The sequence below is a fragment of the Scyliorhinus torazame genome, chromosome 13, assembly GCF_047496885.1.
Source record: "Scyliorhinus torazame isolate Kashiwa2021f chromosome 13, sScyTor2.1, whole genome shotgun sequence".
Taxonomy (NCBI): Eukaryota; Metazoa; Chordata; class Chondrichthyes; order Carcharhiniformes; family Scyliorhinidae; genus Scyliorhinus; species Scyliorhinus torazame.
The window spans coordinates 74,170,636-74,314,814 of NC_092719.1; the positions used below are offsets into that span (position 1 = coordinate 74,170,636).

A 144,179-nucleotide genomic window follows, 5' to 3' on the forward strand; every position below is an offset into this window, starting at 1 on the left:
TATACCCCCAGACTCACTCTGTAGATGTCCCCAGTGGAAAGAGGCGGAGTGGGAGTGCCTCGTGCCTTTTATAGTGGGAAACCACCCCCAAGTGTTCTGCCTGTTGATTGGTTATGTCCTGTTCTCTGTGTTCATTAGCTGCCTGACTGTATCTCATTATGAGCATGTCCGCATATCATGACAGGAGCTGTCAATAGAGACTTTTCACTCAAGGGTATGTGGCTTTGTGCCAGTTTTGGCTCAGTGTGTAGCACTCTCTCTCGCTCTCTCTCTGTCTCTCTGAGTTAGAAGATTATCAAGCCGAACTTCAGAGACGTGAGCACCAGATCCAGCCTAGCATTCCAGTGTATTATAGAGAGAGGTTATTGTCTTCTGGATGATGTATTAAACTGAGACCTACCTGACATCCTCTCAGCTGATTATAAAAGATCCCATGGCACCATTCTGAAGTCATGGCCTGGCTGATACTTTTTTCAAATTATTTTTATTCAAGGCATTTTCATTTTTATACAAAAGCACAATCATCTTTGCACAACTATTATATAACCAAGCCACCCACTCCATTAAACACCCTAAACACCCCATTTTATAGCTAATCAGTGGTACAATAATGACTGTAACACAAAACAATAATCAAAACCTCACCCCCTACCTCATCCCTCCCCCACTTACTGACACCCACAGATCCTTAAAGTAGGAGATGAACAACCTCCACTGCGAGAGGAACCCCTCCTCTGACCCCCGAATGGCAAACTTTATCTTCTCCAGATGTAGGAATTCCGCCAAGTCACCCACCCAAGATCCACCTCTTGGCTATTAGGTAGGTAAAGGCCAACACATCAGCCTCTCTCCCCACCTGCACTATCGGATCTTCCAAAACCCAGAATATCACCGCCCACAGGCTCGGAGTCACCCTCACCCCCAAAATCTCTGACATTGTCCCTGAGGACTTCCAGTATTCCACCAATTTTGGGTATAACCAAAAAATGGATTGCTGGCCCCCCCGAACGCTGCCCACACCTGTCCTCCATCTCCGGAAAGAACCAACTCATACATGCCTTTGTCATGTGTGCAGTATGCACCAATTTAAGTTGAATTAGACTTAATCACACATAGGAGGATGTTGCATTTACCCTCCACAGGGCCTCACTCTAAACCGCGCCCCCCCCTCCCTCAAATACCACACCCAGTTCCTCCTTCCACTCCCTTTTATGGCCTGGCTGCCATGATAGAATTGGGACAGGGTGAGGGGTGGGGGGGTGGGGTTTGGGGGGGGGGGGGTTGGGGGGGGGGGGGGTTGGGGGGGGGGTGGGTGGGGGTGGGGGGGTTTGAGGGTGGGGGAGGATTGGGGGGTTGGAGGGGTGGGGGGCAGTGGAGGGGTGGGGGAGTCGGGGGAATGGACAACATCACTAAATTAATAGATTGGTCATTTTCCTGTCTTCTCTGCAAAAATTGCTGCATTTCTTACATTCTGAACGACAATTCAAAAGGTGTTTAGTTGACTGGAATGTGCTTTGGGATGGTCTGTGCTTCCGAATGTTGCTCACTAAATGTGTGTCTTTCTTTTAGTGTTGGTATTCAGTCCAAACGTGCAGGGAAACCCCACCCCCACCCTAAACAGTCTGGCCAAGTGAAGACTGAAGCTCCAACTAGGAATTCTCAGCTAAAATCCAATGGCAATACTTGTGGTTGGCTGCTTTTGGTGGACCTCTTCTTCTCATTATCTGGCCCTGAGAAGCCATAATCACCCTCCCCACCGCCCATCAACCCCAACCCTCCTTTAGGATTAATCATGCTATCAGCTGGTATACGGATGGTAACAGCGGCACAGTAGTACAGCGAGTAGCACTGTTGCTTCACAGCGCCAGGGTTACAGGTTTGATTCCCGACTTGGGTCACTGTCTGTGCGGAGTCTGCACGTTCTCCCCATGTCTGCGTGGGTTTTCGCCGGATGCTCCAGTTTCCTCCCACAAGTCCTGAAAGACGTGCTGTTCGGTAATTTGGATATTCTGAATTCTCCCTCTGTGTACCTGAACAGGCGCCGGAATGTGGCGACTAGGAGCTCTTCGCAATAACTTCACTGCAGTGTTAATGTAAGCCTACTTGTGACAATAAAGATTTTTATTATTAAAGAAGGAATGTTCATGTCAAATCGTTAACCCACTTTGGTATCTCTCCCCAGGGAGAATAGAGCAAAGATATATAAATAACTCACTGGCATAACCACTAGAACAATGCAGTTCGCAAAATTCTCGCATGACATGCTAATCTTCGCTGAAGGTTAAAAATCTCTTATGCCTCTTGTTTTAGCTCCTCCCATTGGCTCAACACTGCTGATACATTCCACACTGCATTCTCTCCATGACCTTGCCGCTCCCCTCTTCACTGTCAAACAACTTTGTTTTATGAGTGAGGGAAGAACAAGCCAGACAGCATTGGTTTACACTCAGCATGGTAAAGGGTGAATTATTACAAAAAAATGGTCTGCAAGCTTTTTGAATGTTCAGAGAAAAATATCTTCTTTATTTGTATTAATCCAATCAAATATTGAATATTCACTGAACATTTGTACTTTTTTTGAACATCTACTAGTGGACAAATCTGGGATCTATTTCTAAGAAGCATTATTAAAAGGTATAGTTCTTGGGAAACACTCATCATTTGTCTGATTTGATACAGACCAACAAGTCTTATCCATGACGAACAGACATGACCCCAGCAATCTGTTTAATTTACAAGTCAGAGCCAAGTTGCTCTTTGAATATCTTGTCTTCAGTTACTCTATTCTTCCTTATTTCCTAATTTTCTAACCTCACGTTCTAATTTCAATGCCTTGTTTTATTGTCAATACCTTTTCAAAATTCCATCTAAACAGCAGGGAAGGGTTCCGCTACCCACGTCCTGGTACAAGTTAAAGTGGTTTGGCAGCAAAGATCATTCCTTTCGAAACCCAGGCACGCTGCTTCGCACTAAATTATTAATGAGTAACTCCTCCAGAGTGCTCTCTGAGCAGACTGCCAGAGTCATCTGGCAGAACGCCTCATCACCAGAACTTTCAAACAGGCACCAAGACCTAGCTTGGCTGGTGGTGACAAGGGCCCTCCCTGTCAGATTCTTCATGCACACCCGAAGGCTCTGCGTCAATGCACGCTGCCCTCGGAGTGGCTGTGGGGGAAATGAGACGGTCACACACCTCCTTGTGTAATGTGCCTTTGCAAAGAAGGTCTGGAGAGAGATGCAGTGGTATTTGTCAAGGTTTATCCCGAACAGATCTGTGACACAGGACTCTGTGCTCTACGGACTGTTTCCAGGGACACACACCAAGACAAATATCAACTGCTGCTGGAAGGTCATCAACTCGGTGAAAGACGCTCTTTGGTCTGCCCGAAACCTGCTGATCTTCCAGTGCAAAGAATTGTCCTCGACCGAGTGTTGCAGACTGGCACATTCCAAGGTCCAGGACTACGTGCTGAGGGACGCACTCAAGCTTGGGGCAGCTGCCGCCAAGGCGCAATGGGGAAAGACCACTGTGTAAGGTCTTTCCAGCAAAGGTACACCGAAGGGCGGGTAACAGTGTAAACCCCCCTCGGTCTGGGCAACCAACACTCCAATGTATAAAACAAACATGACAATGTAAATATTTAAGAAGGAATTGTAATGTAAAGAGTGATATGTGTATGATAATATATCAAAATTGAATGAAAGAAAGTCAAGGCAATGTGTAACTCTGCCGGAAATGTGCAGTCAAGACAATTCGAAATGTTTCTGTAATGCTTATGATAAATTTTATGAATAAAGTATATTTTTTGAAAAAAAAAAGTGCTCCAAGAATTCTCTCTCAGTCTGACTTCAGACTAGATGGGCCTATAGTTACTTAGATTACGTCCCTTGTCCTTTTTAGAGCAAGGGACGGGATTCTCCAGAAATGGGGCTATGTCCCCACGCCCACGAGAAAACGGGCACAAATCACTCCGGACTTTTTTCTAGAAAGTCCGGGGTGTTTCTCCATTTTTAAGGGGGCTTGCAGGGTCCCAGAGTGCTCCACGCAGATCCGTCTGCCGATACAGGACCCTGCACTTCCGGCTGCGGGTCCACGCATGCGCGCGGCGGCCGCCTGCGGCGTTGGCCCTGCAAAACATGGCGGGCCGCCGCCGAAGAAGTAGCCCCCCCAGATCGCGCACGCCCACCAATCGGTGGCCCCCGATCGCAGGCCTGCCCGTCGTGCAGGGCCCCCCCGGTGTCTGATCCCCTCGCCCCCCACCAGGACAGCCACCGCAGCCGCAACTCCGAGCACCCGCCGGGTTGAACCATACGTGAACCACACCCGCGGGAACTCGGCCAGTCATCCGCGGAGAATCGCCCCGGGCGCCTCTTCCAACAGCTGCCGACCGGCAGCGCGTCGACCGCACGGGCGAGACTGGTGGCGATTATCGGGAAGAATCGCGGGAAGGCGTCGCGGGGCTGACGACCCATTCTCCACCCCCGCGCTGGGTGCGATTGCGCTGCGGAGGCTCGGAGAATCCCGGCCCATTTAGCAAGCGCATTTGTGTTCTGCTTCTCCTCCTGTTGTTATTGAAGCCGTGGCTGGTTTTGATTATCTTTATACAGAGAGTTTAGTGCCCCCACTGCAAAATACAACAAAACCGGTGGCATGTGGGTGAAGGGGATGGGGGGGGGGGGGGCAGGTGTCAATGCTCAGCTTCTGCTTCCTATGAAGTTCACTGTGGAACCATTCCAGTCCAAAGCAGTCAATGTTCCCACCGACATAAGTGGTTTGATGGTAGCATGCCAGGATTGGGCGAGCAACACCACACTGGACCATTGCTCGAGCATCAGCTGGATCTCATTGCGATGACAAAGGTGGCAACAAAATCCTGGAGCTCCAGAAAAATTGCAAGATCCTAAGAGCATTGGTACATACAGTAACCAGAGGGATGCTTAATGCCACGGTTAAAGATTCTTTTAGTTACTAAATTAAGGAGAGTCTCAGAGAATGATATGCAAAATGTCATGTTTTTCCATAAGAGGCTGGAATGTGAACAATTGGCAATGAATGGGGTTCAAAGAAATCATTTGGAATAGTACAGCATCTTTCATGACCTCAGGATGATCCAAAGTGCTCTATGGCTAATTAAGTACTTTTGATACGTAGCCACTGTTGTAATGTAGGCAATTCAGCAAGATCCCACAAACAACAAAGTGATAATGGCCAGATAATACATTTTAATGATGTTGGTTGAGGGGTCATATTAGTCAGGGCTCTGGGGAGAGGACTCCTGTTCTTCTTAAAAATAGTGTTGTGGTATTTTTAGGTCGACTGAAAGAGCAGATACGGGCCCACTTTATTGTCTCAAGTGAAAGAGCACCTGCTGACAGAGTAGCACTCCCTCAGTATTGCACTGGAGTGACAGTCTGAATTGTGGCCTCAAGTCTACAGCATGCAACTTGAGAGCCAGAACCTTCCATCTCCAAATCAAGGGTGACTCCACTGAGCAATGACGGATCCTTTAATACAGGACGAGTGATCACATAATTAGCTGTTAGCCCCCATTGAATGCTACCTCGGTAGGAGGCCAACCCTGTCACAACACAATGGGATAGCATTGAAAAAGATATTTATCCCTCAATCAATATCACTAAAACAGAAAGAAAGGTTTAAAAAATTGCAGACGCTGGAAATTTGAAATAAGAACAAAAAACGTGGAGAAATGCAACAGGCATGGCAGCATTTGTGGCGGGAAACCGAGATAAATTTTCAGGACGGCGACCTTTCATCAGAATGCTCTTGGTCGGAATTATCCGGCCGTTGGGATTGTATTTTCCCACTGGCAGTGCACCCCCGCAGCATGGGTTTCCCAACAGTATGGATGGTTTCAATGGGAAATCCCATTGACATACGGCAAGGAGATAGAAGCCCGCCGCCAGCGGATGGAGGGCCGCCGAGAAAGACGCAGCTGTGGGGCCAGGGAATCCCACCCTTTATTTCACTAAAATAGATAATACCCTGTTATAAGCTTGCTGTTTACAGGACCTGTTGTGGGCAAATTAGCTGCTGCATTTGCTGACTTGCAGCAGTAATTACACTTCAAAGGTACTTAATTGGTTGCAAAGCGCTTGGGAACATCTAGAAGTCATGAAAGGCACTATATAAATGCATATCTTTCTTTTTCAGTTCAGGCAGTGAATGTCAAAAAGCTGCTGAGCCATGGTAGCATTACACCTAAGCCCTACCCTTTAAAATCAGGACATTAGGTGAGGGGAGAGGCATTATGAGGGCGTTTCCTCACTTTAATAACGACACGGGGAGTCCACACCAAGTAAGATAAAGAAACAAAGTTTTATTTGCAACACAATATATATATATACACAGCCCAGTAGATCCCTACCGGGTTCCTCCCTGGTCGGTGCTTTACTGGCCGACCTTTTATGCAGAGGTTAATAGAGACCCATCGCCCCTAGCTCGTACTCTGCAAGGACCACGAAGAAGATAATCATTCTTACCCCACAGACCCCTTGTGGGCCATTACACTCACCCTTCCTTCTCCCAGAGACAACAAAATTCCCCCTCCCTTATCTCTCTACTACCACCCCTATCTGAGGTCAGCTAACTACTACAGACATGCTAAGCCACAAATATACCCTTGTTAAAAATAAAAAGCTTTTTCTATTTCTATTTGGCAAATGTTGATTGTTACAATATTGCAAGCTGACCCCCGCCTGGTCAAATTTGCCTACTCATACGACTTCATCACACAAATGCAATTTTTAATATATTTGGAATTAATAACATCTATGGGTACCAGTGGCACCTTCTTGCAATAAGCAAGCTATTCTTCCCTTTACAATCAAAGTGAATGAACCTTATTTTGAACATTTCCTTGTCAGTGGACATCGGTCTATTACAGGGCAACATCTGGGAGAGTGGTCAGCTCTGCACTCCAGAAAGGCCGGAAGCAATTAGTAGAATGAGGCCTCCCTTAGGGCCCATTGTGGGACTGTGAGCACTTCAATACTGAAGTGGCAACCCTATTCTGTCTGGAAGCCACCAGCCCAACTGAGGCAGCCTGCCAGCATCAGACCAGGGGACTAGAGGAACCAGAGGTTCCATGAGCCAATGACAGGACTGTGGGGATGAAAGGCTGCAGCCCTGTCTGTGACTAGTCCTAGAGAGGGACTTCCCCTCCAACCCAATTTCCAGCCTCCTTGTTTCGTGACCTTATTGCAGCAGCCAAGGGTGTCCATGTCTTGGTGCCCTGAGTTCATCTGCCTGGCTGCTTGGCAGTGTCCAGCTCTCCCGGCGGAGTTGTCAGCCTGACATCATTGCCAGTACTCTGATAGGATAGTGAGCGTGGAGGCATCCAATCAGGAGGGCAAACTCCTGGAAAGTTGCACCAGCGAGTGCTGACAATATGGGCTTCCGTGGGTCCCAATATTCTCCAGAAAATCCAGCCCACAAAATCACACAACACAGAAAGAGGCCATTCAGACCATTGTGCCTGTTCTGGCTCTTTGAACGACTTGTCAAATTAGTCCCACTGCACTTTCCCCATAGCCCTGCCATGCATTGTTTTCAAGTATTTTTCCATTTCAGGTGTGGGCTTGGGTGGGTTGCTCTTTCCAAGGGCCGGTGCAGACTCGATGGACCGAATGGCCTCCTTCTGCACTGTAAATTCTATGATAAACTCCTGACTCAAATTATTTCACATTCACTTGCAATATCTCACCTGGTTGTGTGAGTCACTTCCAAACTCTCTATTGTCCATTCTAGTCATTTGCCACAGAGTTACTGAAAATCTCCAACTTCCGAACTCAATATGGGTTTTATTTTGATAGTTGCTCCTTTTGTCTCCTCTCTTTTCTTGAAGAATTAGGCAATCAGCACCTTGATTCAGGCAATGTCTCCTCCACTTGTACAATTCTGGTTAGAATCATCGGATCAGGAGCCAAATCTCCGGCTGATGTTCCTCTCCCTGACTCAGATTCACTGAGGCCAACGGAAGCATGCCTACTGCTATTATGACTGAGTGCAATTAACAGTCCATAAATCTGGGTCAGAAACCGGTATCTTCCTGGTCTGTAGACCCAACATCCCTCTTGATAAACTTGTGCATTTCAGGACTCAAGTGTATCAAAAACAAAAAAACAATGTTCCCACAATTTGATTAAAGGCTGGCTGATCCTAGCCTTCTTCCATTATTGATTTTCACTGTGAATTTAAGTAGGTTATGATGACTGTTTGCCAAGAGAATTCCTACTTTCAAATTTCTTGCTTGCTCCTGCTTCGTTACCAAGGTGCAGATCTATCGATACCTCCTTCCTTGTATTGATTAAGAAAATGGGTTTGTGTGCTTTCTAGAAAGCCCTGACCATTATGACTTTGAATCCTTGTCCTATTTCAGTGTACCTTTGAAATGGTCCATTATTACTGCTGTGCGAATTTGTTATCTTTCCCAGCACAGTGGTTAACATCTCTACCACCTGCCTTAAAATATGTCATCGAATGATAAACTCTTAGACAGGAAATGAAATTACTCTAATGGAGTGATTTGTTCAATCCCATCCCCATTCACTTTTATTATATCCTTTAAAGTTTTAATTCTTAGCTATTTATCTCTTTTGAAAGCTGATGCTTGTACCAGTATTTCTGCTAAGGAGCACCCATGTCCTAACAAAAGATTGTGGCCCGTAACTTCCTGGTTCCCCAGCGTCGGATTTGGGGCACACCCCAAAGATTCACTTCAGAACTCCTCTTGGAGGTTCACAGTCAATATTTGGAAAGTTAAAGTCCCCCATAACAACTACCCAGTTGCTTTCGCTCCTATCCAGAATCACCTTTGCAATCCTTTCCTCAACTTCTCTGGAACTTTTCAGAGGCCTATAGAAAACCCCTAACAGGGTTACCTCTCCTTTCCTGTTTCTAACCTCAGCCCATACTACCTCAGTAGAGGAGTCCTCATCAAACGTCCTTTCTGCCACCGTAATACTATCCTTGACTAATAATGCCACCCCTCCCCCTCTTTTACTACCTTCCCTGAGCTTACTGAAATATCTAAACCCCGGCACCTGCAACAACCATTCCTGTCCCTGCTCTATCCATGTCTCCGAAATGGCCACAACATCGAAGTCCCAGGTACCAACCCATGCCGCAAGTTCACCCACCTTATTCCGGATGCTCCTGGCATTGAAGAAGACACATTTTAAACCACCTTCCTGCCTGCCGGTACTCCTGCAACTTTGAAACCTTACTCATGACCTCACTACTCTCAACCTCCTGTATACTGGAGCTACAATTCAGGGTCCCAAGCCCCTGCTGAACTAGTTTAAACCCTCCCGAAGATCATTAACAAATTTCCTCCCCCCAGGATATTGGTACCCCTTTGGTCCAGGTGTAGACCATCCGTTTGTAGAGGTCCCACCAACCCCAGAATGAGCCTCAATTATCCAGAAATCTGAAACCCTCCCTCCTGCACCATCCCTGTAGCTACATGTTCAACTCCTCTCTCTCCCTATTCCTCGACTCGCTGTCACGTGGCACGGGTAACAACCCAGAGATAATAACTCTGTTTGTCCTAGATCTAAGTTTCCACCCTAGCTCCCTGAATTCCTGCCTTACATCCCTATCCCTTTTCCTACCTATGTCGTTGGTACCTATGTGGACCACGACTTGGGGCTGCTCCCCGTCCCCCTTAAGGATCCCGAAAACACGATCCGAGACATCACGGACCCTGGCACCTGGGAGGCAACACACCAACCGTGAGTCTCTCTCGTTCCCACAGAATCTCCTATCTATCCCCCTAACTATGGAGTCTCCAATGACTAATGCTCTACTCCTCTCCCCCCTTCCCTTCTGAGCAACAGGGACAGACTCTATGCCAGAGACCTGTACCCCATGGCTTACCCCTGGTAAGCCCCCCCCCCCAATAGTATCCAAAGCGGTATACTTGTTATTCAGGGGAACGACCACAGGGGATCCCTGTACTGACTGCTTCCTCCCAGCCCCTCTTCGGAGTAACTACATCCCTGAAGCTTCTATCTATGCCCACCTCTGCCTCCCAAATGATCTGAGGTTCATCCAGCTCCAGCTCCAATTCCCTAACGCGGTTTCTGAGGAGCTGGAGATGGGTGCACTTCCCACAGATGAAATCAGCAGGGGCATTGACGGCGTCCCTCACCTCAAACATTCTGCAGGAGGAACATTGCACTGCCTTCCCGTCTAGATAAAAAAAAAGAAAAAGAAAGAAAGAGCTTTCCTGTTATTCACTCCCCTTCTCAGCAAGCACTCACTCAGCAAACTCTGTGCCCCGCATGATAACACTAGAGGGAAAAGAAAAGAAAAATTACTTACCAGTCACCAGCCAATCCCTTACCTGCAGGCTGTAACATCACGGTTCAACTTCTTTTTACTTCTACCTGCCCTCGAACCTTCCTCTTGATCTTTACAGCGGTTGTTTTTTTTTCGTCAGAGGAGGGGGAAGGGAGGGAAACACTGAAGAAGGGTTTCGGGTTTAAGTGTCACTTGACAACAGCTCCTCCACAAACCACCTTCAAGTTAGGGTGAGCACACGGATGTATGCAAATTTCCCCTGCAACAGCCAATCAGCAGCTCCGCTCTACTGCCCTCTGCTGGATGCTTGTCTTCACTTGAACAGCTAGGGTCTCTTGCTCAGGTACACCTCTAAGTTAGGGTGAGCACACGGACAAGACAGGCGCTTTACGATTTAAGCACAGGTAAGTCAGTACAGAATGGCAATCCATGCTGATTCCCATTCTGAGGAAGTTACCAGCCAGCATTAAAAAATTCTTCTAACCTCTCCATTTTTCTTCTCATTTATTTACTTAAAAACTAATCAAACAATGGAAACAGCTTCTTTCTCTTTACCTTCTCAAAATCTTTCCTAATTTTAAACATCACCACCAGCCTCCTCTTTATCATCTGTGAAAACAGCTTTAATATCTTCTTGCTTCCTAATAATAAATTCCTCTGACACTTGCTTGACTCTTAATAAGTCCCTTCACACCCTCATCAGAGTTTAAAGTGGGGACCCCAAAAATAATTATTGCCTTAGTTTATTGCCCAAAAAGTGTTCTCATCATTGATATTAGGCTAACTGACCTACAGTTGCTTAAATTACTCCACTCCTCAGTACCTCCTCAGTTTTAAGAGGGGATGTAACATAACATTTGCAATCCTCAGAGTGCTCTGGGATCTCCCTATACCGCTACAGCATTGGACGATATTGGTCAGAGCAGACACTGTCTCCACCTTTACTTTCCTCAGCAACCGAGGTAATCTCAGTGTCAAATATGACAGTCAGACTGGTTCTACCTCAAGCAGCATGGCGTTGGTAGCTATGGAGTGGAATTTGTAGTGGGGACTGAAGACAATGACTCCAGCCCTCCAAATATCTAGCTGGATTTCTGTGCATCCCAGGACTGATAAACGTAGCGCAGTGGTTGTGGTGCATTCTGGGCTAAAGATTTATTGATGTAGCACCCTGCAAAGGGGTGCTAACGGAATATGTCAATTTCCCAGAGACAGGCGGCACTCCAGCCTCGATCTGAACAGCCAATTGATATCATTGAAGAAACCCAAGCTTTGAAGAGCCCCTCACGTGAACAAATGTTCAACCCATGGCCTTTCAAAAGACATTTTGCAAAATACCACATGATAGACTTGTTAGAAAAATGAAGCACGTGGGCCTTAAAAAGGCTGTGCCAACTTGGATACAATATTGGCACATGTCGGAAAATAGCGAGGAAGCGAGGTATATTGGTTCTTATTTAGGAATACTGCTATTTTTGGTACATATGAATAACCTGGGCTTAGAGGGATTAATTTCAATGAAACTCGGAAATACAATAGACAATGAGAAGAATAGTAACAGACTTCAGAATTTGTTAATGGACAGATGCATGGCAGATTAAATTAAACACGGGGAGGCAATATAAACAAAATAATACTATTTTAAATGTTGTGGAGAAACGGGAAGACTTGCTGTGGATGAAGGGATGTACCAGTGGATGTACTGTACTTAGATTTCCAGAAGGCCACATCAACGGTTATTACGCAAAATAAAAATCCAGTGGTGTAGAGGGTACATATTGGCATTCAAGAATGGCTAGCTAACAAAGAGTTGGCATAAATGGACATTTTTCTGGTTGGCAGGATGTGATGAGTAATGCACCACAGTGCTGGGGCCTCAACCTTTTACAATGTATATAAATGACTTGGATGTAGGGATTGAAGTATAGTTGCTAAATTTGCTGATCACACAAAGATAGGTAGGAAAGTAAATTGTGAAGAGGACGTAAGGAGGCTACAAAAGGACACAAGTAGGTTAAGTGAGTGGGAAAACTCTGACAAATGAACGATAATGTGGACAGAAGCTTATTATCTCAATGGTGAGAGATTGCACAGCTCAGATGTGCAGAGGGATCTGGGTGTCCCAGTGCATGAATAACAAAAGGCTGGTATACAGGTGCAGCAAGTGATTAGGAAAGCTACCCGCCTATGGACTGAACTGGCATCTCTACGCATCTTCTCTACTGAGTAGTACTATACTCCATATGCTTCACCCGCTACCTGTGTCGATGTATTTACATTGTGTATTTATGTACGCATTTATGTTGTCATTTATTGTGAGGGGAATTGGTTACAAAAGTATGGAGTTTATGCTTAAGTTGTACAGGACATTGGTGTGACCACATCTGGAGCATTGGTCTCCTTATTTCAGGAATGATGTAAATGCATTAGAAGTAGTTCAGAAAAGGTTTAGTAGGCACAGTGGTTCGCACTTCTACCTCACAGTGCCAGAACTCGGTTTCAATTCCTGTCTCGGGTAACTGTCTGTGTGGAGTTTATACTTTTTTCCCTGTGTCTGTGTAGGTTTTCTCTGGGTGCTCTGGTTTCCACCCACAGTCCAAAGATGTGCACGTTAGTTGGATTGTCCAATCTAAATGAGCCCTTAGTGTCCAAAGATGTGGGGTTATGGGGATAGGGCAAGGGAGTATGCCTAGGTAGGGTGCTCTTCCAGAGGTTCGGTGCAGACTTGATAGGCCGAATGGTCTCCTTCTGTACTGGAGGAATATGGATTTAGATTTGGGTTTATTGTCACCTGTACCAAGGTACAGTGAAAAGTATTGTTTTGCATACAGTCCAGATAGATTGTTTCACACATAAAAAAACATAGGGCATACATAAATACACAATGTAAATACATAGACACAGGTGTCGGGTGAAGCATATGGAGTATAGTACTACTCAGTAGAGAGGATGCGTAGAGATGCCAGTTCAGTCCATCAGGGGGTCATTTAGGAGTCTGGTAACAGCGGGGAAGAAACTGTTTTTGAATCTGTTAGTGCGTGTTCTCAAACTTTTGTATTTTCTGACAGATAGAAGAGGTTGGAACAGTGAATAACCCAGCTGGGAGGGGTTTTGTTTATGCTGCCCACTTTCCCAAGGCAGCGGGAGGAGTAGACAGAGTCAATGGATGAGAGGCGGGTTCGTGTGATGGACTGGGTAGTAAAACGTTTTACAACACCAGGTTAAAGTCCAACAGGTTTGTTTCAAATCACTAGCTTTCGGAGCACGTAACAGACATCTACAGACGCTGAAAGATGCCCTCGTACGAACGGGATATGGCGTTCGACTCATCGATCGACAGTTCCAACGCGCCACAGCAAAAAAACGCACCAACTTATGTGTTGGGTGCTCTGGATCCGTGGAACACATACAGGCCACCAACACTTAAAATAGTGCAACACTATTTTATTAAGTTAGAAACTGTTGAACATACTTTCACTGTGGGTTAGCACAAGGTTAGATTAAACTAAAGACCTATGCCTGTCTTAACCAGTCTATGCACTCAGCACATGGTGAAGATCTGTGCTGTAAGCTCTGTCCTTCTAGGAGGCGGCATCCCGAATGAGCGGGAACTCTGATGCCCCCTGTCTTTATAGTGAGTGTGCTCTAATTGGTGATTGGCCGCGATGTTGTGTGTGTTGATTGGTCTTGCTGTGTGTCCATCAGTGTGTGTGTATCTGCACCATAATATACTGGTGTATATTATGGCACCAACCTCCTCAGAAGACAAACACGGGACACAACCGACTGAGTACCCTTCATCGTCTAGTACTTCCCCGGAGCGGAGAAACTACAACATCTTCTTCGCAGCCTTCAACACGTCATCGATGAAGATGAACATCTTGCCAAGGTCATCCCCACACCCCCACTGTTTGCCTTCAAACAACCGCGCAACCTCAAACAAACCATTCTTTGCAGCAAACTACCCAGCCTTCTGAACAGCGACCACAACACCACACAACCCTGCCATGGCAATCTCTGCAAGATGTGCCAGATTACCGACATGGGTACCACCATTACACGTGAGAACACCACCCACCAGGTTCGTGGTACATACTCGTGCGACTCGGCCAACGTTGCCTACCTCATACGCTGCAGGAAAGGATGTCCCGAAGGGTGGTACATTGGCGAGACCATGCAGACGCTGCGATAATGGATGAACAGACGGATGAACAGAATTAGAGACAAATGTTCTCTAAGGCAGCCTTCCGGACACGCGACAAGCAGGATCGCCGAGCAGAAACTTATAGCCAAGTTCTGCACACATGAGTACGACCTCAACCGGGACCTTGGATTCATGTCGCATTACATTCGTCCCCCACCATCTGGCCTGGGCTTGCAAAATCCTACCAACTGTCCTGGCTTGAGACAATTCACACCTCTTTAACCTTGGATTACCCCTCTTTCTGGATCTGTAAAGACTTATTTACCTGCAAATGCTCAGATTCAAAGTATCGTCTTGCATCTTTAACTTTGTCCATCTATATGTTTCTGGAACCCACCTGTTCATTCACCTGAGGAAGGAGCAGTGCTCCGAAAGCTAGTGATTTGAAACAAACCTGTTGGACTTTAAGCTGATGTTGTAAAACTTCTTACTGTGCTCATCCCAGTCCAACGCCAGCATCTCATCAACAGGACTGGGTAGTGTTCACGACTCTGTGGTTTCTTGCGGTCCTGGGCCCAGCAGTTGTCATACCAAGCTGTGATGCAGCCAGATAGGATGCTTTCTATGGTGCACCTGTAAAAATTGATAAGCGTCAATTTTGACATGCCAAATTTCCTTAATTTCCTGTGTAAGTATAGGCACTGTTGTGCTTTCTTGGTCGTAACTGTCAATCTGACTTCGGAAGGTGTGACGGCAGGTATGGGTGTGCCGAGGGTTGCTGGGACAGTTGACAGTGGTTTTATGGTTTCCTGCTCGAACCGAGCATAGAATGCATTGAGCTCATCGGGGAGGGGTGCGTTGCTGCCGGAGATTCTGCTCGGCTTTGCTTTGTAGCCCATTATGTTGTTTAAGCCTTGCCACAACCGACGAAAGTCTGTAACGTTAGACTGTGACTCAAGCTTGGTCTGATATTGCCTCTTAGCATCCCGGATGACTTTGCGGAGGTCGTACCTGAATTTCTTGTTAGGCCAGGGTTGCCGGACTTGAACGCCTCAGACGTGGCCTTCAGTAGGGAGCCGATCTCCCGATTGAGCTATGGTTTCATGAGGAGGGCGGAGCATCGGCGACTGTTGAACAAGATAGTGGACGTGGATAGGAGGTATTCTGTGGCCCCACGAAGCAGTGTTGGCGGAAAGGTTGCAGGGGCATTTTCAACGGCTGTCGATGGATAGGGCCATGGGTCAGCCAGGCAGGCGAGGGGGGTGCAGTATGAGTGTGGGAGAAGGTGAGTCATAGACTGGTCCACCAGGTGCAGGGCAGGCAGTGTCGAGGGATATCTTTTAGGTGAGGTGGGGTTGGGAGTGGGGGTGGGGGGGGCATGTGGTGTCAGAGAAGATAAATGAGGTCTTAATGAGGTTAATGAGGGGCTGTGTAGGGCCGAGCCGGGGGTGGGGAGAAGGCTGATATGGAGCAGTTTTTGGATGGGCTGGACTTCCCGGAGCTGGAGGAGGGAAGAGGTAGGTCCCGGAGGAGCCATTAGGGCTAAAGGAGGCGATGGAGTGTGTTGGTATGACGCATTTGGGGAAGACGACGGGACCGGATGGCTTTCTGGCAGAATTTTATAAACAGTTTGTGACGGAGTCTAAAACTAGAGGGCATAGGTTTAAGGTGAGAGGAGAGAGATACAGAAGGGTCCAGAGGGGCAGTTTTTTCACACAGAGGGTGGTGAATGTCTGGAACGAGCTGCCAGTAGTAGAGGCGGGTACAATTTTGTCAATTAAAAAGCATTTAGACAGTTATAGGGGAAAGCTGGGTATAGAGGGATATGGGCCAAATTACTTAGTGGTAAAAACTGGGCAGCATGGACAAACCTGGGTTAAGGTGGCAAGGGAGCGGTTTTGGTACCTGGAGATCCAGGTAATGCATGAGTGGGCCACAATGTATAGGCGGAACCTGATGGGGTTGGTGGAGGAGATCAAGAGGGACCTTAAAATGTGGGATATGCTGCACCTGACATTGGCAGGGAGGGTGCAAGTGGTGAAGATGAACGTGCGGCCAAGATTCCTGTTTGTGTTTCAGTCCCTCCCAATCTTTCTCACCAGGGCCTTTTTTCGGAAATGGATGCGCTAAACTTGGAATTTGTGTGGACAGGAAAGGTGCCAAGGATGAAGAGTGTTTTGTTGCAAAGGCGAGAAGGGAGGGTTGGCGTTTCCGAACTTGTTGCATTAATAGTGGGCTGCAAATATGGAGAAGGTGAGACGATGGTGGGAGGGGGAGGGGACGGACTGGGTCAGGTTAGAGGAGGAGTCTTGTAAGGGTACGAGCCTGAGGGCTCTGGTGATGGCCCCGTTGCTGCTCGCTCCGCGGAAGTATACGGCTAGTCCGGTGATGGAGTCATCTATAAAAATCTGGAACCAGCTGAGGGGCACTTTAAATTGGATCACATGACAGTGTTGATGCAGTTGTTTGGGAACCATAGGTTCACACCAGGGGCGAGGGGGTGGAATAGATGGGATGTACAGGTGGTGGAGGGAGGAGAGGTTGGGTGGATCAGGGACATGTTTAGGGAAAGGATGTTCGCTGGGCTAGAGGAGCTGTGGGAGACCTGTGAGTTACCAAGGGGGAGTGAGCTTAGGTACTTGCAGGTGTGGGGCTTTGCGCCTAAGGAGCTGCCTTCGTTCCCTCAAGTACTGGAGTATGTGCTTCCGGATGAGTTGGGTGATGGCAGGATTGGGATATATTTGGATGGTTGGGAGAGCAGGGCAAGACATTCGGGAAAAAGATCAAGCAGAAGTGGGAAGAGGAGTTGAGGAGGGAAATAGGATGGGGACTTTGATGTGAGGTAATGTGGCGAGTGAACTCAACCTCCTCCTGCGCAAGAATGAGTTTGATACAATTTAAGGTGGTGCACAGGATCCACATGACTCTGGCTCGGATGAATGTTTTTTTTCCGGGGGTAGCAGGCGGGTGTGAGAAGTGTGGGAGGGGGCCGTCGAATTATGCTCATATATTCTGGGGGTGTGGGCAGCTGGAGAACTTTTGGAAGGTGGTGTTTGGGGCCCGATTGAGGATTGTCAGGGTTGAGGTGAAGCCAGACTCCAAGGTGGTGTTCTTTGGGGTATCGGAGGTGCCAGAGCTGCTGGCGGGGAAGAGGGCCGATGTCGTGGCCTTCGCCTCTCTGATTGCCCGGCGACGGAAACTTTTGATTTGGGGGTCGGCTACACTACCAGGGGTTGCTGCACGGCTGGGGGATCTGTACAAATTTCTCAAGTTGGAGAAAATTTGTCTTAAGGGGGTCAGAGGAGGGCTTCGCGGTACGGTGGAGGCCATTCATGGCTATATTTGAGGAGCTGTTTGTCACGGGGGCGAGGGGGATTAAGAGGGGAAAAATGTATAAACTGTATACACTGATTGGATGTCAAGCTTGTGTTATTTTGTTCAATGTGTTTGGAATAAAATATCCTTTGAAAAAAGAACATGAGCAGGTACTTTCAGCAGGATTACAACTTCACGCCTCCAGCAGTATAACTCCAGGCACAGCAAGGTCACCTTTCCCAAGAGGCCAGATTGTCACGAAACAGCCTAAAAGGGCTGGGGACATTCTAAAAGAGGGAGCTAAAAGCAAGCTGCGTATAACTACCAAAACACTTAAAGTTAGATTACAATCTTGAAGTAAGTGTTGCACATGATCAAGTCAAATGATGCATGATGCAGAAGAAGCACATTCCAGCTGGTTTGTCCTGGAACAGTTCACCAATCCGATCATCAGCACCTATAGCTTGAAGGGCACCACTCCACATCAAGCATGACTGATGAGGAGATACTCCCGCCGTATTGGGAGGATTTACAGGTTAGTAAACAACTTGTTTGATCATGTTGTAAGCACACCTTCCATGGCCATTCAATCCTGGAATGGGACTATGAACCCAGAGCTTCTGGGTCAGAGGCGAAGACACTACCTGCTGCAACACAATACCTCACACAGGGATCATATGATATCTTCACATAAACTGGGCAGGAATAATTTTAATCTCCAAACCAACCTGTTTGTTCTTTACATACGAATAAACAGAAGAACAAGGAGCAGGAGTAGGCTATTTGGCCCCACGAGCCCGCTTCACTATTTAATCAGATCATAGTTGATCTGATAGTAACCTCAAATCTGCATCCTGCCTACCCTGACAACCTTTCAGCTCTTTGCTTACCAAGAATCTATCCACCTTTGCCTTAAAAATATTCAACGTCTCTTCTGCTTCCACCACCTTTTCAGGAAGAGAGTTCCAAAGACTCACGACCCTCCTGATCGCCATTTTAAATTGATGATATTTTAATTTTAAACAGTGACCCCGCCTAGTTCTAGATTCTCCCACAAAAGGAAACATTCCCTCCACTTCCACCCTGTCAAAACCCTCCAGGGACCTCTTACTCTTCTAAACCCCAGCCCAACCTTTCTTCATACGACAACCCATCCATTCCAAGTTTATAACTTTGATAACAAACACTTTCTCAGTATCATTCCTTTGCATTTCTATTCTGCTTGATGTTGCTGTTCCTGTTTCCAACTCTTACCCCAGTATAAACGTGCAATTTTATTTTTATAATTGCTATCAGAGATGTTAAACTGAGGTCATAACTGCCCGCTCATGTGGATGTCAAAGATCCCATGATATTGTCTAATGAAGAGGAGAGTCTTGGCTAATATTTATCCTCAACCATCATCACTAAAATGGATGATCTCACTGCTGCATGAGGGGTTTTGCGGTGTGCAAATGAGCAAGTCAGCTAATTAGCTGACGTGTTTCCCAGTATGGCAACAGCGATTCACTTCAAAAATAATCCATTGAGGTGCTCTGGGAGGTCCTGTGGATGTGAAAGGTATTATATCAATGTAGGCATTTTAAAAAAATCTACAGGGCTTTTCCAGGGGTGGCAGGGTGGCACAGTGGTTAGCACTGTTGCCTCACAGCGCCAGGGACCCAGGTGCAATTCCGGCCTTGGGTAACTGTCTGTGTGGAGTTTGCACATTCTCCCTGTGTTATGGGCCAGGGTTTAGAGAATCCCAAGTGTATCATGGAGTTCACCTGACCCACGACTTTTACTAGATTGCGGTATGGGGAGCACACGGCCCACTCTACAGGTGTGGTACAGCAGAAATGGAAAAGTATTTTTTAAAGCAAAACAATGTTTATTCTATGAACTCAAGTTAACCATTTTAAAACATAGTGAACATCTTAGCAACCATCAATTTAAATATACCCCCCCAAAGAATACAACACTAAGTAATCCTTACTTTCCTTCTAACATCCATAAGACATTAAAAAAAAGACTTTTAACAGAAACACACAAGGTTCAAATTCACTACTGAGAGCAGTTATCACTCTGAATTCACCAAAGAGATAGTTTTTACATGGCAGAGAGAACAACATTACACCTTCTCTGGCTCGCTTCAGCTCCAACACTAAAACGAAACCCAAAAACAGATTGACCCAAGCTTTTTTTCAAAGTGAAACTAAAAAGCAGAGCCAGAGCTCAGCTCCACCCACACTGGCATCACTGCAGTAAAATGAGCAGACAAACATTTCTTAAAGTGACATTCTCATGACACCTGTGTTCGCATGGGTTTCATCCACGTGCTCCAGTTTCCTCCCACAGTCCAAAGATGTGCAGGTTAGGTGGATTGACCACGCTAAATTACCCCTTAGGGTGGGGCTGCAGGAATAGGGCGGAGGGATTGGGCCTTAGTAGGGGTGGTGGTCTTTCGAAGGCTTGGTGCAGATCGATGGGCCAAATGGCCTCCTTCTGCACTGTATGATTCTATGGTTCCATGATTTCCCTAGCTCTTTGTTGTAAACACTTGTTAAAATTTCCTTTGCAAGAGCACTGGGATTGGAATTTCAGTTATTTTGGGGGATAGGTTGGGAGGTGGGAAGGCTGGCAAAATGACATGCGAAAATGGCATATGGCAGTTGGTGTGCCCATCGATTCCCACTGCCTATTATTCCATTGGCAGAAGGGTCTGATCACTCAGAGTCCAGTTAAGCCACATAAGAACATATCACCGCCTCTGCTGGTGTTTTACCAGTGTTTGGGGACCTCCACTGCTTGGGGACCCTGGATAGGACCCCTTGGTCCTGGAGATCCTGCAGCTGCAACTTGAGGCGGTCTTTAAGTGGCGCAGGAACCCTGCGAGGTGCGTGAACGACCGGGATGGCGTCCGGTTTGAGGTGAATTTTGTATGTGTATGGCAGTGTCCCCATGCCTTCAAATACCTCCTGGTTGTGAGCAAGGAGGGATTGGAGATTTGCGTTGAAGTCAGCATCCAGGAAGTCGGATGTGTCGTCTGGAGAGGGAGACATAATTTGCTGTACAAGGTGAAGAGCCTTACATGCCTGTGCGCCCAGCAAGGAATCTTTCGATGAGCCAACAATTTCAAAGGGGAGTGTGGCCGTGTGCGTTTTGTGTGTCACCTGGAGCTGGCAAGATCCCATGGCCGGGATGATGTTCCCGTTATAGTCAACCATCTTGCACCGGGATGGCTGGATAGGTGGTTTGACCTTCATGGCATGGAATGCTGAATATGCTAGGAGGTTGGCGGATGCGCCAGTGTCCAGGCGGAAAGTGATCTGCGATCGGTTGACCGTCAGGGTGGCACTCCATTCATCGGCCGGATTGATGGTGTTGACCCTGTTCACATCAATGACTGAAACCCGGAAGGCATCTTGGTCACTTGTGTCATTTGGCTGGATGTCCTGATGTACGGGCTGGACGGTCCTGACGTGTCTGCGAGGTTGTCGGAGATGTGTAGGATCCATCGGTTGAACCGCTCGACAGTAGGCAGCGTAGTGGCCCATCTTGCCACATCGTAGGCATTGTCGGTTTTTAGCAGGACATTGCCCTTTTAAATGTACAGCTCCACAGTTGCCGCACGTCATGACATCATGGCGTTCGTTATGCCACTGCGCATGCGCAGTTCGGTCTTGACTATATCATCATCATAGACTACTTCTCCAATTACCCAGAAGTCATACCCCTACACGATCTGACCTCGTCTGCAGTCATCAGGGCCTGCAAGGACACCTTTGCTCGCCACGGCATTCCGATGACTGTCATGTCGGACAATGGGCCCTGTTTCGCCAGCCGTGAATGGTCGTCCTTTGCCGCATCATATGGTTTCACACACGTAACATCCAGCCCTCTACATCCACAGTCAAATGGAAAGGCGGAAAAGGGCGTTCACATTGCCAAGCGGCTCCTCTGCAAGGCCGCTGCTGCCGGATCGGACTTTCACCTCGCCCTGCTGGCCTATCGATCAGCCCCGCTAGCCACGGGCTTCTCGCCAGCACAGCTACTGATGGGTCGCACCCTCAGGACAACTGTGCCTTCCATCCTGACACCAACAACGGACCATGCTAAGGTACTGCCCAAGATGCAACTGCAGCGTGATCGCCAGAAGAGTCTGTACGATACAAGGGCAACTGATCTTCCCCCCCTGTCCTCCGGGGATAAAGTCCGCATTCATCTGCCAAATGGTGGCTGGTCAGCACCTGCTGAAGTTCTCCGACGTGTGGCTCCCCGTTCGTTCCTGGTACGCATCCCGGATGGATCAGTGCGTCGCCGCAATCGGCGAGCCCTTCGCCGCCTTCCATGCTCGCAACCGAACAGTGCACATACGCCGGGTCCTCCACTGGTTCCCGAGGATGACTTTGTGGAGCTGCCACAGATCATGCCCCTTCCATCGCCACCCGTGGCCAGGCTCGCACCTCAGCCGGTGGTTCTCGACCCACCCTTGAGACGGTCAACCCGAATTTGTCGCACATCTACTAGATTGGACTTATGAGACTGTTCACACGTTAAACTTGAAACACTATTGTATTGTAACATGTTACTGTTTTATCATTCCAGATATCGTTTGACCGGACCACACTTCAAAGTTTTTCATCTTCCTGTTTTGTTATGGTACAACCTCGTTAGCATGACACACCCAACATCGCCCCTTGTATATAGTTACACCACATGCACCTGCTGTAAATATCACGCACACACACTTTTAGATGCACTCACGACACATTCGTATTTATAACCACGTAGGCACATAATTTTGTAAAAAAGGGGGACGTCATGATATTCAAACACACACATCATGATAGACACACCAACAGACAAATCAGCACACACAACACGACAACCAATCATAGACAAGGACAGAGACAGTATAAGAGAAGAAACACGACACCTGGTTGCCAGTAGATCTGGAGACCAGGACAAGGACAGGACCTGATTAACATCACACACAGGGAGTCACCACGTGCAGAGTATCAAGACAAACTGTAAATAACAAGTTGAAATAAAACAACGTTGTACCAAATACAACCGTGTTGGTTCATCCGTACATCAGAACACCCAACACTACACTGTCTTCATCGTTGAAACGCTCCAGCCCAGGCAAAATCATGGTGAATTTTCTCTGCAATTACATCCTTCCTATGTGGTTTTATAATTCTGTTTTATATATAAGTTTTGATATTGACTGTAATGCAAATTTAGGTACTAAATTCATGCAGGAGTAGAGTCATAACAGCGGGGGTTGGCCATTTTGCTCTTCCAGCATTTTCCACCATTCTACTTTAACTCCACTTTCCTGGATTAACCTCGTATCACTTAATTTGTTTATTATACGAAAATCTATCAACCACAGTGAATGAGAACCACAAACTCTCTGGGGTAGAGAATTCCAAAGATTCATAATCCTTAGAGTGAAGAAATTCCTCCTCATCTCAGTCCTAAATGATCAACCCCTTATTCTAAGAATTTGATACTGCGAACCAGAACTCGCAGCCAGGAAACTTTATTCAACGGTTACAATGCTAAATCCGCCCCCCAAGGCGGCACGGTGGCTGAGTGGTTAGCATTGCTGCCTCACGGCGCCGAGGACTTGGGTTCAATCCCTGCTCTAACTCACTGTTCATGTGGAGTTTGCACATTCTCCCCATGTCTGCGTGGGTCTCACCCCCACAACCCAAAGATGTGCAGGGTAGGGGGATTGGCCATGTTAAATTGCCCCTTAATTGGAAAGAAAAATGAATTGGGCACTTTTAATTTAAAAGAAAAACAATGCTAAACCCCTTCAGAGTTTTATATGTTTCAATTTGTATCACTTCTCGTTCTCCAGAACTCTGAGGAAAACTTTGAGTCTACTGAATGTCTCTTTATCGTCACACAATAGCTCAAGGCCAGCCACGTATAAATAATTTGTTTCAAAATACAAAGGGTTCATCATATCTATGGTCCTGTTTAACATTCCCAAACCTTGAGCAGATATTCCATAAGCAATTCTTCACTTGCTGCAATGATACTGTTTTGCCAGCAGATGGGTCCAAACACCGGCTGAAAGCGATTTGAAATCAGCTTGGCTTCTGCTGAAATAAATGAAGTAGAAATAGGTGATTAGAGTCATAACGTCTACAGCACAGAAAAGGCCCTTCGGTCCATCGTGTCTGCAACGGTCAAAACCAACCACCTAACTATTCTACTCCCATTTTTCAGCACTTGGCCCATAGCCTTGTATGTCCTGGGATCGCAAGTGCACATCTAAATACTTCTTAAATGTTATGAGGGTCTCTGCCTCCACCAGCCTTTCAGGCAGCGAGTTCCAAACTCCACCTCCCTCTGGGTGAAAATGTATTTCCTCCCATCCCCTCTAAACCTCCTGCCCCTTACCATAAATCTATGCCCAATGGTCATTGACACCTCCACCAAAGGGATAGCTTTCTTCCTGTCTACTCTCTCTGCCCCTCACAATTTTGTACATCTCAATCATATCCCCTCTCAGTCTCCTCTGCTCCAAGGAATACAACCCCAATCCATCCAATCTCTCGTCACAATTAAAACTCTCCAGCCCGGCACCATCCTTGTAAATCTCCGCTACACCCTTTCCACGGCTATCACATCCCTCCTGTAATGTGGATTCCAGAACTGTGCACAATATTCTAATTGTGGCCTAACGAACATTTTATACAGTTCTAGCATAACCTCCCTACTGTTAAACTCTATGCCGCGGCTAATAAGGGCAAGTATACTGTAATAAGTCCTCGGAGGCAGAAGTCCAGTCACCAAAATTCTTTATTTACAAACCCAACAGCTGAACAACCATGACCATTCAGTCTGCTGTCTACACGGGGAGTGCAGAGGATCTGACACTCCCTGTTATATACACAGAAAGGGGTTCTCTGATTGGGCCAGTAATCAGGGAACTCGTATTCTAATTGGCCAATCTCAAAGGCCTGGCCTAAGTCATTACAGCCCCTCCCCCACAAAGTCCGAGGAGCCCCCATGGTCCTCGTGACTCATGGGACCCTTGCTTCGTTTTTGCGCCGGGTCCGGCTCCTCTACTTCAGCCTCCGACGAAGGGGGGGTTACAACGGCTAGGCGCCCATCTTTTCCGTTGTGAGCGCCGGAGGAGCGGTTCGTCCCTTTCCTCCGGCGGCAGTGGTACAGCTGCAGCATCAGCCACAGTGTCCATATCCGCACCCGATGTCCTCACCAATGGTGTCGGAGGGGCGTTAATGGTTTGTCGGGGAGGAATCTCCGCGGTCCTCGGTATGCTGGTCTGAGTCAGCTCCGGAGGAGGAAACAAATCTGAGGCCCGCACCTGGTCCAGGTGTTTCTTTATTACATGTTTTTCCACACATATTCCATACGACAGGTCCTGTCCTGGCCTTGACTGTTCCTGCTACCCATATGGGGCCATTCGCATAATTTCTGACCCATACGTGTTGAACTGCCTTTCTCGGTGAGTGTTGTCGTGGCCCCTGCATTCGGCCTCTTGGTGTCGCTCTATTCTGCGACCTAAATGCGGGAATAGCAGACTCAGCCGGGTTCGGAGTCGTCTGCCCATGAGTAGGTGCTATTCCCGTTGTGGTGTGGGGTTGTTCTGTAGTGAAGTAGCCAACGCGACAGGTTGGTGTCCAATGATGCTGCTGACTGTTTCTTCAACCCGACTTTTAAGATCTGGACGGCTCTCTCCGCCAAGCCATTTGATGCCGGGTGGTATGGTGCCGTCCTTATGTGCCGAATGCTATTCAACTTCATAAATTTTGTGAAGTCCTGGCTGGTGAAAACCGATCCATTATCCGAAACTAACACCTCCGGGATACCGTGAGGTGCGAATGAGGTGCTGAGTATTTCAATGGTAGTTGTTGAATTTGCGGAGTTCATTTTGTAGATGTCCAGCTATTTGGAATGAACGTCTACTATTATAAAAAACATTGAACCTATAAACGGACCTGCTAAATCGACATGAAGTCGCGACCATTGTCTATCTGGCCATTCCCATGGGTGCAGCGGGGTAGCCGGTGGCACCTTCTGCCCTTGTTGGCATTCTTGGCACCGACCTACCAATGCCGCTATGTCTGTGTCCAGGCCCTGCCACCAGACATAGCTTCTGGCCAGCATCTTCATTTTTGAGATTCCATGGTATCTATGATGTAGTTCAGCCAGTATGGCTCGACTGCCTTGACTTGGAACTATTACGCGAGCCCCCCATAGCAGGATCCCGTCTTCCACGGTGATCTCCTCTCTTTTGCTCCAGTAAGGGTGGAACTCCGCCTGGACCGGTCTTTCCATGTCCCCAGTTAGCACCATGTGTTTTATTTTTGATAAAACCGGGTCCCTTTGGGTCCATAAACGAATGTTTAGTATGGCCACTGGAAGGGTGTCCAGGAAATGTAACGTCATTACCATTTCCTTTATTTTGAGTACTAATGGCAGGGCGTCCGGTAATGGCAGCCTGCTTAGTGCATTGGCGTTTGCCACCCAGGTTCCTGGCTGATGCTCCAGTTGATACTGGTACGCTGCCAGTAGTAGGGCCCAGCGTTGGCTCCGGGCTGGAGCTATTGCTTTGTCTTCTTTCAACAAATGCAGCAATGGCTTGTGGTCTGTAATTATAGTGAATTTCCGTCCATACAAGTACTGGTGAAATTTCTTCACCGCGAAGATCACAGCCAGTCCTTCCTTTTCGATTTGGGTGTACTTTCGTTCTGCTGCTGCCAGCGTCCTGGAAGCAAACGCTATAGGTCGTTCCTGTCCGTTTTGCGCTCTGTGTGCCAAACCTGCACCAACGCCAAATGGAGACGCGTCACACGTGAGCACCGACTCTTTCCTGGGGTCGTAGTGTGCCAAGACGTTCTCTGAGGAAAGCTGTTCTTTTATCTTCTTGAAAGCCCTGTCTTGGCAGGCGGACCACACCCAGGCTTGCCCCTTTTTTAGTAATTGGTGGGGGGTCCAAGATGGAAGCCCTGTTCTGTATGAATTTTCCATAATATGTCACCAGTCCTAAAAAAAAGACTTTAACTCCTGGATTGTGGTGAGGGCCAGGGCATCTTTAATCACCCTCAACCGATCCTCCAAAGGGTTTAGCCCTGATTTGTCAACCTTGTACCCCAGATAGGTTACTTGAGGTGCTAGGAAAACACATTTCTCTCTCTTTAGGCACACGCCTGCTGCTGAAAACCTCCTCGGGACTTCCTCCAGGTTTTCTGCCTTTGTTTTTCCTGTAATGAGGACGTCATCCAGGTAAATGGCGACTTGTGGTAGCCCTTGGAATATATTCTCCATTGTCCTCTGGAATATCGCACAAACTGACGATACCCCGAAGGGTAATCTTGTGTACTGAAAAAGGCCCTTCAGGGTGTTTATCGTTGAGAACTTTGGGGACTCTTCGTCCAGCTTCAGCTGTAGATATGCGTGGCTCATATACAGCTTTGAGAATAGGAGTCCTCCAGCCAGCTTTGCATACAAATCCTCAATCCGGGAAATTGGGTATTTGTCCAGTTGTGAGTAGCGTTTAATCGCTTGTTTGAAATCTTCACAAAGGCGGACCGAGCTGTCCGGCTTAAGGATGGGCACCACGGGTGCCGCCCACTCTGCAAACTGGACCGGTTTTATTATTCCCTCACGCTCTAATCATTTTATTTCCATATCGACATTCAGCCTTAATGCGAAGGTGTGATGAACGGTTACTGCCTTATCATCATGTAAGGTGATGTCCCCTTTAAGACCGGGCTTGTAACCCTGGGGACTCCGCCTCTGGCTCCGCCCATCTGGGAGCCATACATAAGGGCTGCCTCATGGTCTGTAACAGTCAGCTCTTGTCCCTAGCTCTAGCATAGTTATTAGTCTAATAAAGCCTTCTTTACAGTTTAATCTCCAAGTGTCATTATTGAGGGTACCTCAATTTATTAGACTAAACTAGATTCAGAATGGACGCAGGCCTAAAACCAGAGAAGCTCAATCAGGAAGCACGAACGCCGGAGGCTAAGGACATTTTTAAATACTGGCTACGGTGCTTCGAGGCCTACCTGGACTCCGCAGAGACTCCCATCCTGGGGCCACACAAGCTGCGTCTACTCCACGCCCGGGTGAGTCACAGAATCTCCGCCACGCTCGAAAAGGCGACATCTTATGAGGAAGCGATCGAGTTGCTCCGCAAGCGCTTTGTCAAACCCATCAATGAGGTGCACGCCCGGCATCTGCTCTCTACCTGCCGGCAGCGCTCGGGGGAAATCGCTCGACGAGTTTGTTGAGAAACTCACTGTGCTTGCCAGGGACGCTGACGATACCCCGAAGGGTAATCTTGTATACTGAAAAAGGCCCTTTAGGGTGTTTATCGTTGAGAATTTTGGGGACTCTTCGTCCAGCTTCAGCTGTAGAAATGCGTGGCTCATATCCAGCTTTGAGAATAGGAGTCCTCCAGCCAGCTTTGCATACAAATCCTCAATCCGGGGAATTGGGTTTTTGGCCAGTTGTGAGTAGCGATTAATCGTTTGTTTGAAATCTTCACAAAGGCGGACTGAGCCGTCCGGCTTAAGGATGGACACCATGGGTGTCGCCCACTCTGCAAACTGGACCGATTTTATTATTCCCTCACGCTCTAATCGTTTTATTTCCATATCGACTTTCAGCCTTAATGCGAAGGGTACAGGTCAGGCCTTGTAGAATTTTGGGAATTCCTCTGGATCTACATGCAATGTTGCCTTTGTTCCGAGCCCTTCTCGGAAAACCTCTGGGTATTTGCACAGGTGTTCGCTCAGGCGGCCATTTTCCAGCTGGAAAAGGTTTATCCAATCCAGCTGGATCTCTTTTAGCCAGTTTCATCCCAATAAGCTTGGCCCCACACCTTTCACTACCATTAAAGGCAGCCTAATCAGTTGCTCTCCATAAGCCACAGTTACATGTGATGTACCCAACACTCTCAGTGGTCCCCCTGTGTATGTCCTCAGTTTTGTCGAGGTCCTGGTTAGGAATAAGGGTTGGAGTCCAGTGCGAATTTTATTTAATATATTTTCCCGTATCACTGATACGGCTGCTCCAGTGTCGACTTCCATCAGTGTGGGACGTCCATTCAACCTTATGGATAATTTAATGATTTTGATTTCACCATCGTTACACAATTTAGTTGTTCCTCGTCGGAGGTGAGTGGGGCTTCTAGGGTATGCATTCTCCTGTACCCCGGCCTAGGTGACCTTCTCCAAGATGATGGTTTTGGGTTTCTATTTCTCCTTTCTGGCTCCGATTTCTGGCAACAAATACAATATTTTGCCGGGCGACAGGCTGCAGGGGCTGCCGTCTGTCTGGACCTAATTGTCCCTTACTTGGGAGGGCTTCTGCAAGTGGGCCTGGTTAACTTAGTATCCGAGTCGTTCCTGAGGGTGGCTATGCAATTGCCTATCCCCCAGCGGTAGTCCCTTAACTCAGTTTCACTGGTATGGGCGTCTACCTCCATCGGAGTACCCTGTAACTCATGCGCTCCGCTTGCCGCTTTTTCTAAGAACAAAGCCAGCTGCAATGCTGGTTTGCAATCCAGCTCGGCCTCTGCTCACAGACGTTTCTGTATTGCTAAATTATTTATTCCACATACCAAACGGTCTCGGAGCATCTAATTTAGCGTCAGGCCAAATTCGCAAGCCTCGGCTAATCACCTTAATCTTGTTACAAAGTTTGTAACTGACTCCCCAGTGTCTCAGAATGCTGCGTAAAACCGGTACCTTCACAGGATCAGAGGGTCATAGTACTCTTTTATTAAGTCCATCAATTCCTGGAAAGTTTGTGTGTCCGGTGCCTCCGGAAAAGTGAGACTGCGCATAATGGCAAAGGCGGCTGGCCCACACGTGGTCAGCAGAATGACCCGTTGCTTTCTTCCAGAATTATATACTTTCCTCTAAAGAGGTACTTCATCCGCTCTACATATTGGGCCCAGTCTTCCACTGCAGGGCCAAAAGAGCCAACTTTCCGAATAAAGGCATTTTGCCTGTCAGTGGCTTACCTTCAATATGCAGCAGCTGCTGACGAGCAGGTTTCTTCGGATCGTTCTGTTTTCCTCGTCGCCACTGTAATAAGTCCTCAAAGGCAGAAGTCCCATCACCAGAATTTATTTTATTTAAAAACCCAACAGCTGAACAACCATGACCATTCAGTCTGCTGTCTACACGGGGAGTGTAGAGGATCTGACACTCCCTGTTATATCCACAGAAAGGGGTTCCCTGATTGGACCACTAATCAGGGAACTCGTATTCTAATCGGCCAATTTCAAAGGCCTGGCCTAAGTCATTACATATTCCATATGCCTTCCTAATCACTGTATCCACCTGCCCTGCTACCTTAAGGGACCAATGTAAATGGACACCAAGGCCCTCTGATCCTCGGTGCTTCCTTGGGTCCTGCCATTCATCATGTATTCTTTTGATTTGTTTGTCCTGTCCATGTACATCACCTCGCACTTATCCAGATTGAATTCCATTTGCCACTGATCAGCTCATCTGACCAGCCTATCAATGTTCTCCTATAATCTAAGGCTATCCTCCTCACTATTTACCACCCCACTAATTTTTATGTCATCTGTGAACTTACTGATCAACCCTCCTACATTCGGGCGGCATGTGGCGCAGTGGTTAGCACTGGGACTGCGGCGCTGAGGACCCGGGTTCGAATTCCGGCCCTGGGTCACTGTCCGTGTGGAGTTTGCACATTCTCCCCATGTCTGCGTGGGTTTCACCCCCACAACCCAAAAGATGTGCCGGTTAGGTGGATCGGCCACGCTAAATTGCCCCTTAATTGGAAAAGAAAAATAATTGGCTACACTAAATGTATTTTTTAAAAAACCTCCTGCATTCAAGTCCAAATCATTTATATAAGCCACAAACAGCAAGGGCCCCAACACTGATCCCTGCAGGACCCCACTGGCACAGTCTTCCAGTCAGAAAGACAATCCTCGACCATCACCCTCTGCTTCCTGCTACTCAGGCAATTCTGGATCCAATTTGCCATTAATCTCCCATGTGGTATGTAATAACCTGCACAGGACTCATCCACCTGGGGATGATTGTTCCCCGTGTTCAATTGGACTGAGTTAACCCAGCACTAGCATAAAAGGCAGGCAGCTGTTGAGCCAGCTAAAAAAGGAATGAGGACCCGGTGAAAGGGGAACCGGGCTCTGTGTATGTATGATACTGTTGCTGAAATAAAGGACTTTTAAGAAGCTCGTTGGACTCCCCTGGCTTTATCACATGGTACCTTATCAAAAGCCTTGCTAAAGTCCAAGTAGACTACGTCAAATGCATTGCCCTCATCTGCAGACCTGGTCACCGCTTCAAAAATCGAATCAAGTTTTCAAACATGACCTCCCTTAACAAAAACCATGCTGACTGTTCTTGATTAATCCCAACCTTTCCAAAAGCAGATTCATTCTGTCTCAGAATTGCTTCTAATACTTTCCCCACCACTGAGGTTAGACTAACTGGTCTGTAGATTCCTGGTTTATCCCTTCTTCCGTTCTTGAATAATGGCACTGCATTGGTTATCCTCCAGTCCTCTGGCACTTCTGTGGCCAGCGAGGAACTGAAAATTATTGCCAGCGGCTCTGCTATTTCCTCGCTTGCCTCACTCAACAGCCTGGGATATATTTAATCCAAACCTGGAGATTTAACCAATTTTAAGCCTGCCAGACCACTTAAAAACCTCCTCTCTATTTAATTTATATAATTTTATCACAGTCCTTATCCCTGATTTATATACCACATCATCCTTGTCACTAGTGAACACGGAAACAAAGTATTCATTTAGAGTCCTACCTATGTCCTTTGGCTCCACACATTACCACTTTGGTCCTTAATGGGCCCAACTCTTTCCCTCGTTATTATTTTATCCGTAATGTACTAGTAAAACAACTTAAGATTTTCCTTTATTTTACCTGCCAGTATCCTTTCATGTCCCTATTTTGCTCTCCTAATTTCCTTTTTAAGTTCCGTCTTGCACATTTTATATGCCTCTGGGGCTTCTGCTGTGTTAAGCCCTCGATATCTGCCGTAAGCCTCCTTTTTTCTCTTTATCCAATGCTGCATATCCCTCGATATCCAGGGTCCACTGGATTTGTTGGTCCCACCCTTTTTCTTTATTGGAACATGTTGGCCCTGCACTCTCCCTATTTCCTTCTTGAATGTGTGCACTGTTCTGTCACAGATTTACATTAAAGTATCTGCTCCCAGTCCACTCTGGCCAAATCATATCTGATCTTATTAAAATCGGCCTTGCCCCCAGTTTAGAACTTTGATCTCAGGCACAACCTTGTTCCTTTCCATAACAATCTTGAATCTAACGGAGGTATGATTATGTCTATGTCTATTTTATTTTATGTCCATAAAATGCTTCCCCCTTGATACGTCAAACACTTGCCCGGCTTTGTTACCTAAAATTATGTCCAGGACCGCCCCCTCTCTTATAGGACCTTCTATGAACTGGCTTAAGATTTTTGGATTTGTTTATTGTCACGTGTACCGAGGTACAGTGAAAAGTATTTTTCTGCGAGCAGCTCAAACCGATCATTAAATACGTGAAAATAAAATAAAATAAAAAGAAAATACATAATAGGGCAACACAAGGTACGCAATGTAAATACATAGACACCGGCATCGGGTGAAGCATACAGGAGTGTAGTATTAATCAGGTCAGTCCATAAGAGGGTCGCTTAGGAGTCTGGTTACAGAAGAGAAGAAGCTGTTTTTGAATCCGTTTGTGCGTGTTCTCAGAGTTTTGTATCTCCTGCCCGATGGAAGAACATAGAACATAGAACATACAGTGCAGAAGGAGGCCATTCAGCCCATCGAGTCTGCACTGACCACTTAAGCCCTCACTTCCACCCTATCTTCGTAACCCAATGACCCCTCCCAACCTTTTTGGTCACGAAGGGCAATTTACCATGGCCAATCCACTTAACCTACACATCTTTGGACTGTGGGAGGAAACTGGAGCACCGGGAGGAAACCCACGCAGACATGGGGAGAACATGCACACTCCGCACAGACAGTGACCCAGTGGGGAATCAAACCTGGGACCCAGGCGCTGTGAAGCCACAGTGCGATCCACTTGTGCTACCGTGCTGCCCACGTAGTTGGAAGAGTGAGTAAGCCGAGTGGGAGGGGCTTTGATTATGCTGCCCACTTTCCCCAGGCAGCGGGAGGTGTAGATGGAGTCAATGGATGGGAGCCAGGTTCGTGTAAAGGACCGGGCTGTGTTCACGACTCTCTGAAGTTTCTTGCGGTCCTGGGCCGAGCAGTTGCCATACCAGGCTGTGATGCAGCCTGATAGGGTGCTTTCTATGGTACATCTGTAAAAGTTGGTAAGTGTTGATGTGGACATGCCGAATTTCCTTAGTTTCCTGAGGAAGTATAGGCACTGTTGAGCTTTCTTGATGGTTGCGTCGATGTCGGTGGACCAGGACAGACTTTTGGTGATATGTACCCCTAGGAATTTGAAGCTGTTAACCATCTCCACCTCGGCCCCGTTGATGCTGACAGGACTGTGTACAGTACATTTCTCCCTGAAGCCAATGACCAGCTCTTTAGTTTTGCTGGCATTGAGGGATAGATTGTTGTCGTTGCACCATTCCACTAGGTTCTCTATCTCCCTCCTGTATTCTGACTCGTCGTTATTCGAGATCCAGACCACTATGTTTGTGTCGTCAGCAAACTTGTAGATGGAGTTGGAACCAAATTTTGCCACGCAGCCGTATGTGTACAGGGAGTACAGTAGGGGGTCTAAGTATGCAGCCTTGCGGGCCTCGGTATTGAGAACTTTTATGGAGGAGGTGTGGTTACTTATTCTTACTTATTGTGGTCTGTGAGTCAGAAAGTCAAGGATCCAGTTGCGGAGTGAGGAGCCAAGTCCTAGGTTTTGGAGCTTTGGTGTGAGCTTGGCTGGGATTATGGTGTCGAAGGTGGAGCTATAGTCAATAAATAGGAGTCTGATGTAGGAGTCCTTGTTGTTGAGATGCTCTAGGGATGAGTGTAGGGCCAGGGAGATGGCGTCTGCTGTGGACCGGTTGCGGCAGTATGCAAATTGCAGTGTATCAAGGGGTTCTGGGAGTATGGAGTTGATGGAGCTTCATGACCAACCTCTTGAAGCACTTCATTACTACTGATGTCGGGGCCACTGGACAGTAGTCATTGTGGGATGTTGCCTGGTTCTTCTTTGCCACCTGTATGATGGTGGTCCTCTTGAAGCTGGTGAGGACCTCAGAGCGCAGTAGGGACAGGTTAAAGATGTCCATGAATACATCTGCCAGCTGGTCCGCGCAGGCTCTGAGTGCACGACGAGGGATCCCGTCCAGACCCGTCGCCTTCCGAGGGTTCACTTTCAGGAAGACCGATCTGACTTCGGAAGCTGTGACGGTGGGATGAGTGTTTTGTGGGCTGCTGAGGCACTCAACAGCAGATTGATGGTTTCCTGCTCGAACTAAGCATAGAATGCATTGAGTTCATCGGGGAGGGGTGTGCTGCTGCTGGAGATACTGCTTGGCTTTGCTTTGTAGCCCGTTATGTTGTTTAGACCTTGCCACAACCATTGAGAGTCTGTAACACTAGTCTGTGACTCTAGTTTGATCTCCTGGACACATTTTAAGAAATCCGCTCCCTCTAAATCTTTCACATTCTGACTTACCCGAGTTAATAATAATAATAATTGCTTATTGTCACAAGTAGGCTTTAATGAAGTTACTGTGAAAAGCCCCTAGTCGCCACATTCCGGCGCCTGTTCGGGGAGGCCGGAATTGAACCCGCGCTGCTGGCATTGTTCTTCATTACAAGCCAGCTGTTTAGCCCACTGTGCTAAACAACCCCTGGGAATGTTGAAATCCCGCACTCTCACTACTCTATTACTTTTACGCTTCTCTGAAATTTGCCTACATATCTGCTTTTCTGTATCTCTTGGACTGTTAACACTTCCAGCAATGTCATTGTTTCTTTTTGGATTTTAAGTCCTACCCATCTGGCTTCATTTGAAGAGCCTTCTGAGATGTCATTCCTACTTACTGCTGTAATTGATACTCTGATGAAAGTTGCGATATCCCCCTTCTCTTTTACCTCCTTCCCTGTCTCATCCCAATATCCTGTATCCTGGAATATTGAGCTGCCAGTCCTGCCCCTCTCTCAACCATGTCTCAGTAACAGTAATGACATCATACCCCCTTGTTTTAATTTGTGCCCTCAAATCATCTGCCTTGTTCTTCAGACTCCTTGCATTAAAATAAAGACCATCCAATTTTGCCAAACTCCCTTGTGAATTAACTGGCCTATAACTTCTATGCCTGCCTGACTCACTTGGATACAGAACTGGCTCGGTCACAGAAGGCAGAGGGTGGTGGTAGAAGGGTGTTTCTCTGAATTGAAGTTGTGACTAGTGGTGTTCCACAGGGATCAGTGCTGGGGCCTCTGTCATTTGTAGTATACATAAACGATTTGGAGGAAGATGTAAGTGGTCTGATTAGTAAATTTGCGGATGACACCAAGGTTGGTGGAGTGGCAGATAGTGTTGAGGATTGTCAGAGGATACAGCAGGACATAGATAGGTTGGAGACTTGGGCAGAGAAATGGCAAATGGAGTTTAATCCAGACAAATGTGAGGTAATACATTTTGGTAGGTCTAACATAGAGGGGAAATATACCGTAAATGGCAAAATTCTTAGGAATATAGAAAATCAGAGAGATCTGGACGTGCAGGTCCACACGTGTCAACACAAGTGGACAAGGTAGTCAAGAAGTCATATGGAATGCTTGTCATCATTGGACGGGGCATCGAGTATAAAAACTGGCAAGTCATGCTGCAGTTGTATAGAGCCTTGGTAAGGCCGCACTTGGAATATTGCGCACATTTCTGGTCGCCATACTGTCGGAAGGATGTGGAGGTTTTGGAGAGGGTGCAGAGGAGGTTTACCAGGATGTTGCCTGGAATGTGTTAACTATGCGGAGAGGCTGAATAGACTCGGACTGATTTCATTAGAACGACGGAGGTTGAGGGGCGACCTGATAGAGGTCTACAAGATTATGAGAGGCATGGATAGAGTGGATGGGCAGGCACTCTCTCAGGGAGGAAGGGATTAGTCACTAGGGAGCATAGGTTTAAGGTCCGTGAGGCATAGTTTAGAGCAGATGTGCAAGGCAGGTTTTTTACACAGAGGGTGGTAAACAACTGGAACGCACTGCCAGGGGAGGTTGTGGAAGCAGCTGCATTAACGGTGTTCAAAAGGCATCTTGACAAATACATGGAAAGGGTGGGTGTAGAGGGATACAGCACTAGGTTGTGGGTTTAGCCAAGGGTGGTTTCATGACCGGTACAGGCTTGGAAGGCCGAAGGGCCTGTTCCTGTGCTGTATTGTTCTTTGTTCTTTGTCCAGGTGGCTCTGGCACATGGTTGCCTGTGAGACTGCAACCCTGTCCTGGGCCTCAGACAGCGCCCACACAGAATGCCCCAGGTCTTGGACATGCTGATCCATATCCAAAACTGTTGACCCCAATGCATCCACCACGGACGCCACCCATGCGGTGTTGGCCTGGATGGCACACTTGGTCGGCACCACCTCCTGCTGCTGCATGCGGTTGTTCTTCTCCAATTGCACCTACGGGTAATGGAAGCTCGCTGACAATACCTCATGTACTCCCTGTTGTGTTATGCTCTTCATGCAGCATAACCTGCTTCCTTGCTGTATGCTCTGACAAAGGAAGGTTCAGACTTGGAGATAGGTTTGACACATTTATTGAACAGTTAACAATTCTCCTACTTGAGTTCGACTCTCCTGCTAATCTTCATTCAGTCTAACTAACCAGTCTGCTCTAAGCCATGTGGTGGGTGTGATGTTTCCGATCTGCCCCTGTACCTCTCTCTGAGTGTCGTATGTGGAAAGAGAAAGAGCATGTTTGCCCTGTCCTTTTATACGGGTTGCCCCCTTGTGATAGTGTCAACTCTGGGTGTCTTGACTGGCCATTGGTCGTGTCCTATTCTATGTGTTCATTAGCTGTATATCTGCATCTCATGATGTCTCTGGTGCTGCCTCTAGTGTTTACTTAGTCTTAGTGTATTTGCATTAACCCCTTGTGTGTTTACAGTGATACATATCACCACATCCCCCCTTTTTCGGGTTACATATTTTCTGTACAGTGTTAAAGAAAATTGAACAAAATAGGTAGATAAGTGATGACATGTACGAATCATGATGACAGTGATGATTAAACAATACCAAATAATATGTATGAGTCCAAAGTTCATGAAGTTATATGGTCAAGTGGCTTTCTTGTTTTGTGATTGAAGTGTCGATGTTGATGTTGCCACTTCCTTGTGAACGCCATCAGTGTCCCTGTGCTGAAGGAACCAAGAAGTGGTCAAATCACTTTGTTGTCTGATTGGGACTCTTTTTCTCTATGCTTGTGGTAGCGATGCAGTATGTAATCTGTGTCGTCCGGCCTGGATTGTGTCTTGTGTTTGCGATATTGATGCAGTGCGTCATCAGCCTTGAAAGCTGGTTTACTTGTTCATAGTGGAGCAAACTCATCTGCCTTGAAAGTTGGTTTGCTTGTTTGTAGTGGAGCAAACTTGAATCGGTGAGATTTGCTGTCATGCCATGGTATGTCTTTACTCTTGCCAGTGTTAGGAGCTGTGCTGTTACATTGTGCTGCATTTGCAGAGTTGTACCATCTTGTACCAGTCGTTGTTCCATTGTTGTTGTTTTTGTTGTGCTTGTTGTTGACGTTGCTGCCTTTGGTACACTTCTTGTTGTTGTCTTTGTTGTTGTTTTCGTAGGTTTTGTTGTCATGTTTGTTGCGCTCAATGACCACACCGAGTGGAAAATTTGAGTCCTTCACAAAGTTACTTGTGTCAGTGTCCTTTGTGGCATCTGCTGTTTCATTGAGCGTGCTGTCTCTGATTCCTCGGCGCTTCCCGTCTGGCGTCATGTCCGGTGCACTGGAATCATCTTTGGCTTGTCGATGCTCCCCGTCTGGAGTCCTTTCTGGTTCACCTGAATCACCTTTGGTTTCTTGACGTTCCCCGTCCGGAGTCATTTCAGGTTCACTTGAATAATCTGAGGTGTCTTGATGCCGTCCGGAGTCAAAACGTTCAGGAATGCATTTTCTTGTGGAGAGGCTCGAGTGGATGAGGTTTGAATTAACGTGGTGTCACTGGAGTCACTAGTAACCTCACTTTGATTGTCGAGTGCCTCTGTACATACTAGTGTATGTACAGAGTCAGTCTCGCACATCTTGTATGGGAATTGTGAAGCCTTTGTCACTTGTCGCACAGACAATGGGTAGACCTTCAGTGTCTTCTCGTTGGTTAGATGAGCTGGGTAGACTGTCAGAGTCTTTTTGTTGTTCACGTGAGCGTGGTAGACTGTCATGGTCGTCTTGCTGTGCACTTGAGCATGGCAGACTTGCATCGTCTGCTGCTGGTTGCTCAGATAAAGTTGCTAGGCCTTCATGGTCTTGTTCATGCAAGGACTGCGCTCTGGGGTTTTGCGTTGCTTCCATCGTGGAGTCTGTCAACGAGCTCACTGTGGAGGCTTGTACCGCTCTCTCTGTGGAGTCTGGCATTGTTCCCTGTGTGGAGTCATGCAGTGGTCTCGCTGTGGAGTCGATCTGTGCGCTCTCAACAGAGTTGTGTAGTGGTCTCGCTGTGGAGTCTGTCATCGCTTTCTGTGCCGAGTCGGGGAGTCTTCGTGGTGCGTGGACCACTCTCTGTGTGGAGTCGGGGACTCTTCGTGGTGCGTGGACCACTCTCTGTGTGGAGTCGGGGACTCTTTGTGTTGCGTGGAGCACTATTCGTGGTGCATGGACCACTGGTATGGCATCAGGCCGCTCTCTGTGGGATTGTACCTCTCTCTGTCTCTTGGCATCAGGCCGCTCTCTTGGGGCTTGTACCTCTCTCTGTCTCTTGGCATCAGGCTGCTCTCTGTGGGCTTGTAGCGCTCTCTGTCTCTTGCCGTCAGGCCGCAGCAGAATCCTGTACTTCTGGGTTAGGATGTCGTCTGTGCTGGGCTGAGGATCCTCAAATCCGAAGAACTCATCCATGTCTGTGTCGGATGCTTCAATGTACAACACATCTCGTTGCGGTTCGGATTTGGTACTGAGGTCGCCACGTCCATTGATGAAATCATCGTCTGAGTCGTAGTCTTCAAGGACCAAATCATTTCTTTGGGCGGTGCTAACTGCTTGTTGCAGGGTTCTGCGGAGGTGACTTTGTCACTACTGGTTGAAGTTCAGGCATTGTGCTGTCGTTCCAGGTGAAAGAATTGTGTGTTACAGCTTTAAAAAATGTTTTCCTTATTTTCGGGCATTTCCCCTTTCAGTGGGTGTGGTCCGGGGCCTCTGACGTCATGACGCTTGTGACGTAGAGCGTAGGAATGGATCGCGCAAGCGCAGATCACTTTTCCGTTACTGTGCGCAACCGCGCATTTGCGGCTTCTCGCGCATGCGCAAAACACTGTTTCGCCAATTTGCATCTTTTGGGGAACTGCGCATGTGCGGCTCCCTTCACAAGATGGCTACCAATCAAAATCGGGATTAGCTGCTTTTGCAGGCCTACCTTCGCCTCGTGGTCAGTATTGGCACCTCTTTTACCGATCTCTTTTGTGTTTTCCTCGCAGTATTTTTCAAAATTGTCCAGGACTGTCTGGAGGTCTCTCTTGTCTTGCCCTTTTGTGTACTTGAAGGTCTTGAAGATTTCTGCTGCACTTGCACCCGCAATGGTGAGCAGAAGCTTTATTTTCTCTGCATCCGCCACGCCATCTAGCTCGGACGCTACCAGGTAGATCTCAAATCTCTGTTTGAATGCACGCCAGTTGGCACTGAGATTGCCGTGGCAGCTGAGCTGCTGAGGAACCGGAACCTCGAACATCTTGCCTGGGCGCTGTTGCTTGTAGACACGGATATGTTGAGTTGAACTATAGAGATTCAACAGGGCACTACTGGTACCATGTTGTGTTATGCTTCTTCATGTAGCATAAGCTGCTTCCTTGATGTATGCTCTGACAAAGGAAGGTTCAGACTTGGAGATAGGTTTAACACATTTATTGAACAGTTAACAATTCTCCTACTTGAGTTCGACTCTCGTGCTAATCTTGCTATAGTAACTCAGTCTAACTAACCAGTTCGCTCTAAGCCATGCGGTGGGTGTGATGCTTCCGATCTGCCCCTGTACTTCTCTCTGAGTGTCGTCTGTGGAAAGAGAAAGAGCATGTGTGCCCTGTCCTTTTATATGGGTTGCCCCCTTGTGGTAGTGTAGACCACTCTGGGTGTCTTGACTGCCCATTGGTTGTGTCCTATTCTATGTGTTCATTAGCTGTATGTCTGCATGTCATAATGTCTCTGGTACTCCCTCTAGTGTTTACTTAGTCTTAGTGTATTTGCATTAACCCCTTGTGTATTTACAGTGATGCATATCACCATACTCCCTGGCTCTGCGTCTGCATCTCCACAATCGATGTGACTGTCCGTTCCAGAAGTCCGAAACCACACTGGACAACAGCTAGTTCCTGGGGTCGGCCCGCCCTCCGACCCGCCACCTCCTCGGGTGTTCCTACCTCCACCTGCTGTATCAGATTAGCTGTGTGGTGCACATCAGAGCGTCCCAGGAGACTTTTCACGGAAGTGCCCCACCGAGGTGAGTGTCTCTGGGATGGTGGAGCTGTGATGGGAAATCCGTGTCATCTTCCGACTCGAGCTCCAGGGTTTGCTGACTATCGGGTAGAGGGCTGCCATCCGAGTTGCTGTCGTCGCTGCTCGGCTCACAGGGGGCTCCTGCTGTTGCATTGGCTGGGGGCAGGGGATGCTAGATGGACCCGCCCCATCTCCAGCAGCTCCTGTAAAACACAAGACTGTCATGATATACTGACACACACATAATGATATACAGACAAGCAGCTAATGGACACAGAGAACAGGACATGACCAATAAGCAGGCAGGACACTCAGGGTGGGATCTGACTATAAAAGACATGAGGCACTCATACTCCACCTCTTTCCACTGATGAACATCTAGAGAGTCAGTCAAGGGTGTTGTTACAATCTCACACCTCCACCACGTGGCTAAGAGCTAGTCTGGTTTAGTCAGACACACTTAAGTTAGCAGAGACTCAAACTCACAGAGAACTGTGCTAACTGTGCTATTAGTTCAATAAACCTGATTGAACTAACTTCAAGATCTGGAATATCTTTCTGATCTAAGCTGCATCCAATTGCAGCCAGTGTTAGACCAGTGTACCTAACACGACAAAGACGAGACGCATGATTAGGCCGCAGGCAGGGGGGTGATGGGGTGAGCCTGTGGGTGAGGAGGGGTGAGGGTGGGGTGGTGTAGTGTGAGGGTGGGGGTGGTGTACCCTGGGTAGTGTGGGGGTGGTGTGCGGGTGAGGGTGGTATGGGGGTGAAGGTGGTGTTGGGGAGAGTTGACACACGAGGAACCGCAACTCAACAGGATCTCACTTCCTTGCCCGTGGCCGAACACCTCGGCGACCTCCCTTTCCTCCAGTCTGCCGACCTTGTCCAGGGCCCTCTGCTCCGCCACGGTTGGGGGCCGCAGGTCCGGCGGTCCTGCTCCTGTCTTCTCCCGCTCCCAGTGGTTGTGGCGGCCTTGAGGGGGAAACAGGAAACGACAGTCCGACGCTTGCAGCCCAGGGGGTGGGTAGTTGGTGGCCTCAGTGGCCAGGGCACCCGGCCATGGTGACCGTTATGGATGCTGGCATATGGTGCAGGGTGTGCGTTCTGCCGCCCTCCGTATTGGGGGGAGTGTCAGGTTACGGCTGTGTGGGACAGGGGCTGCCCTGAGGAGCTCATACAGTTTTTTTCAGCACTGCTGGACGGACCAGACAGTGTTGCTGGTGGGACTGACCACCTCCGCCACCTGAACCCAGGCACGACGAATGGTGGTGGCTGGCAGCCTCCTTCCCGGGTCAGGGTACAGGGTCTTCCTCCTCTCCTCCAGTGCGTCCAGGAGGGTCAGCCTCCTTCCCAGGCCAGGGTACAGGGTCTTCCTCCTCTCCTCCACCGCGTCCAGGAGGGTCAGTCTCTTTCCCGGGTTAGGGTACAGGGTCTTCCTCCTCTCCTCCACCGCGTCCAGGAGGGTCAGCCTCCTTCCCGGGTCAGGGTACAGGGTCTTCCTCCTCTCCTCCACCACGTCCAGGAGGGTCAGCCTCCTTCCCGGGTCAGGGTACAGGGTCTTCCTCCTCTCCTCCACCGCGTCCAGGAGGGTCAGCCTCCTTCCCGGGTCAGGGTACAGGGTCTTCCTCCTCTCCTCCACCGCGTCCAGGAGGGTCAGCCTCCTTCCCGAGTCAGGGTACAGGGTCTTCCTCCTCTCCTCCACTGCATCCAGGAGGGTCAGCCTCCTTCCCGGGTCAGGGTACAGGGTCTTCCTCCTCTCCTCCACCGTGTCCAGGAGGGTCAGCCTCCTTCCCGGGTCAGGGTACAGGGTCTTCCTCCTCTCCTCCACTGCGGCCAGGAGGGTCTCCAGCTCAGTATCAATGAATTTTGGGACCGCGCACCTTGCTGCCATCTTGTTGGCTGGGATGGTGTGTGTGGGGAGTGAAGTGTGTATATGCGGCTGCAGCGTGTCAATCACGAAACTGGCGAATGATACCAGGAGGCTACTAATTTAAGGTGACGACCAGCAAATGTATTCTGGCACCATGGCGAAGATTCAGGCTCCTCACCAGCTCAGGACCTCCGGCAATCTCAGTGCCAACTGGCGGATATTCAAGCAAAAGTTTCTGCTGTACATCGAAGCCGGAGACCTCGAGGGTGCGTCTGATGCAAGAAAGATCGCGCTTCTCCTCTCAACTGCGGGTGATCAAGCCATCGAACTCTTCAACTCGTTTAACTTCACCGAAGGCCAGGACAAGACAAAGTTTCAGACCATCCTGGACAAGTTCAATAGTCACTGTGAAGTGGACACCATTGAAATCTTCGAGCGCTACATATTCAAACAACGTCTTCAAGGTAAAGATCAATCTTTCAACTCCTTCTTAACTAGCCTCCGCCTGCTAGCGCTGTCCTGCAACTTTGGTGATATTGCTGACTCCATGATCAGAGACCAAATCGTGTTTGGAGTTCACTCTGATCCTCTGAGAGAGCAGCTCTTAAAAATCAAGCATATGACCCTGCCAGTCGCGATTGAAACATGTACAGTGCATGGGCACGCCAAAAATCAGTATTCCCAATACAAATCGGCTGAAAATGAGAAACTTGCCTCCCACGAGGCAGTGAGTGTGCAGGCCATCTCCCCGATTCAGCGCCTCAGCATTGAAGACAGCGGCCACCTCGCACGCTTTTCCCAGAGCTCCACGCATGCGCGATGCGAACGGGATAATGAAGCGGCCGACACCCACACTGCACAGGTGCAGACCTCTACCGACCACACTGTGCATGTGTGACGACGTACACCGCGTCACGACGCCGACGTCATGACGTGCCTGAACTATGGCAATGCCCACTTTTTAAAAAAAAATAACTTTTATTAAAGCTTTTCATAAAATATCAATAACAAAATGAGAAAGAAAAAAGAACCCAACAGGGTTAAGTACAAAACACAATCTAAAAAAGCAACCCCCCAAACCCCTCTCCCCGTGCCTAAATAATAAATTAACATTAACACCCCGACTTAAGACAACAGGTGTATACACACCCTCAGACCCTTCCAGTGTAAATAACATAAACAAAAATAAAGTAAACCCCCCCCCCCCAACCCCTGAGCTGCTGCTGCCATTGACCAATGTCTATCGTTCTGCCGGGAAGTCTAAGAACGGTTGCCACCGCCTAAAGAACCCCTGTACCGACCCTCTCAAGGCGAATTTCACCCTCTCCAATTTAATGAACCCTGCCATATCGCTGATCCAGGATTCCACGCTTGGGGGCCTCGTATCTTTCCACTGAAGGAGAATCCTTCGCCGGGCTACCAGGGACGCAAAGGCCAGAATTCCAGCCTCTTTTGCCTCCTGCACTCCCGGCTCCTCTGCCACCCCAAATATTGCGAGCCCCCAGCCCGGTTTGACCCTGGATCCTACCACCCTCGACACCGTCCTCGCTACCCCCTTCCAAATTTCCTCCAGCGCTGGGCATGCCCAGAACATATGGGTGTGATTTGCTGGGCTCCCTGAGCACCTAACACACCTGTCCTCACCCCCAAAGAACCTGCTCATCCTTGTCCCGGTCATGTGTGCCCTGTGCAGCACCTTAAACTGTATGAGGCTTAGCCTCGCGCACGAAGAGGAAGAGTTCACCCTCCCTACGGCATCTGCCCACGACCCCTCTTCGATCTCCTCTCCCAACTCCTCCTCCCACTTACCTTTCAACTCCACCACCGAGGCCTCCTCCTCCTCCTGCATCACCTCGTAAGTTTCCGAGATCTTCCCCACTCCCACCCACCCCCCCGAGAGCACCCTGTCCTGTACTGTGTGTGGCAGTAGCCATGGGAATTCCACCACCTGCTGTCTGGCAAACGCCCTTACCTGTAAGTACCTGAAGGTGTTCCCCGGCGGGAGCCCATACTTCTCCTCCTGCTCACCCAAGCTCGCGAACTTCCCGTCCACAAACAGGTCCCCCAACTTTCGTATCCCTGCTCTGTGCCATCCGAAAACCCTCCACCTGTTCTTCCTGGGGCGAACCGGTGGTTCCCCCGCAATGGGGTCCACGCCGAGGTCCTAACTTCCCCCCTATGCCGCCTCCACTGCCCCCAAATTTTGAGGGCCGCCACCACCACCGGGCTCGTGGTATACCTCCTTGGAGGGAGCGGCAGCGGTGCCGTTGCCAGCGCCCCCAGACTCGTACCCACACAGGATGCCGTCTCCAGCCTCTTCCATGCAGCACCCTCCCCCTCCATCACCCACTTGCGCACCATTGTCGCATTGGCGGCCCAGTAGTACCCACAGAGGTTGGGCAGTGCCAACCCCCCCCTATCTCTACTCCGCTCCAGGAACACCCTTCTCACCCTCGGAGTCCCTCGCGCCCACACAAACCCCATTATACTCCTGTTAACCTGCCTGAAAAAAGCCTTCGGGATAAACACGGGGAGGCACTGGAACAGGAACAAAAACCTTGGGAGCACCGTCATTTTGATTGACTGCACCCTACCTGCCAGGGACAGCGGCAACGCATCCCACCTCTTGAACTCCTCCTCCATTTGCTCCACCAGCCTTGTAACGTTAAGCCTATGCAGGGCCCCCCAGCTCCTGGCCACCTGGACCCCCAAATACCTGAAGCTTCTCTCCGCCCTTTTTAGTGGGAGCTCGCCAATCCCCCTCTCCTGGTCCCCTAGCTGAACAACGAACAGCTCGCTCTTCCCCATATTGAGCTTTTACCCCGAAAAGTCCCCAAATTCCCTAAGGATCCTCATTACCTCTGGCATTCCTCCCACCGGGTCCGCCACATACAGCAGCAGGTCGTCCGCATAAAGCAACACCCTATGCTCCTCCCCACCCTGCACCAACCCCCTCCAGTTCCTCGGCTCTCTCAGTGCCATAGCCAGGGGTTCAATCGCCAGTGCAAAGAGCAGGGGGGACAGGGGACACCCCTGTCTCGTCCCTCGGTGCAACTGAAAGTACTCGGACCTCCTCCTATTTGTGGCCACACTCGCCATCGGGACCTCATACAACAGCCTAACCCACCTGACAAACCCCTCCCCAAACCCGAACCTCTTCAGCACCTCCCACAGGTACCCCCACTCTACCCTATCGAAGGCTTTCTCAGCGTCCATCGTCACCACTATCTCCGCCTCCCCCTCCCTCGCTGGCATCATGATAATGTTCAAAAGCCTCCGCACATTCACGTTCAACTGTCTCCCCTTCACAAACCCCGTCTGGTCTTCATGGATGATCTGCGGCACACAATCCTCAATCCTCGTGGCTAAGACCTTTGCCAGCACCTTGGCATCTACATTTAGCAAGGAAATCCGTCTGTAAGACCCACATTGCAGGGGATCCTTGTCCCGCTTCAGGATCAGGGAGATCAGTGCCCGGGACATCGTCGGGGGTAAAGCCCCCCCCTCCCTTGCCTCATTGAAGGTCCTAACTAACAGCGGGCCCAACAGGTCCATATATTTTTTGTAGAACTCGACCGGGAAACCGTCTGGCCCCGGTGCCTTCCCCGCCTGCATGCTTCCTATCCCTTTGATCAGCTCCTCCAGCCCAATCGGGTCCCCCAGTCCCGCCACCAGTCCCTCTTCCACCTTTAGAAACCTCAATTGGTCCAGGAAACGGCCCATCCCTCCCTCCTCCCATGGGGGCTCGGATCGGTACAATGCCTCGTAGAGGTCCCTGAAGACCCCATTGATGCCAACCCCACTCCGCACCACGCTCCCTCCCCTGTCCTTAACTTCCCCGATCTCCCTAGCTGCGTCCCGCTTCCGAAGCTGATGCGCCAGCATCCGGCTTGCCTTTTCCCCATACTCGTAGACCGCCCCCTGGGCCTTCCTCCACTGCACCTCCGCCTTCCTGGTGGTCACCAGGTCGAATTCGGCCTGGAGGCTGCGCCTCTTCCTCAACAATCCTTCCTCAGGTTCTTCCGCATACCTCCTGTCTACCCTCACCATCTCCCCCACCAGCCTCTCCCTCTCCCCCTGCTCCCTCCGCTCCTTGTGGGCCCTGATGGAGATCAGCTCTCCCCTCACCGCCGCCTTCAGTGCCTCCCATACCATCCCCACTCGGACCTCCCCGTTGTCGTTGGTCTCCAAGTACCTCTCTATACTTCCTCGGACCCGCTCGCTCACCTCCTCGTCCGCCAACAGCCCCACCTCCAAGCGCCACAGCGGGCGCTGGTCCCTCTCCTCCCCATCTCCATGTCCACCCAATGCGGGGCATGGTCTGAAATGGCTATTGCCGAATACTCGGTATCCTCTACTCTCGCTATCAGCGCCCTACTCAAAATGAAAAAGTCGATTCGAGAATAAGCCTTATGGACATGTGAGAAGAATGAAAATTCCCTAGCCCCCGGCCTTGCAAATCTCCAAGGGTCCACCCCTCCCATTTGGTCCATGAATCCCCTCAACACTCTAGCCGCCGCCGGCTTCCTACCCGTCCTAGACCTGGAGCGATCCAGTGCAGGATCCAACACCGTGTTAAAGTCTCCCCCCATTATCAGGCCCCCCACTTCCAAGTCTGGGATCCGACCCAACATACGCCGCATAAAACCCGCATCGTCCCAGTTCGGAGCATACACATTGACCAGTACCACCCTCTCTCCCTGCAACTTACCACTTACCATTATGTACCTCCGCCATTATCTGCCACAATGCTCGATGCCTCGAATAACACCTTCTTTCCCACCAAGATCGCCACCCCTGGATTTTTGGCATCTAGCCCCGAGTGAAGCACCTGACCCACCCACCCTTTCCTCAGTCTTACCTGGTCTGCCACCTTCAGGTGTGTCTTCTGGAGCATAACCACATCTGCTTTGAGCCCCTTCAGGTGCGCGAACACGCAGGCCCGCTTAACCGGCCCATTCAGTCCCCTTACATTCCAGGTTATCAGCCGGATCAGAGGGCTACCCACCCCCCTCCCGCGCCGACTAGCCATGACCCCTCCTCGGCCAGCCACGTGCCCGCACCCCACACCCGGCCCGTTCCCCACAGCGGCATACCCCCGTCTCGACCCACCCCACTCGCTCCAGCTCCTCCTTGATCTTAGCAGCAGCAACTCGATCCCCCCCCGCCCCCCCCCACCCCCCCCCCCCCCTCCGGCTAGGACCCATCCTAGCTGGTTTACTCCCCCCAGGCAACGCCCACTTAAAGAAACACTGCCCTGCAAGAGGCAGGCGATGTTTAAACTGCGGAAAGCCTGGACACTATGCAGTCTTGTGCAGGTCTGCACCACCAGTCAGAGGCCAGCGATCCCAATTCCGACGACGGCGCGTCCAGAATGTGCAATGACGATTACAGGATTCTGATCCTGGCAGTACAACAGATCCAGATGGCGAGTGCCTGGAGTCCGCCTACCGAGTGGGCATCATTACCACACGTGAACATGTCACACCTAACTCATCTCGCATTCAGTCCATCCTCGCTATGGATTCCGAGGACGAATGGCGTGTGGTGATGCAGGTCAACCGCTGCTCCATCCAGTTCAAGCTGGACACAGGTGCTTCTGTCAACCTCCTCTCAGAGGCAGACTCCAAACACATCAAGAAGCCCCCCAAGGTCCTTCCAGCAGCCTGCCAGCTCCTGGACTATAACGGTAATGCCATCACGGCACTGGGGTCCTGCCATCTACTCGTCTCCAACCGGAGTACCCATGCACGGCTAAGGTTTGAAATTGTCAAGCCGGACAGGGCATCCCTACTGGGTGCGCATGCCTGCAAAAAGCTAAACCTGGTGCAGCAGGTTTATTCAACAACATCCTCCAACGTGAATCTTCAAGCTGGCATTGACGACATCCTCGCTCAGTATCCAGATGTGCACCTTGCCATATCGGTACAAGATCCTACTGCGACCCGATGCCAAGCCAGTGGTCCATGCACCACGCCGGTTCCCGGCTCCGCTGAAGGAGCGCCTGAAGGAACAGCTCAAGGAGCTGCAGCAGCAGGGGATCATTTCCAGGGTAACCGAACCGACTAACTGGGTCAGCTCGATGGTGTTGGTTAAAAAACCCTCTGGAGACCTGCGCATCTGCATTGATCCCAAGGATCTCAACCAGAATATAATGCGTGAACACTACCCCATCCCGAAGCGGGAGGAACTCACTAGTGAGATGGCACACGCACGGTTTTTCACAAAGTTAGATGCGTCACATGGATTCTGGCAAATCCAGCTGGATGAGTCCAGCAGAAGGCTCTGCATCTTCAACACACCGTTTGGCAGGTACTGCCATAACCGTATGCCGTTCGGCATCGTCTCGGCATCGAGAAATTTAATCGCATCATGGAGCAGATGATGGAGGGCATGGAAGGGGTTCGTGTGTACGTGGATGAACACATCATATGGTCCACGACCCCTGAGAAGCATGTTTCCCGTCTCCAGCAGGTATTCCACCGTGTCCATGCGAATGGCCTGAAGCTGAACAGGGCCAAATGTTGCTTTGGCATGACGACACTCAAGTTCCTAGGAGACCAGATCTCTCAGCAGGGCGTGTGCCCCGACACAGACAAGGTCAAGGCCATCGCAGCCATGAATGTCCCGAAAGACAAGAAGGCGGTGTTGCGCTTTCTGGGCATGGTCAATTTTCTGGGTAAGTTCATTCCAAACATGGCCTCACACACCACGGCCCTACGAAGCCTAGTGAAGAAGTCCACTGACTTCGAGTGGAAGGTGGCCCATCAGGCAGAGTGGTTGGAGCTGAAAGCCAAGCTCACCACTGCATCCATATTGGCATTTTTCGACCCAGACAGGGAAACAAAAATCTTGCCAGATGCGAGCCAGGATGGCATCGGTGCGGTCCTGCTGCAACGCGATGACACTTCATCCTGGGCACCGGTTGCCGACGAATCAAGGGCAATGACGCCCACCGAAGAAAGGTATGCACAAATCGAGCGGTGTAATCCATTATGTCGAGAATTGCCTTATCTGTGCTGAGAACAATCCTGAACGTTACTTAAAGAAAGGACATTTATGTCACACCCGACCTGTGAATGGCCTTTGGAAAAATTTGCAACTCGATTACATTGGCCCCCTTCCCCCTTGCAAAAATGGTTTCAAGTACGTGCTGGTTGTAATCGACACCTTTACTAAATGGGTAGAAGCATTTCCCTCACAGACAAACACAGCAAAAGCCACCGCTAAGATTTTGACCGAACAGATATTCACACGCTGGGGTCTCCCCCGCAGCATTGAGTGAGACCAAGGTTCCCACTTCACTGGCAGAGTCATGAAAAATGTTTTAACGATTTTTGGGATCAGGCAGAAATTCCATACAGCATATCACCCCCAATCCAGTGGCATTGTCGAGAGAATGAATCGAACTTTAAAAGCGACCATTAGGATGGTGGTGCAACAGGACAATACCACATGGGACACAGTCCTCCCATTTGCTCTCATGTTTATTCGGAACACCGTTTCTAGTTCCACAGGTTTCACCCCCCACTCTCTCATGACCGGACGGCCCATGAAGGGTATTGAATATTTATTAGGCTTCGATCTGGCAAGCCCTACTGTAACTGCCCTCACCCACGAAAAAGCAGTCCAACAGGTTACAGATAACATTAAAGTGGCACAACTCGCTGCAGCTGTCCGATTAGGCACTAGAAGGAAGCAGAGTAAAGCCTGCTTTGACCATACCATCCACCCCATAGAGTACACAGTCGGTCAGCAAGTAATGGTTTCACTTTACAACCCCAGTTATTTCCTCTCCCCCAAATTTGCAGTACCCTACTCCATTTCAGACAAAGTGAGCCCCTCCATGTGCAAGATAACGTATCCCAACGGTAAAACTGGTTGGTTCCACATCAACCAACTCAAAGTCTACGGATCACAATGTAGCCACTCCCACCACATCTCTCTGGCAATAGGAGATGATTACACCCCGCCCACAGACAACCTAGTCCAACCCCTACGCCAACGCTCCCCCAGCCATGCCGGTATTTATCCCTTGTCCACGCCCACAGACCCAAACTTGACTCCGACGACAGCGAGAGCTGCCCTGATTTGATTACTATCCCTGAACACTGGCGCCATCTCTCTGCCCCCAGTCACCCCAGCCCCCGGAACCCCGACTTCAATATCTTTGATCCCCTATATGCTCTCCCCCAGCCACCGCCACAGCCACCACCCACCACAGTAACTTGCCCTCCACTCCCACCGCCCCTATGCCTCACGACAAACAAGCCCCTCTTTGGCACCGCGACAACTCTTGCAGACTAGTCAGGCACAATGATTCGGATTATCCGACGGCCCACGCGGCTAAGACACAGAAACGGCAGACACGAGTCTGGCAACCGGGAGATGGTGATGATTCAGATCTCGTTTCGGTAATGCTTTTACAACACTGTTTGGTACAGAACCCTGAGGTGTCCAGATGATGAGAAAGAGACACCGCCTAAGGACTAAGGTGTCCAAGTTCTGATGGAGCCTGTCCGCCTTTTTCCTTCTTCTTTTTTCTACTACATGGTTTTAATTCATGTTGCCTGATACACACTTACTCTTCTGATTCGAGGGTACGATACCCAATGTCAGTTAAAGGCACAAGTCTGTCGGGAAACAGATCACTGTTCTCCCAGTCTTTATGACAAGTTTCCAAACGACTACAAACTCCTTTTTAAAAAAAAAATATTTATTAAAGTTTTTTAACACAATTTTTCTCCCTTACAAACACTAACCCCCCCCCCCCCCCCCCGCCCGTAACAAAAGAACGAGAAGTCGCACAGAGCAAGATATATACATGGCAAAATGATATGTTTACATAGCTTGGTACACTGGCTCTCTCCCGTACGTGCCAGTTTCCTCAACCCTTCATGTTATCTCTTGCTCATCCACCCTCCCAGGCAGTCCCCCATTCCCCCCCCTCTCCCCCCCTCCCAGGGCGTCCCCCCCCACCCAGGTTGCTGCTGCTGCTGACCGACCTTCCTCTAACGCTCCGCGAGGTAGTCTAGGAACGGTTGCCACCGCCTGTAGAACCCCTGCGCAGACCCTCTCAAGGCAAACTTAATCCTCTCCAGCTTTATGAACCCAGCCATATCGTTTATCCAGGCCTCCACGCTGGGGGGCTTCACCTCCTTCCACATTAGTGAGTTCTCCCAGTGAGCCAGAGAGAAGACAGAGCCAGGAGTGAGACACAGCAAAGAGTGAGTTTGGGAATTTGAATCGAGGTGGGAATTGAATTGAATTGAATTCAATTGGATACAAAAGGTGTGGCTGAAGTGCCTTTAGAAGCGGAGTGCTGGAAGCAAACAGAGTGTATCTGAGTTTGGGTAAGGCTGAGTTCGGGTAAGAGGTGAGTGAGGGCTGTGTTTTTTTTGGAGTTTGGTGTTTGGGGTTGAGTTTCCCCCCAAAAAACAAAAAAAAAAACAATTGATTAAGTAAATTAATTAACTGGTTAAGGGAATTTGGTGCTCATCTCAAGGAGGTGCAGAGAAGCAGACCTGTGAGGGAGTCTCGGGAGCAATTACATCACAGCCAGCAGGTAAGTGATTGGCTTGTGACTGGTAAGTGATTTTTTTATCTTTTCTCTCTTTGACTTTCTCTTAGCTGTGTAGTGTAGTTCAAATTTAACTTCAGGTTTAAGTCATGGCAGGAGAGCTCAGACCCGTGTCATGCTCCTCTTGTGAGATGTGGCAATTCAGGGACCCTTCTGGTGTCCCTGACTCCTTCATCTGCAAGAAGTGTGTCCAACTGCAGCTCCTGTTAGACCGCTTGACGGCTCTGGAGCTGCGGATGGACTCACTTTGGAGCATCCGCGATGCTGAGGAAGTTGTGGATAGCACATTCAGTGAGTTGGTCACACCGCAGATTAAAATTACTGAGGCAGATAGGGAATGGGTGACCAACACACAGAGGAAGAGTAGGAAGGCAGTGCAGGGATCCCCTGCGGTCATCTCCCTCCAAAACAGATTTACCGTTTTGGAAACTGTTGGGGGAGATGGCTCACCAGGGGAAGGTGGCAGCAGCCAGGTTCATTGCACCGTGGCTGGCTCTGCTGCACAGAAGGGCGGGAAAAAGAGTGGCAGAGCTATAGTGATAGGGGATTCAATTGTAAGGGGAATAGACAGGCGTTTCTGCGGACGCAAACGAGAATCCAGGTTGGTATGTTGCCTCCCTGGTGCAAGGGTCAAGGATGTCTCGGAGCGGCTGCAGGGCATTCTGGAGGGAGAGGGTGAACAGCCAGCTGTCGTGGTGCATATAGGCACCAACGATATATGTAAAAAATGGGATGAGGTCCTACAAGCTGAATTTAGGGAGTTAGGAGTTGAACTAAAAAGTAGGACCTCAAAGGTAGTAATCTCAGGATTGCTACCAGTGCCAAGTGATAGTCAGAGTAGGAATGACAGGATAGCTAGGATGAATACGTGGCTTGAGAGATGGTGCAAGAGGGAGGGTTTTAAATTCCTGGGACATTGGGACCGGTTCTGGGGGAGGTGGGACCTGTACAAATCGGACGGACTGCATCTGAGTGGGACCGGAACCAATGTTCTCGGGGGTATGTTTGCTAGTGCAGTTGGGGAGGGTTTAAACTAATGTGGCAGGGGGATGGGAACCGATGTAGGAAGTCAGTGGGGACGGTAACAAAAGGCAGGAAGGGTGAGTGTGTAAAGCATGACCAGAGAAAGCAGGGCAGAGAGCAAGGAAAGTCTACATTAAACTGCATTTATTTCAATGCAAGGGGCCTGACAGGCACAGCGGATGAACTCAGGGCATGGATGGGCACATGGGACTGGGATATTATAGCTATGACTGAAACATGGCTAAGGGAGGGGCAGGACTGGCAGCTCAATGTTCCGGGGTACAGATGCTATAGGAAGGATAGAACAGGAGGTAAGAGAGGAGGGGGAGTGGCGTTTTTGATTAGGGAGAACATCACGGCAGTACTTAGAGGGGATATATCCGAGGGTTCGCCCACTGAGTCTATATGGGTGGAACTGAAAAATAAGAAGGGAGAGATCACCTTGATAGGACTGTACTACAGGCCCCCAATAGTCAGCGGGAAATTGAGGAGCAAATATGTCAGGAGATTACAGATAGCTGCAAGAAAAATAGGGTGGTAATAGTAGGGGACTTTAAACTTTCCCAACATTGACTGGGACAGCCATAGCATTAGGGGCTTGGATGGAGGGAAATTTGTTGAGTGTATTCAGGAGGAATTTCTCATTCAGTATGTGGATGGACCGACTAGAGAGGGGGCAAAACTTGACCTCGTCTTGGGAAATAAGGAAGGGCAAGTGACAGAAGTGTTAGTGAGGGATCACTTTGGGACAAGTGACCATAACTCCATTAGTTTTAAGATAGCTATGGAGAATGATAGGTCTGCCCAAGAGTTAAAATTCTTAATTGGGGCAAGGCCAATTTTGATGGTATCAGACAGGAACTTTCAGAGGTAGATTGGGGGAGACTGTTGGCAGGCAAAGGGACGGCTGGTGAATGGGAGGCTTTTAAAAATGTGTTAACCAGGGTTCAGGGTAAGCACATTCCCTTTAGAGTGAAGGGCAAGGCTGGTAGAAGTAGGGAACCCTGGATGACTCGAGATATTGAGACTCTGGTCAAAAAGAAGAAGGAGGCATATGACGTACATAAACAACTGGGATCAAGTGGATCCCTTAAAGAGTATAGAGATTGTCGAAATAGAGTTAAGAGGGAAATCAGAAGGGCAAAAAGGGGACATGAAATTGCTTTGGCAAATAATGCAAAGGAGAATCCAAAGAGCTTCTACAGATACATAAAGGGAAAAAGAGTAACTCGGGACAGAGTAGGGCCTATTAAGGATCAACAAGGACATCTATGTGCAGAGCCACAAGAGTTGGGTGAGATCCTGAATGAATATTTCTCATCGGTATTCACGGTGGAGAAAGGCATGGATGTTAGGAAACTAAGAGAAATAAATAGTGATGTCTTGAGAAGTGTGCATATTACAGAGGAGGAGGTGCTGGAAGTCTTAAAGCGCATCAAGGTAGATAAATCCCCGGGACCTGATGAAATGTATCCCAGGATGTTGTGGGAGGTTAGGGAGGAAATTGCGGGTCCCCTAACAGAGATATTTGAATCATCGGCAGCCACAGGTGAGGTGCCTGAAGATTGGAGAGTAGCGAATGTTGTGCCCTTGTTTAAGAAGGGCAGCAGGGAAAACCCTGGGAACGACAGACCGGTGAGCCTACCGTCTGTAGTAGGTAAGTTGCTAGAAGGTATTCAGAGAGACAGGATCTACAAGCATTTAGAGAGGCAAGGACTGATTCGGGGCAGTCAGCATGGCTTTGTGCGTGGAAAATCATGTCTCACAAATTTGATCGAGTTTTTTGAGGGGGTGACCAAGAAGGTAGATGAGGGCAGTGCAGTAGACGTTGTCTACATGGACTTTAGCAAAGCCTTTGACAAGGTACCGCATGGTAGGTTGTTGCAGAAGGTTAAAGCTCACGGGATCCAGGGTGAGGTTGCCAATTGGATTCAAAATTGGCTGGACGACAGAAGACAGAGGGTGGTTGTAGAGGGTTGTTTTTCAAACTGGAGGCCTGTGACCAGTGGTGTGCCTCAGGGATCGGTGCTGGGTCCACTGTTATTTGTGATTTATATTAATGATTTGGATGAGAATTTAGGAGGCATGGTTAGTAAGTTTGCAGATGACACCAAGATTGGTGGCACAGTGGATAGTGAAGAAGGTTATCTAGGATTGCAACGGGATCTTGATCAATTAGGCCAGTGGGCCGACGAATGGCAGATGGAGTTTAATTTAGATAAATGTGAGGTGATGCATTTTGGCAGATCAAATCAGGCCAGGACCTACACAGTTAATGGTATGGCGTTGGGGAGAGTTATAGAACAAAGAGATCTAGGAGTACAGGTTCATAGCTCCTTGAAGGTGGAGTCGCAGGTGGTGAAGAAGGCATTTGGCATGCTTGGTTTCATTGGTCAGAACATTGAATACAGGAGTTGGGACGTCTTGTTGAAGTTGTACAAGACATTGGTACGGCCACACTTGGGATACTGTGTGCAGTTCTGGTCACTCTATTATATAAAGGATATTATTAAACTAGAAAGAGTGCAGAAAAGATTTACTAGGATGTTACCGGGACTTGATGGTTTGAGTTATAAGGAGAGGCTGGATAGACTGGGACTTTTTTCCCTGGAGCGTAGGAGGCTTTGGGGTGATCTTATAGAGGTCTATAAAATAATGAGGGGCATAGATAAGGTAGATAGTCAACATCTTTTCCCAAAGGTAGGGGAGTCTAAAACTAGAGGGCATAGGTTTAAGGTGAGAGGGGAGAGATTCAGAAGGGCCCAGAGGGACAATTTCTTCACTCAGAGGGTAGTGAGTGTCTGGAATGAGCTGCCAGAGGTAGTAGTAGAGGCGGGTACAATTGTGTCTTTTAAAAAGCATTTAGATAGTTACATGGGTAAGATGGGTCTAGAGGGTTATGGGCCAAGTGCAGGCAACTGGGACTAGCTTAATGGTAAAAACTGGGCGGCATGGACTGGTTGGGCCGAAGGGCCTGTTTCCATGCTGTAAACTTCTATGATTCTATGATTCTATGATTAGCAAGATCCTTCGTCGGGCTACTAGGGACGCAAAGGCCAGAATGCTGGCCTCTTTCGCCTCCTACACTCCCGGTTCGTCCACTACTCCAAATATTGCTAGCCCCCAGCTTGGCTTGACCCGGACTTTCATCACCTGAGATATTGCTCCCGCCACTCCTCTCCAGAACCCCTCCAGTGCCGGGCATGACCAAAACATATGGACATGGTTTGCCGGGCTCCCTGAGCACCTTCCACATCTGTCCTCTACCCCAAAGAACCTGCTCAACCTCGCCCCCGTCAAGTGAGCTCTGTGAACCACCTTAAATTGTATCAGGCTGAGCCTGGCACACGAGGAGGAGGAATTAACCCTACCTAGGGCATCAGCCCACAGACCTTCCTCGATCTCCTCCCCCAGCTCCTCCTCACATTTACCCTTCGACTTTTCTACCAGCGCTTCCCCCTCTTCTTTCATCTCCTGGCGTATTGCCGACACCTTGCCCTCCCCGACCCATACACCCGAGATCACCCTGTCTTAGATTTCTTGTGCCGGGAGCAACGGGAATTCCCTCACCTGTCGCCTCACAAAAGCCTTCACCTGCATATATCTAAAGGCATTTCCCGGGGGTAACTCAAACTTCTCCTCTAGTGCCCCTAGGCTCGCAAACGTCCCGTCAATGAACAGGTCCTCCATTCTTCTAATCCCCGCCCGATGCCAGCTCTGGAACCCCCCGTCCATCTTCCCCGGGACAAACCGGTGGTTACCCCTGATCGGGGACCACACCGATGCTCCCATTGCACCCCTGTGCCATCTCCACTGGCCCCAGATCTTTGGCGTTGCCACCACCACCGGGCTCGTGGTATAGTTTGACGGCGAGAGCGGCAGCGGTGCCGTCATCAACGCCCCCAGGCTCGTTCCTTTACAGGACGCCATCTCCATCCTCTTCCATGCCGCCCCCTCTCCCTCCATAACCCACTTGCGGATCATCGCCACATTTGCTGCCCAGTAGTAGCTCCTAGGTTTGGCAGCGCCAACCCTCCTCGGTTCCTACTGCATTCCAGGAACCCTCTCCTTACCCTCGGGGTCTTATTCGCCCACACAAACCCCATAATACTCCTACCTACACTCTTAAAAAAGGCCTTGGTGATCACGAAGGGAAGGCACTGAAACACAAACAGAAGCCTCGGAAGGACCACCATGTAGACCGACTGCACTCTACCCGCCAGCGAGAGCGGTAACATGTCCCATCTTTTAAAGTCCTCCTCCATTTGCTCCACCAATCTCGTCAGATTCAGTTTATGTAGGGCCCCCCAACTCCTGGCTATCTGGATCCCCATATACCGAAAGCTCCCCTCCGCCCTCCTCAGCTGTAGGTCCCCTATCCCTCTTTTTTGGTCCCCTGCCTGTAATACAAAGAGCTCACTCTTCCCTACATTGAGCTTATAGCCCGAAAACTCCCCAAACTCCCTTAGAGTCTGCATGACCTCCACCATCCCCTCCATTGGATCCGCCACGTACAGCAACAGGTCATCCGCATATAGCGACACCCAATGCTCTTCTCCCCCTCGGACCACCCCCCTCCATTTATTAGACTCCCTCAATGACATGGCCAATGGTTCGATCGCCAATGCAAACAACAGGGGGGACAGGGGGCACCTTGGTGATAAACCCTCCCCCGAACCCAAACCTACGCAGCACCTCCCAAAGGTACTCCCACTCTCCTCGGTCAAAGGCCTTCTCCGTGTCCATAGCTGCCACTATCTCCGCCTCTCCCTCCTCCGATGGCATCATCATCACGTTTAAGAGCGCCGTTTAAGAGACGTTAATGTTTAATTGCCTGCCCTTTGCGAATCCCGTCTGGTCCCCGTGGATCACCCCCGGGACACAGTCCTCGATCCTCGTGGCCAGCAACTTAGCATCCACATTGAGGAGCGAGATCGGCCTGTACGATCCACATTGCAGTGGGTCCTTGTCCCGCTTTAGGATCAAAGAAATTGTCGCTTCCGACATTGTCGGGGGCAGGGTCCCCTCCTCTCTTGCCTCATTAAAGGTCCTCACTAGTAGCGGGGCCAACACTGACGAATGTGATATAAAATAGTTACTTTAGAGATATTAGTTACTGTAATGTAGAGGTAGGCCAGTCTAATTCTGGTGAGTTCACAGACAAAGGATTTCAGACCGCATGGAAAAGCAGGAAGAGGTGTGTCCACCAAAGCAGGAGAAAAGGATGCTGGGTAATAGGGGCCAGAGGAAGGGATTGGAAGTGAGCCAATCAGAATAGATCAAACAGGTCAGGAGGGATATAGGATGACCTATGGGCGTCGAGTATGTGAAACTTGATACCATTTGAATTGATTTGCAGAGATCCCTTTGTCTCTTTGTTCATTCGCTTTCTGGGATGTAGGAGACTGGATGTCTCCTATGTTTCTGTGAAATGAATCAAGCTTGCAAGCTAAATAAAGTAACTAATGCTGTACCTGCAAATCCATCTCGACTTTTATTGAGGCCAGACTGACGGGTAAAGAAACTTGGGATTCAACATTTGGTGCCGAAAACCCGGGATTTCTCAAGACGGTTCTGACCAACTACGAAATCAGAATTAGACTGATTATGAACAGGAGGATGGGGAAAGAGGGCCCACAATGCAGAACTGGAAAATGACCACGCATTGATTTTTCCCCTCTTCTTATGGTCTGATTAGTCTGGTCACTCGCGGTTGGTACGGAAAGATCGTCTCGACGAAATCAAAGGTCAGTCTGGGGATTAGCAATTTAATTGATGGGATTTCATATTGTTGATTCGGCTTGGGTTAGGGTTTTGGGTTGATGTGACATCTCGAATGATGGTTCAATTCCAAATATAAGTGTTTTTAAGGCTGATGCGACTTCAGTACTGAGGGTTCAGTCTATTATATGGGTAGAAAGGCTGATGCGACTTCAGTACTGAGGGTTCAGTCTATTATATGGGTAGAGAGGCTGATGGGACTTCAGTAGTGAAGGTTCAGTCTAGAATAACTGTTTTTAAATCTGAAAAGGATTCAATTCCATGTGTGAGTGTTTTAAATCTATAGTTGATTAAGCTAAAATTGTACCCTTGGACTGTAGTGGCGAAAAACGCAGTTCCGAGGATTAGTTGAGATTATGGGGAATTCCTTGGATAGCACAAATGATCCAGGCATGCCACTGCAAATATTATGTGATATGTATCCGGATAAAGCGAAGGATTTTAGAAAAATGTCAGCACAGTTAAGAAGTAAAATGGGGAATGAATGGCCACTAGGGGGCACCAAAGACCTAGAAATTGTTAAGAAAATCCAGGGACACATCTGGAAAAAGAGTCAAAGTATGAAAGCAAAAGAATTAATTGGATTATGGAGGCAATATTGTCAAGAGGAAAGAGATAAGATCATGTTGTCGAGTTGGCAGGACAATGGCCTTAAAATGGGAATTCTAATTAGTGAACAGGGTAACCTAAAAACATTACAGGTCTTGAAAAAGGAATGTGCATTAAGAAAACGCGCAAGTAGAGACAGGAAAGACGCGGGTCAAACAAGAGATGAGCTACGTAGTTCAATGGCTGGCCTTGAATTGACAGAAAATGATAAATTAAATAATTTGGAAAAGTCACTAAAAGTTCCGACTGCACCTGTAGCATGGTCTGCACTCATTCCAGAACCACCAGAGTATAATAATATATATCCAGTCATTGCTCCCCAGATTCCAAATATGCCAGTAACTCAAGCCCTTTTGGGTGATAGTATGGGTCCTGATTTACCATCTTCACGATCAGTAGAGAAAGCGGAGCTCTGTTCCGCAAGCCCAGTTAGCTCTAGGACCAGACAGCGAGAGAAGGGCTTGATCCTCACCAGAAACAATTAAGTATACCACCTAAGTCCCTCCAAACTAAGGAGAAACCGCAAGGTTTGTAGAACAAAGGAAGCTGCAACAGATGATTTTGTAGAGAAAGAACTCCCTCTGGTGACAGGGAGAGACGTCGAAGAACCAGAGGAAATAGCTAGAGTGCCCCCTGGTGAGATTCGGAGACAGTTGCCGATTAGGAAGATACCAAACCCACCCAAAGGGACCCTCAGCTTCTTTTTATGGCCCACCGTATGCATCAACAGCTTTACAACCGCCGCCCCCTCTGAAGGGCCATTGGTCTACTGGGAGAAGAGGACGGGGCAGATATAGAGGGAGCAATGCATGTTTTCATTGCGGCCGTGCAGATCACTGGCAACAGGAATGCCCCTTTAAAAGACAGGCAGGGAAGGAGATTATCCGACCCAAAGGAGGGGGTACCCGCCAAGGGGAGGACAGACGAGATACACTGACTTCTCCCAGGAAAACCCTTTCCCAACACAGGATTGACTAGCTAATTTAGTCATAAGGACTCTCCAATTGGAAAGGGAACCTATTATCTCTCTGCAGATAGGAGATCAACGTCACTCATTTGTAATCGACACTGGAGCAGCCATGTCTTCTGTGCAATCAGAACTTCGACTACCACTATCCGACCACACGCAGCAATTGTCGGGGTTCCAAGGACAGGTGTGTGAGTATCCTATTTCTGAACCTGTGACAGTCACTTACGAGAATAAGCCTGCAGATCATCAGTTTGTAGTGACTACTGGATTGGACTGTAACTTGTTGGCCCGAGATTTACTGTGTATCTTCCAGCTACAGCTAGAGTGCGGAGACGAGGGGGTAACGGTTAAATCATGGAGATGAGACAACAGTGCTATATTTCTATCACCCCCCAGTGGTGGACGTTAGACATTGAACAGTCACTGCATCACGTTACCCTGGCCTATGACAGAACTGGACGAAACAGGGTGTTGGAGGACAAATACCGGCCATTAATTGGGACCGAATGGCCAGTCAAGGTTACAGCCACAGTCACGGGAAAAGAAGGTACAGCCAATTTTGTTACAATATCACCACATTTATGGCCACAGTCAGCTTCGGTAAGCCCTCATATTACACGTCAGGTCCACGACCAGTACCATGCCAGGGATCTGGGGCGAATGGTAAGGAGGGCAGTGGATCATTCGGATCCAACAGAAGTACGCACTTCAAGTCATGCCGGATGGCACTACCATAAAATATTTTGAGGTCCCTGAAACAATTAACACTCGACTGCAGCATCACTGGGGACATGATGTGTTGGAATATGTCAATCCACAGGTCTGGGCGAAATACCCATCACAAGTGGGAAAGACAAATGTTACACCTATAAAGGTAATGATTAAGGATCATGTAAAGCTACCTTCCATTCGGCAATACCCCCTGAGATCCCAAGCTGCTCCGTCTATAGACAAATTAATTCAAGAGCTGTTGCAACAGGATATTTTGGTCCCTTGCCAATCAGAATGTAACACCCCCATACTTGCTGTGCCTAAACCAGCCAAACCAGACCAGTACCGATTAGTACAGGATTTACGTTCAAGCAATGCCATCGCATAGCCGTTACATGCTCTCACCCTCCAACAGGATATTACGGTGTATAGCTCCCACTCGGTCATCGCACTACTGAGGCAACTGCAGACTCAGCATCTTACCGCAGCTCGTCAGAATAGGTATGAGGTATACCTTTTGAACAATCCACGTCTGACATTTAACCACTGTACCACTATCAATCCAGCCTGTTTTCTTAGTGGTCCCCCTGTCCATGAAGACGCACCTGGCCACGACTGTTTAGCCTTGATTCAGGAAACTACCACAATAAGGGGCGATTTGAGTGACATTTCGTCAGAACAACCTGACATGATTATGTGTGGTCAAATATCCCACCGGGGTTTAGTTAATGACCTACTGCAGGCCCTCCTTATGCCCGCGCAGATTTCCGTTATTAAATGCGCTGCCCACACAAATGGTAAGACCCCAGTTGACGTTGGTAATGAACGAGCAGATTGTGCAGCGCGGATAGCCGCGCAAATTCAGCAAGTGATGGTGCCTAAAATGTTAAGTCAGACTAAACGATCTACTATAAATATGTCTGCTTCTGACAAGTCAATGCCAACCATCCAAGACGTCATAAGGTTACAGGAGGACGCTCCTGAGAGTGATAAACAAATGTGGAAACGGTTAGGTTGTACATATGATTCTGTTTCCTCTTTATGGACCACGCCAGCACATCAGACTTGTATGTCTGATATACTGGCTTTATGGGTCATTGAATGTGTACACTTTGCAACTCATTGTGGGGGGGGCAAACCCCGTTGCCCAGTGGTCCCTTTGAGACGCTCCAAATGGATTGCATTGAGTTGGAAAGGTGTCAATGTTATAAATATGTTTTGGTCATTGTGGATGTGTTCAGCAGATGGGTTGAGGCGTATCCGACTACCGATAATAAAGCTGCTACTGTGGTTAAAGTTCTGATGCGGGAAATCATTCCCCAGTACAGTAGACCAGCTCAGTTGAGTTCTGATAATGGGCCTCATTTTCTTGGACAGATTAACCTGCCTCCCTTCTCCAGTGCTATTTTACAGGTGTGGAGCATGATGGGGTGGCTACGCACCGTCTGTGTGATATTTGGCCTCACCTCGCTTGGAGTGTTATTGGCAATGGACATGGAAAAGGGGAATATTACCTATATTTGTAACCCCAACCAATCTACAAGGATACATCATGTATGCAAAGGTGATGTTCTTCGCTGCCCCCATATACGAGGACATGGTATCGACTCATGGAAGGTCGTCAAAGTTAAGGAGAATGCAGGAGTCATGAAGCAATTGCACCGGTCCCGGCGATGGGAAGGGAACATTATATGGACATTGCCTTGTTTTTGGAATACATGTAAATTTGATTTTGGATGTGTTAAGATTGGTGCAATAAAGGTAACATTAGGCCGTCAGGAGAGCGTAGGAAGAGACTATGAGAAAGAGAGGGGGACTAGAGAGAGGACGGGGCGTGTGAGAAGGGAAGTACAGGTAGAACGTAGGTTACCGGGAGATACACTTAAGTTAGTTAAAGGCCAAACTGAGGAAAACCCGGGTATATGAATCTCTTTTACCAGATTTACCACCGCTTGTATGGCCAGGGACGGGTTGTCTGCTACCCGAACCCCGCAGCGGTGTCTAGGTTATTTTCTGTTTCACCGCTTTGGGGCACTCCCCAAAGGGTGGTTCATTGTCAGCATTCCAAGCCACTGCCCGAGCAAGTCACTCTTCCTTACGATCCAGGTTCAGCACCACCGGCTATTTGCCTTCCCCTTCCTCGGTATAATTCCCATTCACAGTATGATAGGCTGCAACGGTGGAGGGCGTACATACCTAGCCACTTCACTCCCAATAGGGATTCCCAGTCGTACGAGAATTGTTTCCGCAGTGAAGGATACGGCTGTTTGCTGGTAGAGGTGGAAACGAATATAACATATCTGTTCCCCACCTGTACGGACAGGAGGTGCCATATCACCCAGGCGTCTGGCCAATGCGTTTGTTACAACACCACTTGCGTTCCATTGAACGCCGGCCTCCAGCTCCTTTGTGGCTGGGCGAATGTCTCTCATATCACTGTTGGGACTAGGGCTTTCCGCAATGCTAGGCGGCCCGAATGGGCGTTTCAAAGCTGGATAAACTGGGCTACTGGGGGATCCTTACGCAACCGATATACTGATTGTGATGCTAGCCTGCACACGGAGCAAGGATACTACTTTTTATTTAATGGCATAGCGACCAACGTTTTGTCACCCCCATTTCCCCGCCAAATTGCTATAGGGACTCTAGTCCCTACCACAGTCCCCTGCCCTTCGGCGTGGAAGCTGCATAATCAGTTAGCACGCCGGGCAGTCTCTGCTGAATTTTGCGAGAACTGGAAAAAACCTCAGGTTCCCGCACCCAACCGGGGCCACTCAGCCGGATGGGGGATTCTGAGCGTCTTGACACTGGGAGGTGTGGGGGGTTCCTTGGCTGTCAGCTATAGGAATTATTGTATTTGTGGCCTTACCATCTTGGGAAATGAAACCTAGGGAGCCCTCGGGGCAATAACTAAGGAATTGTCTCAGCTACGGTTGGTTGCAATGCAGACCCGGTATGCAATTGACTATCTTCTGGCCCGTGAGGGTGGGGTATGCGCCATAGTGCAGGGCAAGTGTATCATGGGAGTTCATGACTTGACCGCTAACATCACTAAATTTATGGATCACATACGGGATCACCTGGACGGAATGCAGGATCCTGGCTCTTGGGGTAACTGGGGATTTGGAGGTTGGAAGGACTGGTTGATAAATATGGCCATGTATTTAATGGTGGCTATCGGCTGCATATTTGTGGGCCTAGCTATCCTTAAATGTGTGATGGGTAGAATGCGGGGTGCACTGGAACAGATCAACGCCCCTAAAATCTTAACTGTTAAAATCCATGAGGGTGCAGCAGATGAGGGGGGGGGGCTAAGCCAGGAATTGGAAATGCAGCGACGGATCTTTTTAGATGAGGAACCGTAGCTATGGATTGGATAGTTCGGTTATCATGGAATGATAAAAAGAGGGAATGACGAATGTGATATAAAATAGTTACTTTAGAGATATTAGTTACTGTAATGTAGAGGTAGGCCAGTCTAATTCTGGTGAGTTCACAGACAAAGGATTTCAGACCGCATGGAAAAGCAGGAAGAGGTGTGTCCACCAAAGCAGGAGAAAAGGATGCTGGGTAATAGGGGCCAGAGGAAGGGATTGGAAGTGAGCCAATCAGAATAGATCAAACAGGTCAGGAGGGATATAGGATGACCTATGGGCGTCGAGTATGTGAAACTTGATGCCATTTGAATTGATTTGCAGAGATCCCTTTGTCTCTTTGTTCATTCGCTTTCTGGGATATAGGAGACTGGATGTCCCCTATGTTTCTGTGAAATGAATCAAGCTTGCAAGCTAAATAAAGTAACTAATGCTGTACCTGAAAATCCAACTCGACTTTTATTGAGGCCAGACTGACGGGTAAAGAAACTTGGGATTCAACAACATGTCTACCTACTTCCTGTAGAACTCCACCGGGAACCCGTCCGGTCCCGGGGCCTGCCCCGCCTGCATACTCCCCAAACCCTTGCTCAGCTCCTCCAACCCAATTGATGCCCCCAAACCAGCCACCTCTTGCTTCTCCACCCTCGGGAAACTCAGTTGGTCTAGTAATCGTCTCATCCCTTCTTGCCCCACTCGGGGCTGGGATCTGTACAGCTCTTCGTAGAAGGCCTTAAATACCTCGTTTATTTTCATCGCACTCCGAACCGTGGCTCCCCTTCCATCTTTGACTCCCCCTATTTCCCTCGCTGCCATCCTCTTACGGAGCTGGTGTGCCAGCATCCGACTAGCCTTTTCCCCATACTCGTAGGTCGCCCCCTGCGCCTTCCTCCACTGTGCCTCCGCCTTCCCTGTGGTCAACAGGTCAAACTCCGTCTGGAGCCGTCGTCTTTCCCCAAGTAATCTTTCCTCCGGGGCCTCTGCGATCTCCTGTCCACTCTCAAAATCTCCCCCACTAACCCCTCCCTTTCCATGCCCTCTGTCTTCTCCCTATGAGCCCTGATGGAGATTAGCTCTCCCCTGATCACCGCCTTCAACGCCTCCCATACCACCCCCACCCGCACCTCCCCATTGTCGTTGGCCTCCAAGTACCTTTCGATACACCCCCTCACCTTCCCACACACCACCTCATCCGCCAGCAGTCCCACATCCAGCCGCCACAGCGGGCGTTGGTCCCTCTCCTCTCCCAGCTCCAGTTCCACCCAGTGCGGGGCGTGGTCCGAAACGGCTATGGCCGACTACTCCGTCCCCCCCATCCTTGGGATGAGCGCCCAGCCCAGAACAAAAAAATCAATCCGGGAGTAGGCTTTGTGCACATGGGAGAAAAAAGAAAATTCCCTGACCTGCGGCCTTGCAAATCGCTATGGGTCCACTCCCCCCATCTGATCCATAAACCCCCTAAGCACCTTGGCCGCCACCGGCCTCTTTCCCGTCCTTGATTTGGAGTGGTCCAGTGCTGGATCCAACACTGTATTGAAGTCCCCTCCCATTATCAGGCCTCCTATCTCCAGGTCCGGAATGCGCCACAACATGCGCTTCATGAATCCTGCATCATCCCAGTTTGGGGCGTATACATTTACCAACACCACCCACGTCCCTTGCAACCTACTGCTCACCATCACATATCGCCCTCCATTGTCCACTACGATAGTCTTGCCCTCACATGATACCCGCTTTCCCACCAATATTGCCATCCCTCTATTCTTCGCGTCTAGTCCCGAGTGGAATACCTGTCCTCCCCATCCCTTTCTTAACCTGACCTGGTCCGCCACCATCAGGTGTGTCTCTTGGAGCATGACCACGTCTGCCTTCAGTCCCTTTAAGTGCGCGAACACTTGAGCCCTCTTCACCGGCCCATTCAGGCCCCTCACGTTCCATGTTATCAGCCGGATTGGAAGGGCTCTCACCCCCCCCCGCCTCCCCCGGCCGATTAGCCATCTCCTTTTCTGGGCCAGTCCAGTGTCTGCCTCCCTCACCCTCCAGTCCTCCAGACGGGGTACCCCCGTCCCGACCACCTCTTCTGTGTCCCATTCCCTTTCGGCCAGTGCAGCAGCAACCCTTTCCCCCACCCCCCTTCCCCCCCTCCCCTCCCCCCCGCTAGACCCCTGTCTAGCTTTTTTGCTCCCCCTATGTCACTCCCGTAAGTCAGCTGACACCTGCTGATCCCGGCTTCCCCCGCTGTTCCATTGACCTCCCCGTGTGGGAGTCTCCCAATCAATATGCGTTCCTTCGTTCCCCTTCCCGCCTTTCTTCCCGCGCGCGGGAAAAACCTCGCGCTTTCCAAAGCCCGCTGCGCCCCCTCTGGCGCAGCTCCTGTCGCGGCCTTGTCTCTCTCCCCCAGCCCATGTAACATTTCCTGCGCGTGATTGACCCCCTATACACAACAACCATCACACATCAAACCTCAAACATCCCCCCCACCCTCACAAACCCTCAGAGTCCAACTTTTCAGCTTGTACAAAGGTCCACGCCTCTTCAGGCGTTTCGAAGTCATAATGTTAGTCCTTGTATGTGACCCACAGTCGTGCTGGCTGCAGCATTCCGAATTTCACTCCTTTCCGGTGCAACACCGCTTTGGCCCGGTTGAAACCCGCTCTCCGCTTTGCAACCTCCGTGCTCCAGTCCGGGTATATTGGGATCTCTGCATTGTCCCACTTGCTGCTCCGCTCCTTCTTGGCCCATTTCAGGACACTCTCTCTGTCCGTGAACCGGTGAAACCTCACCACCATCGCCCTTGGCGGCTCATTTGCCTTGGGCTTCTTCGACAGCACCCGGTGTGCCCCGTCCAGCTCCAGCGGCCTCGAAGGGGCCTCCGCGCCCATCATCGCCCCGAGCATTGTGCTTGCGTATGCCCCGGCATTGGCCCCCTCCACTCCTTCTGGGAGACCCAGGATCCGCAGATTCTTTCTCCTCGACCTGTTCTCCAGGTCTTCGAGTCTTCCCACCCATCTCTTGTGTAGCGCCTCGTGCTGCTCCACTCTCACCGCCAGGCCCAAGAGCCCGTCCTCATTCTCACTAACTCTTTTCTGTACCTCCTGGATCTTTACCTCGTGGACCTTCTGGGTGATCCCTAGTCCTTCAATTGCCGAAAGCATGGGCGCCAGCATCTCCTTGCGCAGCTCCTCGAAGCAGCGCTTGATGAACTCCTGCAGCTCCGGGCCGCACTCCGCTTTGTCCCTGGCCACCGCCATTTTGTTTTTTTCCCTCGCTTCTCCCGCTGCTCCAGTGCCGCTTTTTTGGCCGTTGCACTTCTGGTCCGGTCCATAAAAGTTGGAGGGGGATCTCTCTCTTCCCTTCCCCACGGGTTGTCTTCGAAAAAATGCCGTTGGGACTCCTCTAGCGAGCCCGAAAGTCCGTAATAGCGGGAGCAGCCGAATCGTGCGGCTTAGCTCCGCATAGCTGCAACCGGAAGTCCACGACTACAAACTCTTACCGTCCACTCAGGTCACCCAGGTAGGGAGTAACGGCACTGATCCCTGCCCTACCTGAGGACCCCAAATGCATCTGGTCAGTTAAGCTCGGGTAGTGGAGTAACGGCACTAACCCCCGCCCTACCCGGGGATTCCACCCATTCTTATCCCGCAGTGGCCCACACGCACCTCATGTTCCCTTCACTTCTGACACTCTGGAATGGTTCTCTGTACTCTGCATTGCCTTTGGCAGGGCTTAGTTGCACCTTCTACACTCTCCCTTCGGTTGTGGTATAAAGAATGCATTTTGCCACGTTCCGTACGCTCACCCCTTCTTTCCTTTACCTTCCGCAACCCCCTGGTCGCTCCCCACCTGTTATTTACACATATGACACAATTGGTTGCTATACACGCTGCTACACGCGACCTACCTCTGAACCCTGGGACAAAACTCTATTAACCGGCCGCCCTGAAATTTGTCTGGTTAAGATAAGCCTCAACCACCACTGGTTGCAAGTAAAGAAAAGACTGGTTGAAGAAATTGTCCGCCCGCATCGACCACAAGCTACTTAAAAGATTTGCATTCCTTGTCTCTCAAAATGGTATTTTTAAAAAAAATGAAGGAGTCACACATAACGGGTAATTGGAGTAAGGAGAGAAAGACTAATAAAACGAGATATTAACCAAAGATAATAACAGATGCACCCCCAGGATTACACGAAAAATAGAAAACACAGGATGAAGCAAGGACTGCTGACATGCGTTTGTATCATCGCTGGACTTCTGCAACTGCGCACGCAATGGACTGTTTTAACAAACCCCACACCAGCCCCAAACACTACCACAAAACAGGCCACCACCAGCCCGGACACTACACCACACATAAAGACAGACATCAAAACCCCCACTTGGTGCGAAAACATTGCCAAATGGAACCCCCTTTCATACATAGTAGAGACCCTTCTAGTAATTGCAATAATCTGCAGTGTCATTCAGACACTTCGACTCCGTAAATGGTGAGCAAAAGCCTCCTGCTCCCCGATATATACAGTCCGATCCCCCTTCTTTGGAATTCAACAAAATTAAACTCATGTACCAATTGCTGCTAAGAATAAACCATGTACCTCTTTAACTTTATTAGGGTTAAGTAGAAATGTGATGCTGCTGTTGTAGATTTTGTACTGTATATAAGTCCTTTGATATTCAACAGCAGCATGAGAGTAGCTTAGACAGTGTTAGCTGGAAATCAACTGTGCGGATAAATTAAATGTTTTATAGTGACCTGAATTAGAGTGACCGTTAGAGATGAATTAATTTATGGATGTATTAATGGAATATTAGGTAAATGTCCCAAACCATAAGATAGAGTAGAGTAGAACCTTGCCTTGACCAAGGGTGACCGGGCCACCAAGGATGAACAGGGATCAATAGTGTGATCCACCATGCTTCGCTTTCAGGATCAAGAGGATGGAATGTAGGCATCTAAGATGGCCACCTGCAAAGGACCATGGAAATTATGGCCAACCCAGGACTGTAGCTGATAGGTGTAGTTTAACTCGTAGCAGATATTGTGTTTGCATGTTGAGATAACTCTTGTGTATGTAAATAAACCATCTTTTGAACTAACTAACTGGTTGTATGGTCATTTGATCGATATAAGGGAAGGCTTGTGGTTCACCAACATTATTAATGAGCAACAGCTCCATACCTGTATCCTCTACTGTATATATGTACATAGTCATGAGTGATTAATTTAGACTTGCTGTTATTATATTGAAGACTACAAAACATACTCATCATGTCTGAATCAGGATTCTTCAGAATAGAGTGTGATTTGATGGGGAAATTGGAAATAGTTCTGTCGCCAGGTTGGCTGCTACTCTTTTCCTCTAGACAGTAGAGGTCACAGATTTGGGATGTATGGTTGTACAAGTTCTACATGCAGTTCCAACAAAAATCAAGAAGCTTGATACAATCTATGGCAAAACAACTGCTTGATCAGCAACCCATCCATAATGAATGTCATCAACTCATGGAAAATGGGGTTGGCACTAGATTTCCAGCAGGTGGACAAGAATACTGCGAAGGCCATTAAATTCAGCCCTAGATCACTAAACCGCCAAGTTATAATAAGCATCAAATGTATGTCTTATATCAGTTATGATGGAATCTGTAGGTTTATGAGACAGATCCTGGTGAAAAGGGAATTTGAAAACTTCATAAGTAAGCTACTCTCCCCGTTTCTAAGTACTGAAACTGGGACTGGAAACCAAACCTTTGAGGGAGACTGAACCAGATGGAAATCTTATTAAAGAACACAGCGAGCCCTCAGAATTCAATAGCAGATGATGAGTCCAGTGGTGCAGTACAGGCAGGTTGAAGGATAGGCTGAGAATGAGCAAGTGTGTATTTTGCAGCTTGTTATTTCTGTGACTTGAATATAACATTGGTAGATCAACATTATCCAGAATGGCGTGAGCTGAGGAGGTTCTGCACTTGTGTGCCATTGTCGCTGAAGACCATGCTTGTGGAACTTGGGTTGGTTGTGCGCTGCTGTCAAGTTAAAGGATCAAGTTAAATCCTAAAAGAGGAGCTGAAACATTTCATGAGGAAGGCAGAGTTTTGGAGGGTTTTGTGATTGAAATTGATGAGTGGACAGCTGAGCCACTTCATGAGGTCTGTCTTTGCTGTATCTATCATTGAATATGTAGCTTATGGTTTGGACTCAACTGTAATTTTTCTGTTAATTCATGTTTACTTATGCAGATTATGGGTTTTAGAATAGAGGTGGTTACTCAAGATAGTATTTAATGTTTGCTTTGTTTGACTCTTGTATTGTCAACATGCTTTTCTTTTAATCCATCGAATCTTGCAGCCTCACTCTTTCAGTAAATAACTGGAATTTTAAAATTATTTACTGGGTTTTGGCGAAGTTCATGGGCTTGATTCTCAGGTCCCCCAACCACATATTTCTCGGCAGCATGCCTTTTGCTGGTGGTGCCATTTTCTACTCCAACCACTTGCCAATGGGATTTCCATGCCATTGGGAAACCCACAGGCAGGGGTGCACTGGTGGCGGGAACAGAGAATCTGAACGGCCAGAGAATTCTGGCCCATAACTCAGGTTCTTAGAGATAGAAGATTGAGAGCAATACGAATAATGGCTATGGGAGTGAGGGATGGGGGACTGCAATCGCCTGGGGAAGACAGCATCAAGGTTAGTGTTATTTTCAAGTAGCGATGCCAACAAGCCAGGAACCACTGCCCTTATCTATTCTATCATCAGCACACAGTCCTCATAAAAGCAGTCTTTGAAGTAGGAAGGCAACAGAAGATAAGATTTCCCAACTCAGAACAAAGTTTTGTCAGCTTTTGTTTTAAGCAAGTAGACAGCACCTGTAATCAGTCTTAGAGGTACAAAGATAACTCTTAGGGGAAAGGAAAAATTGCTGAAAGTAAACACCAGGCCCATAAATACCTGAAATGTGTGGTGTCTTCATGCACCATTCTGTCCTTTTCCCATTATCATTCTCATCGTCATGGCTGGACCGGTTCACAGATCTCTTTTGAATTAAAAGTTGCATCGTTTTTCTCTCCTGTGTTAGTTAGGGTGGCATCAGATACAATAATAAAATTCAAATGTAAATAGTTCATTGGAGAAGGTGTGAGATGCCCACCTTCATGACAGAGATAGGTCAGGTGGGGAATGTCCTAATAATACTAATAACATTTCCCAGTGATAAAAATACTATCACATATTAAAACTAAGAATCTGTAATATAACCAGGTTCTACAGAATGAACATTGATGGCCGCTCAGTCTGCAAGGACAGACATGGTATGCTCGAGGTACAGGGTCAGCCACATGGTCAGGTGACAGAATACAATAGACTAACAGGGAATGTATGTGAAACAATGCCATCATAAGGCAGAACGTATGAGAAAAACACCAATAAAGTCACTCAGGCAGACTAAAATGGGTTACAGAATTTACAAGAGTGTGGTAAACCACTGTGTTCCTATATTAAGGGTTGTACGGTAGAACCTGCACCACAGATTCACCTGGGCCGCTGCATGCTAGCTCCGCCCAGGAGCCGGGTTATAAATATGCGTGGCCTTCAGCTCGCAGCCATTTCGTCAGCTGCTCTAGAAGGCCACACTTCAGAGACTAATAAGGCCTCAGTTTGAATGCAACTTCGTCTCCAGCCAAATTGATCGTGCCTCAATTTATTAGTCTCTGATTCTGAAGATGGACCTCCGGATTAAACCAGATCGCCTGCAGCTGGATCCACACACAAACGACGCCAGAAAGGACTTTCAGCACTGGCTAGCTTGTTTTGAAGCGTATATCAACGCGGCGCCGACCCCTGTTCCAGAGGCTCAGAAGATTCAAATCTTGTACTCCAGACTCAACTCTAAAATCTTCCCGCTGGTCCAGGATGCGCCCAATTACGCTGATGCTATGACTCGACTCAAAGAGAGTTATGAGCAGGAGACGAACACACTCTTCGCCAGACACGCGCTCGCAACGCGTACTCAACTACCTGGTAAGTCAATCGAGGACTCCTGGAGGGCCCTGATCCCACTAGTTCGGGACTGTGACTGCCACAACGTTGCAGCTAAGGAGCACTCAGATCTCCTTATGAGGGACACTTTTGTAACTGGGATTGGGTCCGATGTTATCAGGCAGCGGCTCCTAGAAGGGTGACCTCGCAGAGACTGAAACACTAGCACTTTCCATGACGGTCGCCCTGCGCAATGTACAGTCCTATGCCCCCAACCGCGTAGCCCACTCCTCCTACGCTTAATGGGCCCCACAGGCAGCCGCCCCAGAGGGGGCGCTAACCACCCAGTACACCTGCGCTACGCACCAGCCAGTGATCTCCGGGGGGCCCCGATGCTATTTTTGCAGCCAACAAAGACACCCCAGCCAACGCTGCCCGGCCCGCACTGCCCTTAGTAATGCCTGCGGGAAGAAGGGCCACTACGCAGCGGTGTGCCAGACCCGCTCAGCAGCAGCGGTCACACCCACCCACCTCCGGGCACGGACAATGGGCGCCGCTATCCTCCTCTCCTCCCCAGGCCATGTGCGAGCAATGGGCGCTGCCATCTTCACCCCCCCACCAGGCCCGCTCAGTGATAGCAGTCGCCACCCCCCCCACCCTGGTTACAGACAATGGGCGCCGCTATCCTCCCCTCCTCCCCAGGCCATGTGCAAGCAATGGGCGCCGCCATCTTCTCCCCCACACAACACATGCGTTTCATGGGTGCCGCCATCTTGCTCCACCCCCGCAACGTGCGTTCCATGGGTGCCGCCATTTTGTGACCCGCAGGACCTCCAGGCGCCGCCATCTTGTCCACCCTGCAGCACACGGAGACCAACGGCGTTTCAGGACCCCGCGCAGCGGCCGCCTCACTACCCGGCGATTAACCACGACTCACATCCATGGTAATCGACCAGTCCAAACCACACACTCTGACCAACGCATCCACCAGCGTGAAAGTCAATGGCCACGTGACCTCCCGCTGGCAAGAGGACCTCCCTGATGCACTACATTCCATTCGCTCATTACTTTGCACTGCTACGAACAGTACACTGCACAAACGTCTTTTTGCCTTCCCCAGGAAGTCCACATCCGGGGTATCACTCCCAACTTGGCTCACAGCTCCGGGAACCATGCTTCTCCGTAAACATGTGTGGCTCCATAAGGCGGACCCGTTGGTGGGAAGGATGTACCTGCTCCACGCAAACCCACAGTACGCCAACGTGGCGTTCCCCGACGGCCGCCAGGATGCCGTCTCCCTCAGGGACATGGCACCAGCAGGTTCTGCCGCCACACCACCCCCGTCACCCCTGGCGCCACCCCCCCGCCCCCCCCGCCGCCCCCATCACCCCCCCTAGGACTGTCCGTCCTCACCCTGCTCACCCCCATTGATGAAGAGGATTTTGGCATGCTCCCGGAGTCAACTTCGACCACGACAGCACCAACATCGTCGGCTCCACTTAGTCGATCCCAGAGGACGATCAAGGCGCCGGACCGGCTGGACCTCTGACCGGCCCACCGGATGACCAGAGACATTTTTTTTTCACTGTTCTGTATATATTAAAGATTGCGAGTTGTATATAGTTATCCACCACCCCCGCCGGACTCAATTTTAACAGGGGGTGAATGTGGTAAACCACTGTGTTCCTATATTAAGGGTTGTACGATAGAACCTGCACTGCAGGTTCACCTGGGCCCCTGCATGCTAGCTCTGCCCAGGAGTCGGGTTATAAATATGCGTGGCCTTCAGCTCGCAGCCATTTCGTCAGCTGCTGTAGGAGGCCACACTTCAGAGACTAATAAAGCCTCAGTTTGAATTCAACTTCGTCTCCAGCCAAATTGATCGTGCCTCAAAGAGAGCATTGGGTTAAATGATTGTGTATTAACTAAAAATAACCGAGAGCTGTTGGCATGTTAACATTGTAGCAACACATTACAGAGACTATAAAAGGTTCGACACACACAACCCTCAGGGAACTTGAATTTCTAGCTTCAATCCTGATATGATGTTTTAGAAATGCGTGCTTACAATTCTTTTTATAGAGTTCGCCTTTGGGTATCTATCTGCAAGGGTAACCTTATGGCGACTGTATGGAATGGTTTATGTAACATGAGTAAAAGAATGTAAACCAACACCTCATTATTTCCTGCTTTCAAGTTTGTTTAAATTGCTCTCTATACTAATTACCCTGCAAAAGCACAACACATATCTAGCCTATCGAGGGGCAAAAACACCAAACAGATATCATTCTCAGAATGGAAAACTGGGAGATAAATGATTTCTACAATAGGGGTGAACGAGTCGAGAATCAGGCTTGCAAACCACTATCACAAAAGAAGGCAGTTAATTGGTTTAATGGTTTGCAAGCAGGATTTCTTCAAAAGCATGAGGAGGTGGAAAATTGTTGGACTGCATGAAAGGATCATGTCAGTCAGACAGGGAAAGGGCAGTTTGAAACAGCTCATTTAGGCAATGATAGGCACGAGAAAGAGGAAACATTGTGAAAGCAAAGGCAAAAATGGAGAGGAGCAACATGGGAGGTAGATGGAACAAAGGGGGAAAAGTGAGCTTGTTGCGTTTTCTGTAGTGTTGGGGTTCATTGGGTTGGGTGATGCCTGTGCAGTCGGTGGTGCGGGTGCTTTCCGTTTTGGGGCCTGGGGGGCTCTATTCTGGTTTTCTGTCTCATTCACGTACCGTTGGGCCGTTTCTCTGAGTTCCTGCCAATCGGGGCCATCCTCCTGATCTAGCTGTGGGCCAAAGGTGTCTCTGAACCCATTCTGGACGGATAGCAGGGATTGCAATCTTGCAATTTGGTGCCTGCACTTGGCATGATCCACTGAACTCTGCCTCTGTTCCGTGGTAGAACTGTGGAGTGCTCGGAGGGCTGCCTTCAAATCATTGCATTGTTTTCTCAACTGTTTTACCTGGGTCTCTGTTTCTTCCCTGACCAGCACCACACGTTACATGTCCAGTAGGCCTTATCATATTGAATCTGGAAGCTGCTGAGGTGGGCGAGACAAGATTGGTGTGCCCTCTTAACATCTTCCATCTCCTTGTCCTTCGCCGCTAGCTGCTCCCAGAGTTGCACATTTAATCTCTCACTTTCACTAATGTTTCCCTCTCTACTTCTCCTCAAGCTGTCTACGGAGCGTCCTCACGACCTCCTCTGTGCCTCGCAATTGTGCCAAGCAGGACACGATTGCCATCGGCTTACGAACCTTACTCAAACTCTTTTTGGGGATCTCGGTCAGGCTGCCGTATGCTGCCAGGACCTGTTTCCTCATTTGCGCAAAATTCCGCCCATAGGGGCCATCCATTCTCCTTTAGGTATTTCCTAATATCTTCTTCCCAAATGGGACACTGTTCTGCTCTGTTGGTCGCTGCGACCTCGGGCTCTTGTGGATGCATAAGGCGTTCCATTACCTTCATGGCCTTCCCTACAATTATCTCTGTCCCTACCGGGAATTTGGGACAAGGGGGAATAAAGCGGTGGTGCAAATACAGGTACGGCTCAAGCTATTTTCCGGTTTACGCAACTCCCGAAAGTTTCACGCTTCAAAATCTATCGAGGTTACTTTATATCCCTTTGTTAGTACGCATGCAAATTACACACTTCCGAACTTTGGAGGTATGATCGATATTGGTTTCGCTTGTGGTTTCTTTACGTTGCCAATTTGGATTTCTAATTCAAACGCTTTTGTGGGTTCTCTCGGAGTGATACAGTCACTTCTGGGTTGAGTCCCGTCAGATGTCGCCAATAACTGTTGCGTTTTCTTTATCTACTGTAAATATGGCAGTCAGTGAGGTTGCCCTCCTTCCTTTAGATTTCAATATTCTAATGCTGAGAGTCGCCCGGTATCAAATGATACCACCACAAGGTTCAACCGGATATCGATCAAAGAGCCAAACACCAGTTAGTTAGTTCAAGATCAACGGGTACTTTATTTACACACAATTAGTCATGCAACATAAACACTACTAGTTAAACTACCCCTATCGACTAAGACAACCTGTACTTAAATTCAGGCACCCATCTTAGGTCAGAGGAACAGTGGCCGTTGTTTGATTCCGGATCTATCGGGTCTGTAGAAGTAACTGCTGCTCAACTAGGCTCATCCGTCTGGTAGCGAGCGTTGAACTTGGACTTGCTTCTGGTGGTGCTGCACTTGGAAATGGTCGTAGCCGGGGTGCCAGGTCCAAGAGAGGACGAACGCATGGTGGACTCTCTTCTTATGCTTGGGGGTTTTCACGCTCTTTTGGGTGGTCCTTCAGTTTGGACCCCACTAATTGGGTGATCCCTGATTACTATGTTCGATTTCGAACCAATAAATGGGCAGGTGCCTGGATGGCTGGGCATGTCCCAAGCGGTCACTGACCCTGTTGTTTACACTTCCCTAGTACAGGGAGTGGCGCCGAAATGTCTGGGACTGTACCGGTCACTCAAGTACCAATCCTTTGTCTGGCAGAGATGGGCCATCAAATGCTAATCGATCCATCAAATGCTAATTGGTCGGGGTTTCAATACCGTCTGGATTTCCCACTCGCAAATATACATTTCAGGCTCTGAGCCTGCCTGCGTCTCGCTTTGTCCATTTTACCCACCATGCTTTGCGAGCTTCTCTGTTCCTGGTTAAAAGTGGCCATCCCAGATGGCAACACTCCGTCCTCTTGATCCTCAACGCGAAGCGTGAAGGATCACACTACTGGGTCTTCTCCTGTTCTCTGACATGCCGGGTACCCTCAATCAAGGACAGGTTCTACCCTACTGTGTCCTATGGGTCAAAATATTTACCTAAATTTCCCTAATACAACACATATTCTAAAAATTCCTAGGGGCATTTAACATTCAAACCTACATTTCAGTCTCCTTACACAAAAAAGGGGAACCTCTAACAGTCTCTAACTAGACTACACTCATGCTGCTATATAATAATCAAAGAACTTATCTTACAATACAAAAATATAACCACTAGCAGCATCACATTCCTACTTATCAAATGTCTATATACAAAGAAAGTAACTTTATTAAAGAAACAACAACCGCGGAATTTATTAGGGGTGGAAGGGTTCAGAAAGGGTGTGGGGTTTGCTGGAGTCCAAGGAAAGGGGCTCTAAGCGTGTATACTGGAGGGCGGGAGGCTCTCCTTCTCCATTTCCGAAGTCTGATTGTCTGGATGACACTGCACAACCAGTAAGGCTTCTACTGTGTATGACAGGGAGTACCATTTTATGAGATTCTCACACCATGTGGGGGTATCGGTGGCTGGGTGTATGTGTGGTGTAGTGTCCGGGCTGGGGGTGTTGCGTTGGGTAGTCGTGTTCAGGGCCTGTGTGGTGAGGGAGGTAGAGGTGGGTAACGCGCGCAACTCTATTGTTCCAGCGACGATCATGATGCAGATCATCAGATTCGTCTTCATCTTGTCCGTGCTTTTCTCCGTCTTCAGGTATCTCCGTATCTTCCGGGGGTACAAGCATAATATCTGTTATTATCTTGTTGCTTAATATCTCATTTGTCTGTCTGTTTCTCCTTATCGTCAATTTCCCATTTAGAATCGTCACCATATGTGACTCCCTCATTTTTGTTTTTTTAAACAACCATTTTGGAGACAAGACATCCGAAAAAAAATTCTGTCACAGTGCGAGCATTCTCGCAGCCTGTGTTTGATGGGCTGAGTGGGCGGACAATTTCTCCGTCCTCTGCAAACTTGCTTTAACCAAGTGAATTGAACATGTAAATAGCAGGTGGGGGGGATAGCAACCGAAGGGCCGCCGGAAAAGGCAAAAGTGGTGGCAAAAGTGCATTCTTTAAACCACAGATGTGAAAAGAACAACAAAAGAGTTTCGAAACAATTCTCCGAATGAGGTGAGTATGATCCGCGGCAGGGCAAGAATGGGTGGAATCCCCGGGTAGGGCGGTGATCAGTGCCGTTGCTCCACTACCCGAGCTTGGCTGACCAAATCTATAGGGGGTCCTCAGGCAGGGCGGGGATCAGTGCCGTTACTCTACTGCCTGAGTGACCTTCCAAGAGCGGTAAGAATTTGAGGATATATGGGCTCCAACAAACTTGTTTCTTTAACTGGCATCAGAAGAGTAGTCATTACTGTATTAATAAATTACTCGTGAGGCCGACACACAAAATCGTACAAGAGAGAACGTACAACATTAAAAACAAACTAAAGAAGAAAAGCGGGTAGGTTCCATCAGAGAATAGGACATCGTAAAACACAATCGATTCCTTTCTCTCATCATCTGGACACCTCAAGGTTCCATTCCAAAAAGGGTCTCAAAGGGGTTACCATGGCGGGAGTCAGACTCGGAGTCATCACCATCTCCCGGGTGCCAAACTCGTACCTGGAGTTTTAGTGCCAATGCGGCATGTGCCGATGTGGGGTCCGTTTCGCCATTCCGTGTCAGGCGACAGGAATTATTGTGGTGCCAGTGTTTCGAATTCTGTAGGGCGGTAGGGGCAATGGGGGTGTCGTTATCGTCGGGTGGTGGGTCAGGTTCCGGTAACGGCAAATAAATTGTCTCTAAGGGGCTGAACATATCGTGGTCGGTGTCTCTGGGGCTGTAGTGACTGGGGCCTGGTCTGTGTGTCCAGTGTTCGGGTCTCTCAGGGGCGTCAGTTGTGCTGTCGCTGTCGCTAGCAGCCGAATCGAGTGTTAGGGTGAAATTTGATGCTGGAGGCGGGGTCAAGGTTGTGTCTGTGGATGTGCTGTTGCTGTTGGGGGAGGGCCAGATTGGGTTGTCAGTGGGCGGGTCTCCGTTGTCTGCTATTGCCAATGCGAGGTGGTGTGAGTGGCTGCACTGCGTTCCATAAATCTTAAGCTGGGTTACATGGAACCATCCTGACTTTCCATTAGGATATGTGATTTTATAAACTTAGGCCCTTACTTTGTCAGAGATTGAATAGGGTCCTGCAAATTTTGGGGAGAGGAATGAGCTGCGGTTGTACAAGGAGATCATGACTTGCTGTCCGACTGTATACTCTGTCGGATGTACTGTCTTGTCAAAGCAGGCCTTACTCTGCTTTCATTTAGCGCCTAGTCGAACAGCTGCAGTGAGCTGTGCTGTTTTAATATTCTCTAACATGTTCTGGACTGCTTTCTCATGGGTCAGGGCGGTGACTGCGGGGCTGGCCAAATCAAGTCCAAATAAATACTCGGTACCCTTCATGGGTCGTCCGGTCATGAGGGTATGGGGGGTGTAACCTGTCGAACTTGACACGTGTTTCTTTTTTTAAAATATATTTTATTGAAAATTTTTTCCAGACAACAATTTTCCCCCTCTTACAAAGCAAACGTAACAATAAAGAAATTTTTAACAATACACAAATAACAAAACCCCATTATCTTTTGACATAAACTAAACTAACCCCCCACCCCCCCCTCCCCCCCCTCCCCCCTGGGTTGCTGCTGCTGGTCATCTGTTTTCCCTCTAACGTTCCCCTAGGTAGTTGAGAAATGGCTGCCACCGCCTGGTGAACCCTTGAGCCGATCCTCTCAGGGCAAACTTTATCTGCTCCAGTTTAATAAACCCCGCCATATCGTTTACCCAGGCCTCCAGTCCGGGGGGTTTCGCCTCCTTCCACATGAGTAGGATCCTGCGCCGGGCTTCTAGGGACGCAAAGGCCACAACGTCGGCATCTTTCGCCTCCTGCACTCCCGGCTTATCCGCAACTCCAAATAGAGCTAACCCCCAGCCTGGTTTGACCCGGGCCTTCACCACCTTCGAAATCACTCCCGTCACTCCCTTCCAATACCCTTCCAGTGCCGGTCACGCCCAAAACATATGTGCGTGGTTTGCCGGGCTCCCGCCACACCTCCCACATCTGTCCTCCACTCCAAAGAACCTGCTCAATCTTGCTCCCGTTATGTGTGCTCTATGTAGCACCTTAAATTGAATCAGGCTAAGCCTGGCGCATGAGGAAGAGGAATTTACCTTGCTTAGGGCATCAGCCCACATACCCTCCTCTATCTCCTCCCCTCGTTCTTCTTCCCACTTTCCTTTCAGTTCGCCCACCGACTCCTCCCCCTCTTCCCTCATCTCTCGGTATATCTCTGACACCGTGCCCTCTCCGACCCACACCCCTGAAAGCACTCTGTCCTGAATCCCCTGTGTCGGGAGCAACGGAAATTCCCTCACCTGTTGTCTAGTAAACGCCCTCACCTGCATATATCTCAAGAAATTTCCCCGGGGAAACTTATACTTTTCCTCCAATGCTCCCAAGCTCGCAAAAGTCCCATCTATAAATAAATCTCCCACCCTCCTAATTCCCAACTGGTGCCAGCTCTGAAATCCTCCATCCATTCTTCCTGGGGCGAACCTATGGTTGTTCCTGATTGGGGACCCCACCAGGGCTCCCCGCACCCCTCTCTGTCGCCTCCACTGTCCCCAGATATTCAATGTTGCCGCCACCACCGGGTTCGTGGTAAACTTTTTAGGTGAGAACGGTAGCGGCGCCGTCACCAGCGCCTCTAAACTCGTCCCTTTACAGGACTTTCTCTCCAGTCTTTTCCATGCCGCTCCCTCACCCTCCATCATCCATTTACGTATCATTGCCACATTGGCGGCCCAATAGTAATCGCCCAAGTTCGGTAGTGCCAATCCTCCTCTGTCCCTACTACGCTGAAGGAACCCCCTCCTTACTCTCGGAACTTTCCCCGCCCACACGAAGCTCGTTATGCTCCTGTCTATTTTACTAAAAAAGGTCTTAGTGATTAGTATAGGAAGACATTGAAATACAAATAAGAACCTCGGGAGGACCATCATCTTAATTGCTTGCACCCTGCCCGCCAGCGACAGAGGCTGCATGTCCCACCTCTTGAAGTCCTCCTCCATTTGTTCTACCAGCCGTGTCAGATTAAGTCTGTGCCAGGTTCCCCAGCTCCAAGCGATCTGAATCCCCAGGTATCGGAAGTTTCTTTCCACTTTCCTTCGAGGCAAGCCTTCTATCTCTCTACTCTGGTCCCCTGGATGTATCACAAATAATTCACTCTTCCCCATGTTTAGCCTATACCCCGAGAATTCCCCGAACCTCCTCAAAATTCGCATAACCTCTATCATCCCCCCCGCTGGGTCCGAAACGTATAACAATAGGTCATCTGCGTACAACGAGACTCGGTGTTCTTCTCCCCCTCTAATCACCCCTCTCCATTTCCTGGAGTCTCTCAACGCCATGGCCAGAGGTTCAATTGCCAACGCGAACAACAATGGAGACAGCGGGCATCCCTGTCTTGTTCCCCTATATAGTCGGAAATACTCCGATCTTTGTCGACCCGTAACTACACTTGCCGTTGGAGTCCCATAAAGAAGGCTAACCCAGCTAATAAACCCGTTCCCGAACCCAAACCTCCTTAACACTTCCCATAAATACTCCCACTCCACCCTATCAAATGCCTTCTCTGCATCCATTGCACTCCCCCTCCACTGGGGGCATCATTATCACCCCTAATAGTCGTCGCACGTTAACATTCAGTTGTCTCCCTTTTACGAACCCTGTCTGGTCTTCGTGCACCACCCCCGGGACACAGTCCTCTATCCTCGATGCCAGTACCTTTGCCAACAATTTGGTGTCCACGTTCAATAATGAAATAGGTCTATAGGACCCGCATTGCAACGGATCTTTATCCCTCTTCAAAATTAGCGATATCGTTGCCTACGACATCGTCGGGGGTAGAGTCCCCCCTTCCCTGGCCTCATTGAACGTCCTCACCATCAACGGGGCCAACAAGTCCACATATTTTCTGTAATATTCCACCGGGAACCCGTCTGGTCCCGGGGCCTTCCCTGCTTGCATGCTTCCCAGTCCCTTAATAACCTCGTCCACCCCAATCGGTGCCCCCAGGCCTACCACCTCCTGCTCCTCCACTTTCGGGAACCCCAATTGGTCCAGGAACTGCCGCATCCCCTCCTCTCCCTCTGGGGGTTGAGACCTATACAGTCCCTCATAAAAGGTCGTGAACACCTCATTTATCTTTCCTGCCCTTCCCACCGTGTCTCCCCTTTCGTCTCTAATTCCTCCTATCTCCCTCGCTGCTGTCCTCTTTCGCAATTGATGAGCCAACAGGCGACTAGCCTTTTCCCCATATTCATACCTCCTCCCCTGTGCCTTCCTCCACAGTACCTCCGCCTTTCTGGTGGTCAGAAGGTCAAACTCCGTCTGGAGTCGTCTCCTCTCCCTGTACAATTCCTCCTCCGGGGTCTCTGCAAATTCCCTATCCACCCTTAAAATCTCCCCCAGTAATCTTTCCCTTTCCTTGGCCTCTGTTTCCTTTTGTGGGCCCCAATGGAGATCAGCTCTCCTCTGACCACCGCTTTTAGTGCTTCCCATACCACTCCCACAGGGACCTCGCCGTCGTCATTGACCTCCAGGTATCTCTCAATACACCCCCGCACTCTTGCATACACTCCCTCATCCGCCATCAATCCCACATCTAATCGCCAGAGTGTTCTCTGCTCCCTTTCCTCTCCTAATTCCAGGTCCACCCAATGTGGGGCATGGTCCGAAACTGCTATGGCTGAGTACTCAGCTTCTTCCACCCTAGAGATCAACGACCTTCCCAAATCAAAAAAATCTATCCGGGAGTACACTTTATGGACATGGGAGAAGAAGGAGAACTCCCTAGCCCTAGGTCTAAGAAATCGCCATGGATCCACTCCCCCCATTTGGTCCATAAACCCCTTAAGTACCTTGGCCGCTGCCGGCCTTCTTCCGGTCCTTGAGCTGGATCTATCTAGCCCCGGGTCCAGCACCGTATTAAAGTCCCCTCCTAAAATCAAGTTTCCTACCTCCAGGTCCGGTATACACCCCAGCATCCGTCTCATAAATCCCGCATCGTCCCAGTTTGGGGCATACACATTAACCGACACGACCTCCATTCCCTCCAGCCTGCCACTCACCATTACATATCTACCTCCGCTATCTGCTACGATGTTCTTTGCTTCAAATGCTACCCGTTTCCCCACCAAAATGGCCACCCCTCTGTTCTTTGCGTCTAGTCCTGAGTGGAACACCTGTCCCATCCATCCTTTCCTTAACCTAACTTGGTCTGCCGCCTTTAGGTGCGTCTCTTGGAGCATAACCACGTCTGCCCTTAGTCCTTTCAAATGCGCGAGCACTCGGGCCCTTTTTATCGGTCCGTTCAGGCCTCTCACGTTCCACGTGATCAGCCTCACTAGGGGGCTACCTGCCCCCCTCCCGTGTCGACTAGCCATTACCTTCTCTAGGCCAGTCCCATATCCCGCCTCCGCGCTCCCACTCGCTCTCCCAGCGTCGCACACCATCCCCGTCCACCCTTCTTTAGCCATTTCCTTTTGGATTTCCGCAGCAGCAACCCAGTTGTCCCCCCCCCCCCTCCCCCTCCCCCCCCCCGCTAGATCTCTTTCTAGCGTGATTGCTCCCCCCATATTACTTCCGTAAGTCAGCTGACTTCAACTGACCCCGGCTACTCCTGCTCACTCCTCGACCCCCCCGTGAGGGGAATTCCCATCCGCCTTGCGCCTGTCTTCCCGTCTTATTCTTTCTGGCGCGGGAACATCCCTTTACCTGACCCGCCTCTTATGGCGCAGCTCCCTTTCCCCTCCCCCTCCCCTTCCCCATCCTCCAACTATGTCCCGTCTTTCCCCCCCCACCGGCGCCCACATTTCCCCATGTCTCCCCCCTTCCCAATTTACTTCTCAATTAACTTCAACCATAACATTAACAATAACATTTCCTGCAGCATCACTCCCTCAGTTCCGATCCAATTTCTCCTCTTTGATAAAGGTCCATGCTTCCTCCGCCGTCTCGAAATAATGGTGTCTCTCCTGATACGTGACCCATAGTCTTGCCGGCTGCAGCATCCCGAACTTCACCTTCCTTTTATGCAACACCTCTTTGGCTCGGTTAAAGCTCGCCCTCCTTCTCGCCACCTCCGCACTCCAATCCTGGTATACCCGTACCACTGCATTCTCCCATCTGCTACTCCGCACCTTTTTAGCCCATCTCAGGACCTCTTCTCTATCCTTAAGGCGGTGAAATCGCACGATTATCGCCCTGGGTGGTTCTCCCGCTTTTGGTCTTCTCGCCGGGATCCGATGTGCCCACTCCACCTCCAAGGGGCCCGTAGGGGCCTCAGCACTCATCAGTGAGCTCAGCATCGTACTTGCATAAGCTCCACAGTCCACTCCTTCCACACCCTCAGGGAGACCCAGTATCCAAAGGTTCTTCCTTCGCGCTCCGTTTTCTAGGGCCTCGATCCTTTCAGTACACTTTTTATGAAGTGCCTCGTGCGTCTGTGTCTTAACCGCCAGGCCCAGGATCTCGTCCTCATTATCTGTCACCTTCTGTTCCACCACGCGGAGCTCTGCCTCCTGGGTCTTTAGTGTCTCCTTGAGCCCCTCAATTGCCTGTAGCATCGGGGTCAGCACCTCCCTCTTCAGCAGCTCCACGCACCGTCTCAAAATTTCATCCTGCTCAGGCCCCCATGTCGCCTGCGCTTTCTCCGCCGCCATCTTGTGCTTCTCTCTTTCTGACCCTTTGGTCGACGATTCCTCGTGCTGCAGCCGCCGCCGCCGGTTTTTTTCTCCTTCGTTGGGGGGGACTCCCTTCTCACACACCCCACACCGGGTTGCATCGTCAAAAAATTCCCCGTTGGGGCTCTTAAAAGAGCCCGAAGGTCCGTCGGAGCTGGAGCCGCCGAAACGTGCGGCTAGCAAGGCATCACCGCAACCGGAAGTCCTGACACGTGTTTCTAATAAGCATCAGTGCGAATGGGAGCACTGTGTCCCATGTCATGTTGTGCTGCTGCACCATTTTCCTAAGTGTGGCCTTTAGTGTCCAATTCATGCGTTCCACAATGCCGCTGTACTGCGGGTGATAAGCAATGTGAAACTTCTGCTTTATGCAAAAAATCGTCATGCCATTTTTCATGACCCTGCCTGTGAAGTCCGAACCTTGGTCCGACTCAATACTACGGGGGAGTCTCCATCTGGTGAAAATCTGTTCAGTTAGAATTTTTGCCGTGGCTTTGGCCGTATTTGTTCTCGAGGGGAAAGCTTCGGCCCATTTTGTAAATGTGTCGATTACCACCAACACATATTTGTATCCATTTCTGCAGGGGGGTAGGGGATCAATATAGTCTAACTACAAGTTTGTCCACGGGCCATTTACAGGGCGGGTGTGTCTTAGCTGGGCTTTCCTCGCATATCTGTCCGGGTTGTTCTGTGCACAAATCAAGCAATTCTCAATGTAATGAGATACGTCGGTTTTTAAATCAGGACATCAGCAGAGAGGTCTGAGGTGGGCAAGGGTGGATTCTATCCCTTGGTGTCCATGTCCATCATGGAATTTGCAAATAATCTCGTTCCTATCCTGAGTGAGGACTACATAATTGCCATCTTTTAAAACGATTCCCTCATGGATCGTTAAAGAATTTTTCAACCTTTCGTAGGGAGCTGGGAAGTTTCCTTTTAAAATTTCCTTTAATGTCTCATCTTCCTTCTGTGCTTGGGCTAAGTCTTGAATGTTAGTCTGTGAGACCTGAACTGCGTGTACTGGGGCACTCTCGGGGGGTTGCCAAAAGTGGCCATGTCATGAGCCTGCCTTCGCTAGGGCGTCAGCTTTCACGTTACCAGGTGGGGAGGAACGATGGTGACTTCTAACTTTAACTATCCCATATTTTCTATCTTTTGCTGTCTGGAGGATGTGTTTGAGTAATGGCGCTGAGGGTAGAGGTTTTCTGTTGGCAGAAATAAATCCTCTGGATTCCCACAGGGGTAGGAATTCTGTCAGGCTGTTGCAGACGTACAAACTGTCTGAATATATGTCTGCTGGGGTCGGGAATGAATCGAGGTGCTGGACAATGTAAGCAATGGCTGCTAACTCGGCCGCCTGCGAACCTAAGTGTCCGGGCAACTTTAATGCGATCTCTTCTAAAGCGTGTCCCTGCGCGTCCGCTACATAAATCCCACATCCTGTGATTCTTTTTCCATCAAGGACTGTGGAGGAGCCATCTACATAAATTTTCAAAGCTTTGTCTGTGGGCTGAGTCGTCTGTGGTCGGATGCCTGTCTTTTTTGGTACCGACTTAGGAACAAAGGGACCTGTGTTGTGCTTGGGTGCTATGATCTCGCACTCATGTGGGGTTCGTGCATAGTGTAAATTGTCGGCCAGAAACGTGTGTGTTTTTGGCCGTTTTATGGTAATGTCGCGTCCTTGTCAGAGTAGGGTCCATCGCGCTGCTCGAATTTGGCTTACTGTGCCGTCTTTTAATCTACCGTCCAATAAAAGCTGTGTCAGGGTGTGCTCGATCAGAATGGTTACTGGGTTGAGTCCGGTTATGTACGAGAAGTACTGTACAGCCCAGAAAACTGCTAGCAGGTGCCTTTCGCAGACTGAAAATCCCTGCTCTATTGAACCTAAAACTCATGATGCATAGACTACGGATCCTAAACGATCGTGCCTTTCCTGCATTAGCACGGCCGAAAGGGTTCAGTCGGTGGTCGCTACCTCTATCACGTATGGTGAGTGTGGATCTGGGGCTTGCAAAGCGGGGCTGTGTTTTGGGCATGTTTCAATGCATCCACGGCATTTGTGTGCTGTTGAAGCCATTTCCATGGGGCCTGTTTCTTAAGGAGCTCGGAAAGTGGGGCTGTTTTTGTGGCGAAACCATCTGTGTGGTTCCTACAATAACCAACCAGTCCTCAAAATGACCGGAATGCTGTAATGTTTTGGGGCAAGGGCAATTTTACAATCGAGTCTATGCGTTTATGTTCTATTTCATGCTTACCATGCGTGATGACCGTACCTAAATATGTGACTTTTTCCTGGAGAATTTGGGCTTTTTGGGGGTTAATTTTGCATCCAATTTTTGTTAGGAGTCCTAATAATTCCGAAAGAAGCGAAATGTGCTCTTCCTCGGTGTCAGTTCACATACTGAACAAGGCATTCAGGTCGGGAAAATTTTGATAAGCCATTCACCAATTGTCTGTGAAAATGGAGGGGGAGTTGTGGAAGCCTTGTGGAAGGCACGTCCACGTGTACTGCTGTCCCTGGAAAGTGAGCGCAAATTTGTATTGGCATGCTTTATCCAGTGGTATGGACCAAAAGCCATTGCTAATATCCAATACCATGAAATATTTTGACTGGAGTCCCTGTTTTAACATGGTCTCGGGACTCGTGGCAATGGTGGGGGCTGCTAACGGAGTCACTTTTTTAAATTCCCTATAATCGATGGTCAGTCGCCATGAACCATCTGGTTTTCGTACAGCCCAAATCAGGGCATTGTTCATTGATGCTACGGGTCGAATCACTCCTTGGTTCAATAAACTCTGGATTACCTTGGCTATCTCTCTCTCGGCTTTCTGGGGAAAGCCGTATTGTTTCTGGGGTTTAGGATCGGGACCTGTAATGTTAACCACTCCTGGGATTTTGCCACAGTCGTGCTTGAGCTGGGCAAACGATGCTTTATGTCTTTTCAAGACGTCTCTAACCATTTTGTCTGTGGTAATGGTTTGTGAGTCAAACCAGTACTCTCCTACTGAGCTAATTCTGTATGCGTAGTCTCCTACTGTGAGCGTGGCAGGGGGCTCGTGCTGCTCTAGCCATTTTCCACACACATCTATTTATGGGGTCAAACAAAAGGTTGTGTGCATTCATGAAATCTATTCCCAAGATATGTTCTGCTGCCTGGGGTAAATCTACTAAAATGACCGAGTGTTTTGTTTTAATAGTGCCAACCTGTACATCCACAGGGGCTGTGATGTGTCCCTGCTGGAGGTGACCTGTAAAGCCACTAAGGGTAATGGTGTCCGTAGTGGGCCATATATCTCTCTGGTACATCGCGGAGGAGTTTATCGTGGTTCAGGACCCTCCTGTGTCCCAAAGGAACTCTACGGGGTGTCCCCGGACTGTGCCTCCAACTACCGGTCTTCCAGACTTAATCCAAAGGGTATCGGAGACCCAAGTTGGGGAGCCCGAATACTGTCAATCGGTGCCATTTATGGCCAAACTATCTGCTCGGGCGCTAACACTGTGGATGGGTCTGGCATTGTTTCTAGGGGGGGCATTTGTGTGCTGATTCCATTGCTGTTTCGGGGGGGGCATTGCATTCTCGGGCGTAATGTCCCTCGTGTCCCAATTGTAACATTCCTGTGTTTTGAGGTGCTGCGTGTTACTTCTACCTTCATTTACCCATGCGGGGTCTTGGTGCACCCTTACTGGATTCATTGTGGCGTCTACTCTTTCCTGCTCTGTCTTTCTCCATAGGGACTGTTCCCAAGCTCTCGATAATCGCTTCAGTCCCCACACTTCATTGTGTGCCGGGTCTGAGGGGTCGTAGTTGGCACTTGTCTTCTGTCCTGCTTCTGTGGCATGGGATACTAGCGTACGGGTCCATTTAGCCATATCGTCTGCTGATAAACGGGCGCGGGCTAACTCACTGAATACCGCTGTAAAGTGGATCCAGAGGCGTCCAGCAAACGCTGTTGGATGCTCTCCCTTTTTCTGTCTGCACCGGTTAAGTCCTTCTACTGGATCTCCTCTATTGTAGCCAATGGCGTCTAAAATGGCTGTTTTTATGTCTTGGAGGCTACCTCCTCCTACATTTTGTGTGTCGGGAAGGGCTGAACTAACTGACGGGTCAAGGCACATAACTATGAGTTTTACCTCTTCCTGCTCGTCTAAACCGTACATGAGGGTTTGTTGCTTAACAAGTTTGAAAAAGTGGTGCGGGTCTGATGTGGGGTGGAAAGTCTTAATTTTATCGCGGGCATCTCTTAACTGGGTGATGGTTAATGGGGTTGTATATACAAAATCTGGTTGGTCTTTCATGGTGACCCTACGCTGCGTATTGATGGGGTTCATTGGGTTGGGTGCTGCCTGTGCAGTCGGCGGTGCGGGTGCTTTCCTTTTCGGGGCCTGGGGGGCTCTATTCTGATTTTCTGTCTCATTCACGTACCGTTGGGCTGTTTCACTGAGTTCCTGCCAATCGAGGCCATCCTCCTGATCTAGCTGTGGGCCAAAGGTATCTCTGAACCCATTCTGGATGGATAGCAGTGATTTCAATCTTGCAATTTGCTGCCTGCACTTGGCATGATCCACCGAACTCTGCCTCTATTCCATGGTGGAACTGTGGAGTGCTCGGAGGGCTGCGTTCAAATCATCTCATTGTTTTTTCAACTGTTCTACCTGATTTCTTCTCTTACCAGCACCGCATGTTGCGTGTTGGTAGGCCATATCGTATTGAATCTGGAAGCTGCTGAGGTGGACGAGACAAGATTGGTGTGCCCTCTTAACATCTTCCATCTCCTTGTCCTTCGCTGCTAGCTGCTCCCAGAGTTGCACATTTAATCTCTCATTTTCACTAATGTTTCCCTCTCTACTTCTCTCCTTCTCCTCAAGCTGTCTATGGAGCGTCCTCACGACCTCCTCTGTGCCTCGCAATTGTGCCAAGCAGGTCACGATTGGCATCGGCTTACGAACCTTACTCAAACTCTTTTTGTGGATCTCGGTCACGCTGTCCCACCAAGTCTGTCCTATGCTGCCAGGACCTGTTTCTTCATTTGCACAAGATTCCGACCATCCTTTCCCCTTTAGGTATTTCCTAATATCTTCTTCCCAAATGGGACAATGGTCTGCTCTGTTGGTCGCTGCGACCTCGGGCTCTTGTGGGTCCATAAAGCGTTCCATTGCCTTCATGGCCATCCCTACAATTATCTCTGTCCCAACCGGGAATTTGGAACAAGGGGGAATGAAGCAGTGGTGCAAACACAGGTACGGCTCAAGCTATTTTCCGGTTTACGCAACTTCTGAAAATTTCATGCAACAAAATCTATCGAGGTTACTTTATATCCCTTTGTTAGTACACATGCAAATTACACACTTCCGAACTTTGGAGGTTTGATCGATACTGGTTTCGCTTGTGGTTTCTTTACTTTGCCAATTTGGATTTCTAATTCAAACGCTTTTGTGGGTTCTCTCGGAGTGAAACAGTCACTTCTGGGTCGAGTCCCGTCAGATGTCGCCAATAACTGTTGCGTTTTCTTTATCTACTGTAAATATGGCAGTCAGTGAGGTTGCCCTCCTTCCTTTGGATTTCAATATTCTAATGCTGAGAGTCGCCAGGTATTAAATGATACCACCACAAGGTTCAACCAGCTATCGATCAAAGAGCCAAACATCAGATAGTTAGTTCAAGATCAATGGTACTTTATTTACACACACAATTAATCATGCAACATAAACACTACTAGTTAAACTACCCCTATCAACTAAGACAACTTGTACTTAACTTCAGGCTTAGGTCAGAGGAACAGTGGCCGTTGTTCAATTCTGGATCTATCGGGTCTGTAGAAGTAACTGCTGCTCAGCTAGGCTCATCCGTCTGGTAGCGGGCGTTGAACTTGGACTTGCAGCGACTTGGTGGTGCTGCGATTGGAGATGGTCGTTGCCGGGGTGCCAGGTCCAAAAGAGAACAAACATATGGTGGACTCTCTTCTTATGCTTGCGGGTTTTTGCGCTCTTTTGGGTGGTCCTTCACTTTGGACCCCACTAATTGATCCCTGATCACTATGTTCAATTTTGAACCAATAAATGGACGGGTGCCTGGATGGCTGGATGTGTCCCAAGCGGTCACTGACCCTGTTGTTTACACTTCCCTAGTACAGGGACTGTACCAGTCGCTCAAGTACCAGCCCTTTGTCTGGCGGAGATGGGCCATCATTTTGCCCGCCATGCTTTGCGAGCTCCTCTGTTCCTGGTTGTAAGTGGCCATCCCAGAAGCTAAAAAGTTGCTAATATCATGGATGGACCGTAGTGTCCATGAGAAAGATTCAATTCCTAAAGTTCACACTCTGTTTGTTTTGAACAATAAAAAGATTAGAATATGATTGAGAGGGGAATTCAAATTGTGAGTAACATGGAGATCAGCAAAGGTACATACAGGGTACTTGTGAAAACCAATCCCCATTACAGAATTTGTAGTATGATTATAGAACAGAATCTCATCCTATGTCTATGCTAAATAAAGCAATAACACCCAACAAACAAAAAAAACAAATAAAATGTCCCACTTTTAGAACGGCATAGCTAATAACCATAAAGAAGGGAATGTATAAAGCAAAATAATAAGCGTGTTCCTAATGTCCATGTTCTGGATAGCCCATCTTTTGTGCATCACCAACACCCCTGCTTGACAAACTCCACAGAGGTTGACCCTGAATTCAAACAGTTTCTAAACCAGGCCTATTCGATCGATGCCCTAGAAAGTGACAGGTTGTTGCAGAGACCATGGATAAAGAATGGATTGGATTAGATTTGTTTATTGTCACGTGTACCGAGGTAATGTGAAATATATTGTTCTGCATGAAGCTCAAACTGATCATTTAGTACATGAAAAGAAAATACGTAATAGGGCAACACAAGATACTCAATGTAAATACATAGACACCGGCATCGGTGAAGCATACAGAAGTGTAGCATTCAGTCCATATGAGGGTCGTTTAGGAGTCTGGTAATTGTAGGGAAGAAGCTGTTTTTCAGATAAACCAACATGTTGTGAGATCTGCAAGGATGTTTACATCTATGTGAGAAGGAAAGGGGCTAGGGGATTGGGGAAAGAGAGGAGAGAGAAAAGGACGAAGGAAAGGAGGGAGGAAAGGTGAAGAGGAAAGAAGGGAAGGGAAGTTGGTTTATCTGAAAACTCCAGAACCTCAGGACATGAAGTATTTTTTGAAGTGAAATCACTGTTGTCGTGCAGGGAAGGCAGCAGCCTATTTATGCTCAGTAAGATCCCACAAGCAGCAACAAGGTAACAACCAGATAATCAGTTTTCTGTATAGTACATTTAGCTGAGGGATAAATATTGGCCAAGGCACCAGGAAGAAAACTCCCACTCTTCTTCAAAATAGTGCCATGGCATTGCTATGTTCACTTGACAGAGAAAGCATTGCCTCAGTTTAAAGGTATTCTAGATCCAGTCATCTTCTGCTGCATCATTCCCTCCAACATCAGGTCAGAAATGGAAATGTTTATTGAAGATTAAAGAGTGTTCAGTGCTATTTGAACTTCCTCAGATACTGAAGAGGTATGTACCCATATTCAGCAAGACTTGGACAACATTTAGACTTGGACTGATAAGTGGCAAGTAATATTCACATCACACAAATGCCAGACTTTGACTATCTCCAACAAGCGAGAATCTAACCATCTCCATTCAATGCCAATGACATTACCATCACTCAATCCTCCACCATCAAATTCCTGTAGGATTATCATTGACCAGAAACATAACTGGACCATCCTTACAAATAGTCTTGCTACAAGAGCAAGTCAGAGGCTGGTAATTCTGTGGGTAACTCACTCCCTCACTCCTCAAAGCCTTTCCACCAAGCACTAGGCACAAGTAAGGAGTATGCTGGAATATTCTCCACTTGCTGGGATGAGCTCAGCTCCAACACTGAATAAACTCAATAGCATCTGGGACAAAGCAGCCCACTTGATCTGCATCTCATCCACTACCTTAAACATTCATCTCCTCAACCATTGATACACAGTGGCAGCAGTGTTTGCCATGTACAAGATGCACTGCAATGGTCCACAAAAGCACTTCCCAAACCTGGGACCACTACCATCTAGAAGATCACGAAGACCTGACACATGGCAACACTGCCTGCAAATTCCCTCTAAGTTACCCACCATTCTAACTTGGAACTTTATCAACATTCCTTCTTTGTCATTGCATCAGAAACTGAGAACCCAATTCCAAACAGTACTGTTGGGTGCCCCTATATCACACGGACTGCAGCTGAAGGAGGCTGCTTACGACCACCTTCTCAAGGAAAATTAGCAATGGGCAATAAATTTTGCTGGTCTCACCACAGTCCTCACATCCCATGAATGGACATAAAAAAATCTTGTAAAAGATGGCACTTCTGGCAGTTCTCCTTCAGTATTGTACTGAAGTGTCAATGTGGATTATGTGCTCAATGCTCTGGAGTGAGACTTGGGTCCTTGTAGCTAGAGGGAGAATGCTGAAACCTGGCAGCTAAGTTGAAGCAGTAGGTACAGAGACGCGTCACATTTGTGATTCCCTTTTTGCTGGTGATGTTTTACTGGGGTTTATTGCACTCCTCTGCACCCTGATCTCTACACAGAATTTAGTGTCACCTGTAGACTTAATCACCATACTTGCAACAGCACCATTTGGATCATTAATAAAGGATGTGAAGAGATGTGCGTTAGCACAAATATCTAGGGGATTTTAAAAATTATTTTATGGGACGTGTGCATCACTGGCTGGGTCAAAATTTGTTCCCATCCCTAATTACCATTGAACTGAACTCAGGGCAGTGAAAAGTGGATCTGGAGTCACATGTACGCCAGTTCAGGTAAGGACAGCCTTTTTTTTCCCTACAGGGCATTAGTGAACCAGATGTGTTTTTACAACAATGAACAATGATTTCATGGGGATCACTAGATTTTCAATTCCAAATTTAAAAAAAAGATAATTCAAGTTTCACCATCTGTCATAGGGGGATTTGAACCAGGGTCACCAGGACTTAACCCCAGATCTCTAAATCACCAGTTCTGGCAACCATACCACTGCACCACCACCATGCCATTGCCAATACTAAGCCACATCTTTTAACTGCAACACTGACTGCAGAATTGGCGCCAATTCCTCATGCAACATTTCAAATTTCTACAGATAGCACAAGATTCGAGCTTGTGAAGTAACTTATTGCTGAAATGTCTACCTGCTTCCACACACAAGGGAAAAGGGGCCTCACAGAGCCAAAGCCACCTCATCCATTACCGCTGTATGGATATTATCCCAACCATGAGCCTGATCAGTTTTGAGTGCGCCTGGTTTATCCAAGATAACTTTACTATCTATTTTAATAGTCATATTAATCATGGCCACAGCCATCACTGTTAGAGTTACATCACAGCGGTATTTAACACTCCCTAAAGTTACTTCACAATAATTTAGTATTTTATGCCTGCACTGGACTTCAGAAAAGGGTCAATTCCTGGACAGCTATTTCCATTGTTAGTCGCTAAATAACAGAACAGGGAAGGAGGTCATTCGAGTCTGCACAGACCCTCGGAAAGGGTACTTATACCTATTTTCCCCACCCAAACTGCACACCTTGGACTGTAGGAGGAAACTCACGCACACCGGGAGAGGAAGTGCAAAGTTCACATCGTAAAGTAGGACGGAATTGAACCGCGGGTCCCTCACGCTGAGGCACTAGTGCTAACCACTGTGTCACTGTATCATGTGTTTAAATCCCCTATCAATTCTATGGCACGTTTTCCTTTCATGTCTTCTCCATTTCAAATAAAACTTTCAATTGTACTTAAAAAAAACACTCCACAAGGATTATTTGTAATTCGCTATTCCAAAGAGCAATTGCCCTGCCATTTATAAAGATGTGCGTTTGACAAAGATGCAACAAATGTACAGCTTGTTCGACATGTAAATCTGGGGTACAGCCACCAAATTGACATCTGCTCAAATTCGAAGTTCAGTCAGCATTGTTTTGACGTGGGCATTGAATATTTCGAGTCGTTTTCTGTGTCCATCAACTATTAATTTCAAAACTGTAACTTATTTTTAAAAAAGTGTATAAGAGCCTGCAATGGGGCTTTGTTTGTCATTTCATTGAGAATTGCTGATCAGAATTTAAAAATCAGCCCTCGTGATACATATTGCTTTACCTAATAAGCATCGCCGGTGGTGAAGTGACAGGCGTTTGAAAGAAGGACTGCTCGTGGGGCTCGAAAACATGCGAAACGGAGTAATTGGGCAATAATTAATAGTTGGCATTGAAGTTGCAATCTAAGGAGAAATTATTTTTTTAAGGTAATAACAAAGTCAAACGCTGGATAAACTCAGCGGGGTCTGGCAGCATCTGTGGAGAGAAACACAGTTAACGTTTCAAATCTGGAAGGGTCATATAGGTCCGAAACGTTAACTCTGGGTCCCTCTCCACAGTTGCTGCCAAAGACCCGCTGAGTTTATCCAGCATTTCCTGTTTTTATTTCGGATTTGCAGCATCCGCAGCATTTTGCTTTTATTATTGTTTTAAGGTTTGCTTTCAGCCACAACAGCAAAATAACTATTTGCGTCTACAGTGTTAAGTAGTTTCTACCTGACAAAGCAGGGTAGCTCCAGCCACCTGTTGTGTGCTGAGGCAGCGGTGACAATCTTTGTAAGAGTGTTGTGACAAATATCTGTCTGTGTTGATTTCATAGCAGCGACAAAGACCGAAGTATTTGCAAATTACAGTGCAGTAAATGCACAACAGTTTAATATAGGTACATCACTATTAAAAGTAAGTAACTATGAGCAAACTACTTAAGGAAGCAGCATTTCTTCCAAATGAATAAATCTTGAAAATCCCACTCCCATCAGTGATGCTCTGATATACATTTATATGCAACACCGACCGAAAACGATCTTGAAATGCGACCAAAACGTTGTCTCAAATGTCTCTCGTAAACGTTGTTATCTGCGGGATGTGCTTGGGGAGGGGTCTGCGGTTTGCTATAATCGAGTCGCGGTTTCTTTCTCGTGGAGATTGCCCTGCATAAGGAATGGAGAAGGTTTGAAGATGTGTTTTAAACACTGTCTTAAAAACGGAGGCAGCTCCAAACGAAGTAGTACTGAGTAAGTACAAAGGTTCTGTGGGAGGTAACGTCTATTATTGTATAATAGAGTGGATCAGCTTTGCTGACTTGTTATCCATCAGTGGATCCCAACCCCCCTCCGTGGATGAGTCATACAGAGGATGATGTTTTGTCAAGTCCACGATAACGAATCTCACGGCAGAGTTAAAAACAAAGGTTCGTCAATTCTGAAACGACAGACCAGAGAGGCGACGAGCAGGAACATCACGACAGGGTGAGCGGTCCAATTAGCAGGAGCCTCAAATGTAACTGTTCGGAGTATAGCGGCAGCTCGTTCTTGACCAGAATTCTGCTTAGCCAGTTCTGAACGGGTTAGCCAATTGGCAGGACGCTGCTGAGATGAAATTCTTCTCCCTGGCTAGTTTATAATACGATTGGGGATCCCTCGATGGTATTTTTCGATGTGTGGGGTGGGGCGGGGGGGGGGGGGGGGGGTTGTCGGGGCTCTTTCAAAGAGGCGTGATGGGCCGAATGGCCCCTCTTTGTGCTGTCACATTCCCTGATGTTGAATTTACCCTGCTGGGGATAGATGCATGGGGATGTGACCCGTGCAAAGGGGGCGACGTCGAGAGCAACCAAACTACTTCGTAATGTCTACGGTTTCACAGTATTGAAAATTGCTGAGCAAGATCCCAGTCGATTTGTCAGATCAAAGCAGCCGGCACAGTGTGGGGAGCCTCGCTTCAGGGACAATACCTGGCCTGGTCTGTCTGCCATTCAATTGGAGCCATCCAATATTCTCCGAACTCATGTCTCCAGCATCAAAGTAACTTCCAAATGTCCTGAAGGAACTTTTGGATTAAAACAAACTCACGTTCCTACCGCTTGCGGTTTCTTCAAAAAAAAAGAGCTCCTAAAATTTAAATAGACGAGTATCGGGAGGCGGTAAGTAACGTCTGAGTGAGTTTGGGAGCACATTGCCGCCTTGTCTCTGGCTGCAACTGCGCTAGGTCACTGGGCTGGACTGTCTTGGAGTAACTCCTGTGCGTTGGAAGTTTCCGTCCAACATCTGGAGGAGGCCCACGCCTCCAGGGACTTAAATTTGTGATTTTTATTTGAGCCTAGAAGCTCGCATTGCTCCTTCCTTGCCAATAGTCGGTGTTGAAAAGCGGGTCAACTGAATCGTATATTTGGAGTTGGATGAATTTGGGTAGATTGCTCATTATTTCCAAGCACCAATGATCTTCATCCCAAACAGGAATTTTACCACGCTTGTAATGCCGCAATTAACTAGCAAGTGTGTGATGTCAAATCAGTTGGTCGATGTGGTTGAATGTTGGGGGAAGAGGGACTTACCTTTAAGTGTGGGTGCGCCCAATTGCCACACATGAATTCAGGAGCTGCAGCGAGTCTGCCCGGTTAACAGTGATTGTCCCAGTGAGCCTTGTGCTTTTTCTCTCTGCAGATACGTGACATGACGAAGCTGCTGCTTTTCCTGGCCGTCCTCGTAAATTTCCAGAATGTATACCTGGGGAAACCGCTCACCAGCGAGAAATTCGTATCTGTGGGTAAGTGCGGCACTCCGTTCACAAGACTGTCAAATGATAGAGGTGAGGATGGACACCGGCAATAGTGCAAGCTGTCATGGTTTGCAAAGCCGCGAAGATAATTGAGTGTTCAGCATCTAGAATGGAGCAGCATAATGCATTCTTCAATCTGCAATGCCTGTCTGAAATTACGGTTAAGGTCCAAAAAAAAAGGTCCCTGGACTAGGACAGTAAGTCCTTCAATAAATCTGGAGTCCAGACGGAGCAGCTGCTTCATGTAACTCTGTAGGTGTACCGTAAGTGATTGCTTTGTTCGCAAACCCCAATAGTAACGTTGGCACTGGAACATTACCTCACGGTTACTGGGCCGTCTATCCCCAGTGACAAAAGATTATCAACCAGACCCTCCTTTTCTCAATTACGTTTAAGATGTGTCGATGGAGGGATACAGATAAACCATTCCCAAAATCCGATCTGAGGGGCATTTTCATACAAATGATTCTTAAGGGACTTGACAAGATAAATGTTGAGAGGATGTTTCCCCTCATGAGAGAGTCTAGGAGCAGAGGGCACAGTCTCAGAATAAAGGGAGGGGGGCAATTTAAGACTGAGATTAGGAGGATTTCTCTCTTTCAGAGGATTGTGAGTCTTTGGAATTCCTTGTCACCGAGAGCGGCGGGGGAAGAGTCCTTGTCTATATTTAAGGCTTCTTGATCAGTAAGGGAATCAAGGGTGACTGGGGAAGGGCAGGAAAGTGAACGTGAGACATGTATGATCAGCCCTGATCCTATTGAATGGTGGAGGAGGCTGGAGGGGCCGAACGGCCTACTCCTGTTCCTGTTTCTTGTGGTCTTACGGCAGTGTCAGCCTGGGGCACCTCAGCAGGGTGCAAAAACGCTGGGTCGATCCAAACCTTCATTCCATAGATTTCTGTTGGGTGAAGCGGCAGAGATCTACAGCTAAGGCGAATAAATGGAGTTTAGATACAGAACGCGCGGAACGAGCAGAATGGCCACGCCAAATGTCCCCATTTTTGGATTCCTGCTGAGACAGACCTGAAATAAATGTTGATCGGCTGACTCGATGTTTTAGTTTGTTTTTGTTCAGAAGCAATATACAGATCACCCCTGGAGTTTATAGACAAGTATTTCCTATTTGTCAACTCAGATTTCGATTTTTATAATAGTTAACTGGGCGAAAAATTGAATGGGAGAGAATGATAATCTAAAGTTCCTTCCAGCTTCATGTTAATTCTGATTGTAAACAATGTCATTACTTACTTTTAATACAGTTATCTAAACAACAATGCGAATGGATGTAATTTCTAATTCATTTGTCTGTCACCTAGCAACTTTGGGATTACAGAGTTTATTTACATCCCAGATTCATTCTATATTCTGGCCTGAGATGCCAATCCGCCCATTACTAGAAACAGAACACGCTGGATAAACTCAGCAACGTGTGGACAGAGAAACTGCAGGAGGATCATTTCGATCCGAAACGTTAACTCTTGGTTCTCTCTCTACAGATGCTGATGGACCTGCTGAGTGTTTTTTTATTCAGCATTTTCTGCTTTTATTTCAGATTTCCAGTATATTTCTTTTATGCAAACGGCCCCACCTCTTCATTGGCCTTTCCCACATCCATGTACTGATTACATTTTAACTTCTGGCTGCAGATTCAATGTTCCCGGCCCGCGAGGCTCCATTCCCCAGGAACTCCCACACTTTGGCTCGGAGCATAGACGTCCAGAATTCATCCCAACAGCCCAGCATGTGCTACTTCCTTCAGGAGAGCGACCTAGAGAGCCAGATCTCCTGCAAACTCCGCTTCACCCGGAGCAAGTTTAACTTCAACCCCTTCGGGCTCCGGTTTGGCAAGAGAGACGACGCCGGCTCGGTGAACTGGAAGACCCTGGTTGTAAACGGGAACAAGCTGCCTTACCTCTGGAAACATAAGGTCCCGACATAAAGAAGATGTGCCCAAAGGCTGAGCGCGTGGTGCCATGTCAGATTTTGTATTTAGAGGCTTGCTGATGTACTTTTTGGTTTGATTTAATGCAGTGTAAAACTGCAGCACACGTGGAGACCAACACTATTGCTTTGTTATCTGTCCTGTTCCCGTGATAACTTCAGCAGAATTGCATCTTTTTTGTATGACATGTATAAAATGTAAAGCAAGTAAACGCTCTCTCTCTACACACACTGATTTGGATCAATTTGCACTTCTAATAGCCGCTCGTTTTGAATAAACTCAATTTCACCAGGAATTGCGAAAGTATTGATCTTATTTGATCTCATTCTGCATTTACTTCTACCCCGACCATACTGGTTAATGCCAATTTTTAGTTTACACCAGCGAGGAAGCAAGTTCATTTTGCATTCTCGTGTAGTATCCGTTTGAATGACATGTTAGGACCATAGAATCCCGAGAGTGCAGAAGGAGGCCAGTTGGCCTATCGAGTCTGCACTGACCCTCTGAAAGAGCAGCCTACCTAGGCCCACTGCCCAGCCCTATCCCTGTAACCTCATAACCCCACTTAATTTAGGCATTTTTGGATACTAATGGGCAATTTAGCATGGCCCATCCACTTAACGGGCACTTCTTTGGACTGTGGGACGAAAATGGAGCACCCGGAGGAAAGCTATGCAGAGAGCATGCAAATTCCACCAGACATGGGGAGAAAGTGCAAACTCCACACAGTCACTCAAGGCTGGAATTGAAGGTGGGTCTCTGGTGCTGTGAGGCAGTAGTGACCACTTTGCCACCATGGCACCATGTTGCTAGAACTTGTGTCCTCTCATGTATATTATTCAGCTGGCCAAAAAATAACATTTTAATCTTGAACTAATGGAAGTAGAACAGAGCAACTTAGGGCATTAAGTGTGTAAGAGACTCTCTTTGGTTAATTGGCTCAGTGACCCCCATCTCACCCCTACTCCCAAATGATAATTACATTTTTTTGGTAAATAATCTTTATTGTCACAAGTAGGCTTACATTAACATTGCAATGAAGTTACTGTGAAAAGCCCCCAGTCGACACATTCCGGCGTCTGTTCGGGTACACTGAGGGAGAATTCAGAATGTCCAAATTACCTAACAGCGCATCTTTTAGGACTTGTGGGAGGAAATCAGAGCACCCGGAGGAAACCCACACAGACACAGGGAGAACGTGCAGGCTCCACGCAGACAGTGACCGAAGCCGGAATCGAACCTGGGACCCTGGAGTTTTGAAGCAACAGTGCTAACCACTGTGCTACCGTGCTGCCCATTTACAAATATTTGTTGGATAATTTCACACCGTGGAAATTACTAAAACCCTTATAACCTCCCATATTCAACTACAATCAAGAGATAGTGAATCTCTACAACAACAGAGACAAGTGGAGCTAAATGTCGAAGGCATTTGGAATCCAATCATTTGGAAGATATTCCTCATTGTTAACCTGGTAGGTGTTGATCTGTAGCAGAACTATCTCTCAAGCACCTCAAGGTGGTCCCCATCAGATCAGTACACTGAATTTTGAGAGAGAAAATAATAAATTGGCAACAAGCTCCAAACATTAGACAAAGCAAACATTGGATAATTTGAATCCATTCATGCCGAATAGGTTAATCGAGAATCATAGCTCAAGATTCTTCATTGGAATAATTAACTCCCAGATATGCACAAAATATATAATATTTAATAAATGTTGCATTCACAGAGGTAAGTAACTTGTAATTCAAATAGGCTTAAGAATGGATGTCACTTTTTCTTTAATTCCTGTCTGACATTTTTAATTTGGAACCAATTCACAAGAGTAACCAAGGGATAAAATGCCAGCAGTCCTTGCAAAATACAGGGAAGCACCAATATGCACAGCTTGGTTTGAGTCAGGTTCAAAGATAGACAGTTTTTCAGACAATGGTTACAACAGCTTATCTGCTCTAAAAATCAGACTTTTGTCTTCACTGTAGCTTTCATACATATTTACAACAAAAAATGCGTTACAGCATCAAAGTTTACATTTAAAATCAGTATCACTGTGCAATAACATACAGTACAGTACTCACATTGCTCTCCATAGCAACTCGTTTCATTTTATCTATCATGCATTATTATAACTGAGTGAGAGGAAGTAATAATCTTTAGTCTTGTTGGAATGATATCGGTAACAAAATTGAAAAGATATTATGACAACTGAGTACAGTTTTAGCATCAGTGGATGGATCAGGAGTCAATCTGCTCGAAAATGAGCAAGAATGAATTTCCCAGTGTCCTGGCCACTATTCACCTGTCAGCTCTGTCGTGTTATTCACCCTGGAGTGACACGAACTGCAACTGGATGCAGTTGTACTAAGTAGACTCCAAACTTTGATGTAGTTCAACACGCTTTATTGAACTTGCTAAGCAGTGCACACAGTTCGCTGTGGGTTTGACACTCTACTAATCTAAGCGTGCTTACTATAACTAACTAGATCAGACTAGCTCTGAGCTACGTGTAGAATGTGCTAACTGATATATACACCCTGACTGTCACTACAGTTGTCACCAGTGGAAAGAGACAGAGTGTCGATGCCTCGTGTGTTTCACAGTGGAAGACCACGTTCTAGTGTTCTGCCTGGTGATTGGTTGTGTTCTGTCCTGTGTGTTGATTGGCTGTACTGGGTGTCTGTCACTGCCTGTCTGTATCTCATTATGTGCATGAGTGCATATAATGACAGCTCCCCTTTTTAAAAAAAAATGTTGGTTGCTTGGAGCATATGCGACTGTATTTACATGTAGAACTATTTACATAAAATGGCGAGTGGATGAAAGTGAGTGGATGAATAGATACATAAGAGGTGTCTAGCGTGCAGATACAGAACAAAATTTACAAGAGAAATGTCTATAAGTCCAATCTTTGCGGCTTGCGTCTGATCCTTGTCGACCGCCTGAGAGGTGGAGGTGGGGGCGACGGCGCCTTGACAGGCGGGATTGCTGCCAGATTGGTGGCCTCGTGGTGCGAGGTGTTCGGAGGAGGCATAACAACGTATGGAAAAGTAGGATCTGGTGGTGGGCAGGCAACTTTGCGTAGTGCCCTTCTGTTGCGCCTGACAATGGTGCCATCAGCCATACGAACTACAAATGATCTGGGAGCAGCCTGTCGAACAACAACAGCTGGAGCTGACCAGCCTCCATCAGGTAGCTTGATCCGAACAGCATCTTCCGGAGATAGGACAGGCAAATCGGTAGTATGAGCATCGTACATTAGTTTTTGCCGGTTCCTGAGTTACTGCATCCTTTGCAGCACTGGGAGTTGATCCAGGTCTGGTAAGTGTATGGCTGGAACAGTCATCCGCAGGTCTCTATTCATGAGGAGTTGAGCCGGAGACATACCGGTGGACAGAGGGGTTGCCCTGTATACCAACAGCGCAAGGTTGAAGTCAGAAGCAGAGTCCGCAGCCTTGCAGAGCAGTTGCTTCACTATATGGACCCCTTTCTCAACCTTCCCGTTGGACTGCGGATAGTGTGGCCTTGAGGTAATGTTGTTGAACTGGTACGACTTGGCAAAATTGGATCACTCTTGGCTGTGGAAGCAGGGACCATTGTCACTCATGACAGTGAGTGGAGTACCATGCCTGGCAAATGTCTCCTTGCAGGCCTTGATGACTGCCCTTGATGTGAGGTCTGACAGCTTCACAACTTTTGGGTAATTTGAGAAGTAATCTATGATGAGCATATAGTCATGCCCATTGGCGTGAAAAAGGTCGATTCCCACCTTGGACCACGGGGAGGTCACGATCTCGTGTTGCTGGAGTGTTTCTTTTGTTTGAGCAGGCTGGAAGCGCTGGCAGATCGCACAATTTAGGACCATGTTGGATATGTCCTGGTTGATTCCAGGCCAATAGACAGCCTGCCGGGCCCTGCGCCTACACTTTCCGACACCGAGGTGTCCCTCGTGGATTTGTTTGAGCACTGAGCCCTGCAGACTGTGAGGAATAACGATACGATCTAGCTTGAGGAGGATCCCCTCGACAACTGTCAGGTCATCCTTCACATTAAAGAACTAAGGGCATTGCCCTTTTTGCTAGCCATTTGCAAGGTGGTGCATTACACGCTGCAGAAGAGGGTCTTTGGCAGTCTCTTCACGAATGCTGATCACTCTTTCATCTGAGGCCGGGAGGTTGCTGGCACACAGCTGCACCTGTGCCTCAATCTGGCGGATGAAGTCAACCTGTTCACAGGGCGAGGTGATGGAGCGGGACAGGGCATCCGCAATTATCAGCTCCTTGCCTGGTGTGTATACTAACTCAAAATCGTACCTTCGGAGTCGAAGGAGAATGCGCTGAAGCCTGGGCATCATGTCATTCAAGTCCTTATGAAAGATATGGACCAAAGGTCTGTGGTGAGTCTCCACTGTGAAGGTTGGTAGACCGTAGACGTAGTCATGGAACTTTGCAATGCCGGTTAGGAGGCCCAGGCACTCTTTTTTTATTTGGGCGTAACTCTGTTCAGTAGGAGTCATGGCCCTTGATGCATAAGCAACTGGAGTCCAGGACGAGGAATCATCCCTCTGGAGGAGCACCGCACCAATGCCATCCTAGCTTGCGTCCGTGGAGATTTTTTTTCCAGCAGGACCACGACGCTAAGCTCATCAAATTTCTCCACACCGCCAAACTCCTGAACCTAACGTATAACAAGGAGAAGTGCGTGTTCAGCACCAACCGCTTAGCCATCCTTGGCTATGTGGTGCAAAATGGAGTTCTAGGGCCCGGCCCCGATCGCATGCACCCCCTCATGGAACTCCCACTCCCCCACTGCCCCAAGGCCCTCAAACGATGCCTGGGGTTCTTCTCATACTATGTCCGGTGGGTCCCTAACTATGCGGACAAGACCCGCCCACTCATTCACTCCACAGTTTTCCCCCTAACGGCCGAGGCTCACCAGGCCTTCAACCGTATCAAGGCCGATATCGCCAAGGCCGCGATGCACGTGGTCGACGAGACCCTCCCCTTTCAAGTCAAGAGCGATGCATCAGACGTCGCTCTGGCCGCCACCCTCAACCAGTCAGGCAGACCCGTGGCATTCTTTTCCCGCACCCTCCATGCCTCCGAAATTCAGCACTCCTCCGTCGAAAAGGAGGCCCAAGCCATCGTTAAAGCTGTGCAGCATTGGAGGCATTACCTGGCCGGCAGGAGATTCACTCTCCTCACTGACCAACGGTCGGTTGCCTTCATGTTCAATAACGCACAGCGGGGCAAGATCAAAAATGATAAAATCTTGAGGTGGAGGATCGAGCTCTCCACCTGCAATTACGAGACTTCGTATCGCCTCGGTAAGGTCAACGAGCCCCCCCCGATGCCCTATCCCGAAGTAAGTGTGCCAGCGCACAAGTGGACCGACTCCGGGCCCTACACGATGGTCTCTGTCACCCAGGGGCCACCCGGTTCTTTCACTTCATAAAGGCCCGCAACTTACCCTACTCCATTGTGGAAGTCTGGATGGTCACCAAAGACTGTCAGGTCTGCGCGGAGTGCAAACCACACTTCTACCGGCAAGACCGAGCGCACCTGGTGAAGACCTCCCGTCCCTTTGAACACCTCAGCATGGATTTCAAAGGGCCCCTCCCCTCCTCGGACCGAAACACGTACTTCCTTAACGTGGTCGACGAATACTCCAGAATCCCCTTCGGCATTCCATGCCCCGATATGACGTCTGCCACATATGACAACATCCTTCACACTGTTCCGTTTCCCCGCTTACGTCCACAGCGACCGGGGATCCTCCTTTATGAGTGATGAGCTGTGTCAATTCCTGCTCAGCAACAACATTGCCTTGAGCAGGACGACCAGCTACAACCCCCGGGGAAACGGGCAGTTGGAAAGGTAGAACGGGACGGTCTGGAAGGCCGTCCTGCTGGCCCTATGGTCTACAAATCTCCCGTCTCCCGCTGGCAGGAGATGCTCCCCGATGCCCTCCACTCTATCTGATCGCTACTTTGCACTGCGACTAATGCAACCCCCCATGAACGCCTCCTTGCCTTCCCTAGGAAGTCCACCTCCGGGGTTTCGCTCCCAACGTGGCTGGCAGCTCCAGGACCCATTCTCCTCCACAAGCACGTACGGCTCCACAAGGCGGACCTGTTGGTCGAGAGGGTACAGCAAACCCGCCTTACGCCTACGTGGCGTACCCCGACGGCCCCTCAAGGACCTGGCACCAGCTGGGTCCCCACCTCCCCCCCCAACTGCCCCGGCACCACCTATCCTCCCTCCAGCACACCTCACCACAGCCCCCGCTCCTGGATGATCCGTCCTCCCATTGGTTCCACCCGAGGATGAAGATGAGGACTACACGCTCCCAGAGTCACCGGCGACCAAGCCGACGCATGTATCGCCACCGGGACTGCGGTGCTCACAGCGGAGGATCAAGGCACCCGACCGGCTAAATTTGTGAACTGTTCCCCAAACTATACAGTTTAAAAATGCTCACATACATGTAAATAGTTTTCCACCACTCCCGCTGGACTCCTTTTTAACAGGGGGTGAATGTGGTAGTCACCACTGTTTGTATATATGACGTATATGAGAAGTAATACGGTAAGGCTCCTGTGCTACAGGTACGGGGGTAGATCCCTGCCTGCTGGCTCCACCCAGTAGGCGGAGTATAAATGTGTGTGCTCACCGAACTGCAGCCATTTCGGCAGCAGCTGTAGGAGGCAACACATCTCTGCTTAATAAAGCCTCGATTACTCTCTACTCTCGTCTTGTCGTAATTGATAGTGCATCACAGATATTGAGCAAGGATGTCATCAATGTCAGCCTGAAGATCCACATTGGAAGAGGACATGGCATGGTCTCGCTGTATGAGGCTGAGTAGCTTGCATGCATGGGCACTGAGCAGGGATGCCTTATCAGGCTTGACGATTTTGAAGCGCAGTGTGACATTGATCGTCTTGTTGGAGATGAATAGATTACAAGATCCTAGTGCAGTTATGGCATTGCCATTATAATCGAGGAGCTGGCAGGCTGGCGGAAGAATTTTGGGTTGCTTTTTAATGCGGTCAAAATCAACTTGAGAGATGAGATTGGCAGAAGCACCAGTGTCCAGCTTGAACTGGATGCTGCATTAATTTACTTGTATGACAGCACGCCATTCGTCTGCGGAATCCACATTGAGGATAGATAGGCGTCTTGCTGAATTTGAGGAGGTATACTCACATGTAGTGATGATGCCCACACGATAGGGGGACTCCAGGCAGTCGTCCTCTGGATCCTTAGTGCTACCAGGATCAGAATCTAGTAAGCCTTGCTGTACATATCGAATGCACTTGCGTTGGAATTGGGATCGCTGGCCCTTGACTGGTGGTGCAGACCTGCACAAGGCTGCATAATGTCCAGGCTTCCCACAATTTAAACATCACCTGCCTTTTGCAGGGCATTGCTGCTTTAAGTGGGCGGTGCTGCAGTTCGGACACGTCATGATATTGATGTCGTTACGCTCCGTGCGTCGTCGCACATGCGCAGTGCGGTCAGCCGACATTTGCACCTGTGCAGTTTGGTTTTCGGCCGCTTTGTTCTCCAGTTCGTGTTGCGCATGCGTGGGGCCCCGGGAAAAGCACGCGAAATGGCCACTTTCATCAATACTGAGGCGCTGCATCTGGGCGATGGCCTGTACACTCTCTGCCTCGTGGGAGGCAAGTTTTTCGTATTCTGCCGATTTGAAGCAGGTCTACCGATTTCTCGCATGCTCATGCACTATACACGTCTCGATTGCGACTGGCAGGGTCATGTGCTTAATTTTGAGGAGTTGCTCCCACAAGGAATCGGAGTACACCCCAAACACAATCTGATCCCTGATCATGGAATCAGTGGTTGCACCATAATTGCAGGACTGCGCTAATATACGGAAATGAGTTAGAAAGGATTGGAGCGGTTCATCCTTACACTGAAAGCGTTGCTGGAAGATATAGCGCTCAACGGTCTTGTTTGTTTCGACTTCACAGTGACTGTCGAACTTCTCCAAAACGGTCTTGAATTTGGTCTTGTCCTGGCCGTCGGTAAAATTAAGCGAGTTGAAAATCTGGATGGCTTGATCCCCCGGAGTTGATAGGAGCAGCGCAATTTTTATGGCATCGGACGCATCCTCGAGGTCTGAGGCCTCAATGTAGAGAAGGAACCTTTGCTTGAAGACCCGCCAGTTGGCGCCGAGGTTGCTGAAGATCTGTAGCTGTGGAGGGGCCTGGATCTTTTCCATGCCGCTGGAAGGCACTTGCTGGTCCTCACGGAATCACTCGAGGTAAACCACTTAGAGATAGTAGACTACTGGTACCATATCGTGTTATTCACCCTGGGGTAACACGGACTGCAACAGGATGCAGTTGTACTTGAAAGTAGACTCCAAACTTTGATGTAGTTCAATACGCTTTATTGAACTTGTTAAGCAGTGCACACAGTTCACTGTGGGTTTGACACTCTAATCTAATCTAATCTAATCTAAGTGTGCTTACTATAACTAACTAGACCAGACTAGCTCTGAGCTACGTGTAGAATGTGCTAACTGATATATACACCCTGACTGTCACTACAGTTGTCACCAGTGGAAAGAGACAGAGTGTTGATGCCTCATGTGTTTCATAGTGGGAGACCACCTTCTAGTGTTCTGCATGGTGATTGGTTGTGTTCTGTCCTGTGTGTTGATTGGCTGTACTGGGTATCTGTCACTGCCTATCTGTATCTCATTATGTGCATGAGTGCATATCATGACAAGCCCATGCCACTAAATCCAATTCTGTGGACATTATAACATTGTTGCTTGGGGTACTTTGCTGTGTACAACTTGGCTGCTGTGTTGCAACAATGTCTACACATTGGAAGTACTTCATTGGCTGATGATGACGTGATGGATGTACAAAAGATTGCTCAAAATATTGATGGAGTTGAAAGGTGTGGGGAAGTGAAGGTGCAGGATGCACTCACAGTCATTTATACAGTGACATTAGTTACTATGACCAGAATATTATGGTACAGAGTGATGGGAGAGAGCGGTCTAGAGTTATACCATTGGAGGCTGTGGCGCAAGAAGGCAGATGAGTTTGCAGAGTTTGAACTTAGAGAAGATGACAAAATGAAAAGATTTATAAATCATAATCACAGAATCACAAAATTGTTACAACGCAGAAGGAGGTCATTCAGCCCATCATATCTGCACCGGTCTCCAAACAAGCATCAATACTTAGTACCATCCCCCTGCCTTTTCCCTGTACCCCTGCACATTGTTTCTACTCAAATAATCATCTCATGCCCTCTTGTCTGCCTCAATTGAACTGTCTCCACCATATTTCCAGGCAGTGCATTCCAGGCCCCAACCAATCATTGTGTGAGGAAGTTTTTTCTCACATCACATTTGCTCCTTTTGCAAATCATTTTCAATTTGTGCCCTCTCGTTTTTATCCTTTTACAAACGGGAACAGTTTCTCTCTATCTACTCTGTCCAGCCCCCCCATCATTTTAAATTAAATCTTCTCTAAACCTTCTTCTCTCCAAGGAGAACAGTCCCAACCTCTCCAATCTATCCTCATAACTGAAGTTTCTCATCCCTGGAACCATTCTTGTAAACCTCTTCTGCACTCTCTCCAAACCGTTCACATCCTTCCTACATTATGGCACCCAGAACGGTACACAATACTCCATCTGAGGTCTTGTATAGGTTCAGCATAATTTCCTTGCTCTTGAACTCTATGTCCCTATTAATAAAGCCCAGGATACAATATGCTTTATTAACTGCTCTCTCCACCATCAATGATCTATGTACAGATACTCCCAGGTCCCTCTGCTCCTGCACCCCTTTAAGAATTTCACCCTTTATTTTATATTGTCTCTCCATGTTCTTCCTACCAAAATACACCACCTCACACTTCTCCGGATTGAACTTCACCTGCCACCTATTTGCCAGTCCACCAACTTGGCTATGTCCTTTTGAAGTTCTACACCGTCCTCTTCATAGTTTATAACAATTCATAAGAAGATTTAAGCATGGTGGGGGTCAGTGGGGGAGTGAGGAAAGTGAGTTAATGATGAGAATTTTGTCAAACAAACGGGAAGAGTGTCTCAATGCAAAGTTTCTGTGCAAAATATATAGCGCACTGGATATTCAAATAAATGTTTAACATGTTCAATTGTATAAAAGCAAATTACTCTTCCGAATATAAACACATGGAAAATAACAGACAGGAAAAGACCGACTGAGCCATTCAGCCCATCTCACAAAATTGTAATAGCTACACTCCACCTGAACCAATGCAATCTTGTGGGAGAGGTGGAGAAAACAGATAAAAATCCATGCCAACTGGGGAAGGACAACTGACAATTCATCCCAGACTTCCTTAGGTGATCAGAAATATTTTGGGAGATCACACTAGCCCTGATTAATGGTACACAGTATCTAGCTCTTGTGTGAGATTGTATACTTCTGTTCTAATTCTACAGCTTCCCTTTCACTCCCCCTGGCTCATTGTTCCTTATCATTTTTTGCCCTTTCTCTGCTTGAGTCTCACCGTTTCTTTGCCTGTGCCTCTCAGTTATTATTCCTTTTGTCTTTATTGTATGTGACAATTGGTCCTCAAGTGAGGTCCCCCAGGTTTGTTAACCCGGGCAAGATCCCTTAATTAGTTACCATCCAGCTGGGATACCCCCCAAGTGTTTATACCTCGGGTGAGGAGGAATGAACTGGCGCCCATTCTTTATTCAACCCCCTCTGCTGGTTGCAATATGATTAATTTAAATAGGATCTTTCCCCAGTCCCAATATAAAGCAACCAATTTAACCAAGCTTTTGTGAGTTAAAGATGGAGTGAGATTATTAACTACTAAAGACAAAAATGATAAAACACATGCATAATCATTTATATAGATTAGAAATGAGAATTGAGTCCAAAGTAAGTAAGTACAAAAAGTAGACAAACAGTCTGTGACTCATGAATAGTAGATGATCGAGTGTTGTGGCTGTTCAGCTTCACGATTCCCGCAGGTAAATAGTTGGTTTCGAGATTCCGGTGTTCTGCAGTTTGGCGGAGAAGATTCCCTGTTTCCTTTTCAGTGGTAGTCTTTGCTGGCTTGGCTTACTTCAAAAATCTGAGAGAGAGATAGGGAGATACCTGCAAAATGTTTTTTCAGAGGTGCTGCTGCCACTGGCTGGCTTTTTGCTTCTGTGCACACTCTCTGACACATCCTGCACTGGTTCACACACACACCTGGGACAGCTTTTCAGCTGGTTTTGTCCCAGTCTTTGCTTATCCTTGAAGCCAAAATCCACAAAGCCAACTAAATGTATAGGCTATCTCTTGATGAGATGATACTCATCTCCCATTGTCTCCACCGGAGATGACAATTAGTTTCTGAATGCTTTACAAGTATCTCTGTCTGGAAACAGGGTGAGGTTCCATTGTCTCTCTCAGAGTAACGCCACCAACAATTCATCCAGTGACTGACTTTACACTCTCAGCCATCTTTGACTTGTACATCTATTTTTTAAAAAAACTCATAGGTCTTATTCAAAGTTCAATATTTCTACTTATAATTTGGTGTTTTCCTTCATTATTATGGCATGTATCTATCTAGCTATGTCATGGATATCATGGAGGATACTCTATTGTGACACATGACCAGGACAGAGCTGTGGGATCTTACTCTGCATCTTTAAATTAATTATTTTATGTGATTTGGGTTTCACTGGAAAGGCCACCATTTGTTGCCCATCCATAATTGCTCTTTAGAAAGTGTGATGATCTGCATTCTTCCACCATCTAACCTGCACATCGTTGGACTGTGGGAGGAAACCAGAGCACCCGGGGGAAACCCATGCACACATGGGGAGAACATGCAGACTCCGTGCAGACAGTGACCCAAGCGGGAATCGAACCTGGGAACCTGGAGCTGTGAAGCAATTATGCTAACCACTATGCTACCGTGCTGCCCATGCTCATTAGCATCTCAGAGTTAATTGTCATAATAATAATCTTTTTTAGTGCCACAAGTAGGCTTACATTAATGCTGCAATGAAGTTACTGCGAAAATCCCATTGTCGCCATACTGTTCGGGTACACTGAGGGAGAATTCGGAATGTCCAATTCACCTAACAAGCACATCTTTTGGGACCTGCGGGAGGAAACCGGAGCATACGGAGGAAACACACACAGACACAAAGAGAATGTGGCGACTTCGTACAGTCAGAGAACCAAGCCGGGAATCGAACTCAGGACATTTATGCTGTGAAGCAACAGTGCTAGCCATTGTGCTACCATGTTCTTCTTGTTCATTCATTCATTCAGCTTAGTAAGAACAAGGTTTACCCTCAAATACATTTGAATAACTTGAGAACAAAGTTTAAGAGTAAATTTGTATCCTGGTTGTAAGAGTTGAGGTTGGCACTTCAATATCACTGATAAAATGTTAGGATTGGTTTGGTATCATAGTGTTTGACCTTGTTAAGCTATGTCTTGTATATCATACTATATATACAACCGACCTGAAAACCTTGCAATCTCCTGTGAGGGCGAACCAAAAACATTGAAAAAGGCATGCCACTTGGGAGAAAAGAACCTAAGAAATTCTTTACTAATGTGGCTCCATGCTCAATGTATGACCCTTGCTTCTTTATCAGAAGGTGCGGATTCAAGTTCCACTCCAAACACCTGCGCACAACAATCGAGACCAGGGTTTCCCAGACTTTTCTGGCATGTAACCTTCTGAAGCTCCCAAAAGGACTGATAGAATCCATGAGAAAAGTAAGAGTTAAATCACAAAAAAGATTATTTTTGCTGAATGGGTACAAACATACAAAAATAAATTTATAAAAGTATTTTCTATTTCTTATATGTATTCATGTATTATAGTTTAAAAGCTTCCTTATTCAACAAAGCACTTAAGTCTTACCTTCTTTTTGTTGTTTTTAATGGGAGGAGTGATGTATTCTTCAGCTCACAATTTCATGTAATATTAGGAGTGCCGCTGGAGAACTGGATTCTCATATCAGACACACACACACTCCTTCACATACGCACACCTCTCTCTCTCTTTCTTTCACACTCACATCTCTTTCTCTTGTTCCATGTGTTGCTCTGTTTACTTGCTATAAATATGGCAGTTAATAAGGTCGCCTTTCTTAATCCTAAGTATGAGTATGCTTTCAGAGTCGCCAGGTATCTCTCGATACCGCCTCAAGGTTTTAACCGAATACCAATCAAAGAACCAATACACCAGTTAGTTAGTTCAAAGTCAATACTACTTTATTTACATACAGTATGATTTACTCATGCACAATAACACTACAGGCTAAACTATCTCTATCCCTAACACCTATACTTAACTTCGGGTGCCCACTTAGGTCAGAGGAACAATGGTCGTTGTTCGGATCTGAGGCTGCTGGGTTCGAAGAGGTCACAGGAGTACAGCTAAGGTCATCCGTCTGGTAGCGAGCGTTGAACTTGAACTTACTTGCTTCTGGTGATGCTGGTGGATGGGTCTCTCCGTTTGAGAGCCAAATCCAAGAGGCTGAACCTTTCGCGGGGGTTCCTTCTTATACTTGGAGGGGCTTTGCGTGCTTTTAGGCAGGCCTTAAACTTGGTCCCAATTAATTGGGCAGCTTCCTGATCACTGCCATCGATCTAAGCCAATAAAGGGGCGGGTACCTTGATGGCTGGGCGTGTCCTAAGTGGCCGTTGGCCGTGCTTTGTTTGTGTCTTCTTGCTAGGGTAGTGGCGCCGGAACGTCTGGGACAGTATCGGCTACCTGAGCACTAGTTCTTTGGTCCTCGGAGATGGGCCATCAATATGTAAATCGGCCCAGGGTTTCGGTTCCGTCTACAGTCTGTCTTCCAAATATACATTCAGGCTCGGTGCCTGCTTGTTGCTTTGCATTGTCCATTTTTCCCTGTATGCTCTGCGAGTGTCCATTTTATATGCTGAAAGTGGCCATCCCAGATGGCTACACGCCCTCCTTGTGATCCTCAACGCGAAGCGTGAAGGATCATATTACTGAATCTTCTTTGTTCTCTGCCTAAGTCGAGCACCCGCAATAAAGGACAGGTTCTATCCTACTCTGTCCTATGGATTGGAAACTTTACCTAAATTGCTTTTATTTACATCACATCATTATAAAATTCTAAGAGGCGCTATAACATTCAAGCATGCATTACATTTCTTTTTCATTTAAAACACGGGAACCTCTAACCATCCTTCTTTAAACTATCTTTAGTCAATCAAAAGAATTTACAAACAGTATAAACTATATAATATCAGCATTACATTTCTCTGTACCTTGGCGGTCAAGTACAGAATTTCACATCTTTCTTTATTAGAACAAACAAAAAAATTAGTCGATTCACTTTATTTATTTAGAGAGAGTGGGGGGTTTGCTGGAGTCCGAAAATAGGGGTCTGAGTGTATATACCGGAGTGCGGGAGGCTTTCCTTCACCATTTCCAAAGTCTCAGTGTCTGGATGACACTACAGAGTATCGCTATGACTAACAGGGCTTCTACGATGTATGACAGGGAATACCGTTTGATAAGGTTGTCACACCAGGCTGGTGTGTCAGTGGCTGTCTCTGGGTGTGGTGTACGGCAGGGATGGGAAACATTCACGGCCTGTGCGGTAGGGATCAGGGGGGTCGCATCCGCGTGCAACTGTAGTGATCCCACGAAGATCCAAATGTAGGTCATTCTGTCCGTCTTCATGTTCTCTTCTTTTCCTTAGTCTTCCTCTGTCTTCTGTTGTTTTGGATTTCCTGTGGACACAAGCATAATACCTGTTATTACCTTGTTTAAGATCTTGTATGTCTGTCTGTCTCTCCTTTTATTATCAATTGCCCATTAGAATTGTCACCATATGTGACTCCCTCATTTTGTTTAAACCAAATATTTTTGGGGACAAGACATCCGGAAAGAAAATACTGTCACAGTGCGAGCAGTCTCCCAGCCTGTGTGGTCGATGCGCTGAGTGGGCGGACAATTTCTCCGTCCAGCAGCAAAGCGTTCCATCCAAGTATTTGAGCATGTAAATAGCATGTGGGACAGCGACCTAAGGGTCGCCGGAAAAAAAACAAAACTTGTGGCAAAGAGCATTCTTTGAACCACAGACTGAAAGAACAGTAAAAGAGTTTTGAACCAAAAGCTCCGAATGGGGTGCGTATGGGCCGCGGCGGGGCAAGAATGGGTGGAATCCCCGGGTAGGACGGTGACCAGTGCCGAAGATGCATTACCCGAGCTTAGCTGACCAGATGGGGGTACTCAGGCAGGGCGGGGATCAGTGCCGTTACTCCACTGCCTGGGTGACTGGACAAGAACGGAAAGAATGTGTGTTTGTCATGGAAAAACTGCGTCTTGTGATTGCCGTCGAATCAGAAGAGTAGTTATGACTGTATCAAAATGTGGCATGGGGCCATGAATAAACTTTATCAAAGGGCCGTACACAATACAAACATTCAACATTTAAAAAATAGCAAACTAAATTAACAAAATCGGGCAAGCTCCATCAGAAAGAAGGACACCGTAAACCTCAATTGGTTCCTTTTTACCATCATCTGGACACCTCATTGTTTGAAAGCAAAAAGAGTCGCAAAGGGGCTCGTCTGGTGGGCGTCAGAGTCTGAGTCATCATCCTCTCCCGGTTGCCACACTCATGACTGGACTAGCTGTGCCAAGGCTGCTTGGGGTGATGTGGGGTCCATCTCATCGTTACGGATGAGTCTGTAGGAATTGTTGCGGTGCCAATGCTTAGTGTCTAGGTTGGAGGCGGTGTGGGGCAATCCATCGTCATCGGGGGGGGTGGGTCCGGTTCAGGGGCTTTTATGTAAGTGGTCTCGAAGGGGTCAAACATATCATGTTCGGAGTCGCTGGTGCAGAATTGAAATCGTGTGGCGGTTCCATGGGGTCTAATGTATCCGTGTTGTCGCTGTCGCTGTCGGTACTGGTCGAATGACGGGAGAGGCGGAGTCGTGCCTCTGGGGGAGGAGTCGTAGTGGTGTCCGAGAATGGGCTGGACTGGTTGGGGGAGGGTAGGAATAGGTCGTCCATGGGCGGGGCCTGTTGGTCTGCTGCTGCAAGTGAGATGTGGTGTGAGTGGTTGCTCTGTGTGCCATAAGCCTTAAGCTGGTTTATGTGAAAACATCCTGACTTGCCATTAGGATAAGTGATCTTATACACGGAGGGGCTGACTTTATTGGAAATGGAGTAGGGTCCTGCGAATTTGGGGGAAAGAAATGAGTTGGGGTTGTACAGGGAGAGCATGACCTGCTGTCCTACTGAAAATTCTGTGGGGTGTACCGTTTTGTCCAAACATACTTTACTTTGTTTCTTTCATGTGCCAAGCCTAACAGCTGCGGCGAGCTGGGCTGCTTTAACATTTTCGAGGATCTGCTGTGCTGCTTTCTCATGGGTGAGGGCGGTGACTGTGGGGCTGGCCAAATCAAGCCCTAACAAGTATTCTGTTCCCTTCATGGGTCGTCCGGTCATGAGGGTGTGGGGGGGTGTATCCTGTCGAAGTTGATACCGTGTTCCTTATGAACATGAGTGCAAAGGGGAGAACTGTGTCCCATGTGGTATTGTGCTGTTGCACCATCTTCCTGAGGGTTGCCTTGAGGGGTCTATTCATTCTCTCTTCGATTCCGCTTGATCGGGGGTGATAGGCAATGTGAAATTTTTGTCGAATGCCGAAAATTGTGAGGACATTTTTCATGACGCGTCTTGTGAAATGTGAGCCTTGGTCTGACTCTATACTACGGGGAAGGCCCCATCTTGTAAAGATGTGCTGCGTTAGAATCTTGGCTGTCGTTTTAGCCGTGTTAGTTCTAGGTGGAAAAGCTTCCACCCATTTCGTGAAGGTGTCGATGACTACCAACACATACTTAAAACCATTCTGGCAGGGGGGGTAGGGGACCTATGTAATCAATCTGTAAATTCGTCCAGGGGCCATTAACAGGGCGAGTGTGACTGAGCTGACCATTCCTCGCATACCTGTCTGGATTGTTCTGGGCGCAAATCAAACAATTTTCAATGTAATACGTTACATTGGATTTCAAATCGGGCCACCAGCAGAGAGGTCTGAGGTGGGCAAGGGTTGCATCTATTCCTTGGTGTCCATGGTTGTCATGGAATTGGCAGATAATTTGGTTTTTATCTTGGGTGGGGACCACATAAATAACACCTTTAAAATTATGCGGTCGTGTGCTGTTAAAGCGTTTCTGTACTTATCGTAGGGGGGTGGAAAGTTACCTTTTAAAACTTCCCTGGGCTTTTCGTCTTCCTTTTGGGCTTGAGCTAAATCTTGAATATTGGTCTGTGAGATCTGGACCGCGTGTACTGGGGCACTCTCGGGGGGATTCCAAGAGTGACCATGTCTGGAACCTGCCTTTGCTAGGGTGTCTGCCTTAACGTTACCAGGGGGGGAAGAACGATGGTGGCTACGGACTTTAATGATACCGTATTTACGGTCTTTTGCTGTCCTGAGAATATGCTGGAGTAATGGGGCTGAGGGGCTAATGATTTTCCATTCCGTGGAAACAAAACCTCGAGATTCCCATAGGTGTAGGAACTCCGTTAAACTATTGCAGACATATAGGCTGTCGGAGTATATGTCGGCTGGGGTCGGGAACGAGTCGGGGTGCTCTACAATATATGCTACGGCTGCTAATTCTGCTGCCTGCGAACCTAGATGTCCAGGCAATTTCAATGATATCTCCTCTAATGCGCGTCCTCTACATAAATGCCACAACCAGTAATTTGTTTACCGTTCAAAACTGTGGAGGAGCCATCCACATAAATCTTAAGGGGTGCGTCTGTATCTGTGGGCTGGGGTCTCTGGGGTGTAGTACCTGGTTTCGGGGGAGCTGATTTGGGTACAAAGGGTCCTGTATTGTGCCTGGTGGTAATGATCTCACACTCATGTGGGGTGTCTGCGTACTGTAAATTATCTGCTAGAAACGTGTGTGTCTTAGTCCTTTTAACCGTAATGTACCATCCTTGCAGGAGTAGGGTGCATTGTGCTGTGCAAATTTGGCTGACTGTGCTGTCCTTTAGTCTACCATCTAGTAAAAGTTGGGTTGGGGTGTGCTCTGTTAAAATGGTTACGGGGTTGAGTCCTGTTATGTACGCAAAGTACTGAACAGCAAAAAACTGTGAGCAAGAGCCTTTCGCAGGCAGAAAATCCTTGCTCTACTGGATCGAGAACTCGTGAGGCGTATGCAACGGGGCCTAAACGATCGTGTCTTTCCTGGAGGAGCACGGCCGAAAGGGTTCTCAATTGCATATGGGGAGAGTGGGTCTGGGACCTGTAATGCGGGAGCTGTGCTGAGGACTCCTTTTAATGCATCCACGGCATCCTTGTGCTATGGAAGCCATTCCCATGGGGCTTGCTTTTTTAGGAGCTCGGAAAGAGGGGCTGCCTTTGTGGCAAAACCGTCAATGTGATTCCTGCAGTAGCAAACCAGTCCTAGAAATGACCGGAGGGCTGTAACATTATGGGGCAAGGGTAATTTAACAATGGAGTCAGTGCGTTTCTGCTCGATCTAGCGTTTGCCATGGGTGATTACTGTGCCTAAATAAATGACCTTTTCTTGGAGAATCTGGGCCTTTTGGGGATTTACCTTACATCCGATTTCGTGAAGGAGTCCTAATAATTCGGTGAGAAGTGAAATGTGCTCTCCCTTAGTGTCTGTCTGTAAAAGCAAGTTGTCTACATACTGGAGAAGGCAATCGGGTCGGGAAAATTTAGCTAATCCTTTCGCCAATTGTCGGTGGAAAATGGAGGGGGCGTTGTGGAAGCCTTGTGGTAGGCACGTCCATGTGTATTGCTGTCCCTGGAAGGTGAGAGCAAATTTGTATTGGCACGCTTTATCCAATGGAATGGACCAAAAGCCGTTGCTGATGTCCAAAAGCGTGATAAATTTTGACTGGAGTCCCTGTTTTAACATTGTCTCGGGGCTCGTGGCTATGGTGGGGGCTGCTAATGGGGTCACTTTGTTTAGTTCCCTACAATCGATGGTCAGTCGCCATGAGCCATCGGGTTTCCTGACGGGCCAAATTGGGGCATTGTTAGTTGAGTACACTGAACAAAGTATGCCTTGGTCAAGTAAACTTTGGATGACTGTTGCAATTTCTCCCTCTGCATGTTGGGGAAAACCGTACTGTTTTTGGAGTTTGGGGTCGGGTCCCGTAATGTTGACTAAACATGCTATCTTGCCGCAGTCGTGCTTGTGCTGGGCAAAAGAAGCTTTGTGTCTCTGTAAAACGTCTTTAACGTCTTTGTCCCGACTAACGGTTCGTGGATCAAACCAGAAGTCTCCTACTGCGCTAATCCTCTGTGCGTAGTCTCCAACTGTGAGCATCACCCTGGCCTACTGTGTGATGCACGATCAATAACTACTAAAACGAGGTTGTAGTACAACTGAAGGCTTTTAATAAGCTAGAACTGTTCCCCAGCAGCTCAGGTACAGTATCCAGGGTCACCGAGGCCAGACGCAGTAGTTGTGGATTTTGTTCAGGCAGTGCATGGTCGGCCGAGCTGGGGTCCTGGGGCATCCAAGATGGCGTCTCACATTGGTCGCACATGGTGGTTGGGGGTGGACAAAATGGCAGCACCCATCCGTCCAGCGTGGTGTCCGAGGGACAAGATGGCAGCGCCCGGGGTCCGCATTTGGGCCTGGGATACGGGGGTGGCGGCAACCACTGGCCGCCCGGGGCCCCTGGAGAAGTTCGCTGTGGCGGTCCTGAGTTGCCGCTGGAGACCGCGGCCACCGCTCGTGCCTGGCAGACCCCCACAAAATGGCCCTTTTTGCCGCACCCCCTACAGATGGATGTGCGGGGTGGGCAGCACTGGCGGGGATGTTTTCCCTGCCCGCAAAAGAAGCAGCGGGGTCCATCGGGGTTGGCGGGCCGCCTTACAGCGCAGGCCTGCAGGGAAGCGGGGAAGGTCTCTGCGGCGACCGCTGCGGGATTCCACGCTGCCCAGGGGGCCGCCGCGGGGTCGGGCACGTAGGATCGGGCGTTCTTGGAGGCAACGTCCATGGACCCTGCAAGGGCCCCTGCCTCCCTAAGTCCCAGGGTGTCTTTCTCTAAAAGACGCTGGCGGATTTTTGAAGAGCTCATACCTGCTACAAAGACGTCCCGGACCTGGAGTTACGTGTGCTCGCTCGCCGAAACTTGGGGGTAGCCACAGCTTCTGCCCAGCACCAATAGCGCGCAGTAGAATTCCTCCAACGATTCCCCGGGGTTTTGTCGTCTTGTTGCAAGCAGGTGACGAGCGTAGACCTGATTTACTGGGCGAATATAGTGTCCTTTTAAAAGTTCGGTTGCTGCATCAAAATCTTTCGCCTCCTCGATGAGGGCGTAGATCTCTGGGCTTACTCTTGAGTGCAGGACGTGCAGTTTCTGCTCCCCCGAGGGTGTGCCTCCAGCCGTCTCAAAGTAGCCTTTAAAACACGCCAGTCAATGCTTAAAAATCGCCGCTGAGTTTGGCGCATGGGGACTGAGTTGCAGACACTCCGGCTTGATTCGGAGGTCCATTCTTTCTACTTAGTTCTAGCTTATTAAATTGATGCACGATCAATAACTACTAAAACGAGGTTGTAGTACAACTAAGGCTTTAATAAGCCAAAACTGTTCCCCAGCAGCTCAGGTACAGAATGAGGACTGCTGGGACGGCACGGGTTCTTATACCCCGCCTATCAGTGCAGAGCTACTATACTATACAGCCAATGGTACTTCAGCCTCTCAGGTACCGTAATACCTGATAATACCACACTGTAGAACGCCAGGACTCCGTGGAATCGAGTTTGAGAAACCCAAATCTAGACTGACACTCCAGTGCAATACTGAGAGAGCAATGCATTCATAGAATCATCAAATTTACAGTGCATAAGGAGGCCATTCAGCCCATCAAGTCTGCACCAGCCCTTGGAAAGAGTCCACGTCTCCACCCTATCCCCGTAACCCAGTAACCCTACCTAACCTTTTGGACACTAAGGGGCAATTCAGCATGGCCAATCCACCTAACCTGCACATCCTTTGACTGTGGGAGGAAACCGGAGCACCCGGAGGAAACCCACGCAGTCACAGAGAGAGTGCAAACTCCACACAGACAGTCAACCGAGTCCGGAATTGAACCTGGGTCCCTGGAGCTGTGAGGCAACAATGCTAACCACTGTGCCACCGTGCCGCATTATCAGAGGTGCTGTCTTTCATATGTTAAATTGAGACCATGTCTGCTCTCTACTTCAAGGAAGAGCTGGAGCAGTATTCCTGTTATACTGGTCAATATTTATCCCTCAATCAACGTCACTAAAGTACAGATTATCTGGTCATAATCATGTTGTAGGCATTTGTTGTGCATGAATTAGCTGCAGTGTTTTGAATCTAACAACAGAGATTATTTGTCAAAAGTATTACCTTGGAAGTAAAGAACTTTGAGATGTCCTAAAGGTGCAAAAGGCGCTGTATACATGAAAGCCTTTCTCTAGTCATGCAGAAATTGGTGCATTATCTTTTGGCAACAGAGCCTCTGGGTAAGGAATGGATGAAAAAGAAAATCAGCCTACGTTCCTGCTCCTGATTATTGTTCATTCATGTCAGCCTAGAGCACGTAAATTGGCTACTGGGCAAGGACAGGATTGCACTTAGTAATGATGTCTTCAACAGTTGAATGGCCTAGTAGCACCCACTGTCAAGACGGGGCATAAATGATGGCCTTTTGGGCCTAGGTATGAGAGAGTGATTGCAGCGCGATCTGAAAAGAACAGTTTGCATACTTACCAATTACCTGTGTACTTTGGAAAGAACAACCCACTGCATTGGATTAAGCAAACTGAGCAGCACATTAGCAGCTCTGATGGTATCAAGAGTACAGGTTGACTCTGGAGTAGGTCTTCAAGAATGCTTTGTACTTTTGGTAATGACTGTGGGTACATCTCGTAAGATTGATTTCATTGTGGCTTCCTTATTACAGGCTCTGAACTTGAATTTGCTTTGAGCCACCTATTTCAGATGAATGAGCTCACAGGCTTAGAGAAACGTCTGAGGTGATGTTAACAAAATTAACAGCAAAGATTCAAGATCTGGTGACAGCAAGTGCCAAGGAAGACAACATCAGGGAATTGTATATTTGTTCATCAAGCTCGATTGAAATTGGATTTCTGAAAGTTCCTAAATTTCTGTCAATGATAAAAGTTGGACTCAAAGCTTTAAAAAAATAGTTAAAGTAAACTGCCCACAGTGGGTCTGCTTCTGCTCACAATATTCAATACAGTGAAACCAGGGATGGTTAGAGCACCTTGGAACAAATCAGGTTGTTTTACTAATTCTCATGGCTGGCTAAAGTTACCTTCAGGTTAGAAAGCAACTGGACTGTCAAAGTGAAGGTAATAGTTGAACACAAACTTGCTGGTCAGCCACACACCAACAGTGAATATAAGGACATCACCTTCTGAAATAATCTTGTGAGTGGCAGTAATATATTTGACATTGATGGATAAACAGGTAAACATATCCAAGTTGATAATCTCTGTAAGTAGTTATCTAGGCCTGGTGCAGCATCCAAACTGGAGAATAATTTATTTTCACACAATGTTAAGCCTGTAAACCAATGGTGACAAACATGCAGGGTGCCAAATTATAGAATCATACCGCAGAAAGGGGAGACTGTCAGGATAACAAAGGTAGTTTTAAGGGTTTTATATTTGTATTGGTGAATATTAGAAATGAGGTATAGCTTTAAGTGGATTTAATTTTGTGTTTCTGTGTGAGGAAGGGTAAACCTATAGTTAGATTCCTGCTCGACAAAGGTGTTTGTATGTCTGGAAGTTGTGGTTTCAATTCAAATTGTGCTTCTATTGTGTTTAGAGAAGTTACAGCGTGAAAAGCAAATTCAAGCTTGGCAGAAGCATGAAGTAGTTGCTTAGCAACCAGGGGCCCTTTTAAGACAGAAAAGCTTTTTTTAGCTGGTATCATTGGAAGTTGGAGATAAGGTAGTGAGCTCTCACCATTCTGCTAGAGGCAGTTGGTGCTGAAGGCTAGAGAGGGAACATCTCTCTCAGCTTTGCTGGAAGGAAACCATACCATGGAGTGATAGTTCCGAAAACAATTGCCGAGGGCTAAAATTCATCTAGTTAAGGAAACTAAAGACGTTTCCCTGAAGCCTGAGATTAAAGGTACTAGAACAGAGAAGTGTTCAGTAAAGGCAGAGACACCAGAAATCTTTCTGAGATATATTTGGGAGAAGTAGTTTTCCTGAAATCTGTTTTAAATTTGCTACCTCTTTTTCTAAGATTATGACCTCTTGTTTTAGAATGCCCAACACGAGGAAGCATCTGTTCCACATCTACTTTGTCTCTACCTGTTAGCATCTTGTATACCTCAATTAGATCTGCCCTCATTCTTCTAAACTCTAGAATATAGGCCAAAACTGTTCAATCTCTCCTCATACGACAAGCCCCTCATCTCTGGAATCAATCTAGTGAACCTCTGTGAACTGCCTCCAATGCCACTACATTTTTCCTCAAATAAAGTGAGAAAAACTGTGCACAATACCCCTAGGTGTGGTCTCACCAATGCCTTGCATAATTGTAACAACACTTCATTACTGTAATACTCAATTCCTTTTGCTATACATTCCATTTGCTTTCTTTATTACCTGCTGTACCTGCATGCTAGTTTTCTGTGACTCATGCACGAGGACATCCAGATCCCTCTGCACTGGAGGCTCTCCCCATTTAGATAATAAATTGCCTTCTCATTTTTCTGACCAAAATGCATGACATCACACTTATCCACGTTAAACTTCATCTGTCACATTATGGCCCACTCTCCTAACCTATCTATATCCATTTGTAAGGTTCTTATTTCCTCATTGCAACTTACTGTCTCTAGCTTACTAGCTTCTAAATATTACCAGTGGGTTGATTAAATTTGTTGTAGTGTTTCCGAAGAACATTGGTACAGAAAGGCAGAGAATTGATGGTCCTCCACCACTCTGTGAAATGAAGGTATGAGAGTGGTGAACAACCCTATCTGAGATCTAATTAGGTCTGTTCTGGTTGCAGCTATTCTTTAACCAGAAACACTCATAATCCAATTTGATTTTCACATGAGAATTTTTGTCTTACTTCAAACTTTTGCACAAAGGCTAAAGTCAGTTGCTTGCAAGTTTCAAATCCTCATGGCTGCCTGATTCTTGCTGGTCAAAAGCAGGCGCTGACAGTAGGAAATACAGGTTTCCACCACTGCTACATTACTGAAAAAAACAGCTTTTATTAAAGCCTCAAATGACATCCTATGTGACTGTGACAAAGGTAAACTCTCGTCCCTCAGCATATTTGACCTGTCTGCAGCCTTTGACATTACTGAAAAAAACAGCTTTTATTAAAGCCTCAAATGAGATCCTATGTGACTGTGACAAAGGTAAATTCTCGTCCCTCAGCATATTTGACCTGTCTGCAGCCTTTGACATGTTTGACCCCACTATCCTCCTCAAAAGCCTCTCCAATGTCCTCCAGCTGGGTGGACATGACTCCATTGTAATCTATCTAATCATAGCCAGGGTATCACTTGCTATGAGTTCTCAGGTATCCCTCATGGATCAATCCTTGGTGCCCTCCTGCAAAAATGCTCCTCAACAACATCATCCAAAAGCACAGCACTAGTTTTCCTGTGTACACCATGACACCGCGCTCCACCTCACCGCAACCTCTCTTGGTTCTTCCACTGTGGCTAAATTATTTGACTGCTTCTTGGATGTCCAGAACTGGATAAGAAGAAATTGCCTTCAATTAAATATTGGGACGATCTAAACCATTGTTTTCAATCCCAGTTCCAAATTCCGTTCCCTAGTTGTCAACTCCACCCCTCTCTCTGGCAACAGTCTGAGATCAAATCAGACTTTCCACAACCTTGGTGTCAAATTTGACCCCATGATGAGCTCCATGAGGAGTAGCTTGTGACAGAGCCTACATGGGAACAGGCAATTCTGGATTTGGTGATGTGTAATGAGGCAGACTTGATTAGGGAACTTAAGGTGAAGGAACCCTTAGGGATCAGTGACCACAATATGATAGAATTTACCCTGCAGTTTGAGAGGGAGAAGCTGCAATCAGATGTAATGGTATTACAATTAAATAAGAGTAACTACAAAGACATGAAGGAGGAGCTGGCCAGAGTTAATTGGAAAAGGAGCCTTACAGGGAAGACAGTGGAACAGCAATGGCAGGAGTTTTTGGGGGTTATTAGGGAGGCACAACAGAAATTCATCCCAAGGAGGAGAAAACATGCTCAGGGGAGGACAAGGCATCCATGGCTGACAAGCGATGTCAAGGACAGCATAAAGGCTAAAGAAAAAGCACACAAAGTGGTGAGGATTAGTGGGAAACTAGAGGATTGGGAAGTCTTTAAAAGCAAGCAGAGGACAACTAAAAAAGCAATAAGGGGGGAGAAGATGAAGTATGAGTGCAAGCTAGCTAGTAATATAAAGGAAGATAGGAAGAGATTTTTTCAATATATAAAAGGTAAGAGAGAGGCAAAAATAGACATTGGACCACTAGAAAATCTGGCTGGAGAAGTAATAATAGGAAACAAAGAAATGTCAGATGAACTGAATAGTTACTTTGCATCAGTCTTCACGGTGGAAGACACCAGTGGGATGCCAGAGCTCCAGGAGAACCAGGGGGCAGAGGTGAGTGAAGTGACCATTACTAAGGAGAAGGTCTGAAGGTGGATATGTCACCTGGACCGGATGGACTACACCCAGGGTCCTAAAAGAGATAGCTGAGGAAATTGTGGAGGCATAAGTGATGATCTTTCAGGAATCACTGGAGGCAGGAAGAGTCCCAGAGGACTGGAAGGTGGCTAATGTAACACCACTGTTTAAGCAGGAGGGGTGGCAGAAGACGGGAAATTAAAGGCCGGTTAGCCTGACTTCAGTCATTGGTAAGATATTAGAGTCTGTTATTAAAGATGAGATCGCGAAGCACTTGGAAGTGCATGGTAAAATAGGACTGAGTCAGCACGGCTTTGTCAAAGAGAGGTCGTGTCTGACAAATCTGTTGGAGTTCTTTGAGGAGGTAACAAGGGTGTTAGATGAGGGAGAACTACTGGACGTGATTTATTTCGATTTCCAGAAGGCCTTTGACAAAGTGCCGCATAGGAGACTGTTAAATAAGTTAAGAGCTCATGGTGTTCATGCCAATGATAATAATAATAATAATCTTTGTTGTCACAAGTAGGCTTACATTAACACTACAATGAAGTTACTGTGAAAAGCCCCTAGTCGCCACATTCCGATGCCTGTCGGTACACTGAGGGAGAATTCAGAATGTCCAAATTACACATCTTTCGGGACTTGTGGGAGGAAACCAGAGCACCCGGAGGAAACCTATGCAGACACAGGGAGAACGTGCAAACTCCGCACAGACAGTGACTCAAGCTGGCAATCAAACACTCCATTAGATTCTCTATCTCCCTCGTGTATTCTGACTCATCATTGTTCGAGATCTGACCCACTATAGTCGTGTCGTCAGCAAACCTGGAGATGGAGTTGGAGCCAAATTTTGCCACGCATTCGTGTGTGTATAGGGAGTATAGTAGGAGGCTAAGTACGCAGCCTTGTGAGGCCCCAGTATTGAGAACTATCGTGGAAGAGGTGTTGTTGTTTATCCTGACTGATTGTGGTCTGAAGGAAACCAATTATATCTGATAGGTAAAGGATCATTGATTTAGCCATTTTGTTTTGAATACAACCCAGTTTAAAAACCATTTTAAAATGGTTTCTGTCCTAAACCACAGAGGTGAATCAATTCCATTACAATTTAAAAAAACACATAGCTTACAGAGAAATCTGCAAAGCATACAGAATTAATTTGAAACATTTGCAGCCTAACCAGAAGTAAATGCAACAATTTCTACTGAAGGTCAAAATGAGCACCATAGTTAACATGAATCTACCATTGTTCAAAATGTGAATAGTATAGCAGTCAACAAATACCAGACCTGATAATAAGTGTAAGTTTACATTCCAACACACAGAAAACACCCAAAGGTGCAACATAGTCATATCTATGTTGCACATTGATGATTGACAACTAACCATCCAATCAAATGCATTTGAGACTCATCCAAGCCAATCGGCACATTACAACGGTAGGAACAGATGGATTCAGATTGATAACATTTTCCTTAAAGATAGAGGTCCAGGCAGCCATTTTCCATTCCGGGATCACTCTATACTATATGCTTGACTATCTACTATCTTATTTCGTATTTTCATATTTCCACTCTAACTTTAAGTCTGGGCAAGCTGTTTTGCTTTGAGCACGAAACCATTACTGTATTTTTGAAGTTCAATTTGTTTGTAAGCTACTAAGTTTAATTATATCTCTTAAAGCTTTCTGCAGGGGCTTTCTTGAGAACATTTGATTTGTAACCACAAGAAGATTTCAAACTCCCAATTATAATCAATAGACACAATAAAGGTTTCATTGTGCATCCGAGACGTGTAGTGCAAATTTCTACTGATTTAAGGTGTATACGAGACTTCACTTAACCGCAGGATAGATTTCTTCATGGTCTATGGGTCAGAAAGTCGAGGATCCAGTTGCAGAGTGAGGAGTCAAGTTCTAGGTTTTGGATCTTTGATATGCGCTTGGCTGGGACTATGGTGTTGAAGGCAGAGCTGTAGTCAATAAACAGGAATCTGCTATGGGTTTTCGGTGTTTTGATGGGGGTGGCTGGTGGGGGCTTTTTACTTTTTATTACTTTGATTTGCACTGTGGGGGGGTTCTTTGTGGGTTTTTGGTTTTGAGTTGTCTCCTATGGTAATTGGGAGATTGTTTGGGGTCGGTTTGATGAGGGAAGTGGTTTCGATGGGCGGAGGTGAGGGGAGTAGGGAGCAATAGGTGCGAGACTTCTAGGCGCCGGAGGTGAGGGCCACCAGGCTAGCTGGGTGAGCTAGTCTACGGAAGCACAGTGGGGGGGGGGGGGGTGTATATGTTCAATATATGGCAGGAGTTAGGTTACAAAGTGGTGTTGCTGGGGGGGGAGGGGGGAGTTACTCTGCTGACGAGGGAGGGACTTAGGTTTCAGGACAGAGAGGAGGTTGGGGTGGGGGCTGCCAGGAGGTGGGCCGATGGAGGCGCGGCACATGGGCTGGAGGCGGGCCCAGGAAAGAGAATGTCTGATCGGCGGAGGGGGGTGCGCGGTGCCCCCAAACTAGGCTGATCACCTGGAATGTTAGAGGGTTGAATGGGCCGGTCAAGAGGACACGTGTGTTCGTGCATCTGAGGGCTCTGAAGGTGAACGTGGTGATGTTGCAGGAGACACACCTGAAAGTGATGGATCAAGTCTGGCTAAGGAAGGGTTGGGTCAGTCAGGTCTTTCATTCGGTGCTGGACACCAAGACTAATTTAATCAATAAGCGGGTGCAATTTCAGGTGGGCAGTATAGTCTCGGACCGGGGGGGGGGGGGGGGGGGGGGGGGGGGGGTCGTTATGTCATGGTGAGCGGTAAGCTGGAGGGGAGGAAGGTAGTCATGATTAATGTGTATGCGCCGAACTGGGACGATGTGGTATTTATAAAGAGGGTGCTGGGGAAGATACCTGGACTCGCACAAGCTGGTGATGGGAGGGGATTTTAATACAGTCATCCCCACCCCGGCCTGCACCGGTCGTACTCAAAAACGGGGAGTGTGCCAGCAATGGCAAAGGAACTGATAGGGTTCATGGAACATATTGGGAGGGGGGGTCGACCCATGGAGATTTAGGCAGCCGACGGGGAGGGAGTTTTGTTTTTATTCGCATGTGCATAAGGTTTATTCCCGGATTGATTTTTTCATTTTGAGCAGGGATTTACTGGCGGGGGTGGTGGACGCGGGGTATTCGGCCATCACTATTTCGGATCATGCCCCACACTGGGTGGAACTGCAGGTTAGTGAGGAGAGCTTCCAGCGCCCGCAATGGAGATTGGACATGGGCTTGTTGGCGGACGAGGCGGTATGTGAGAGGCTGAGGAAGTGTATGCAGAACTATCTGTAGGTCAACGACACGGGGGAAGACTCAGCAGCGGTGGTCTGGGAGGCGCTGAAAGCAATGGTGAGAGGGGAGCTGATTTCGATCTAGGCTCATAGGACAGGATGGATAGGGCAGGGACGGACCGACTGGTTAAGGAGATCCTACAGATAGATAGAAGGTATGCGGCAACCCCGGGGGTGCAGCTTTTAAGGGAACATCGGAGGCTGCAGGCTGAGTTCGGGGTGTTGTCCACAGGCAAGGCAGTGGAGCAGCTTAGAAAGGCGAGGGGTGTGTTTTACGAACATGGGGAGAAGGCCAGCAGAATGCTGGCACAGCAGCTTAGGAAGAGGGAGGCGGCCAGGGAAATAGAAAAGGTGGTCGATGGGGATGGGAATTTGGTAGGCGACTCGCTTGGACTAAACAGTGTCGTGTTATTCACCCTGGGGTAACACGGACTGCAACACGATGCAGTTAAATGATCAAGCATACACCAAACGTAGGCGTTGGTTCAATAAGATTTATTGAACTTCAGTAACAAAGCACATAGCTGCCCGTGGGTTGACTCTCTACTATTCTAAGTAAACTAACATTAACTATCTAGACAAGGCTAGCTCTGATCCATGTGTAAAAGGTGTTGAATGATTTGTGCACCCTGACTGTCACTACAGTTGTCACCGGTGGAAAGAGGCAGAGTGCTGATGCCTCGTGTGTTTTATAGTTGGAAGCCCCCCTCTGGTGTTCTGTCTGGTGATTGGTCGTGTTCTGTTCTGTATGTTGATTGGCTCACCTGGGTGTCTATCACTGCCTGCTTTTACCTCATGATGTGCATGGATGTATATTATGACCAGCAGGGCGTTCAGGGACTTTTACAGTAGACTATCGCTCAGAACCCCCCACGGGGCCCGAGGGGATGAGACGCTTTTTGGATGGACTGACCTTCCCAAGGGTTGGCAGGGAGCTAGTGGATGGGCCGGGGGCCCAGATTAGGGCCGAATAAATAGTTGAGGGCTTGAAGGCAATGCAGTCGGTTAAAGCCCCGGGGCCGGACGGATATCCGGTGGAATTCTACAAGAAATTCTCGGGGATATTAGGGCCGTTGCTGGTCAAGGTTTTTAATGAGGTGATGGATAGAGGGGTGCTGCTTCCAACGATGTCACAGGCCACTATTTCGTCAATATTGATGCGGGACAAGAACCCGGAGTTATGCGGGTCATATTGGCCGATCTCACTGCTTAATGTGGACGCCAAGCTGCTGGCCAAAGTTTTGGCCTCCAGGATTGAAGATTGTGTGCCGGATGTGATTATGGAGGATCAAACCAGGTTTGTCAAGGGCACGCAGTTGATGGCCAATATCAGAAGGCTGCTCAACGTGATTCTGATGCCCCCGGAGAGCAGGGAGGTTGAGGTAGTTGTGGCCATGGATGCGGAAAAGGCGTTCGACCCGGTGGAGTGGGACTATCTATGGGAGGTGTTGGGACGATTTGGGTTCGGTAGGGGCTTTATCGACTGGGTTAGGCTGTTGTACCAGGCCCCGGAGGCTAGCGTAAGGATGAATAGGATGACCTGGGATTATTTTAGACTGCACCGGGGGACAAGACATGGATGCCCCCTCTCCCCACTGCTGTTTGCGTTAGCTATAGAGCCACTGGCAATTGATCTGAGAGCTTCAAGGGGCAGGAAAGGGCTGGTTCGGGGGGGGGGGGGGGTGGGGGTGGGGGAACATAGGGTCTCGCTGTACGTGGATGACCTGCATTGTGGATAGCGCAATTGCTTCACAGCTCCAGGGTCCCAGGTTCGATTCCGGCTTGGGTCACTGTCTGTGCGGAGTCTGCACATCCTCCCCGTGTGTGCATGGGTTTCCTCCGGGTGCCCCGGTTTCCTCCCACAGTCCAAAGATGTGCAGGTTAGGTGGATTGGCCATGATAAATTGACCTTAGTGTCCAAAATTGTCCTTAGTGTTGGGTGGGGTTGCTGGGTTATGGGGATAAGGTGGAGGTGTTGACCTTGGGTAGGGTGCTCTTTCCAAGAGCCGGTGCAGACTCGATGGGCCGAATGGTCTCCTTCTGCACTGTAAATTCTATGATGATATGTATCAGATCCAGGGGCAGGTTTGGGTGAAATCATGGCGACTTTGGGGGAATTTGGCCGGTTTTTGGGATATAAACTGAATATAAAAAGAGCGAGATGTTTGTAGTCCAGGCAAGAGGACAGGAGGGTCGGCTGGGGGAGTTACCGTTTAGGTTAGTGAGGGACAGTTTTAGGTACTTAGGGATACAAGTGGCGCGTGACTGGGGCCTGTTACACAAGTTGAACTTGTCCCGGTTGGTTGAGCAGATGAGGGGCGAGTTTCGAAGATGGGATGTGCTACCGCTGTCGCTGGCTGGGAGGGTGCAGACGGTTAAGATGACGGTCCTACCGAGATTTTTATTTGTATTCCAATGCCTCCCAATTTTCATCCCGCGGTCCTTTTTTAAGAGGGTTAACAAAATCATTCTGGCTTTGTCTGGGTGGGTAAGTCCCCGTGGGTGAAGAAGGTGATGCTCGAGAGGAATCGGGGGGAGGGGGGGCTTGCCTGCCAAACTTCAGTAATTACTACTGGGCGGCCAATATTGCTATGATAAGGAAGTGGGTGGTGGGGGCAGGATCGGTTTGGGAGCAGATGGAGGCAGCTTCATGTAAGGGCACCAGCTTGGGGGCGTTGATAACGGCACCTCTGCCGTTCCCGCCGGCGAGATACTCCACCAGCCCCGTGGTGGTGGCGGCCTTGAGGATCTGGGATCAGTGGAGGCGGTACGTTGGAGCAGTGGGAGCATCGATTTGGTCCTCAATATGTGACAACCACCGGTTTGCCCCGGGGAGCTTGGATGGGGGGGGTTTAGAGTATGGCGAAGGGTGGGAATTGAGAGGATGGGGGACCTGTTCCTGGATGGGAGCTTCCCTAGCTGGAGGAGAATTTTGGGTTGGCAAAGGGGAACGAATTTAGATATTTACAGGTGCGGGGCTTTCTGCGCAGGCAGGTATCATCCTTCCCACTCCTGCCACTAAGGGGGATCCAGGATAGGGTAGTGTCGAGGGGATGGGTGGGGGAGGGGAGTGTCTCGGACATCTACAAAGAACTAATGGGGGTGGCGGAGATGCAGAACGAGGAGCTGAAGTGTATGTGGGAGGAGGAGATTGGGGGTGAGATGGAGGACGGCTTATGGGCGGACGCGTTGAGCAGAGTCAACGCGACTGCAACATGCGCCAGGCTCAGCTTGATCCAATTCAAGGTGGTCCACCGGGCCCACATGACAGTGGCCCGGATGAGTAGATTCTTTGGGATGGAGGACAGGTGTGTAAAATGTGCGGGCGGACAAGCGAACCATGTCCACATGTTCTGGGCGTGTCCTAAACTTCGGGGATATTGGCAGGGGTTTGCAGACGTCATGTCCAGAGTATTGAAAACAAGGGTGGCAATGAGTCCAGAGGTGGCGATTTTTGGGGTGCCGGAAGATCCAGGAGTCCAGGAGGAGAAAGAGGCAGATGTTCTGGCCTTTGCCTCCCTGGTAGCCCGGAGACGGATATTATTAGCTTGGAGGGACTCACAGCCCCCGAAGTCGGAGACCTGGTTAACCGACATGGCGAGCTTCCTCGGCCCAGAGAAGATTAAGTTTGCCTTGAGAGGGTCATTGTTAGGGTTCGCCCGGAGGTGGCAACCATTTATCGACTTCTTCGCCGAGAATTAATCGTCAACGGGGGTGGGTGTGGGGAGAGGGCTAGGGTAGCGTAGAATAGGAGGTTAAATAGGCAGGTCTTGGAGAGATGGGAGTCGGTGTTTGCACTACGTTTATTGTTCTTTGTCCATTGTTTTTATACTGTTGCTGTTTGTAATGCCAAAAATACCTCATTAAAATCGTTTGTTAAAAAAAAAAATAGGAGTCTGATGTGGGAGTCCTTGTTGTCAAGATGCTCCAGGGATGAATGTAGGGCCAGGGAGATGGTGTCTGCTATGGACCGGTTATGGTGGTATGCGAATTGCAGTGGATCCAGTATGGAGTTGATGTGCCTCATGACCAACCTTTCGAAGCACTTCATTACGATCAACGTCAAGGCCATCGGACGATATTTGTTGAGGCACGTTGCCTGGTTCTTCTTTGGCACAGATATGATGGTCATCTTCTTGAAGCTGGTGGGGACCTCAGAATGGAGTAGGGAGAGGTTGAAGATATCCGCGAATACATCTACCAGCTGGTCTCCGCAGGATCTGAGTGCCCGACCAGGGACCCCGTCAGGACCCATCGCCTTCCGAGGGTTCACTTTCAAGAAGGCCGATCTGACTTTGGAAGCTGTGATGGTGGGTATGGGTGTGTCTGGTCTACTGGTGCATTTGACAGCGGTTTGATAGTTTCCTGCTCGAACCGAGCATAGAATGCATTGAGTTCATCGGGGAGGGGTGTGCAGCTGCCGGAGATCCTGCTCGGCTTCGCTTTGTAGCCCGTTATGTTCTATAAGCCTTGCCACAACCGACGAGAGTCCGTGACATTAGTCTGTGACTCTAGCTTGGTCTGATATTGTCACTTGCCATCCCTGGTGACTTTGCGGAGGTCGTACCTGGATTTCTTGTATAGGTCAGAGTCGTCTGACGTGAACGCCATGACTCAGTAGGGAGTCATGGTTTCCGGTTGGGGAACGTACATTTACTGAGCTACAAAGGCACTTCAACCACATAACTTAAGTGTGAGAGAAGGGAAGGACATTGTGACGTTCATTGTGTTACCTTATTCCCTATTTGGATCTCGTATTGTTCAATTTTATTGTTACACTGTGATGATATTTTCTACAAAGTTAAACAGTTTTTGCAAGGTAAGTTTCAGCTTGTAGCAATACTTTAAATGGAATAAATTGTTTCGCAGAAAAATAGGCTAATTTGTACTGACTGATTCACTAGATATGTCGAACAATTATAATAAATCTATGTTCCAGCCTTTTTCCTTAATTGGTTTATCTTTGTCATTTATAAAGGACAGCTGCTACAAGGTCACATTACAGTACCCAGTGGCACTTTATGAAAGTCACCTTTATTTAAAATTGGTAGACACTGCATGGAAACATTTTGGTGCAGATCTCTGTGAGTGAAACTTGGGAGCAAATGGGATGTTGTGACTCACGGTGAATCAGATTACTAACAAGTCCCAACACAACAATTTATAGAAAGAGAACATATCACCAAATACCGAAACACAATAGAAAGAACTTGCATTTCACCTTTCATGACCTCAGGATGTCCCAAACCTCACAGCCAATGGAGTGAAATGTTGTGGAAATATGGAGGTCAATTTTAAGCCTGAGTGGACGGTGGGCCGAGTATAAATACACTCAGTAGCACATAATTCAGGCCTGTATATCTTAACTCCTGGACCTCATTTAAATGCTGCTGACCCAATTCCTTCCCATTCTGGCGACTGGTAGGGACAAGCTGGGTGGCCCTCAGTCTCTCTGCTGGCTGGCAGGCAAAAGATTGGGAGGGATTTCAGAAGGATCGCCTGGGAGGGAAGGTGGCGGCAGCCTTGTGTGAGGGAATGCAGATACACTCCTTGTGGAGCTCAAAGGACATCTCTGTTCTGCCTGCCAGGTCTCAGCCTGGTCCAGCCTAGCAGGAAAGCTCAATATGGAGTTCCCCATTGAACCTTGACAGCACCTTGCAAAGCCGTGACCTCTACCACTGGTCCTAGAAGGATAAGGGAATACATGGGAACCGCATCACCTGAAAAAAGATTCCCCCCCCCCTCACCCCCCCCCCCCTCACCCCCACCCCTCACCCCCCCCCCCCCCAAGCCACTCACCAACCTGACTTGGAAATATATCGCTGTTCCTTCACTGTCACGGGGTCAAAACCCTGGAACTCCCTCTCGAACAGCATTGTGAGTGTTCCTACCCAACATGCACTTCAGCAGTTCAAGAATGCGGCTCATCATCATCTTTGCAAGGGCAATTAGGAATGGGCAAATAGCAATACTGACCTTGCCAGAGATGTCCACATCCCATTAAAGAAAAGGAGACAACAAAGAAACTAAATCCTGGCAAACAGCTGGTCTACATAGCTAGTCAACATAAATCATACAAGAATTCAAACAATGTGTACCTACAATGTTTTTGAAGCTACATTTTATTTTATGAAAGTAGTGTTGGAAACCCTTTGACTCAGGCCTTTTATTGTCACAAGTATGAAATTGCTGTGAAAAGCCCCTAGTCGCCACATTCCAGAGTTCGAATGCTGAAGTGCACATTTGGGTAAGCTGGTACGGGAATTGAACCCGTGCTGCCGGCCTTGTTCTGCATTACAAACCAGCTGTCTAGCCCACTGAGCTAAACCAGCCCCTAGAAAAATCCATGCTTCAGCAACTTTGATGATCTCGCTGATGATAGGATGATTGACAGGAAAAGATGTCAACTCTCCTGATGAATTCGACTGATCAATTATGTGGAGGGGCTTTTGCTTTGACTTTTACCCAGCAGGTGGAAAAAGCAACCTTTACAAATGCAAGCATTCAGGGCAGAGATTCCGAGATTACAGAAGTCATGTGCATGGCAAATACTCACCAGTTACAGGCAGAGGCCAGTGTGTCACTTAATCATACAAATGTAAATTTACTCTTTATTTTATTTAAAATCTCACGTTGGCTGGAATAGTCCACTCGCAATTGGAGACTGGACTTCCAAACATTTCAGGCCTTTCAAACACATCCATTTTATTCTCAAAAATATACTTTATTCTTAAAATTTGTAAACGCACTTTATTAAACTGTAATAATCCCGGAAGGCAAGAAGTGAAAGACCAAACTGGTCTTTATTAAACTGAAAATAAAGCCACTACTGCGGCAAACAAAACTAACATCCCAGTCCAGGACTATCGGAACCTGCTGGCCCAGGTCTGGGAGCTACATTTAAGGGTCCTGCTAACGAGCCCCAGCTGGTCTGGCCCCTGCCTGCTCACCACGGAAACCAGTATTCCACAAAGTCCACGGGGAGATCAATCAGCGATCCTGTGGTCCTCGTGAGGGTTATCACATAAAGGTTTCAACTTTAAAATGACAGAAAGTGCAGAAAGGTGCAGCTCTCCAGATAGCGGTTGCAATGTAGCGGTCATTAGTCATATGCATAAATCCCATGATGGCCATTAAAATTTGTGAGCAGCCAAAATCAGGATGAGATCTCAATTTGAGATCTTCCCTCTCCCCCAGCTGGTGGCATAATCAAGTTCATACCCTTTCTGGGCATGAATTCCATAGATTTTAATATATTATCATATGATTACTGGGCTTGACCCTATAGTGCTCACCCACAACCTATCCCCCCCCACCCCCAGCAGAGTGACATGTGAATCACTACTGGTTTTCAAAGACGAAAACCAGAGGTGATGACCACACCATTATACAGTGAGGCATAAGCCCCGGGTAATGTGGGACATGGCAGGGCAGTTTCAGGGTGACAGTGGGCAGGGTGGCTGTGCTAGGGTGTCAGTGCCAAGGGTGGGCCCAATTGGGGTTTTTTCTTTATGTATGTATTTGGGGGGGGCGGGGGGAGCAATGTTTGTTGGGGTTGTTCCTGCATTGGGATGGGGAATAGAGCTTGTGAAGGGCTGGGGCGGTCCCGGTGATGAGGGGAGAGGGTGGTGCCAGTGATGGCGAGGTGGGAGTGTCCCGATGCATGGTGAGAGGGCCCAATCTTTGTGTTGTGGAGGTGAGGTGGGGTCTAATCGATGATTGCATGGTGGGAGCAGATTCCCCTTTGGTGTAGACGTGTTGGGGGGTGTTCCCATTGTCCATTGGGGGTCCTGCTCTCTGTGGTGGTGATGGGGGTCCATAAAACCCTATAGTGCAGAAGGAGGCTATTCAGCCCATTGAGCCTACACCGACCCTCTGAAAGACCACTCTACCTAAGCGTACTCACCCGCCCTATCGCCATAACCTTGTAATCCCACCCAACTTGCACATCTTTGGACTGTGCGAAGAAACGGGAGCACCTGGAGGAAATTCACGGGGACGCGGGGAGACGTGGGTGACTCCACAGACAGTCACCCAAGGCTGTAATCGAACCCAGGTCCTGGTCGCTGTGAGGTAGCAGTGCTAACTACTGAGCCACCATGCTGCCTTCTCCATGGAGGGGGGGGGCCTTAATTAACTTTGAAATTGGGGAGCCATTTAAAAATGGATCTATGAATCCCGGCCCACCGCTTCAGTAGGCTGTGCAATTCTCGTCGGCATTTTGAAATTACAGAGTCCTGTTAAATCAGGTAAAAGTAGAAGTCTGTGAAGCTGACGAGTTTCACACAGCTTTTCTTGCCTGTTCCAGCACCCAGCGTGCTGCATTCTGCCTCTAGACAATTGTCCATTTCAAATTTTAAAATGACAGAAAGTGCAATGGAATTCAACTTGTCTTCATACAGTATGTTCCACTCCACCTCAATATAATTTTAATATTCTTGATATTTACAATGTGCAGTCCATGTCAGGCATACAGCCCGAAGGGTTCGACATATTTTCCAATCCCTCAGTGTACTCTGATTGAAGGGTCTGAGTCAGCGACCTTTCTCCTTGCACCTCTGTGGCGGCCGCTCCAAGCTTTGGTGCTTCCCTCAGAGCCTTGGAATGTTCTAGTCTGTAACACTCAGTCGAGGTTATCGCTTTACACTGGAAAACCAGCAGGTTTTGGGCAGACCAAAGAGCACCTTTCACGTTGTTGATGATCCTCCACCCACAATTGACATCCATCTTGGTGCACATCCCTGAAAACAGTCTGAAATGCATCCATTAATCATTGGATGAAAATTTGCCTCAATACCAGGATTTGGTACAAAGTGAATATGCCCTGCTAAGGCCAGTCTTAACATACATTGAGGTGCTGGTAGCCAGAAGCATACGCACATTACCTTAGGTGGTATTGAGTTCTGCAGGTTTACTTTAGGGGATATTGAGTTCCGTCGGCCCATCTTCTAAAACGTTGACTCTCCTGGGCCACCACTCATGTTGCTCCTCATCCAAAGACTTCCACACTTGAGTCTGCTGCTGCCTTCAACGAAAGGCTCCTCTTTTGATTAGGTCTGTAAGCTGCCTGCTGATTTGTGCACTTGTTGACTTCTGCAGGTTCCATCTGGTGCCTCCTCTCCTTGTCTGGCCTCTCAGGTAAATGTGGCATTGTTCAGAAAAAGAAAATGAAGAGAATTCTCCCTGTGTTCTGGCCATTAAATAATAATAATCACTTATTGAAAGGCTTCAATGAAGTTACTGTGAAAAGCCCCTAGTCACCACATTCCGGCGCCTGTTTGGGGAGGACGGTACTGGAATTAAACCCCCGCTGCTGGCCTTGTTCTTCATTACAAGCCAGTTGTTTAGCTCATTGTGCTAAACCAGCCCCTCAACCCTCAAAATAAATTATCTGCTCATTTTTCCCATTGTTTGAGAGACTTTGCAAATTGACGTCCTACATTACGACAGTGGCTACAATCAAATGTACCTCATTGGCCAGAATCACTTTGGAGTCTCCTGAGGTCACGACAGTCCCCACATAAATGCATACTTTCCTTCTTTATGCCAATTTCTATTGTGCAGAAGCAGCCTAAGATATAAATGAAGCAAATTTTGAGTAAATCTATGCACTTTATATTATCTGATGCTTAAAAACCACTCTCGAGCTCTAATACGTGTTACAGCAGTCATACCTCCAGCAACAATTTTATGTGAAGAGACATTGGTTAGCAATTGGTCCATTAGAACTAATGAACAAAGTTCCCCCATCTTCATACACCATTAGCGTCTTCCTTCACTCCATTACAATGGGAAATCAGACCTCGATTGAAGAAAGTCTAAACATCAAACAGTGCAGCACATCACATTTAGAGCAGTGAGAGTATTCTTCTGACCTGATACAGCTTAGAATGGAAAATAATTGAGTATGAAGAGGAATTACTCCGTTCTGGAAGAGGGCACAAGTTCAAATAAATTTTCCCACCAATTCACGGCTCTGTAGGTTCAGATATGAACAACTCCAGAGTCTGCAATTTGAGAATCAGCTTTTACACCAAGAAAGGAAAGAATACACTTCAGCCCCAGTTGCCAGGGTAACTTGGTGAAAAGAAGTATCACTCTGAAAGGCTACCACGTACAAAACGTTTTAGTTCCATTACAACTGTGTGGAGGGCTGCTAGTTCTATTACATGGTTGTGTCTGGGGCAGCGAGGTAGTTCTATTACGTTGCTCATTTACTTTGATCATATTTCTTTTCTGGAAAAAAATGAGCCTTTTTTTCAATTTGGTCTGCAAAACAACCAATTCTCAATCAAAGTGATGTGCTACAGCGTCCAAAGTGGACATCAAAAGCATCCTCTACATGTAAGCTGTTTATAACAACTCACCGTGTGTTTTTCTGAATTTGTTGGCATTTGCCCATTTTAAATATGCCGTTTCTAAGTATAAAAGGCAGAAATGTTAGCCGGTTGACTGATGCATAATGCATAGAACCATGGAAAGGTTAGAGCACAGAAGGAGGCCATTCGTCCCATCTTGTTCATGCTAGCCTGAGGACACCCAGGTGTCCTTTCTAACCCCACCTTTCTGCACCTGGTCCATAGCCCTGCAGCTTACAGCACTTAAGGTGCAGATCCACAAACTTTTTTAAAGAGTTTAGGGTCTCTGCCTTCATCACCAACTCGGGCAGCGAATTCCAGACACCCACTACACTTTGTGTAAAAAAGTTCTTCCTCATGTCTTCTCTACACCTTCTGCCACTGATCTTAAATCTATTCTCCACCAAGGGCAACAATATTATCCTATCCACTCTATCTCTTCCCCTCATAATTTTATACACCTCAATTAAGTCACCCCTCAGCCTTCTTTGTTCCAAAGAAAATAACCTCAACCTATCAATCTCTCCACGTAGCTACACTTTTCTGGCCCTGGCAACATCTTTGTAAACAAAAATTGAGTAATAAATAGAATTAAAACATCCATCACAATTTCATTTGATCAATCATGGGGGACTTTTATTAAATAAACATACTATTCATAAAACCACACCTACTAACTGTAAAGAAAAGCCAGCTAATACCCATCTATCGGTAGATTGAACAGGATGGTGAGAGCTAACCATTCACAATTAGGGCTAATTGTATTATTCAGACACAACTGCTGAGCATTTTACCCTAAAACTTTAGAATCAGAATTTATGACCTGTGGGCGGCATGGTGGTGAAGTGGTTAGCACTGCTGCCTCACATCGCTGAGATCCCGGGTTACTGTCTGTGTGGAGTTTGCACATTCTCCCCATGTTTGTATGGGTCTTACCCCCACAACCCAAAGATGTGCAGGGTAGGTGGATTGGCCACGCTAAATTGTGCCATAATTGGAAATTTAAAAATATAATTTATGACTTGTGTTCATTCAGCACATTGCATTAGTGCTAGCACCTCAGTTGCAATAATCCATTCGAATCCCATTTCCTTGTATCATCTTTGTTCCTTTACGGATATAGTACCATTATTTTAAGTCCTTATGTCAGTAGCCATTTGTGGTGAAGGTTCTATTTTTTAATAACCTTTTTTTTCTAACTAACCCTACCCCAGTTTTTCTTCCTACATCCAAAATGTCTTTAAGGGAAATCAAGATGGAACTAAAATGCAGGCACGAGTCAGAGAGGTGGCTATAATGAGTAATCAAATGTACAGGCAGAGGGAGAGAGTGAATCTGTTCCAAATCCTAATGTAATGTTATCATTCTATTGAATTTGCCTAAAGTCAGTTTAATTTATCAATGGATTGTATATGAACTGCTTTGAGACATCCCTGAGATGTGATGACACTGTATTAATGCAAGTCTTCAATATTCAACATATGTTCCTTCCCCACCAAGTCTTCGCCGGTTTAGCTCAGTTGGTTGGACAACTGGTTCATGATTCAGATTGAAGCCAATAATGTGGGTTCAATTCCCGTACAGGCTCAGGTGATTCATGAATGCCCCGCCTCCTCAACCTTGCCCCTCGCCTGAGGTGTGGTGATCCTCAGGTTAAATCACCAGCAGTCAGCTCTTCCCCTCAAAGAGGAAACCTGCCTATGGTCATTTGGGACTACGATGACTTTACTTCTTACATAGTCTTCATAGTATATGCAGTTCACATTTTACTTCAAGGTTAGTGGTAGACAGGAATGTGGGATTGAAGTTACAAGCAGATCAACCATGATGTTGTGGAATGGTGGAGTGGGCTCGAGGGGCCAAGTGGCCTACTCCTCATCCACTTCATATGTTCGTAAGCAGGCCATTCTGACGCAGCTGGTATATTTGCTCCATGTAGCTGCATCAACATATCATTCTATTTCTTTCTCCCTTATATCTTTACCCATTGCCCCTTAAATGTGTCTGTGCCTTTTACCTCAAGTACTCCTTGAACTTTCTGGCTGGCCTTTCACGCCGGTGGGATCTTCTGCAGGTTTCATGGTGGCAAAACAGTGATTTCAACATGAAATACTGTTGGCAATGGCGGAACCAAAAGATCCCGCTGCCAGCCCATGGTGGGCCACCTCCCGCCGCGGCGAAACATGTTGTGGGTTGCACGGAAAATTCCGCCCTTGTGTCTACTGTTTTATTAAGGATTCTTGCCAGATTTTGTTTCTCACCTGAAGGCGTTCGATCTGATTTTTCAACTTGCCTACTGGGAATAAAACTGGCATGGCGGAGCAACCGACAGCAGAATGAAAATCGTCTGGTCTCTATAATAGGTGGCCAAGTGCACAACAGCAGTTGTACACTTGGTCAACAAGTTGAAAATCCAGCTGAAGTCCAATTCCAGAGACCCTTTCCCTGATTCTAGAGGTGCTAATCCTTGATTTCCACACACACTGGTTTCCTCAGACATTTTGTCCAATCAGTTGTTCGTCACCAATGCAAACACAGCACGGAAACTGCACCTAATCGAGGTCACGAACTGCTAAACAAACAATCCACATATCAAGTAGCTGTCAGTTTTAGTGCTTTATTGCTACACTATTCTGAGTAATTCAGGGATGTAACCTGAGATAAAGTTAGGGTTGTTGATAGTCAACGACCATATAGTTACTGATGCACGATCAATGACCACTAAAGCAAGGTTGTAGTCCAACTGAAGGCTTTAATAAGCTAGATGTTTCCCCCAGCAGCTCAGGTACAGAAAGAAGGCTGCTGGGGCGGCACGGGCTCTTATACCCCGCCTTGCAGGGCGGAGCTACCATACAGCTTGACCAATAGGAAACATACAATATCTACCAATGGTGTTCCAGCAGTACCAGGTACCGTAATACCTCTACACAGACTACCACATTCACCCCCTGTTAAAAAAGAGTCCGGTGGCGGTGGTGGCTTGATATTACAACATGGTAACGTGGTAGAAATTATAGTTATGGAGGTACCGTAATACCTCCGTACAGTGTTTTGTAACTATTTACAGATTCACAATTAACTATTTACACTTTAAAATGAAGCAATCAGTCGATCGGGGGCCCTGGTCGTCCTCTGTGATCGTCAAAGCTTTGGTGCTGACGCCGGTGGAGGCTCGGGCGTCTGTGACTCCGAGAGCATGGCCTCGATCTCTGTGGCAGCTTCAACACCCCTCGACGGCGCTGGTGGGGAAAACGGTTGACCTGGGAAGGGAGCATCTGCGGGGTGTGTCGGTGGGTGGGGGGGCCTAGACGGGGCCGGCGGAAGGACCGATCCTCCTGTAAGGTGCACCGGTGGGAGGGAGGGTAGGACTGGTGGCTGGGGTGTGCGTTGGGATCCGGCGGGCGGCAGGTCTCGTAGGGAGACCGTATCTTGTCGGCCGTCGGGGTACACAACGTAGGCGTACTGGGTGTTAGCGTGGAGAAGGTGGACCCTCTCGACCAACGGGTCCGACTTGTGCGCCCACACGTGTTTTCGGAGCTGTATGGGTCCGGTAGCTGCCAGCCAGGTCGTAAGCGAGGTCCCAGAGGAGGACTTCCTGGGGAAGACAAGGAGATGTTCGTGAGGTGTTTGGTTGGTCGTGGTACAAAGCAGTGACCGGATGAAGTGGATGGCATCCGGGAGGGCTTCCTGCCAGCGGGAGACTGGGAGATTCCTGGACAGTAGGGCCAGTAGAACGGTCTTCCAGACCGTTCCGTTCTCCCTCTCTACCTGTCCGTTACCCCAGGGGTTGTAACTCGTCGTCCTGCTCGAGGCGATGCCCTTGCTGAGCAGGAATTGACGCAGTTCGTCGCTCATAAAGGAGGACCCCCTACCACTATGTATGTAAGCGGGGAACCCAAACAGTGTAAAGGTGCTATGGAGGGCCTTGATGACGGTGGTTGCGGTCATGTCGGGCAGGGGATGGCGAATGAGAACCGGGAGTACTCGTCAATCATGTTCAGGAAGTACGTGTTGCGGTCGGTGGAGGGGAGGGGGCTTTTGAAGTCCATGCTGAGGTGTTCAAAGGGACGGGAAGCCTTTATCAGGTGCGCTTTCTCTGGCCTGTAGAAGTGCGGTTTGCACTCCGCGCAGATTTGGCAGTCCCTGGTGGCTGTCCTGACCTCCTCGATGGAGTAGGGCAGGTTGCCGGTCTTGATAAAGTGGAAAAAGCGAGTGACCCCCGGGTGGCAGAGGTCCTTGTGGAGGGCTCGGAGGCGGTCTACTTGTGCGTTGGCACATGTGCCGCGGGACAGGGCATCAGGAGGCTCATTTAACTACCCAGGGCGATACAAGATCTCGTAGTTGTAGGTGGAGAGTTCGATCCTCCAGCACAAGATCTTATCGTTTTTTATCTTGCCCCGCTGTGCATTATCGAACATGAAAGCCACCGACCATTGGTCAGTGAGGAGAGTGAATCTCCTGCCGGCCAGGTAATGCCGCCAATGTCGCACAGCTTCTACTATGGCCTGGGCGTCCTTTTCGACTGAGGAGTGGCGGATTTTGGAAGCATGGAGGGTACGTGAGAAGAAGACCACGGGTCTGCCCGCTTGGTTGAGGGTGGCCGCCAGAGCTATGTCAGACGCGTCACTCTCGACCTGGAAGGGGAGGGACTCGCCGATGGCATGCATCATGGCCTTTGCAATGTCTGCTTTGATGCGGCTGAAGGCCTGGCGGGCCTCTATCGACAGGGGAAAAACTGTGGGTTGGATCAGGGAATGGGTCTTGTCTGCATAGTTGGGGACCCAGTGGGTATAGTAAACCCTAGGCAGCGCTTCAGGGTCTTGGAGCAGTGAGGGAGGGGTAACTCCATAAGGGGGCGCATGCGTTCAGGGTCGGGGCCTATAACTCCATTTTGCACTATGTAGCCGAGGTTGGCTAGGCGGTTGGTGCTAAACACGCATTTATTCTTGTTATACGTAAGGTTAAGGATCTTTGCGGTCTGGAGGAACTTTCGGAGGTTGGCGTCGTGGTCCTGCTGGTTGTGGCCGCAGATGGTGTCATTACCGAGATATGGGAATGTTGCCCCTAAACTGTACCGGTCAACCATTCGGTCCATCTCGCGCTGGAAGACCGAGACCCCGTTAGTGACACCAAAGGGAACCCTTAAGAAGTGGTAGAGCCGCCCATCTGCCTTGAAGGCAGTGTATTTGCGGTCACTAGTGCGGATGGGGAGCTGTTGGTAGGCGGACTTAAGATCCACCGTGGAGAAGACCTTGTAATGCGC

At 48.1% G+C, this 144,179-nt stretch overlaps 1 protein-coding gene across 1 annotated transcript; it reads left to right on the forward strand.

Annotated features, from left to right (window-relative positions):
* The first annotated feature begins 18,109 nt into the window (after positions 1-18,109).
* Positions 18,110-99,804, forward strand: kiss2 (kisspeptin 2). Its single transcript, XM_072470885.1, has 3 exons — positions 18,110-18,318; positions 97,454-97,556; positions 99,214-99,804. The coding sequence occupies exons 1-3, from the start codon at positions 18,274-18,276 to the stop codon at positions 99,504-99,506; spliced, it is 441 nt and encodes a 146-aa protein (XP_072326986.1). The 5' UTR covers positions 18,110-18,273; the 3' UTR covers positions 99,507-99,804.
* Positions 99,805-144,179: the final 44,375 nt, after the last annotated feature.

Coding starts and splice junctions, on each gene's coding strand:
- kiss2 (XM_072470885.1), top strand. CDS start 18,274: ATGACTGATGAGGAGATACTCCCGCCGTATTGGGAGGATTTACAG. Junction 18,319..97,453: donor CGTATTGGGAGGATTTACAG/GTTAGTAAACAA, acceptor TTCTCTCTGCAG/ATACGTGACATGACGAAGCT. Junction 97,557..99,213: donor CGAGAAATTCGTATCTGTGG/GTAAGTGCGGCA, acceptor TTCTGGCTGCAG/ATTCAATGTTCCCGGCCCGC.